Source organism: Falco peregrinus, chromosome 2, assembly GCF_023634155.1.
Source record: "Falco peregrinus isolate bFalPer1 chromosome 2, bFalPer1.pri, whole genome shotgun sequence".
Classification (NCBI taxonomy): Eukaryota; Metazoa; Chordata; class Aves; order Falconiformes; family Falconidae; genus Falco; species Falco peregrinus.
The window spans coordinates 21,538,330-21,682,508 of NC_073722.1; positions in this window are offsets into that span (position 1 = coordinate 21,538,330).

Sequence of the window (144,179 nt, forward strand, 5' to 3'; positions counted from 1 at the left end):
CCATCTTCTGCAGAGAAGTCACATGACACAAGATCCCAAAGACCTGCTGCTAGGCAATAAAGATGCCAAGCCATGTCACTGGAGAGACTGTGGCTGGCATTGACCTAGCAGTGGGAATTCAGCATCAGAGACAAGCAGTGGCGCTACTTGAAGGAGGAGAACAAATGGGAGAGTAAACTTACTGAGTGGTCTGTAAGTCATTTGAGGAGAATGCTAAACTCCTTTCCAGATACACACAAGAGTCTGCTGCTGATAGCTTTCTTAATTCCTGGTAAAGAATTCCCACACAGGACAGCCTGTAGGATATCTTACCCTCTGCCATACCTGTAATGGACCTCTGGCAGACATTGGCAGGAACAGCTTTTTGGCCACGTCTGTCTGTGAGTTGTGCTGGGAGCCCTGGGTGGCGGTGCACTGGATTCTGAGTTTCAGTATGTGTCTTCATGGCTCGGGACAGAACTGCAGGGAGACATGGTTTCAGGAGTTAAGACATTGGAATTACACTAATGTATAGGTGATAAATAACACTGGCCTGAGGAACACATAAATACATCTGAGCATTTAATATAGTATTATATAGTTTGAGAAAATTAATACATCCTATGGTCAGTCCTCTTTCTTTGCTTATCTGCTGTGAGCAGAAGGCAACTTCTGCGTGGACACTAAGTATTTTGATGTTCTAGTGCTATTGAAGATAACATATATTTGAAATATTCCTGTTAAAATATTCAATTTGGCACTAAAAGAATTCATTTTGTTTGAATGTGGCCATGATATAAAATATGAAATTGCAGAAGTTCTAATAGATTTTTTTTCCAAATGAATAGGTGTTTCAGTGACTAAACCAAGAACCTTAAAAGCAGTATTTCAGAAGTATTCTACATTTCCTCAGGGAGAATGTGAATATGATATTGGATAATTTAAATTAGAGTCAGCTTTCAGGTCATTAACTATTAAATGTACTTATCTGCAGTATCTGTGCAATGCAATGCATACATCAGATCCCAGTACCAAGTATTAGGTATAGGGAAAAACAGTATGTGGTTTAGCAAGCAAGTGGTTTATTAAAGCGAAGCTTTGTAACTTTTATGGTGGTGGCCTATTGATAGCAGAGTGGCATATTCAGTGGAAAAACGAGTAAAAGTCTTATTAATTGTAATAATAATTGTAAAAATAATAGTAGTGGAGAGCTCTTAAAGGAGTGTTTCTTCTCGTCTTACTGCTGGAAGGGAAAAACAATTCAAACAACTAATTGAACATAACAGAAATTTCAAGGAGTTGCAAACAGAACAGATAACATGCAAGTAGGTGCAGTTATGGCCAGTTTAACAGGAGGTTTCGTGAACTACTGAGACAGGAAAAACAGCTAGGAAGGCGTTTATTTTAGGCAGAATCTGGTATCCATGTAGCTCTTTAAGACCTCAAATTAATCTATAGATTAGTGTGATAGACAGACTAAGACATTTTAAGGTAAAACTTGGTTAGTTTGTGAGAAGAATCTGATATTTTTTTTTACCTTAGTAAACACAATTCAGACTAACAAAAGTATTTTGCCAAACTCCTTCAGTTGTTTGCAGCTCATCAGTCCAACATCAGCCAGTCTGAACTTTTATAGCCTTTATTTGCCTCCTTCTATTCTGTTCCTTCAAGACTTTCATAAATAAAAACATCATTCATTGTGCACCACATAAGCCTTCGAGTTAAAATTTAAAAGAGGAAACAACCTTTCTGGGCCTCCGCCACCCCCTTCAGTTTCTAAAGGAGAGGACCGCACTGCTGATAGATGGTGGAGTAAAGGGGAGATCTGTGGGAAAGCTGAAAGTACATTGATTTACATATATTACTTAACTGTATTCGGAAAGCGTTCCAGTTATGTCATGAAGTGGTGGAAAGTTGGTGATTATAGCAGGCATAACAGCCTGTGCCAGTTAGCTTTGCTTACTTGCATCTGTGGCAAGCAGTTGCTTTAATCCATGGCTAAGGCTGGGTATAGAAATGCCATGGTGGAAAAGCAGAAGAAAAAGATAGGAAATGTGGTGGTGGGTTTTGGTTTGTTTGGTTTTGGTTTTTGTTTTTGGTTGGTTTTGTTTTGTTGTTGTTTTTTTTGTGGTGAGAAGGGGGGTGGTTGGTTTGGGTCTTTGTTTTGTTTGGTTTTCTTGTTTTGTTTTCTTTTTTTTGAAACAGTCTCCTGAGAAAATGGATTTTAGAGTCCTCTTTATGTGAAAGGACCCTTTGCAGTAATGTGTACATGGTACATTACTGAAGAATGGAAGTGCCTGAAGCAGCTGGCTGAGCAGCTAGCAGAGCAGGAGGTGTTGCATGGGCAAGGGCAGCTACAGGAATAGCTGTGAATCTCACTTGGCGTGGTCTTAGTTATCGGTCATTTTAGTCACTTTGCTTTCTCTAGTATCTCTAGATCAAGCCACACATATAATAATTGGCTCTTTATTCTTGCTTCTCAGGTCTACCTGTGTGTGGGCATTGTTGCTGGCCACTGTGACGTTTTTTACTCATTTTACAATTCAGTGAAGGAAGCTGAGGCACTGCAATTCAAGAGGCCTTGGATCAGCCAGTGGGCGATTGTGAATTACGTGACTGCGGTTCAGACAGCTTAGCAAGAGAATTTGTTGCCTGGACAAATAGCAGACCCCTGCAGGTGTGCACCAGAGATTTTACCATCCATACCTAAGTCGTTTCTCAGGAATTGTACCACCTGATCTCCATTCTATGAGCAAGAAAGATGAAAACTTTTACAAGGAGATTCTGTCTTACTTTTAGATACTGGCTTGAGCTTAGGCTGAGCAGTCCTGACTTCCAGAGATAGAAGTGCTTCTGGAAACCAGAGCAAATAAAAAGCTCAGGGAGTTCAACCCTATCCCTGTGGAGATGAGGGTATTGAAGCAGCTAGGGTGTGAAGTCTCTCCACAACCCTAGGTGGTTCTTAAATTGCCAGAGGATGTGGTGCTGTTGCCCAAGATCCACAGGTTCTCTGGGAAAACTTCCCTTGGATGGAGAGGCTATCTGAGGAGGTAGGTGACCTCGTATCCTGCTGAGGTAAATGGAATTCTGATTCTACTTGGTTTTTAAAGAGTTAGGAGTATAACATTCTGGGATAGCAAATTCTGCCTTCTCTTTCTGCAGATTCTTCTTCCACATTGGCATTGCAGTGTGTGGGAAAAGGCCATAAAGATGTCCTCCCTGCCTTTTTCTGTGGCTGCTTCTGCTATAGGAATTTCATAGTTTTCCAGTCTGTTACTCAGAGCTGGTTTCACTAAAGAACATGTGAATTAGTAACATTTTAAATAGACTGTTTTCTTCTCCAACGTATTTGTGCTCTTACTACCTTATGAAAAATAAATGAAAAGATGAAAATGAGAAAAACATTACGCAGTGACAAATATAAGAGAGTCATAATTGTTGTAAAGGTTGGAAGAGGGTTTTTTTGTTGTTGTTGTTTGTATTTCAGTTGGACTGGTTCTAAAGGGGATAGGAATAATCTCTGTGTTAGGAAGTGAGCAATTAATGCAACCTGAATCAGAGGTGAAGCAGAGATTAGCTGAACGAATCCTTGCATATGGCTGAAGTGACATCTTTATATGAGGCAAATGGAACAGCTGTAAGTAGTGATGCTCGAGACTTCGACAGTATGGGCTGAGTTTTAAATACAGTTTGTTCTATGAACACTTTTACTGTCTCACTGAGGACATCCTTTGACACTCAGAGGCTTGTGACCTCTGTGTAATAATGAAAATTGCTTATAGACAAATTTAATATAATTAATACAGTTTTTAATTTTTTTTTGGTTGCATGTCAGTTTCTCAATTGGAAGGAGCCTGGTGAACTGAGCACTGTGTGACTAATGAGCTGTCTATGGAACATCTGCAGTCTGAATACATGCATCTCCACTGAAATAGTCTGGGAACCTGTGCCTTAATGAAACTGCAGACCACAGACCTAGAAAAGGTTATCCTGTCATTTCTACTAAATTGGCTGATGCTTTATTTTTTTTTAATACCTTTTTTTTGTGCCTGGATAATCCTGATCTGCCACAGTCTATTCAGCTGCATTCTGTCTAATTTTTCCTTAATAAAAACTCAAGTGAAGCAGCTACCTCTTAGATATGATGCTGCACTGTTTTTTCTATTGTTCCTTCCAGTGTCAAACACTTTCTTGTCAGTAAGTTCTTTGAAATTACATTAAAATAATAACTATTAGTCCTTAATGAATTATCAGTCTTTAAAATGCTAATAATAAAATTAACAAATATTGTTCCTAATCCTGAGAACTGTTATCCTTAGGAACTGGACATTGTTTGATTGGGTAATCCTGTACCAGAGCGCTGCATAGAAAAATTTTCAAGTGCTGAACCCATTACATAATGAATAAGCCGAGTAGGATTTAATTCTAGTGGACAGCCATAGTATTTGAGACTTCCGTTGTATTCCAAAGTGTTTTCACGGTTCATATGGTAATCTCAGCTCATTCCTCTGCTTGGCCTTAGCCTCTTTGTATAACCTCATGTAAATCGTATATTTCTTGACACTTTCCACTCCATTATACATACTTTACTGCCCAACAGGAAGTTTGGAGTATAATGATGTCAAAGATAACTGGTTATTCAGTTACCGTAGTAACAGAAGCTGTATGTGTAACTAAGCAAGATTACTTCTTTCTTTTCCGGTAATTATTTTTAATAGCTCTTCATACATTAGCTTCCCAAACTAAGCATATGATAGATCACATTGTACTTCTGTAGATGGATAGCTATTTCAGTTTGGGGCACTTGTATCCCAGAACAGCATCTGTACAACAGTTTCATGATGTAGTGCCTCAAGATTTCACTTCAGTGCAAGTGTGATTGTGGCATTCTATTAATATTTGGGATAGATTAATCAACACCACAAAGCTTGGACCAAATACTGAGAAAATGTGATCTGTGAAAACATTGAAGGAACTGAATAATTCAGTCTGCCCAAAAGCTAAGGAAATACTAGGTACATATTTGAATAATAATGTTTGTTTTATTTCAAGCAGGAAAATACAAGGAAAAGATGTCATTCTAGTGTATCTTGCAGTTATCTTGTATTATCACATCTCATAACTGAAACAGATCGCCAAAGATTATCTTCTTTTTTAAAAATGTAAAGAACAAGTTGCTTCAAGTCAGTAACAGTCATTAAATGTCAGTACCTGATAAAATTATTTGTGTCTTTATCAGCATGAAGTGCCTTCTTTTGACTATATATTGAAAGTCAGAAATAATCTCTGAGGTATTTTAGTAGCACACTGTAAATTGTTAAGAATACAATGCAGATTTTATTTCAGAAGAATGCAACTTATTGAGTGATTTATAGGGCTAACATCACTAAGCTCAGCAAATGCATTATGTGCTGTGACTTTGTTTTGAGAAGCAAATAACACTTCATGTTATCAAATAGTCATAAAGCTTGCAATCATAAACCTATCTGGTGCTGTTAACTAATCAGAATCATTCTTCCATGGATAATATTTTCAGGTAATGCTTTAGTAAATTGCATGTTTTATTGCCTTTGTAACACAGTAACCATCCTTTCCTCCGATTCAGAAACAGGGCACATGAACAAGTCCCTTAAGAATATGTAAATCTTCGATGTGAGAAGATGTTGCCCTCTTCCACTATGTAAATTAATTTAAAAATACAAATTCACTGTTAATGAATTGACTAAAAATGAAAACTCTTAAATTAGGAAGAAAATTATGGTCAAGGTCAAAATTGGTATTGAAAGCTCTCTGCAACCCTGAAGACTTTAAGATTTGCATTAACACTTCTGCTATTTCTAGTTTCCATATAGTTGCTTTTGCAGTCTTCTCCTATGGCATACACTGGCTTGCAGTTTTTGAACTTCTAGAAAGTTTAATGCATACAGCAGACAGTCAGATGAAGGACAGAGGAGCAGAAAGTATACTACAATAATTTAGCTCATTTTCTTTCTTACAGAACAGGGTTGTGACATCCTAATTGGAAACGTAAAACTGGATGGTGAACAACAAAATAGACTGTAAAACACAGGTGCTGTCCTCTAATCCACTCCCTCTCTTCCATCATGTCTCCCATCTTCTTGCCTCTCACCTTTCCTGTGCTAGGGACAGAGATGGAAACAAAGGTTAAGTACAAGCTTTTGACTGCGTTACTCATTGTCCTCTGTTCTTTAAAAGCTCTTTGTTTGATTTCATAAGCTGATGATGAGAGACAGAGAATCTAACTTGCTAAGAAATTTGCTGTTTGTTTTTTAAGATATTTGTACTGAAAATTGACACTGAGGCTGAGGTGCAGGTGACCTGAATATGTGCCATTTCTGTCTCCCCAGGTTAGAAAGAAGAAGCTGTCCAGCAAATTCTTAATAACTTCTTTCTATGAGGTTTTATAAATGACGTTTTCTCTTCCATCATGGACTTAGGACTTACACTCTGAACACCTGAACGTTGGGATTCGTACTATTGCCTGAATGGATGTTTCTGCTTAAACCATTACTAATCTTAAAAGCTTCATTCCCTATAGTGAGTGGGAGATGTGGCACACTGCCGAGAAGAGAACCTGGAGAGATACATGAGATTCTGAATGCTTGAAGTGAAGGAAGCCCACTGGAGAATGAGGGATGTCTATTATGGCAGGAGTAACGATGTGACTCTCTTAAGATGTGACCATAATTTCTAGCTGGGCTCTGGTGCAGAGGCTAGACCTCTTTGTGGTGCTGCTAGATCCACTTTGAAGTAGCCTCTGCCCCAGCATATTTGGAGGTGTTACTGCTTCCTCCTTATCGACTAGTTTCACCTACCACTTGATAGTTTTTCTTTAGGTGAAACAATTTTGTACAGTTTTGCATTTGAAGCCATGATTATGTCAAAAGAGATCTCTAACGTCAGAGAAATGAGTAAAAATTCAGCTCCAGCCCTAGACCATCTGAGTCTGAGGGACCTAATGAAGGCAGGTCCCCACTACGTCCAGCTAATGAAACTTTATTCTATGGGTGGTGTCTGGTGTTATGCTGGAGCAACATCGTTAATTGACAGTCGAATGCATTTGTGTCAGCCATTTTGATGCTGTTTTCAAGGATCTTAACAGCCTAGTTCATCAAGGCATGTCCTGTAAATCCACAGCAGAGAGCCTTTATTATCTCATCTGGTTGTTCTAAAAATTTTAAACTACTACAACTACTTACTCACTGTGGTACGAGGGAGCCCCAGCCCCTCAGGGTAGTCTTTGTTGATTTGGCTAAAGCCTTCAGCACTGGGAGCTACTGTCACATTATAGCGGCTCTAAAACAGAAGGACATCAATGATCATATTATTGGCCTGATTAATAATCTTCATCATAATATCACTGCCCAGATAGATCTGAAGAATGAGTGGTGGGAGCCCATCAGGATCCTGACTGGAGCGAAGCAAGGTGACCCAGTGTCCCATGTTTTATTCAATCTGTCAGTACTCTACTGTGCAAGCTGGAGGAGGAAGGCAATGGGTTCCAGCAAGAATGACAAAGATAACAAGTTTAGCCTTTGCAGGTGACTTGGTGCTGCTGAGTAAATCTTGGAATGGAATTCAGAATGTCATTGAAATTCTCAGTCACCTACAAATTGATGAGCTTCAAAAGTCAGAGTGAGAAGTCCCATGTCTTCCACATCATGCCAATGAAAGACTCTTCCACCAACAAGTGACTGCCCTGCTTGGACAACTAACGGCACACCCCTTAATATGATTAACCCAGACAGCTCAGAGAAATACTGAGGCCTGTATATAGTCCCATGTGTTGGAATATCAAAACCTGAACTGTTGAAAAAACTACATGAATGGCTGAGGCTGATCAAACAGGCTTCACTGAAGCCCCTTCAGAAGGTAGACTTCTTGAAAGCATTTACTGTCCCTCAATTGATTTATCTAGCTGACCATGCTGATGTGAAGGCCACATGCTTGAGTTGTATAAACCTAATCTGACTGTAAATAAAATATATTTGCAGATTGTCATGGTAGTGGCCTTCTATGATGGACTGACTTAATCAGTGGACAAGGGAAGAGCTACAGATGTCATCTACCTAGGCTTCTTTAAGGCCTTTGATACAAACCCCCACAACATTCTTGCTATTATACTGAAGAAACAGGGGTTCGATGGACGGACCGTTAGATGCACAAGGAGTTGGCTGGATGGCCCTATCCAGAGTTACAGTCAATGGCTCAATGTCCAAGTAGAAACCAGTAATGAGTGCTGTCCCTCAAGGGTCTGTACTGGGACCAGTACTTTTTAATATCTTCATCAACAACATAGTGGGATTGAGTGCACCCTCAGCAAGTTTGTAGACAGCACCAAGCTGAGTGGTGGTTGATTCATTGGAGGGAATCATCCAGAGGGACCTTGAGAGGCTTAAAGACTGTGCCCATGTGAACCTCATGAAGTTCAACAAGGCCAAGTGCAAGGTCCTGCACCTGGGTCAGCACAGTGCAGCTCAAAACATTCCATGATTCTGTGATCAGGGAATTGAAGGCCCATCAGCAGGAAGGAAAGTAGAAGGGATACTAGGTAGGAACTAAAAGGGACTTGGTAATTATGACACATCATCCTACCCACTGACAAAATCAACTGGCTTTACTTAGGTGGATGGGTTTCCTTGCCAACCCTGGAAAAGGAACATAAAAGTTATATATGTTCAATAGCCCAATTATATAATTTAATGTGTTATATATATTATTATATCTTATATAATAGCCTGATTATATGTCTTCAATATGTGTTAAATGGTTTCCTACCAGGCTCTTACAGTGTCTTCAAAAAATTAATGGTGCTTCTGTGTTTATTCTGAAAGTTATTAAATAATAATTCTAAATTATGAGTGCAATTGTGCCCATATAAAAAAGAAGTAATTTTTTTGAGATTTGATAAGAAAATTAGCTTTAAAAAGGCCCTATGAATAATTGCCCCAAGCAATTTATCTCATTTCAATAGTGCAGCAGCCTACATATCTGCAATGTGTATTCTCATTATTAAAGACTCTTAGTGCAAATATTTAAATATCTAATAATTGGAGGCTTGACATTTATTAGAATGTAGGTTTGGGGAGGGCTTAATAATGCTTTTAATATAACTTGACAGCATTAAAAAAGGTGCATTAATTCCATTATTGTAATGCCTTAAAGGAACAAGCAACTTTACAAAGAGGTGCAACTTGGATTTGTACTTTTCTTCCACCTTCTTCTGAGTCTGAACTGTGCTGTGGTTAGCATTTCCTCAAGCACTTGGAAGAAAAAAGGGATATTGAATCTTAATATATTTTTTCCCTCACAAGTGCAAGGAAAACATAACTTCATCTAGTACTAATAATTTTTCTAAGGATTCATGATTTGTGTTTAGAAATAGAGAATGTTAAATGTGTCTAACTCATAGGTGGATGGGCAAACAAAGAGGTTCTTTGATCTGGAAAAACTCATAGCAGAATCATAGAAGCTGAAGTATAGGATAAAATCCTTCTGCTTGTTTGTTTGTTTTTCTGCTCCCATATAGAGAGGACAGTGGGCTGATACAGAGTCCCTAAAGAATCTAAGGATTGATTTTCAGGAATTTGCACAGCCTGTATGAAGCAGGATTAGTAAGGCCAAGATTCAAAAGCACAAAATCTTATTTTTACTGCAGTCAACACCTGGTGAGTTACTACAAATTTGATCTTTTTGGCAAAATAGTGATTAATTTTCTTTGGGAGAAGGAACAATTGATAATTTTATTAAACAAGTTTACTGAGATAGTTTATGTTTTAAAATGCTGCTTTGGGGATGTCATTTTTCTATGACTTTTGTACAGGCTCCAGAACTGGAGGCTTTTAGGTCCTCTTTAAAGATCAGTATTTATTTATTTTTGGGTGGGATGATTCAAAGCTTCCCAGTGGTGAAGGCAAAGCATCTGTGTTGCAGAATCACAGAAATTAGTTAAGCAAAAACTTAAGCAGAATCAGTGAGAGTTTGGGTGTGTGGCATGAGGCTTTGGGAGGGGTGAGTGGTATTTAAGGCAGAGTCTGGGAGGGTTTTGAGACGTGAATACTTGAGATTGTAACCCTTTGCATGTTGAGAAGACTGGTGTTTTGTATGGAAGTAAAAGTCAGTAGAAGTCAGAAGTGGCCAATGGAGTTTTGAGTGAGTTCATGTCCACCTCTGAGACAAACGAGTGCCATTCTGAGCTTTTCAGAAACTATAGATCTTCCCATAGTTGCTCAATGCCAAGCTGCCAGGGAGAGTTTGAGATGGAGGGCTTGTGCCTACATCTGCACTTCCTCCCTAAGCAGGAGTGGGAGAATGGAGAAGGCACAAAAGAAGAAACCTTTCTGTTCTTGTTGTCCCTAGCACTGGTGGGTCAGTATTGTGAAGCGGTGTACGTCTTTTGTTTCCTGGCAGCACTTCTTTATCCATGTCCTCTCCTTAAGTGACAATATTAGGTAATACACAGAGCAGGATAAGGAAGAGGTGACACCCACATGTTACTGCAGCTGTAGGCTGTTGCCTGTGTTGCTTATGCATTGAATGAACCTTGATTACTACTTCTTAAAGAGAGTTTTTCTTGGTTACCTGAGGTACTTGGGCAGTAACTTTCTTTTCAGTTGTCATATAACTTCATAGTTCAATGTCTAATGGCTGCTCATATAGGGTAGTCCCAAACTGGGACAGATAGGGTATTCATTTACTATTTTCCCAAAGATGGAATTCACTTAGCCTGCTGCTGTTTAGAAGAGTACATATTGACAAATGACACTCTTTTATTGGTGACAGTAACAGTGCTTTTTGCCAATTTCTGCTGCCAATAATAACGGTTGTTAAAACAAACAACTAATGAATGTCTCCAAATGACCTTTTAGCAACTACTGTCAAGATTGACTACTCTACAGCATTTTCATTTTCCTGTGGAATTGTCAGTGTTTAATTTTGAGTGTATAAAGGTAACTGACGTAACTGACAACTGTATATAAGGTAGTTGAATGACATTGCAACTGAACAGCTGGTCTAGTTCTGCGACTTGTGATGAACACTTGGGGTTATATTGACAGATGACTTCTAGGAACAGGAGAAGTGCTTGCCTGTGTGCAAATTTCTCACATAAATGGCAACTAAAAAGGACAGAAGAGTAGTTGTTCATAGCTTCGTGTTAGTGCAAATGCTCCTGCAAGGCTGGTGGCAGTATGTTTCTATAGGGAGCCAAAGAACATGTGTGAGCAATTATGGTGAGTCAGTCAGCACTGTTTCTCTACATTAATAAGAGGGAAAAGAAATTTCTTGCTGTCCTGAATTCCTAACTGACCAGTCAACATTGGCTCTGTGTGTGCATTAGGGAATGAGCTTTAGAGACTACTGGATCACATGAAGATAATGTTGTTCAAGATGCTTTGAAACAACCACAGGTCTATGCTACACCTTCCTAGAAAATACAGGGAAAAATAAGCTAAAGGCTTATTCCATAAGCTGGAATTGGGGAGTTAAAATTCCAGCTGAATGACAGGGTTCCTGTAGGGCTAGTTAACCTTTTGTGTAACACAACTCTTCCTCACATGAGTAGTACTTCTTCCTTACATGGAGGTACAGAAAACTCACATCAGTTTTGTGTCCTGGGTACCGTGTGACCCCACATTTTTCCCCAAGCACCTTTATGTAGATTCCAACTCAAAATGAAAATGTGATACAAACATTTGAAGGTAAACAATAAGCTCCCTTGGATTTCAAAGAAAACAAACATCTCATCCTATTGTTTAGAGATCCTGATTTCTTGAGGCTGATGTCAGAAGCTCACTCTTGCTGCTATACATGTGTAATTAAAACAATATATGTGAAAAAGTGTGGTCAAATAATTAAAACTTCATGAACAAATGAAATGCAGGCAATGGGTGTGTTGCAAAATAGGGTACTCTATATGAAAATAATGGCATTGGGAATTTTAAAGTAAATTTCGTTGCTGAAGTTTAAACATTTACATCTAAATAATTCTCATTTAGTTGTTTTTCGTAAGTATTTTAATTATAAACAAGTGTTTCTTAAATATTTTAAACTATAGTTTCTTTCTACATGGCAAATAAAGTAATGGTGTATAACTCTTCTTTAAGTATTGCATTACTTCATTAGAAATGTATCCTCTGCTATTAGTATCTAAGTTTTATTTAGTTTCAGCAGTGTCACAAGTCTCACTGGTACATTTGATTAGCAAAGTTCCAATAATATTTAAAATCAAAAGTTGAGACAAAAAGAGGCCACAAGAAGTGTGTGTTAATTTCATGGCTACTGGAAAATATTTGTCTTCCTGCTGCAGGCTCTGCAACAAAATGCGATGCTGAATTGCTGCTTGTTTCAAGATAGTGTTTTGGAGAATTACACTTATGAATGGAAGCAAAATCAACAACCTAGAGGATATCTGTACAAAATTACTTTGCAGAAATCAAACGTGGCCATTATGAAGTGTTTCATGCTACTCTGAACAAATAATTCCATGTGGAAAATACAACGTTTTTATCCATTTGCAGATCATTTGAAAGTCAGCTGCATTGTTTCAAGCAGGATGACTTCAGATTCCTTCTGGTGTGAATACAGCTGAAATGCAGAAGTCATCTTGTAACTTATGGTAAGTGCTCAACACAGTGGGCAGATAGGAATAACTTCTTTCAAGACAAGACTTACACACAAGAAAACAGCAGGACTTTGGCCTCAATTAAAACATTGTAAGAACAGGCTAGTGGATAAAAACACTTGTAATGTGTAAACATCTTTGAAGGAGGTACCTGAAGGAGGTCCTAAAGAAAGCATTGAAGCATTTTAGGAAGTTCTTGAAATCTGGACTAATTAAGAGATACGGTATCAGTTATTCAGGTATTTGTGCAACCGATTATCTCTTCACATAGTTAATACAACTATTCACATGTCAAAAATTAACCATGTTATATAAGTGCTTTCAGAGTAGAGCTAATCTACATTGAGTAGTTGTTGCCACGTAATATATTGTGATATTCAGTTTTAGGATGGGAGCATTATGATGTAATCAGCCAGAAGAAAAATTATGTGATTTTGAGCTGACAATAATTTAATTGTAATGTATCTATGATCCCCTTTAGTAAATTTGTACATGAAATGTAAGAGTTTTTCCAGTTCTCTGTCCATTAAGAATAACACTAAAATCTATATTGGTTTAAAACCCGTGACTTGACCTGAACATGACTGACTTATTAGCAATCAGGATGTTACAGAACCAGGAAGAGTATTTTCCTCAGTGTTATCAACATTGTTCAAAGAGCAGTATAGAGAGGACATTTCTATCTCAAAGTCAGCCTAACATCGGGATAACTGCTACCAATTTTTTTTTTTTTGATCATGTGAGGGACAATGCCCTGTTAACCCTTACTATGGGTTGTAGGAAAGCTTTCCATCTTGTGAGTTGCAGGAGTGGAGGATGTGGCTATGTGACACAATTTACTTTCCATCTTGTTATTACTACCCTTCATTACAAAGAGATTGTACCTTTCACTTGCAAAACTACTGCCTAGGTCAGTTCTTTAAAGGCATGGTATAGTTTGTTATTTAAGGTTAATCTGTGAAAGACATATGTAATGCAGTCCAAAATTCAGTGCAACAGTAAGACAAATCCAGCTGTACCAAGGAAGACACCTTATTCTTTACCACTAGCACAAATGACTGTGTAATTTGGAAGATTTACTACACCTGTAGCTCTGTTTCCATAGTATGGAAACAGACTGTACAGAACAGATGTGGCATGTGTGCTGAGAGGTGTAGTAGAATTTGAAAAAGCCTTTTGTATGTTTGCATATTGTAACATGGGGTGCTCTCAGCATCAGATCTTGAAAGCTATTTTTCTCACAAAGCAAGAAACTATGTTATTCTTTTTGGCAGGTGGAGGAAAATATAACAGTCAGTGTATGGACAAGGTTGGGTCTATAGAGACAGAACCAGACTTCAGGGAGCACCAGTTTCCCAACTTCCCACCAACACACTGGACGCAGGTTAGTATCCTGGCTTTTTATGCTGCTGGCTTCATAACCTGTCTGCACTGGAGGATGCTTCGGATCCACAGCATGGGTCTTCATTAATTCACGAACATGTAATTGACATAAATCGTTAACTATACTGTTGGGAACAGTATAGTATACCTGAACCCTTAAAGTACTGCTTGGTTTGCGGAGATTGTTCAAACGCTTTTGCGGTATTAATGTAAGGCAACTGTTTGGCATGGAAATCTCATTGCCAAACACCAAAATTTAACAGCACTGGAAGCAACTAAACCCCGATATTTTTAATGGTAAATTTCAGGTTGGTCTTGCTATTGGACTAATATAAATTAAAGAACTGCCCCCTCCCCTTCCCTGCAGTTGCCAAACAGGAAACTGAAAACCTTTGATATGGTTTCTCTCTGTAACATCAAAAGAAAATTCCAGAATAAAATGGCTTTTAGTATTGTTGTGCACAACATAAGCAAGCATAGTGTAAACTAATTATTCTCTGCATACTACATAATTATGAGACTTAGATAAGCTTTGACCCTTGATGCATTCATTTGCATAATACAGCATAGAGTACCGTGTCGTGAATTTTTCATCATCAGTGTGGTTCTACTGATACCAAAATGTGTTCACTTAAAATATTTTATTGTGTGAGTTTTAATTGCAAACATATTCTTGATATTATTTGTTGGACTAAAGTAGTACTGACTACAGTTTCTCTCTTGATGCCCATTGGCTTTTGACACTTGAAGGGCAAGAATAGCATTCGGTATTGAGAACACTAGATACTGATCGTAAAAAGTAAAAAGAAACATTATGTTAAACTGTCTCACGATTGTTATTTTTCTGTTAAAATAGGGCAAGATGAATTAATTGCTAAAAGTAATGTATGCAAAAACCCCTCAAAAACCTGAATATTACCTGTTTGGCTGATTATGCAAATATGAATTCAGAGTCATAACTTTCTAAAGATCAGGAAGTGCAAAATGGTGACTAGTGCCTGTGGGTTTTTTTAGTTAGCCTCAAAAATGTTTCTTCAGATAATACTTTCCTTTTTCTGCCTGGGCTTTTAAGTGCCTAGCTCATTTAATGCTTAAATATAGGAATTCCTGCAGAATAAAAGGTTAACTAATTTTCAAAGCAAAGCTCTGTTTCTTCTCCACATCCACAAGAGAAGCAAAGTTGTACTTGCAGGGTCCAGTCTGCTTGTTATCTACATGACTGACCTTAGCAGAGGTGAGGTACACAATGAAGTTTTTATACAGTGTATGCAGACAAAATGAGAACAGTTAAGAAATATTGTTTATTAGTAGGGTATTTTAAATACAGATAGTAACGTGGTATGCTAGACTGGCTTCTTGACAAATTACTACAATGGACAGATGGTTTTTCATTATCTGTTGTACGAAATACAAGGCTTTCAACAGTGTGTTTTGTATTGATGCTTATTCATCTGTGAGAGAGTAATTTTCAGGCTGCTTGTCCAGAACACATTCTAAATCTTCCTTTGCATCTGCAGAACATCTGCTTAAACTAGGATTGTCAATGTCAATATTTTATTGCTAGTAAGCCACAGGCTGTCTTAATGTCTTCCCAAAGCCAAAGAAATGAGTATAAAATAGGATTTCAGGGCTGGGATCCAGGGTTTACTGTCTAGATGCATTCTTTACTTTGTATGCAGTATAAAATCTTACTCAATATGCATTCTACTCCTGGTAACATATCATCTCAACAATTAACACAGAAAAAAGCAGTTTCTCTTGGTAACAGTTTATAAGTGCTGGGGAAAAGATACACTTTGTTTAGCAATTTATGTAACCAATATGTTTGGTGGCAAGAAAAATAGTAAAGAATAAAAGGCCATGTTACAAACATGTTAGTAGGATGCATGCCTCAGTTAATTACTTTAAAGAGGCAGGCAGAGGGTTTCACATCTAGAAGTTTTAAAATTTCTGAAGATATGAATTACAGTCTGTTTCAAAGCCTCAGTATAGATGTTTCAGTAGATAACAAGGTGCATTTTTCATCTCCTTTAGGTACTCGATATTTCATTAATTTTTTATGTGCCAATATTGTTGTTGTTTTCCTCTGATTCTCCCACCCCTTGTTGACTTCCACTGTGTCTGATGTCTGCTGGAAGCGTAAGCCAATGTAATAAGTTTTGAGGGCACAACTAGCAGATGAGCACTCTCCATAATGTAGTAAGTTTCAATGAATTAAGAGTATGAGATGGTTTTTATAGTCTTTCCTTTTCTCTCATGCCTCTTGAGTCCCTTGCTTACAGAGATACAAGGTTTACGCATATGTACACAGTGTTCTGGTAGGACTGTCATTAGATTTTTGTGTCCCACAAAGCCTTGGGAATTAAAAAATGCTCCTATTCCTTAAGTTCTGGTAAAGGAAGATGCTGAGTAAATGCTTGGACTTACTGAATGTAAATGTAGCCCTGAAGGTTCAGATTCGAGCTCTATTGGACTAACATAAAGAACTGTCCCTATTATCCAACTATATCTGGTGCTATTCTGGACGCTAATAAATCTTACTGTATGATGATCCTGGAATTTTCATGGGAATTCTATTCTGGTTTTGTTAATTCAAATCTGGGAGGTGAATCCAGCTCTCTTACACCCTAGCTGAGATACCTAGCCATCAGATATGGGATCAATACTTGAGGCCAGTGGCAATGGAAAGATTTAATACCAAATTTTTTTAAATAACAGAAGAGCAAGTTCAAGGAAGCTTCACCAGTGGTTGCCTGATGTGAACAGTATTTACAGGCCTGTAGAAAACTCAGGGTAAATTTCAATGAATAAAACACAGGCATCCCATATGTGTGTGAGCATATCAGTTATTATATAGTATATTTAACTTCAGTTATTTCATCCTGTCATTTCTGTCTATCAGTGGGAGATACTGGTGATTATTACAAATGTTGTTAACTGTACCATGCTGTAATGTGAACACTGTCCATATGTTTTAGCACATCACTGAATATGACTGTATTCTATTTCCTAAAAAGAGGAAATATTTCTGCAGCATGATTACTTCACCTTCTCAGTTCTTTTGGATTTGGATAATTTCAATGAGAGGTTAATCCCGATCTAGAAGTTGCTCTAATGTAGTGGTTTTTCAGGTGTAAATTTGTAAGTCACAAGAACACTGTAGTCATTTCTGCCCTAGCTTAGAATCAAAATGCTGATGTGAAACACTTCCCTGTGCTCGTGGGGTCATCTGGGTTCCAGAATAATGTCCATTAAGAAAGTTGTTGTGTGGTTCTGTCCAGTTCTTTTAGCTATATTGAAATGTTTCTTCCTGTATTCTAGACATGAGTAAACTTCATTGCCTGTATTTTAAAGTTTAAGATAAAACATGCTGAAAGTGCTATTTTTTTATTTCTCCCTATATACTTGACACACTTCTTTTGTTCTTCTTTCTCCTTTCAAAACACAGGGTAAGTATAAATTTATTTCCTAACATGTATTACTAAGACATACCTAATTACACTGCTTACCTTTGATACTCCTTATTTTGCATAAGCATTGACATTCAGTTCTAATGTGTGGAAGTGAATTATAGGTATGGGTTGTGGTTGTGAAGCTGTTCTGATTGAATGATGAATTCCCTGATGTGTTTTTCACTGTTCACTTTGTTACCTGGAGATGGAAAAGCAAATGAGTACTAAAATAGCTAGTTTAGTCAGTGCTTCTTTCAGGTGAATAATGTACTCTAGCTTGTACATGCAAGTGCAAGGTCACAAATACAAAAGATGGGTTCTGGATTTGTATTTTGAGTTAACATCCTGAAAACAGTCCTGATTACACTTTCAGAAATACTGTGTTTTGTTTACTCAGGCCTTGATCCATTTAAAAAGAATTTAGTTCAAGAATATATTTTTGGATTCCTTTTCAAAGAAGAACTCCAGTTTTCACCAATGGTATTTCCTATGTGCATAAGCTGAGTTTTCTGACAGTGCATAGTGCTGTGCCTGCCACAGCTGGTGAATGCGTCTTGAACCCACTTCACCTCGAGCCCAGTGTCATTCTGTGGTTACTTAGAGCAGTGACTTTTCATTTAGGAGTGACAGAAAGGATGACTTCCCTTTTTCAGTTGCAGACATTGTGAATGTTGGAGAACCTGATGCACAGTTACTATCTTTACTCGTGAAGGACAAGGACATCACCTTCCCATGAAAATTCCAGGATCATCATACAGTAAGATTTATTAGTGTCAAGAATAGCACCAGGTGTAGTTGGGTAATTTGAAAAGAATCTGTATTATACTTTGTCTTTTACATTTATTGATTTGGATGTTATATTTATCTCTTTGAGATAAGATTGAACATACTGTGAAGAAAAGGGGAAAAGAAACATTCATTTGATTCTTCTCCTACTTTCCAATTTGTAAATCTTCAGTAATTCTGTGTAAAATGAGTGGAAAAAATAATGGGAAGTCATTAGAACAAGAGAATCAGTGAATCTGCTGGAAGTTTAGGATTCATAACTTTGGATACTATTTTCCAAATTGATAACTGTAGATGATTATGTAAACAAGATCAAATTAGTTTTCATTTTGGGGAGGCTTGACCTCATCCCACCTTCACACTGTGTGTTTCAATAGATGTTGCTGTTGAGAAAAAATGGTCACTATTCTGATCTGACCTTTTCTATCTATTGATCAAAATGATCTCTTCTGTGTATCTTGCTTCAGCATGGACTTCTAACTTCTCTGTGAACTTTTCTTCTGTGCTAAGGGTTTAGTTATTTATATCTTCCATTTACAAAGAACATTGCCTTCCACATCTTGATCTGATGAAGGATCAGCTTGTAATCATGTGGAAGGAAACCATTCAACCACACACACTTTGCATCTTGGCACAAAGCAACTTTTTTCTAGGGATTATTTTCAGAAATCTAGGGAATATTTTTTAAAATCTCAAATAGATGAAAGAACCAATACCGCAAAGATTAATAAATGACTGTTCTACTATATTACTTCAATGAAAACAAGCATTAAGTTTCTTTTCTAATACTGCACCCTGTGAAAAAAAATCTGTATTTTTACATACAAAACAGTATTGATTTATAATAGTTGAAATAATGTGCTATGCATAGTATGTACCTCTGGTTTCATTAATCCTTAGAAAAACAAGTATTAAAAAGGACAGAAATGAAAATTCCATGCTATTTGCAAAAATACACTATTATTATAGTATTTTGCTCCTTCAGTTAACTGTAGTATGACCAGGGATACAGACTTTCAACATGTAAACAGAATTTTTGTAGAGGAAATTTTACCTATGAACTCTTTGAGCATATACACAATTTATTTTATTTTTTTTTAAGTCAACAATATGTAAATATGTTCTGGTATTAATTGCATTATTAGCAAGATGATTAACAAGTTAGGTTAGGGTTATTGGTAAAGTGAATAAACAGCCTAGTATTCTATCAGCCAGTTTTTGAAAGACTTCCATAATCTATGTATTTCTTGAATCATCCTGAATCAGCCATGCTCTGGGGACAAGCCTGTTAGCTGCATGTCACTGAAGTGTTTCCTAAACCCTTTAGTTGCTACTTCTTTATACAAAACAGAAATTGACTCTTACAGCTTGATAGCACAGAGGCAATATGTATTAAAATCATCTTACATTTTCCCAGATATTAGTGTATCTGTATTTAAACTTCTCAAGCAGCAAGATGACATCCATCCCCACTGCACTTCTAGCTATCCCCTCCAGCCTTCCTGCTGAGTAGTAGTAGCATGGGTCTGATTCATACTAACATGCTTGCAACCCGAGTTCTGTGTGGCACTGTTAGCAGTAGGATTCTGATGCTAATTTTTTGCAGCCTGTAGGAGTTATACTAGTACTTCGTAATCTGTTCCAAATACTCATGAACAAGTAGACCTGAGGATCAGATTAGAGATGATACTGCAGCTAACATTTGTATTTTGATCCTTGTTTCTAGATGCATATTATTACTTTTTATATTGTTGCAATAAGGATAATATTCTGTACACAGATCCATAAAGCAATTGATCAATCTCCTGATCAGACATAAAATGCTTCATAGACAAATACATAACTGTATTTCTGCAAAGGTTAAGTTTTATAGCCTAAAATCAACATCTGTTTCTAAAGAGAGTTTGAATGTGATTTTGGTCTAACAGTACTTCTGTTAAGGTCTGAGTCTACAGCTCAGCAGTGCATTCTGTAGAAGCATAGCAGATTTCAATTCCAGTAGCTAAAAGGATGAACTGACTGCTTTCATTTGTCATGTAAGGAATAAACAATAAACCCCACAAAAAAAAACAAACAAAAAAATATTGAGGAATGGCAACCTATTGTGAAATGAAAATTTAACTTATGCTCTGATGAGAGGCAGTATCAAGCATATTATTTTTTCTGTTGAATATGTGAAAGTTCCTTAGAAAGCTATTTCTAGCTGTGGATTACAGCATGAGGAGATTAAATTTGTAGTTGCCCTATGTGATTTAATATTGCTTTAAATGTTGTGATCCTCAAAAAACTATGTTGCAGAACTCATCATAAGCTGAACATTAGAGAGACTTTCTAAATGAAGGTGGTAGTTACCCAGCAATTTCCTTCTGTGTTAATTGGAATAAACAGCTCATCAAGCCAACCTGAAATTTTAAGGTAATGACATTGCTCCTTATGGATGTTTTCTCAGCATGATGTGTATAGCCTTGTGGTTATTAGTACAGCAGATAACTGAGTTTTCTTGACACTTATTCCAGCTATTTCCTCTGCTGGAATTTCACAGATACATATTACTGCCAAGCACTATACCACCATGAGAATGTCCTTGACAAATTAGCCTGCTGAGTCTGCATATAAAAGGAAGTCTATCAACCGATTTCATCTTAGTTCTGTATTCTTAAATTTCATGTTATTTTCACCATTTTGTTCTGGAACATAAGGATCAAGATAGTGTTGGATTAAGTGAAAATTAATAAAGATTTGCTATGGAGAAAACAGTATAGTGAGGAAGCTCCTCTTCTGGACAAATGCAGATGTTACCTACTGTTATGAGCTTTGTATGCACTTCAGTACCCATATGATTTGACTTTTGATGAGCCCTGTGTGAAGCACATATACGTGGTCAAGGAGGCTCAAGAATACTTCAAGACCTTAATAATGTGATAGCAGATACCTAATGAAGTAATTATTTCTAAGATCAAGAGATGATGATTACTTTTAAGAAGGGTAATACTACAGCAGTCAATTGAAAAGATATTAAAAATAGATAGGCATCTTAGGTACTTGAATTTCTAGCACTGCATTTGAGTTGGAAGGGTCTTTCTTGGAACTTAAAACAAGAAACTTATTTTTAAATGGTCATTAACTCTTAATTTCAGGTCTACCTTAACTTAAACTAAATGTAAACAATTTTTTTCCCTCAATTTTCCTCTCCAGTTCTTATCATTTATCTGAAAACCAGTATGACTCAAATTGCTGCTTCCATTTAAGTAGCATTTCATTCCTTTCTAAACATTCAGACATAAGTTTATGTTTTTTTTATTTAATCTATTGATTCTTTATTAATAACCACAGAAGTCCAATGCTGTCATCACAGCTTTGAACTTGTGACAAAATTATGTTCTGCCTTTGAAATTCAGTTTCATAAAGTGATTTCAAAAAAATAAGCCATCTTTGTTGAAGATGGCTTTTTTGAAGACACTGTTTCAGTGGTGATTTTTAGCAGTTGGTATAAATAGCCACTTGAAAACTTTAAAGAAAAATAAATCACTGTCCTTTGAAACCTTAAATCAATCTATGTATGATCCAGTGGAAGACTATATTCTTAAGCTGATGTGTCTGTAACTATTTTCTTTACTATGGGACCTTTTAGCTTAAAAAAGGTTATGTTAAAATTTCACCCATTTTCATTTTTCCTTTAAAAGTATGGTTCTGCAAGTTTTATGTTTACCGAAAGAGATTAATGATATTTTTCAGGATAATTTATGGATCTTGGAACCACAATATTCTTCTGTAAATGTAAGAAACTTAGGAAACTTTACTAACTGAATTCTGTTTATGGTGTGTTTGTGTGTGTGGTGTTTATCCTTTGTTCTCAGTATGCTGGGTGAAAACATTAGACCTGCATTAAGCAGAATTCTGCTTCCCTCCCAAAAAAGCTGTTTTTGTAGGTAGGCACAGCAGAGATACTGTGACTGAATGAGTTGCCTGAAAAAGATGGGATCTGGACTCCCCCCCCTCCCCCCCCAAAAAAAAGTTATTGTTGAATTAAGAAGGCAAAACAAATACTGCTGTGGTCTTAGGACATTTTTAAAGTTTTAAATCTATTTTTCTGCATGTAGCTGTTTTGTTGAACTGTCTGCAATGTATGTCACAAGTCAGAATAATGACACAATTTTTGTTGTTTTAAATGCATTTTTGGTTTGTTTTGTTTGTACTTGAATCTACTTTCCTGACTAGTTCTACAGCAGGTTTCATAGATTTGCGCTTGCATTAAAACACGGAATGAAAGCAATAAAATTATCATCTTCAAAAGACAGTGCATTAGATTCTGAAAGCAATTTGTGTATTTCATCAGTCTTTTCCTGAAAATAAAAAAAATTGCTGTAGTATATGTTATGTAAACCCAAAATCTCCGAGTTAGAGGTGGAGCACTGAAGATACTGCTTTATGTGTCCTCTTTAACTACATTTTTCATAGAAGCTGCATGGCTTGCATTTCTCTCCCTCTAACCTTTCTTTAGTCCAGTTCAGTAAGGTACTTGAGCAAACAGGTAACTGTGGGTCAGTAAGATGAATAGGGCTGGCAAATTATTATGTGCCTTCCTGAATTAGAATCTTGGGTCTGATTGTGTGATATGTGGAGCCAGCTTAATAACTGCTTAGTGAAAACAGGCTTCAAGAAAAAACAAATCAGCTTTCACCCATCTGGTCCGTGTATTTTGCATAGTGAAAGGAGAAAAGTAATTTCTTGCACTGAGAACCACTCTTTCTGGTGAAAAATGGGCAAAATTACTCCACTGAACGGAGTGTTAGTTACAGTTTAGCCATAGTTGCAAAATAGGCAAAGTTTTAAATTGGACCTGTTTTGCTTTACTTGCACAATTTTCTTGACAGTGCAGTGTGTGTAAAATGTTTGTGCAAGGAAAGATGATCAATTTGAGAATCTACAGAAGAAAAAAAACCACCCAAATTCTCCATTCCAGGGATATTTTTTTTAAACAGCCAGAATTGGAAGGTAGTCAATGTTTTACTGTTTGCCATCCTGCAGTGGAATACTGTTGTCTTAAACACATGACAACAGATTTAATGCAGAGTTGTCATAACTTTGTTGATCTCCACAATGCCCAGTTCTTTTTATGATTATCATTAAATGTTTATTGGTGGTGGTTATAGTTTACTGTTAATGATCATGAATTTTTATCTGTCTATAGAGAAACTGCTACAGTTATTTACACTGCTGCATTACTTTATTCTACATCTGTGGTCAGTGGAAATAAAATTTGAAAGCAGCCATTAAAACTTAAATATGGGAAAAAATTTACATGTTCTTTTTTACAGTAGTAGGAAGGACAACTGTCCTTAGACGTGAATTACTGCAATTTAGTTTTAATTGTAAGTATGCCTGAATTTTCATAATATGAAGTGATAAAACCTTTGTTTATGTCTGTAGGTTTTTTGTTTTGTTTTGTTTTCTAATGTTGATTTAGGGAAAAAATAGAAAGTAATAGAACAGGCACAATTAGAGCATTTATGTTCTATAATGATTCCTCTTCTAGCAAAGCTTAATTGCTAACGGACAGTTTGAAAATGTTTAGATTAGTTCTCACTTAAGAAATACCCAGAAAAAAAGACAGTTTTTAGTTCAGCAAAGTTTTCTGCAACATGACTCTCCATCTATCAAGAGATGATGTTAGTAGACAAAGCATTTTTGGTAGGAAGGAATACAGAAGTATTTTGGATGATATGTACAACTACAAAGGGAGTATAAAGGAGGAAGGCCACGTCCCGAAGGACAATCTCCTGATTGATTAACTGTTACGGTTCAAGAAGGGGAACAAGATTCAGGCCCATTGATTGCCACTGAGTTTACTCTAAAAGGAGGTTCTGTTATGAATGGTATTTGTGATACTCTTGTTGCACGTTTTTGACAAGGATGCAAGAAGACCACCAAACCACAGTTTTTCTAATGGATTCATGACACTTTAGAAAGATCATGGATATAAATTAAATACCTGTCTAGTATTCACTGACAGTGTATCTGTAAAATATTTGTCTTTCAGTAAGCTAAAACTACACAATACATTTATGAGTTTATTGAACTCTTTTGGTCTTCTCAAAGCTTTGCCTTTTAGTTTTTAAAAATGAAAAATCATTGATAACTTTTAATATTTTTTTTCCTAATCTGAAATCTAAATTTGTCTTAAAGTATTTTTTGAAAGAGTAAAACCATGAGGAAGTTTGTCATTTGAACCCAAGATGAAAATAATGAGATTCTAGAAGCAGAAAAGGGGGAAAAAATATTCTTAATAATTAACACATTTCTCAAAAATTTTGGAGACCAAATTCATTATTCTGACACTAACAGAGTGTTTTCTTGAGGCTTTCTGATAAATATAATGACTTTATGGGCTTGAGTACTAAGGCAGTTTGAAGATACTTATTCCCACGTATCCTACTTCAGATCTTTTGTATCTGGATAAAATTTGCATAATTCATCACAGATACATTTTAACATGGATTTAAAAGTTTCTTCAACAGAAAAGGAATCAAGTCTGAGAGAGAGCTGATTTTGTATTTGTTTAATTATTTTTTAAAGGCTATTATTCTGTTTGTTTATTTGTGTATATACTAAGATTAAATGTATAAACTAGCATTAAACGACCTCTGCAAGATACTGGAAAAAAATTAAGACTTTTTTGATTCAAGACAGAACAGTTTCTATGGGGAAATCGTTTTTTTTTGCAGAGATGTGTAGAAAATCATTAACGTCTCAAATTCCTCTCCTTCAATCTGTAGGATTAACACCAAAATCTGTCTCCCATATTGAACAATGCTAGAATGTAGGATTTTCAGTCTTCTACAAAAAAGAGTTCAGAGCAAGACTTTTTAACCTTGGTGCTTTGTGACATGTTGCATGATACATAGTCCATTTAATTTAAAAACAAAATAAGACAAGAAATTTAAGGGTATAATAAAGTAAAATATAAGATTTCTTGTTCTTAATACAGAAGAAGATATTAAGTCATTATATTAGGAAAGGGGCAAGCCTGAGGCAGAATTTATTCTGAAGCAGATTTTTTAGCTCTACATATCTTCTTAATTCAGCTATTGTTCCTAGAAAAAGGAGCCTTTGTTGTTTTTTGCATTAGTTGTTAACAATAGGACAAATTACTCATTCCTTAAGAATAATGCTCTTAGTTTTTCCATTACACAAACAGTAGTTCTGTGTTTCATTTCTAAAATACAAATGTGAATAGTTGAAGACACAATATAGAAAACTGAAGAGAGAAAACAATACCATTCTAGCAGAAGATCTCTTAGTGTAACTCCTTCGAGAATTTTTTGTTTCATAAAAATCTAAATGGAATATAGTAATACTGCAGGATAAGGGCAGGCACAGCCATCTTCTGTCTGCAATGATAAGTGAATCTGTATACATAGAATCATAGAATGGTTTAGGTTGGAAAAGACCTTTAAGATCATCGAGTCTGACCATTAACCCAGCACTGCCAAGACCACCACTCAACTGTGTCCCTAAGTGCCACATCTACATGTCTTTTAAATACCTCTAGGGATGGTGATTCCACCCCTTCCCTGAGAGCCTGTTCTGATGCTGGAAAACCCTTTCAGTGAAGAAATTTTTCCTAATACCCAATCTAAACCTCCCCTGGTGCAACTTGAGGCCATTCCCTCTTGTCCTGTCGCTTGTTGTCTGGGAGCAGACACCGACCCCCACCTCGCTACATGATGGAATCTCTGATGTGTCTGAGAGACAAGTGGGTGCAATAAATCTTGTCAGGGATTTACTGAGACAAAGACCCCTGATGCAGATAGAAAACAATTCAATCTAGGTGCTGAACTTTCTGTAATGATGTAAAATTTGGACCAAAAGCTAGTAATGGATGTTTTGTGAAACTAGTAGAAACAGTAAAAGTTGGGGTTGCATTTATTTCTAAAGATAATATATAGTGGGAAGTAAGAATGAAGGGATTTTAAAGGACCACGTGTCTCATAAGAGTATTCTTAAGTTTCAGTTTTGATCAACACCCATTTCTCTTAGTGAGCTTAGTTTTAAAGAGGAGCATCTTGATGTCCTCACACACTTACCATCTTCAGAATTAACAGTAGCTCTGCACAAGCAAAACTGCAGGGTCAGCCTCTATGAGATCTTTGTTTAGTTTCCACGTAGGAGCCTGTGTTTATATATAGTATCTGTTTCTGATTGAGAAGTAACTTTTGTAACGCAGCTCCACATCTCAAAGCAAGGGGAGTATGACAGATTTTGTTTTTGCTTTTGTTTGGCCATTTAAAAACAATGATAAAAAATGAACGATCCCAAAGGCAGATATTCTAGCCTTTCCTTTTGCATTTTTAATGTTAATTGACCAGTTTCAATATGAATGAAAAGTTACTCCAAAATAAACACAAGGTCACATTTTCTGCAAGGAAAAAGTGCCTCATATAGCTTTTCCTACCTCTGTGGGCAAAGGCTAAGTCAAGCTTTCTACTTGCTTATCCTCCCCAGGCAGTATCAGGAACAGATATAGCCTCACCCTCTCAATTGCCTCTTTCTGGTTTTCTATTAGTGACTGTATTTAATCACACGTTCTCCTCTGTGCTCTTTTAAACTGGCTCCCTCTTGGTATCATGTATCAGAAGAGTCTGGTCTGCTCTTCTTGAGGATTTTCATGGCATTTAATTACCATTAAAATGTTGATTCCATCTCCAGTGGACCTGTGATACCATCCTTAATCATCCACTTGTTAATTATTGAAAAAAAAATTGTGCTGTTTCCACCATGATCTTTCTAAATATCTGCAAAGTGATTTAATTACCTTCCTTTAAACCCTTTTCTGTAACTCACCTCTAGTGAGTTATATATTATATACTATATATATATATATATATATATAAAATATACTATACTGAGCCAACCCAGTGCTCACGTGACTTATATTTTGAGACTGCATCCCAACACTGTGGCCACTACTATCCTTGTTTCCTTATGTTTTCAAAAACTTGGGTATTTCTTGGCTTTAATTTTGGATGGCAAACTGCAGCAGCCACAAATATTTTTGTGGGTTTTTACAGCACAGAGTCCAGTTACATACTGAGGTTAGGCTAAAGCAATCCCCACAATAAAACAAAACAGATAAACTGAAGAACTCTGTTACAGCTGCGTTAGAGGGATTATTAGGGATTATAGCAGTACTGGAGACCTACCTGTAAGATTTGTTTGTATGGTTGTGAAAATTTCGTGTCCTTCAGCCCAGATACTGTTTCTTATGGAACTGTTTTTGCTCATGCCCTGCTATTTAAGTATAATGGAATTAGTTCAGAACATTTTCTAAAATACAGGAAAAATTCTTAACGCAATGTCATAAAGCAGTTTACCCTTTTTTTAATGCCACTATTGTGGCTCATTTGGAAATCCAGTCCTACAAAGAGGCCTCCCCGTAAGTGAAGATATGTCTTTCTATGCAGTATGCAAAACATTTTGCATCCACAGACTTCTTGTGGTGTGTGTGTGGTGGAAATCCTGAGATGTAAGGGCTCATAAAGGTCTTCCTGAGAGTTGCACAGTTGCTCAGTGTTTCTGCTGCTGCATATTTCTCCTTGTTACTAAACTCACAGATTGTGACTTACTGCTCAAGGTATTTCTGATTGTTGTGCTTTGAGTTTGATGACTGAACATAGTAACTGTAGCACTTGGTATGTTTGATTAGATTTAGAAGACTAAAGCATGTTGTTAGGATGTCATTCCTTCCATGTAAATGTAAGGTTAATGTGATACAAGCTCCACTGTCACCCTTTCTAAGTCACGAGCTGTGCAGTGGAGAGTATTAAAAAAGCTTCATTTGATCTTGGCTGTTGGGTCTTTGGGGAGAACAAATAACAGGGGATGAAAGGAAAAAGTGTACTGTATGAATTTGGCAGGGAATTCTGTACCAAAAGGATTAACTGTCCCTGATGAAAGAGAAGCAACTGAATGTGTTTTCTTGATTGAAAGACAGAAGAAGTTTTAATGTAATTTTTTTCATTGGGACCTAAAAAGTTAGTTTAGTACTCAAGTTTAGAATAAAATGTGGTGTGACTGGAAAGTAATAATACTCAGATAAAAAGAACAGGTAAAAATGCTGTTGCATGGGTTCTATTTCTTGTCCCATTACTGCTTGCTTTTAGCTTGGTAATTGCAAGAGAATCTGGGCTTCGTCACCTACATCTCATACTAAATGCACTGTAAGGCAACCAGACTTCCAGGTTTTCTGAAGTATCCAAGCTTTCCTGTATGTCTGTGTTTGCAATGCACTGTGCCCTGCAGAGAGAGATTTCTTAAAACTCTCAGCAAGACAACATAAGAAACCCCTGTACACTGCAAAATGGTAAATTCTTCTAACTTGAAAGAATGACTATGAATAGACAGTGAGGCAGGAACCTGCACATCACAGTATTCAGACTAGTTCTAAATATTTGCTGTTCCAATGTGTTGATAACACAGCATGAAGCTGAGTTATGTTTCAGCTGACAAAGCATGTGGCTGCACTGTCAGATGGAAAAATCATCAAGGGACTTACTCAGACATTATCCTGTGATCTTCAAATAATCTCTTAAATTAAAAATATTTGGAATATGTTGATAACTACTTTGTATTTTAAACAGTGTTCTGATTATTTACTATCAACTAATGATGACTTTGAAGTCACTTGAGGCATGGCAGAGCTAATTATTTTATTGGGCTATGACAGTGCAACACAGGAAATGGTTGTCGGAATATAATTTTTTTTTTTCTCCATCTATCTTTAAGTAAGCATTACAGAAGTGCATCACAGTTCCTGTAAGCTATAATGCAAGGGATTCCTCTATTTTCTTCTAACTACTGTGTTCTAAATTTACTGTTGCCAGTGAATGTAGATCTTGGTCTCTATTACAGTTTTGTAACTATATATCTTTTACTGAATGACAGTGTTGTCACTGCAGTGTAGTGCAAGAAAGTTACTGTGAGTACTCCTTCAAGTTTGTAAATCAGCATTCTTAGTTTGAGTTCATATGCTTATTATCTGTAAATAACAATATGACAGGTATTAATGAAGTTTTGAAGGTAGCTACAAAAGAACTGATTCTGTGAGCTTTGCAAATTTAATCAAGAAACAGATTTTACCCTGCAATCTGCATGTCCTTTTAGCATTGAAGTTCAGTTTTTAAATATGAGAAGTGCAAAATAAATCACTTCTGTGTAACATACAGAAGAAAATTAGTTAAGGGATTTTTGCCACAGGATTTGTAACAGCTAATTCTGAGAGTTATTTTTATGTTGTGAGCTATTTATAAGCAGTCCACAGTCCTTAGTGTGTCACAGGCATCATGTATCCATCATAAAATCTCCAACTGTGTACAGCTGCTGTCAACTTTGTGTTTACTTCTGTGTTAAATCAATACCTGAGGATCACTCAGATGCTCAAGGAGATTCCCCCATCCCACCCGTTGGCTGGGATGCTGTACAGGCATCCATAGTGCAGCTCATCAGAATGTCTCTAGACCACTGAGGATGGTAAATATTAATGACATTATATACTGTAAAAGATGTCTTTGAGCCCTTGTTCCACAGAACCTTGCTCTCTTTGGTATGCTGTTCTGCCCTCTATTTTCTCCACATTGTGTCTCTGCTGGGAAATTGTCTCTACTAACTGAAAGTTTTGCCAAGAGTCAGGAAAACTCACCAGAGGACAAAACAGATCATTCAAGGTTTTTCTTTGTTTTTTTTTTTTTTCTTTTCTTTTTTCTTTTCCAATTTTCATGTATACAGTTAACATCCTTCTCTAGACTAGATAGTTGAGAGACATCACAGCTACAGCACAAATTTTGCTCTGGAAGAAGTCTGCTTTTCTCTTACCTCATACTGTCTTGGACAAAGACAAGGCCCTTCATGAGTGGTAGATACAGGGCAGTGAATTTATAATCAACAAAGTCCTATGAAAGTCAGGTTACTTGTCAAGAAGTTTAATAGTCTGTCTTGTAATCAATTCTAATATGTTTTGAAATGGCCACCTAATGGGACATGCAGCACAAGCAATGTTAGAAGAAACTCCCAAAGTAGCTATGGTGAGAGCATTTTGTCCTCAGCCACCTAACGCTGCCCATCCCTACATCCCAGTCTGGCCTTCCTAGTCAAGAAACAAGTCTGCTTGCCCTGACATTGCTGACCTGGATAGGGGATGAGGTCACGGGAGCGTTACTGGGGGTTAAAAACAGAGCCATGAAGGAATAGCCTTCGGGACCCCTGCAGTAGTTAATACAGCCATGATAGTGTGCCTTCAGTGATTCAGATGCAATAAATGTTGTGAGTCCTAGTCTGTAACGATAAAGAGAATTGGTGTTTTCTGTATGACATTGTGAGTTGTTGAGATGCTGGATTGATTTTGTTGTTTCTGTTTTTCTCTGAATTTTACTTAGATGTTATTTGAGTAACGGGAGAAATCGTGTAAAAGAAAAGTCTTCATGAACAATTATGAATGCCGTAGCAATCTATATAGCGTGCAGAAGATTATAGTAATGTGGTTGAGATTTGATTTGCACAACTCACTGAAATACAAGGGTTAATTGTCTGTGGAACTGTGGCATGTGGGTTAATTTGAACAGATTAGATTACCATGATTAGTGGTGCCTGGGGAACAGCATAAAATGATTCACCATTTAAACTGGTTTGTCTCTGCTGGAATCAAAATAACCTATGCAGAAAAATCCAATTATCATTGCTGAGGAAAGACAATATGAGTGCAAAGTTTGAGGGGGTGGGTGTGTGGTTCTCTTATATGTCTGATTTAACCCAGCTAAAATAATTTGCAAATTTGTGCTGAACTCAGAAAATATATCTGAAGATAACCCTGAGATGGAGCACAAAGGTGAACTTTCTGAAATATTACATTTCAAAATGAGATTTTAAATGTTCAAGGTACTTTACTTTTATTTAGAAATGTACCAAAATTAGATGAACATAATTTAGAATAAATAATAATAATAACTGCAGTAATTACTTAGAGTAACAAATGCTGAAACATAATTGAAGGCTTATTTTTGCCATATATTTTTATAAAACTGTTAAGTAGAAATAGAAGAATATTTGAGAAGCAGGACTGTTTCCAGTCTGTGTTTTCAGACAGAACTGTGGTCATTCAAACAAGCTCTGTGTAGCAGAATTTTCCACAATTTTCAATTTTTATCTGAAGTAAATTTATTGAAAGTTAATGTCTATAGTATGAACATGCGTCAACTATAGGCATGTATTTTTTCATATACCCTTACATGTATCTTCCTACTTGTCAGCAATAAATTTCTTTCAAAGCTAACACTTGCCATAAGTTTTAGGTCTTAGTGATCCCTATTGGGTATTATCTTAAAGATTTAATCAGAGAAATTATTTTGTGTTATTTAGAAAATAATACTTGGGTATTCCGATTAGTTAAACTCTTTGAATACATAATACTTGTAATTGCTTTTCATATATCTTACTGTTAATGTGATTATATAAATTAATTGCTAATCATTAAACTGTATATAACGTATTACTATTTATTAGTGCAATTCCTTAAAATAATTGCTCTAGAAATTATGTTTTCCATTTTAGATTTAAAATTGCTCTTAATAAAATCTATTTATTAAAATTTGGGCTATGTATATTTTATAATGAGTAGTCCCTAGTGATATTAATTATCAATCAGGATTCACTTAACACTCAACAAATAACCTAATGAATCTTAAGTGTGTAGCCAGTTGTCTAATGCTTGGAGCAAGGCATTGGGAAATAAGCTATATGTATCTGGTAATTAGCTATACCATACAGTGATAAGAATGAATTTATTTCATCATTTGATTCTGAATATGCATATAGAGCTATCAAGTGCTGGGGTCTGTAAGGCTGAGTGAATTCTTCATAAAAACTAAGTCAAATTAATCAGGAGAGTGTATATGGCACTGCTCAGAGTTTGGCTAGGTGTGAAATGAGTCAAAACAATACTCTTCACCAAGAATGCTGGTGGGGAGCAAGAGATGTCCTGCCTTAGTTGCTGCCAGGTGTTTATCATGGGATGTAGTAACTGGCAGACTCCACAGAAGCAAAGACTGTGATATGTAGAGAAAGTTTTTCTGCCCATCCTATTTGTTCAGAACAATGGAAGTGTGGTGTCCGTCTGAATCCGTTCTCTAATGCGTCTTTCTGCCGTTTGGCTTCTTACTGAGGCAGCTTGTGACGTTGTAAGTTATTCCAAAATAATCTCTGGGTTTTTTTTTATGAAGATATATACAGTTTTTTTCCTCTTTGAATGGTTCATTTTGCTTCTTAAAACATATACAAAGTTAGTTGCTGGTAAACAGTTTATTATGCTAACACTATGCTTTGTGAGTAATGTATTTTTATTGATTTCATGTATATCAAAACCTTGTAGTCATTCAAATAATTAAAGGAGCATTCATCATCTTTCTCCCCCACTGATGATGATATGAGTTGGAGATACCAGATTCAGACATAAAGTAATAATCCAGGACATTTTTTATTAGTCTAAATTTGCTGAAGTAGTGAAATATGAGAAGAAAAGACTTTCATAACATATTTCTTACTAAAATAGTTTAGGTTGTTTTTTGTTTGTTCTTGATACTATTTTGAGTAATTCTGAGCTTCTAAGACATGCTCAAGACAGTTAAATATTTATGCTCCCAAAACTGAATTTTTAAACAACATTTTCTGTTTACAGTAATCAGGTTTGCTTTGGGTTTATGGCTTGTCTTAGAGGTTATAAGATACATCTTTTCTTCATTGGGAGAAAAAAAAAAGTGTACTTATGTGTTTACAAAGACTTTGCTCTGCTGAAAAAGCAGTAGGCAACCTGAATGTAACTTTTTGTGTTCTTCCATATTTCTGGTTTTAACTCCTAATGTAATAATTTCCATTTCGTGTTCTATTGGGCCTGAAATTGGAAACTATTTAAAACCTAATAGCACCCCCACCCCTCACCCCCATCCCCTCCTGATTTTTTCCTTCTTCTTTGAATAGCAACAGAAGTATGTCTATTATGGTTTGAAATATAAATGAGTACAACCTCTGCTTTTCAGCAGGTACTCAACTGGAACTTCTGCAAGTGGAATACCATAAGAAGTGAAACACCTACCTGCTGACTCTGCTGTTTTTGTTTACAGACTGCTGCTTTTGAGAGTAATTTTTGTCCTTCTGCCTTTTTTGGAGGTTTCTGTGGTCTTCATAGAAAAAGAAGTGTTTGTCCTTTTGCCTTGCATGTCCAACAGGTCAATTGGAGGAGGAGGAGGAGTAACCTGGAAAACTGGCCACCATGTACGCACAGATTCATTATAGATTGTTTATACAGGGATTCATCCATATCCAGAATCCATAAGATGCTATACATAAGATGTTATATTACCCTACATATGCACTGCCCAGTCAATCTTCCAGGAGTCACAAGCAGAAATACAGATGTCTAATCTATGGAAGCCTAGCTATTAAAATGGATAGAGGTAAGATTAAGATTTGACATGTGCTAGGTGATCAGCAGTGGTCCTGAACAGCTACAGTACGAATATGCTTAATTTACTTAATGCTAATATTTTTTTTCCTGTATTATTATTATGCTTTATTTTCAAGGAAGGAGGACCACCCTATTGTAAGTCCCTGCAGCAGGTACTGGTAATTAACAGTCAAGATGCTGTGTTTTGGATGAAGATCAATGATTTCAGCATGTTATTATCAGCTGACCCCCTTCAGCCTACCCTTCCTTTCTCAGTTTGTCACCATTTTCTTGTGAGATCATAAAGAAAAAACACCCTGAACTTTTAGAAAGTCAGGTAAGGAACTTTGCTGCTAGGAATTTATTATGCTGGAGGAAATCATTATAATCCAAGAGATTTGCTTTTCTGGCCTCTGTCACTGCTTCAATATTACTAATAGTTGCTTCTTGCAAACAGAATGTCAGTATGTTTCTCACATTGCCTAGAAACAATCCTCTTGAAATATTTTATTGTTTTGTCTTTTTTGTCTTTTTTTTTTTTTTTTTCTTAAAGGCACACACTGCTTGCTTTGGATATTAGTATGGAGTTATTGAAAGCCATTTTAGTTTTCTGAACACTGAAAAGTAGAGACTGCTTACTTAGTAGTCTGCCAGGTAAATTTGTGTCTATTCATCACTCCTAATAGGAGTTATCTATTGTTCAATCACAGTTGCTGGTTGATGAGATTATTACGAAGTCATGGGGATTCATGGATTCAGATACAAACAACTTCCAAGAAAAGATTAATTCTCAGAGCGGAGTGTTTCTTTTTGCATCTGTATTCCCAAAGTAGCTACAGAGAGAGCAGAAAAAGATTGATATTTGGGCAGGATTGTTTGGGACTAGAGCATCGTTCAAGATGTCATGGGATGCTGCCAACATTTGAAGTATGTTATATCAGCACACTCTATAATGTGAATAGGAAATTAGAATGAATGTGTTATTTCTATTTGAGGCTGAACTTTTATATTGTATTCATGCCCATTTTGGTCTGTCGTGCAGGTTATAGAAGTTTTCCCAGCTCATGAAAATACTCCTTTTATGATTTTTGCTTTGTCTTAGAAGAAAAAAAAAAACCAACCAACCAAAAACCTCAACCACCTTTGCTTATAATTTCCAACAACCAAATAATATACAGAAATTAAAAGGGCATATGCCCTAATCTTTCAGAATAGCAGATTTGCAATGCAGTACTATAACACAGAAAGATGTAATACCTTGTAGTAAGATTGTTTCTAAAAAAAAAATAATTTAGCAGAGTAGAAGAAACATCTTGTGTTATTTGTAAATTGTTATAATGTTATAGGATCTCACTTTTTTATTTATTTGCACACATTTTTAAACTAGTAAGGTGGTGGTTCTTTTGATCAAAAATTGTGTCAATGCTGGTGCAAACTCAAGATTTTATGTTACATTTGTATTGCAGTAGGCTTACTTATGTGTAATAGACATACTGTGATAAGTAATAGATTTGCGTGACTACATCTGAGCAAAACATGCTGAGGTTCATTCTCCTTAAATTTTCTTCTGTATGTTACTGTACCTGCTGATTCACAAAATTCAGTCACTTGCGACATAGTCCTGGCTTGTTAATTAATGCTGAGATTCTATACTGAATGAGAAGATTGTACCTACCTTCCCTATAAATTGTTAAGGTTTTATTGAAGTATCTTGTTAGGGAAGATGTTACGTAATTGTTTGGGTTTTTTTTATTCATGTTATTAACATTTCTAATATTCACTCTTTGAGTAATAAAGCCTGTAGTGAGAAGCTCATAAAAATAGGAATTTTAAAGCAGGAGCTCAGTCTTTTATAGCTTTATACTTTGCCTTTTGATTTACACCTGTGCAAAATGAGTGTCAAAGTACTACCCTGTACTTTTTGCAGATATATATCGTATACTCTTTGCAAAGGCAGAAATCACTATGTTAATAAAGATCAGGACCAGAGAGGCAAGTTCATCATCAGTGGAGTTCTGTTTACTTGGAGGGAGTAACATCAGTTTTGAGCATGTACTGGCCTTCACTGATCCTGAAACATCACTGGTTATTTAAAAAAAAACAAAAAACAACAACAACCCACAACAAAATCCACAACAATAGAGTTTAGATGAATATCACTTAAGTTGCATTAGGGATGAATATGATGTGGTCTTTTTCTGTCTTTTCTGGTTTAATTAACTAAAGTTTTCTAAATGTTAATAACCATCCCAGACTCTGGTGTGGCAACTTGTTCCTCATGAATTGCCAGATCCCTGGCACTCTGGGTATTGTCAGCTGCGGCACTACGTCACCGTCAGGCGTAAGCTGTAACTGGGTCACCAGTTTGATGTGTAACTCACTTTACCATCAATACCTTGTTAAATTTCATCTTTTGCCTTAGCTCTTCCCACTAAATATACCTTGAGCTAATAAGTGATCCTGAACTGAAAGTAAACAGTAATCTTTTAATTATGCCTTTATAGCTCATGAAACCACATTAACCTCACTTTCATTTTAGAATGTGCACATTCTTTGGACAAACACTAGTAGTTTCACTGACATCAGCTAAACCAAACTAGTGGTCCGAGAGTGGTAGCTCTGAAAGGCATTAGGATTGTGAAGATTCTGAATAATCTGCTTTTCCAGACAGCTTTTCATATATTTCCCCTGCAAATCAATGAATGTATCATAAAGCTCAATTACCTGTCCATAAAATGGAAATTATACTTCCCATAAATCAAATATTTGTTGCTCATAACTGTGAAATTACGGTAACAAGAGCCCTCATGATACAGTAGATAAATACTCTTGTAAGAATACTCTCTCAGCTCTCTTAGGGTATAGTAAATTTGCAGCAAGTCTCAGTAAAGATGATAAAAGTGCTGATGTACATAAAAATAGCGGGTTGGAGGAGAAATTAGCCTTGCAGTGCTCTTTCTTTCAAACTCAAGATTACCAGCTACCGCATGTGGTAGTGAAAATGCTCGTTCGCATTTCTGAAGAGCAAACTGCAATCATTTAGATGCACTGTCAAGTATTAAGTAATTTCTGTAAGTCAGTTCCTTTAGGAGCTCTTCATTAGGAAGAGGCCTGTTCCAAATCTGTTAAGTCCTCTCATATAAAAAGATAGTCTTCATTTCACTTTCCCTAGACTTGTATTTTTAAATTTCATTATAGTCTGAAGGATGAGTCAAGCAGCTGTAGTGGTGCCATCAGCCAGGGAAGAGGTAATAATTTGAATATACATAATTAGGGTTCTAATTTTAATAAGCTTGCAGCATAGCAGAGAGGCTTAAATGTTTGTAGGTACTGGGGGAGGGGAGAAATAATTAGAAAGAGTCTAAAAACTGACATCACAGTAAACTTTTCTGTCCATTATCTCTTAAGGGACTAATTTAAATCCAAAAATGTTAAAAGGAAATTACTGCACAAACAGAAGTTCAAACTGAATGAAATCACAAGTAGGGGATATGGCAAATTCCCTGATCAAAGGGAAGGGAGAAAGGTGAAATTAATATGGCTGGGCTCTGAATTCTTACTTCAGAAATATTGTAATTCCATAAATATAGAGAAAAGATTGGGATTTTATTTATCTGTGGTGTTTTTTGTTTTCCAAGAATATATTCAAATATGTAACAGTTAATATATAAGAGTAAAATCTTGTCATAAAAACATGCATACAGGTTTTTAACAAATACTCAGAAATATATTACCCACCTCACTGGATAGTAATTGTATTCTTCTGTGTTCCATGAAGAAAGATTGTTTTTCAGAATGTGGTTTTGTGTGATTTTTACTTCACCTTGTTAAGATGCAAAGGACTTTCTCATTTTAATTTAGCACTGTTTTAAAAAGCAATCACTGCCTTTCCCTTTTTGTATAAGATACGCAGTCGTCTTCATATATAATAAAAAAACCACAACCATAAGGATAGGCAGGTAACCCGTGGGATGAAACCTCATGAAGTTCAACAGAGTCCTGTACCTGGGAAGAAACAGCCCCAGGCACCAGTACATACTGGGGAGGGACACGTGCGACTGGAACACAGCTTTGCAGAAAAGGACCTGGGGTCCTGGAGGACACCAGATTGCATGTGACCCAGCGATGTTCTCTTGCTACAAAGGGGGCTAACAGCATCCTGGTCTGCGGGAGGAGGAGTGTTGCCAGCAGGTCGAGGGAGGTGGTCCTACCTCTCTACTCAGCACTGGAGTGGCCACATCTGGAACACAGGGTCCAGTTCTGGGCTCCCCAGTAGCAGACAAACATGGAGCTACTCGTGAGTCTAACAAAGGCCCACTGAATTGGTTAATTGACTGGAGGATCTCTCCTACGAGGAAATGCTGAGAGACCTGGGGCTGTTTAGCATGGAGAAGAGAAGACTCAGGGATGATTTCTGGTGTGTAGAAACACCTGAAGGGAGGATGAAAAGAAGGAGGAGCCAGGCTTTTTTCAGTGGTGCCCAAACTGGAACACAGAAGGTTCCCTCTCAACATCAGGAAACACTTTTTTGCTGTGAGTGTGTCCGAGCACTGGCACAGATAGCCCAAAGAGGCTGTGAGTCTCCATCTCTAGAGATACTCAAAAGCCATCTGGGCATGGACTGGGCAGCCTGCGCTAGGCAGCAGGGGGATTGAACAAGATGACCTCCAGAGGTGCCTTCTAAACTCAGACATTCTGTGTGTATGTCTGTACAAGAAAGATAATACATTTAGGTTACAGAAAGTTTAGAAGAGTTGGAGATTCACCTTATCAAGAGACTGACAAAGATTGTTTCAAAATCTTTGTAGAAAGACTGGGGTCTGACATGAGAAACAGTCAAAAAGACAGAAAGGCAGCTGAGAATGTTAATATGTGGCTGTTGTATGAATATAATTGACAAGGGATAAAACCCAGATTAATATAAGTGGTGATGATAATAGTGCACCTTCTTGGACTTTAACAAGCATCACTAAAGCAAAGGCTCCTTTTCCTTCCTTGCTAGATTTGAAAGAAGATATGAATCCATTTAAAAAGTGATGTTTTAAGAAAAGTGGTTAGTCACATGGGAATAATATGTTAAAAAGGCATTTGAAAGACAACCCTGAAGGAGTAGCAAGGAAGCATTAAATCACCCTGCGTTCAAGATCTCAAAGGCAGGTTAAATGTACTGCTAGTTCACTTGCAGATAATGGTTCAGCAGTTATTCAGAAATCAGTCCCAGATAGTAACAAGTACTAATCCAGAACTAAATTTCAGAATTAGTAACTGTTTCTATATCTGCAAACTCCCACCATTTACATGGAATATTCCATGCTTTCTCAGCTGTTTGGATCTCCAGTTTGGGACTGGTAGGGCATCAAATTTTATTGTGAAAATTAGGACATTTTCGTTCTTAAACGCATAAACTTCCAATTGCTTCACTAGTCAGAAAGGATGAAGTTTTAACAAGCATGCAATTTATATAGAAAATTACGTTAACTTCTCACCTTTATTTTTTCTGAAGAAGATTGAAATTCTTCACAAGCAATTTAAATCATTCTAGGTCATCCTGGAACACCTTAAAAATCTGATGAAGCCATAGCTAACCAGATACCAGGATAATCCACTGGATATGTCAAACAATATGAAATTCCTCTTATTGTTGGTTGTAGTTAATTAAATTGTAAATTGTTAAATTATAGTTACATTGGTGGCCAACTGTTAATAGTTGTAACATTCTTCCACAATGCAAGGCTATCTCAAGAAGCTGAGGAATTGTAGTGACTTTGTTGCATACACATTAAATCTCTACTTTCCCTTTCTGTGTTCACAGAGTTTGGATGTTGCCCACCAGAACAGCCCTCCCTACAGTCATGTGATCTTTGTCTTCTTACAGCAATACAAGTGGTTGGACACTGAACTTTAAAGAAGAGAGTAAGATAGGTCCCTGATATGGGTAAGTCTACAAGTAAGTTCGGGGTGTTCTTACTGATGGATAAAGATGATAGATAAAATTAAATATTATAATGGAGATTATTAGGGAGTGAAGAAAGCAACAGAACTTCTCTGAGGTTTTCTCTGATGTAACTTTAGCACTTTTAAAAACTCTTTGCATACCACGATGGGATTAGGACCTTAGTGGTCATACATTAATTTTGGCTGCCCTGGTGGGGAAGTTGAGAAAGAATCCAGGAATGATATGTATGAGAAAAGTACTGTAAAATTCAAATAGCCATTGATAAATGCTCTTGGTCAGGTTGTTACTTGTTCAGAAAACTTGGGGCAAGATTCTTAGGCTTGTCGACAACACTTAGCTGTTCAGGAATGCAAAATTAAAATGGTTTGATATCATCATTCCAGCTGTATTTCTTGGCTAGTGTTCTAGGCAACACAGAGCTGCCTTAAGATGATGAGACTTCCTGAATTAGCACTTGGTCTTAGCTGCTTACAATATCCATAGAATATTTTATTCAATGTAATTCTTCCCTCTGGCCTTTTTCTCCTTATAAGCATGTTGTACATAGGAGGAGTTTTTCTTCAGCCAAAACCAGGGCTTGTAGGGCTTTCCAGCCTGTTAGGGAAAAGAATTTGATTGCTGCCTGGAGCAGCATGAAGACTTCCAGATTTAGGTGAGCTTCCTGCTAGAGCAAGGATTTAAGTGTAGTGGATCATAATTTGGATGGAAAGTTAACCTGTAGCGAATTGGGAAATTTCATTTTTTTAATTGAAAAATGTCAGTGTTTCATAGAAAGATATTATCTAACATTTCTGATGTAGATACCTGAATTATTCACCTGGACAGCTAATTTGATACGGTAATAGGATCTAGATATTAAAAGATTTTTATTTTTTTTTGGCTATGGCAGATTCAAGCTGAGGTTCCTGATTTATTCAGTCGTTTAACTCCCATGTCTCTCATCATCTAAGTCTTTCCTGTTGAAACAATTCCAGTCTATGTAAATACTTAAATGTTCAGTTAACTAGAGGAAGGCAGATAGTAATTAGATTATCTAGGAATCAAAAGCCTTGAATTTGGTGTTACTGTAATGTAGATCTAAGAAGACAATTTTTAAAAGTTTAGTTCTTATAGATTCAGTCAAAAGATTCACTTCACCTTTCAATGTGTTTTTATTATTATTCTCCATATATTTTCCTAGGTGTAATTTTTTTAGATTGAAAGTGTTTTACTGTGATAGCGTTTTCCATTGCAAGACAGTAAGAATCCATCATTACAAAATCATGTTATTTTGTAATTTGAAGGCTCTGGGAAATAACATGTTAATTTTATTTCTTTGTCTTACACTGGAGACTCCTTTGGAAATTTCTTATCTGCCTTCTAGAAAGGATTAGAGAATTCAGAAGTAGAAGCCTGCTGTAGAGCAGCTAATAACCTGCTGGTCAAGACATGCTAGAACTGCATGACTGAGAATCAGGTTTGAATCTGATAGCAGACAGACTCAAATATTAATCAGTGAAGGCCTTTTTTATCTGATCTATGAGCTATATTAAAGTAGAAACTTTCCTCAGCTCTCCTTTTCCTTAAATACTGTTTTAAAATGACAGAAATCTGCATTCTGTATTACAGACATATGCCCTCTACAAAGAAAATCTAGATCATCTGCCTGGATACATCTACAAATAACTGTTCTTTGTGATCTTCACTAAAGTTCTTCATCCAGGAACCTCAAAGCACAAATATTTTTAGTGAGGCAGGTAAGAAAGCCACTTCCATCTTCTCATACAGTCTAGCGGCTGAGTAGTTCATATGGCAGTATAATGATTTGGGAAGGAAAATAAGAATTGAAGCTATGGGATGAACATGGCTTTGTAATCTCTTAGTCAAGGCAACTTGTGAATCACACTTTAAATACATATGGTATGTAATGACCATAGGTGATCATGCCAAATGTTTTGTGTTTTTTTTTTTTTAATTGCAGCACTGGGCATGCACTTTATAGAGTGCATCTTTCAAACACCTCTTCCTGTAACAGTTTTTTACATCTTGGATGACTCTCAAACAACTGATGTTGCAACTCAACACAGTTCAGTGCTTATATATAACCAATATAATACAAGACAATATAGCCAATTTGCCAAAGTAAAATTGCCAGTAGCAGTAACAATGGAAAACTGCGATGCTGGTGCCTATTATGAATAATGTTATACATCATAAATAAATAAAGCCACTAACAAAAGCCTGAATTCCTAAGTTAACTTCCCAGATCGCAGTTTTTAAGGACTCCATTGTTCCAGGTTCTAAGAAATCTGAGGATTAATTTCTCCTCTAGTTTTGTGTCAGAAGGTCATACACAGTGGAACTGTTTGTGCACTGAGGGAAATACCTCTCTTTTGTCATTGTTTATGAGCTCAAGGTCTTCAAACTGTATTAGTGAGAACAGTACCAGCTTAAAATAATTCCTAATCTTAAAGAAAGCATAAGTAACACATTGCTTTAAGAAGGTGGTTTTGAACCAGCTTTGGCAAAGTCATTAGCATTTTTCAGTGTTTTAGTTTGATTTTGGCTTAACACTGAATTGTTTTAGCACTGGAATAGTTCAGAATATTCAGCACCTACATATATAGTTTAACAAAAGAAGCCAGAATAAGATTTCAGGAGGTTTGTTTGTAATGTTCATTGTAGTGTGAGTTATGTGGCTAAACCCTGAGTAACCTTAGGAAATTTTTAGATTCTAAAGAGTCAAGGATTAGGTTTTGAGCTGGTTCTGTTATTCTGGTGCAGACTGGAATGACTCATGTGCTGATACTGTGCATATGTTCTGTGACATCTGGAATAAGTGAGTCCCAGAAGATTTTAACATTGATTTTGAGACTTTTTCAATCTTGATTGTAATCCCAAAATGATTTTTATCTAGTCCCTGTAGATTGAAGCATCTTTGAGAAAAAATATATTACGTATTGAGGATTAGAAGAAATGGGGAAAGTATGTGAGAATTGGCCAGAAAAAAATATTACCTTTCAGTAAAATAACTACCAATCCAGATCTTGTCATATATTATGAATGATAAGCTCGTTTTTGCTGGCATTCCTTTCATATATTCGAGACATTCATTTATGGCTGGTAAAATTAGCTGTTGAAGTACTACACTGTTTTTCTTAGGTATTTTTGTACCGGAAGATGGAGCTGGAGAGCCTGTATTAAAGATCTCAGCAGCACAGCAAAGTTACTTTCAGTTGTGTTGACCCGAGTTTTGTAATCTCCATAGATGAGATCAAACAAGGAAAATTATGATTGCAGCCATTTCACCGTTTTATACCCTTCTAGCCTTTAAAACATAGTGAAACGGAATAAAACCAGAATCTAAGTAAAGTTAACCTGAAGTAGTTAATGAATAAATACACATTTAAATGGGAAATGTTCATACCTAATCCATTGCAAAATCAGGGCTTTATTTTGCTTCATTAAATTTTGAAAAGTAAGAGATGTGATTCTACAAACTTTTTCACAGGCAGACCTCATATAGAAACCGGTGGGAATCTGCTGTGGAATTCTTAAGTAAGACGCCTAACAACAGATGGTATCAAGAGCTAATGCACAGTTGGATACACTGGTGGATGGCCCCAGTGGTCGGTATTTTTTATACTATTTTATACCTTACAGAACTATAGTCATGAAACACATGCCACAAGAATGCCATTTTCAGAGTGTCTGAGCAAAACAGAAATGTGTACATTTTATTAACACAGGTGGCAGCATTTTTAAGAAGAATCCTAGACATTCACAAACATAGCAACTCCTTCTCTCCCTCCCACTAATATTTCAGTGATCTAACTAACCCTGCAAAAATAGTTGTACAGAAAGGTTAAAATAAAATTTTATAATTTCCCTTTTGATAGCAACAGTCTCCAGTGTGTACAGAAAGTTGCTGCCACTTTATCTACTTATTGTAAACATCACATACAGAACAAAATGTTTTTTGCTTTCCTTTTTTCAAAACAAATCTTGAATGTTTGAAAAATGCTTTGAAGGTCAGTATTATTTTGATACCTAATTTAATAAGTAGTATATTCTGTCATTTACTTTTATGCAAAACCCACACTGATTTATTAAGAAGTCCTCAGGGAGCTTTGCTTTATTGAGCATTAATTCATTAGTGCGTGGCACCACGTGGCTAAAATTCTTTCCTGTTTGAAATGCCTTTACTGCCTTTTAGTCCATGTATTCAGTAGAAAGAGAAGTCCCTTCTTCCCTGAATGTTCTACCCAGTCTCTGAGCTTCTATGTTTTACATCAGGTCTTTCTGCTTTTAATTATCTTGTAAATTCTGCTGTATTCTTTGACAATACTGTTGCTTCCAGCCTGCCCTGTTCCCCTTGCTCACCCCCACCCCCAGCTCCAAGTGCCAGACTTCCAAAATTACAGGCTTGCACATCCACAGTTTTAATGAGCAATTATCTGATTGAGTTCTACTAATGGATAACCCTTTTATGTAGTACTTATCTTCCTCTTATCAGTGAAGTATAACAGTGCAGGGTAAGAGTTCATGTGTTCTTTTGTTCGACAAAAGCTAAGAAAATAAATATACTGACATAGTTTCAAGCTGCTAGTAAAAGGCTTGGGACTGTATCTTACATATTCAGTGTTAGGCAAGCTGGCAAGGACTGGATATGAGGAAAGCTTCACCTATCTCAGTCTCTGTAACCAGTAAGAAACGTGCAGTGAAAGACTTGAAGAGTTTCCTATAGTCTTCCCTGACCCAGTGCTGTGTCTTCTAGAAAAAACACTGCTGGTAGGACTTGATAAGCTTGAGGTTGCTGCTGGAGTAGCAGACAGCTATTTAATCTCCCGTACAGGAAAAGCCTCCGTGTGTGACCATTCTTGCCTGTTTGGGGTTTGTTTTTTGGGGTTTTTTTTGTTGGGTTTTTTTTTCCCTGTGCTTTGTAGTTACTGTAAACACTGTCCATGACCAATAAAATGCCAATAGTTCTAGTGCCACTGTTTGGTTTCTGTTTCCAAGGTTATGATATGACACAGTGTGGCTCTGATTCAATGGTGTATTATGGCAGATTTTTGAAACAGCTGCTTTGAAATCAGTAGAATTATTATACAATATGCAAGTGAGGTAATATAGTGATGAATCAGCATAAAACTGAAGTAGCACAGGCTAGAATCAGCATTACTTCTGCTGCACATGATTCTTAAATAATTTGTTGCAGTAAAACTGACTCTTGTTTCTTGCAGAATTATTTCATAAATGGATATACCTGAGGAAGGGACTGAAGAAGGAAGGGCTCTCAGCTGACAACATTGTGAGTGTGATAAGTAGCGCTCAATAAGAATAAAACATGGAAACCTTATCCGTAGAACTTCATGTCTTAATATTTTTCTGGTAATATTTTGTATACCAGCTATTTCACAGTGCATTGAAAGTTCTCAGACATAAAGAGGTGCACCATACTAAAGGACAAATCATATTTATGTTGGTCGTATTCTGAAACCAGTCATTTTATGAAATAACCACAATTTTTGAGTCACTTTGCAAAATGACTTGAATGACAGACATTCTATTACATTGTCCGTTTCACTCAGTTATTTCATGAGGTGCCTAAATGTTTCAAGCATTTCTTGAGATGACTATTACAGTCATATAATCTATTGCTATGAGCGTTCTATTGCAGTGGTTTTTTTTTGTGAAAAGTAAATACTTCCACAGAGAGTAAGAACCTCAGGAGCTTCTTTCCAATAAGGATATTAATAAATGAATGACAGAGCATGAAAGGGATCTTATACATGTGTTTCGCTTTGCTGTCCTAGATTTTCTAGGAACTTTTTCTACTCACCATTTCTTTCAATAGCCCTTGTTGTTTATCTTTTTGGTCATTTCTCTCCCCTGTGTATTCAAGATTGAAGGAAAAATGTTTCTGTGGTAGTGTTCAGTTCCTGGCCCCAGTAGCTCTGCCTCCTTTTTAGAAAGACTTGCTTCTTTTATAAAGATTAAACTACAGGCAGTTGTTTCACATTTTATTGGTAAGATCCCACGCTTAGACCCAGGCTTCCTAAATGATTTTCTTCAGAGTGAGTCACAAGTCCCTTTAAGTCGTGTCATGGTCTGGACTACTCCAGAGCAAGCTGTGATGAGAAGTTTCTAGATCTGGCAGCCTTGACCTTGAGAGGAATAATTTCACCTTCTTTCTCAGGAACATTGCTCTAGAAGTGCCTGCTGATGAGGCCCTTTTGAGCTCTGGAGCAATCCTGTCAGTACTGCCTCTGTCTAGCTGGACTCAGTTTAGCAAAGACTCTTCTGCATCATCTTTGTGCTTGAGCCATCATGATACCAGGTTCTCGTTTTTCCACATACCAGCTATCTACGCAGCTCAGTCTCAGATGAAACCGATTTCTTCCTGTCCATGCCAAGAAGGGATCCATGCACTTCACAGTTCTCATAGATGTAGGACTGTGGTTCCAGAAATATGCCTACTGTGGGTGTTCTCAGTGGCACTATGCCACTATGTCAAACACAAGCTTTTGTAAAAGTCCAGCCAATCTCTTTGCTTGTTAATTTATATTTCATTCTAAATAAATAATATATATCAATCTGGATATTATCTCCAACTGTATATGGGATTCTTTCTACATTAATAGATTTATTATTAAGCCTAGAGTGTGATTATTTAACAAATAACAATAACAAGTTATCATCCATGCTCAACTATAAACCAGTGGACTTGAAAATTAGAGAAAACATATTTCTCTTCATTTTCTAAAATGTAAAGCTTAAAATACAGTCTTTTTCTGTAATGAACTCTCAGGTAAATCAGAAGACCTGCTCACAGAAGTATCAGAGTACTGCAGATTTATCTGATAGGTCTGTGATTTACATCTGGTTCTGCTTGACTCCCTGTTCTGTGTAATGCCAATAACATCAGGTTCTTCATCCTGCTGCTTATATTAAAGTTATATATATAAAAAAATATATAATAAGCAAAATACAATGTCAGAGGATGTAGAAGTCATCTTTTTAATCTAAAAAGCCAGATACTCAAAGCCATATCTGTTTCTTTTTTGATGCAGAAAATAAAGATTCAAAACCTGCTATTTTTGCGTAAAATTGCTGTGTAATTTCTAATGGTTTTGCTATTACCTTAATGCCGTTGAAAATTGGTAGAGAGGTCTCAAGTCACTCTTCTCATGGGTCTAGTTTCAGAATCTTGTGTACAGAGAGAAGTAATACTTCTCAGCCACATGACTGCTATAGTGAAACATTATCTATGCTGTTTTTCCTTGGGGGAAAAAATCATTGCAGTAATGGAATCTGCTTAGACCCACTGAAGGGAATTTTTCTCAGTGCATTAATACCTTTAGTGGGGTTGAGGTCCACAGAACAAATGTTTATGCTCACCCTTTATGAAAAAACTAAGAAAGATGAGAATCTGGTCATAGTTTTCCTGTTTATAGCTTTAGCTGGTTGAACTAATGTTTATTATAAGATATTATATTCTTAGGGCTATTAATCTCGAATTTGAAATAAGAACACAATTAGCTCATGACCTCATTATAACCAACAGTTTCATTTGCTGTTTTGCAGTTTTGCAGTTGAGACTAAACTGAGGGCAAAAGAAAGCTGATCTCGAAGGTGAATGGATAATAAATCTTGCAGACCATTAATAATCTGCTAAAGCCCACAGTGCTTTATCTTATGTACTTTTTGTCAAATGGTTATACTCTCCCAGACATTTTCTAATTAGCCTCTTTCAATCTCCTTCTATCAGTTCTATCAGTTTCATTTCCCTGTACTACACTTAACACTCACATTTCAAAGCTTGTATTTTTATGCTAAATGCTTCTGCTGCATAATTAATTTGTCTTAAAAGAGAGTGTGTATGAATAAAACAGATTAATATTCTTCCCAGTCTTTCACAGTCTAAATTTATTGTGAAAAATAGTTAAGAAAGCTTTTCTCACTCTATTTCTGTCCTTGAATGTAATTCCCTAGGCAATATTGAATTTTTTTGCATAGAGGAGGGCAAAGGCTTCAGTTGTTGCTGCAAACATTCCCAGAACATCTCTACTGATACTGTAGAATTCCGTGTAACCTGACTGTCTTTAAAGGTTATAAATAGCATTTCTGCAAGATAAGAGTCATGATTTTAACTTTAAACAATAAAAGCAAAGCCGAATATGCCTCTCTTTTCTGTAGTTTCCCCTCTACCTCAGTTTCATGCTAAGTTTTTCCCTCTTCTCTGCACAGAATAGAAGAACACGTCAGCCTTGGTGCAAGGCATACTGAAGCAAAGTAGAGCTTTGTCTTATTTCAGCAACCCAACTATCCGTCCTCATTCACATGATGCTGGAAGGGAATGACATCATTCTTTTAAAAGGAGTAAGTGGTATAGCTATTGCTTCTCTACCACAAAAAGCTTGGCAATCATTTTCTGGTTTTTTACTTCTGAGTTGTTGGTTCTGTGAAGATTGCAGCTCCTCATATTTCTGTCAGTATCCTATCTCATCATCACCTTTGACCATTTGTAGATGCTAAATATGACCTTTTCTGAAGTGATTTTAAGTAGCAGCGATTCTTGGTCTGGACTCAGTAATTGTGTGATTCAGTCAAAAGGCTGTAATGATATGAAAAATGAGAAGTAATTAAATATCAAAATTATTCAATGACTCTTAATGTAGGGTTTTAAATGTGTTTTGTTGCATTGTAGTGCTTTAGAGTATTTTATGTTACTTGCACAGGCATAAAGTCTGTAACCCATAAAACAAGGAAAAGGCCTAATTGCTCTATGCATGGATTATTTATAACTAAGTGGTCTAGGAAGGAATAAGAGTCCATAAAAAAATGCCACTGAGTGTTAAAACCAATCTGTTTGCCTCATGTTAATTGGGATGAGAATATTAGCTCATAGGTTTCAGAAACATTGCATTATGAATATGATGCTTGCTTTGTAATTTTAAAATGAAAAGACAAGAAGTAAATACCGATTAAGAAGCCTTGTGTATGAGGAGTATGGTCACTGTATGAGAGATGAAGCCACTATATATTTCTATTTGTCTTACTTGTTCAAAAGTTTAAATTTAGTGATTTATTTGGGAGGGGCAAGAACTCAAGGTTTAATATGGGATGCTCATCACAGAGTAACTATGCCTGCATATGGATTTATGGGGGCATAACCAGGCACAATCGAGTATCCAGAGTGGTTATTTCAGCCTCCCTTTCCCTCTTCCCATCTTTTTCCTTGGTTCATTTGTTCTCTGTCTTACTGAACTCACGGATCTTGACCTCTTTGGACACATGATTAAGTTTCCTCCTTCTCATTCGCTCCTTGTCTGGAAGATACTAGCATAGGTTATATCAGTGCACAGTTTTTGTAGAATGATCCTGGGCTAGAATTTGTTCAAAGTTGGCAAATGGGGATGTCAGGCAGGAAAAATATATTTAATTTTGTTGAACGTGTAAAATAATATCCTCCTGCATTCCCTTAAGTGCCACAGTTCAGCCCAGAGTCAAGTTTTACATCCAAGTTGTTACAGAAGTAGTAATACTTCAGTCATGTAATAGCTTGAGTAGCACTGTTATAGTGCACAATTAAAATCCATCCCTAAGGTGATACTAAAATCTATTACCACCCTTGAAAGCTGCTACGGACTCTTGACACTTAAATTGATACACTGATACATTAATGCTCACCTTTTGCTAACCTATTGGTTAGTTAGTCTCATTTAATTTTCCCCTTTAGTGAAGCTATTGCTACTGGTCCACATGTAATTAATAATTTTTTTGACTAATAGTCCAATATGCATTACTTTTTAAAAGTATAATTTGGGAAGCTTGTGTGATAGGTTTTTGCATGGGAGAAGTAAGGAGGTTGGTGTTAACTGTATTGTCCATGGGCACTATCCAGAAACGGGAAAAAAAACCAAAACCCAACCCAAACCCAAAATTGATGTAGTATATCTGTCTGATTTATATTTCACATGAACTAACATTTGGTATCTATGACTGAAAAGAAAGAAACAAACAAAGACTACAAATGAGTGAGACTGCTTAATGGGAAGAGCTGTACATGGTGAATGCTAATTAAAAAAAAGGTACTTGCAGTTGAACCAGATGTAGCAGCAAATAGCTTCCTCTGTTCTGAGAAACTGAGCATAGAATAATGTAAGAGATGAAGAGTAACCTTAATACTCAAAGGTTAGGGAGAAGTAATTTATGTTAATTCTCTATAACAGCATATTTTAATTTTAATTTTACTCTGATAATTGGCAGCGTAGAAGAATCTATATTTAGCAACAACAACAATAAATGTGTGCCATATTCAGTTTAACCATTTTACTCATACAGTAGGAAAGCCTTATTTCATAAGGACCGTGGAGGTCTAAACTGTGACTGCAAATGCTTTTCCTTAGTAAAGTATCTATAAAGTTTTGTAAAATACCTTAAAATATTTAAAAAAATAAAATACAGCTTCAGTAGAGTGTCCTAAAAATGATACAGTTTGCTAAATGTATCTATTCAAATAGCTAGTAGCTTTGCTAAATCTATATACTTACATAGCTAGTAGTGCTCTCTCTGGAGAGAAAATAACCACTAAGTAGTTATTTTTCTTGGAAGAAATAATATAGCTTCAGCAAATTGTCCACTGATACTAGAGTGTTATCAGGTGACATGTACCTTCCCATACCTTAACTGCCACTTGCCTTGAAGTCCCATTTCAATAGTTTTCATTATCCTATACCTTAAGTAAGAATAGAAAACCTGAAAACCCAGAAAAGATACGGTGCTAATGATATACATAAAATGTGGTTATTTTTCTTCCATTTTTAATAAAAATTGGTGAGGCTTTGAAAAGAAGCAAGCCCATGTACTGTTTTGAAGCTTACTTTAAAATCACTAGTTTTTGAATAAAATTGTTATTTAGCGCTTTTTATATGCAATAGCAAAAGGCATCAGATCAGCCACTGACATTTGACAGTAGATGCAGGATGCATTTTAAGTGAAATTATTACCAACTTGGTGTAGGCTTCAAAGACCTGCACCGGTCAAGTACTTCTTGTGCCTACTCTTTATGTTCCTTTAGGTCTTGATTTGTCATCTCAGACTTGTTCTAGGTGTTCACATAAGGAAAAAATATTTTTCCTGCGGGCTAGAATCTGTCTCAGACTACATGAAAGTACCGTAGGCACAGAAAGCAGCCTGAGTGAGAATCCACTCTAGGTCTTCATCTGTAAACATGGATACTGTAGTAGCGAAAAAAAAATCTGCAAAGGGAAGGATCAGCTATGGGGAGGGCGTAAGTACAGTCTTCTGTTCAAAACAGTAATGATGGAAGATGGGGCTGAAAGTCAGTGCTTTGAAAGGCTTTAGTATGTGTGTGTGCATATGTGTGTCCCCAGTTTTTTGGTGTATGACATAGTGGTTTAGCTCTTGACTTAAATTTCTTCAGAGAACCTACATAGGTATTATATGACTCTTAGGAAACCCAGCTATTAATACTGCATCACAGATATTACGGCAGAAGTCAAACTATTAAAAACAAGCCAAACAAACAAAATCTAGTAAGCAAAACTCCTATTTCATTTATACTTTCTTGCAGTCTTTTTCTGACCTGTGACAGTAGCGCGACATACATGTTCAAGATAAAAGTTTGTTTCAGGTAATAAAGTACTCTTAAATTTTGATAAGTTTTCATGTGAAAAACCCAAATTTTAAGCTGATTGACTTGCACAATTTATGATTCAGCCTTAGTCACTGGAGCTTAGGGCAGAGCATATATTCTAAAAATGCCATGTTATCAGTGGATTGTCAAGTCATTTCTGATTTAGCCCCTGGCTCTAACCAGACTGTCCTGCTTTCTGCAAGAGTAATAAAAAGATAAGCCCTGAGAGGTATATTAGGGAAAAAAAAAAAAAAGAAGCTCATTTCCATTCAGATGAGCTATTCCTCCAGCATCTCTTTCTATTTTATCTTATAAAAGTTATCATAGATTTGATCAAAAGCAGAGAAAAGAAGCATAAATCCAAAGACAGGTTAACAGCAGTTTCTTATTATGATAACTTCAGTAGATAACTGATGCATACTAAAACATATTTCCATTCACTAAAATCTAGTGTACAGTGTATTACTTTATTGATCAGGAGTATTAGATGTGACACTGAAATGTCAAATACCTTCACAACAAGCTGAAATACAGAATTTTGTCTTAATAAGGCTCATCTTAAAATGCTGATATAGTCTATTAATTTTGATGACATTTAATAAGTCTCATTTTGGCCACCATTGCACATAGCATGCAACATATTTTATTGATAGAAACAATATTAAAGGGTTATACATTATATATTATGAACACCATACACAATATTTTCAAGTACTTTATCTGATATGCCACTAGTAGGAGCCTATAGGGCAATCTATTTGTAAATCTACATGTATAGTCTTCTAATGTAAATGTCCTTACATATGTCTAGTACAAAGGAATGACAATCCTCCAGTCGTTTTGCTCCACTAACCCAAGAACATCAGACAGTGATATTTGCCAGCGCAAGATTTTGGTAGGAAGCAAAATGTAGGTCTCTTTCACACAAAGCAGACCCTTTTCTAAGGATCCTTTAGCCTGTGCAAGTAAGATTGCAGGATAAGGATTAAAATCTGGCAGATCACTAACACTGCTGTTTCTTCCTCAATGATAGACTGTTCAAGGGGAACTTTGTGTGTTAACATTTTTGACCAAAGAAAAAGTAAAATTTAGAACCTAAGCTCCTTTGAGCATGGGTAAACTTAGAATGTGGTTTAAAAGGGCAGGTTTCTACAAGATACAAAGCAGATACTGTTCTTTCAGATTTTTTATTTTTACACGAAACGTAGCTGTGAAGAATAAAAGCTGTTATATCACAGTATGTCAGGAAAACAAAACCAATAGAAATGACTGCTTCCAAACAGGGCAGGGGTCTGTTGTGCATTACAGCATATTATTGGCTGTCAGTGGTTGGACAGTTACATTTATGCAGTTTTTAGTGGAAATGAGTTGCATAGGCTTAGGCTGTTGTAAAAGATGAATCAGAATATGGGGAGAACCTCCTGTGTAGTCTAGTCGTTCTGTGTATGACACTTCCTTTCTTTCCACAAGCTGAGGGAGGAGGGGACCCAAAAAAGGGGTCAGAGAGGGAGAAGAACTAAACTGCCCATTACATTTGCCTTTGGAGGATCAAAGCTGTTGACTGAAACATGTCTCAGCTGAGTAAATTTTCATTTTGTAAAAGTTTGCTATATTATGACTATCTGTGTCTCAGCTGGATACTCAGCATGTGTATGTCAAGAATCCTTAGTGATACCCTCTATCCTCACCTTGCCCCTTTACACTGCCACTAAAATATTTTCCTTTCATCGTAAAGTTAGTGAGACTTTTACAGAGGTGGAATTTTGCAATGTTAGGAAACGTAGGGGGTTTTATCTGTCTTCTGAGTGAGCCTTTCATAAGCTTATGTATTACACAGAGGCTGAATATATTTGGGTGCAAAGGCTGATACAATTCTAAACAGTTTAAAATTAAACCACTTTGATTTATATAAAAGGCAGCCATTGACCCTATTACTGACTTTATATAACAGTTTACTCAGATTGAAGAAAAGAAATGTCTGTTGGACACAGACGAGGAAGTGCATAAAGATGATCATCACAGGGTTTGTTAAGAACTACATAAAAATACCATCAACTTCTTCATACCATCAGACACGAGATCAATATGCAGGCCTGCAGTTATGCTTTAATTTTACTCCATTATCATCAATAGTAAATCCTTTCATATTTTAAAAAAGTATTAAAAAGCTGGAAAAAAGTTAAGCAAAGTCAGAAGGAGCTGGTTTTCTAAAATTTCTTGTTTACAGAGGGGTGGAAGAGTCCCTGCCTCTCATGAAAACAGTTGTTAAACTTCTGATCAATACTGATCTATGAAATACAAATTGATGGCTGCATGGCCTTGCTTCCAGCAGCCTCATTATTACATGGAAGTGACTAAAAGTACACGATTTTAACTTTTGTGGAAGCAATGGGTGTAATTGCCAGAAGGAAGTGGTATATGGGAGGGCGTATGTTGTATGCTATTAGCCCACAGTATGAAATTATTTGAAGATAAGAATCATACCCAAATGATAGGTCCATGTATGTAATTAAAAATCAGTTCTTTGCACCATCTGTGCTAGTCTACTCTGTATCAGCTTGGTGACTAGGTGGGTGAATGTATCAGGGTAAAATACTTAAATCTAAAGCATAGTAGTTGCTGTATTTGAAATCATGAAGATAAACCCATGAAGCAATCAAATAAATCTTTCTTTGCCTTTGGCTTCTAGTAATAATTTAAAACATTGCTAACAAATAGATGCTGCATAACATGTTTTTAATATATTTACATCAAAACCTGTACATATCACTGTGTTGGATAAATGTCATTTATTTACACATGCAATTTCACATTTAAATGGGGACAGGAAATTTGAAAGTTTTTGGGTTTTGCTGCTGTTATTAATGCTTCAAGGTGTTGTTGTACATTTATGCACAGCTGCCATGGTGTTAGAACTAGAATGTTCTAAAAATAAAAAGTGGCCTTTTTCCTTTTTACAGAGAAGCTGGTCTTTGCAGCAGATACAACATTTGATACTCATTGTTTTTGCAAAGCATCTTAACTGAGAGGCAGATGTTAATAATGCAAACTTCAGAGTGCATATGTCTGCTTAGTACCTTCAGGCTGGATTTAGAAAGAATAGTGTTACAGAGAGGAAAGTCGAGTTTTTTAATCAACTCAGCATAAGCCATCCAGAACATCAGGGTCAACACTGCTACTATATATCAGGGTAAGTCAAGAATCAGGCCCATCTGCTAACATAAGTGAAAGTTACAGCTTTAGCAGCCAAATGATGCGCAAATAAATGGCTTACGTGTATTGTAGAGCATTAAGCATAAAATTTCTGGTTTATACAGTTGTTTGAAAGCAACGGGGGATTCCAGAGCTCAGTGGTTGAATTAAAACTTTAATTTCCTCACTTGCTGTTACTTAGACTTAAACTGTTCTGAAGTAGTAATAATAATAAAAAAAAAAATCAAAAGAAAATGTTATTTGTCAGGGCCCGTGCTATGTAGGGCTTTCTTCACAGACTTGAAATAGTTTCACTCTATTAAAATCCCCAGGAGAGAAGATTGTAGCTCTCCCTTTCTTTTTAAGCCAGATTTTCAAAGAAGGATGTAAAATTGCATTTGAAGGTTGGGTTGGTTTTTTCCCCTTCTTTCATGCACAGTCCAAGAACTGTGATTTTATGGGCCTATTTAAAATTTGGTCTGTATAAATCAGTCCTTTGCTTTGTATTTTGGGAGCTTCTTAATCTTGGGAACTCTGTAATCTCCTCAGGCCATTTAAGGTCGATCAAATGCTGCAGGTTTCATTCTTCCTTTAATATGGTTTATTTATTAGATTTTGACTTTCAGTCAAAGAAATAGATATTTTCTGGTAGCAGTCTAGCAGTTGTAGCATGGAACTCTGTGCAGGTTGATTTATTCTGGAAAGACAGGTAAATTAGCTCCTGTGAAGGAGTGCACTGCCTGGCCCTGGTGCTTCTGCTTCACAATGCCGCATACTTGAGGTCAGTTTGGCTGCCTCTGACTACCTAAGGTCTGCAGCATTCACGTGCATTTTTCAGTTTGTGCTTTTTAATGTAAAATACATGGCTTAGGTATGATCGCTTGGGGAAAATGAATAATCTTTGGAAAAATTACTTAATCTAGTCCTGCTGCTTTGCATGCCTGTAATTTGTTATTCTAAAGGTAAATTAACCATGCTTGTATAGAATCAGGTTCTACACTATATGATAATACAAAGTAATTAATTCCCTGCAAAATGAAACCGTTTCAACAACAGAAGTGCTGAAGTCAGAAGATGTGATAACCTCTTAAGTGGTTCAGCGAGACATCTCAAATAATGCTTTCCCATCTGCTGTTCAGCAGTAGGGTATTCACAGCTTCACCAAAGCTTGCTGATGAATATCTTGTGTGTTCTTGGCAAGGTTTTGGCAGTTGGGGAGCTGCAGGTGTGGCCTTTGCAGGAGGAGATCAGGGGCTGCCCCATGCTGGACAGAGCTTTTCCAGCCAGCTCTGAAACAGACCCACTGCAGGACACAGCTGAGCCCATCCATCAAGTTGGTGGTGCCTCTGTGAAAACGTATTTAAGAAAGGACAAAGAAATACCAGAGATGTAGAAGGGGAGGGAACAAAAGAGTGAGAAACAACAGAGGAAACACTGTGGCCAGGGGAGGAGGTGCTCTGTAGCAGAGCAGGCCTCTCCCTGTGAAGGGACTGCAGATAAACCCATGTCAGAGGAGGTGCACCCCTGAAGGGGCTGCAGCTCATGGATGAAGCCACGCCAGAGCAGGTACGCCCCCAAAGGGGTTTCAGCCTGTGGAGGATTCATGCCAGAGCATGGGAGTGAGAAACAAGGAGTGATAGAGAGAAACCCCGATGTCCTGATCACAGCTCTCCCTGCCCATTGAGATAGGGAAGGGACCGAGTATAACATGTGGCCGTAACAGGGCAGGAGGACAGGTTGTGGGGTGAAGTTGAGCATGGAAATGATGTCGAGCCTGGGAAATGGAGAAGTAAGGTGTTTTCCCTAAGTGTAGAAATGTTTGTTTCTTTTCTTTTTGTTTCCCAATACCTGAATCAGTAATTAAATACTTATTTTCCTAGGCAATAAATTAATACTCGCCAGTTGAGTCTGTTTCATCAGTGACAGTACTTGGTAAGCAATCTCCCTGACTTTATCTTGAAGGAGCTGTTGTCTTCCTCTTTCTCTCATTTTTCCACTCCTGTCCCCCTGAGGGGGGAAGGGGGTGAGCAAATGACTGGGTGGGAGTTTGGCTGCTAGCAAGAACCAAGCCACCATGATAACCATGTATACTCGCCCTTGGAGATCTGATCGAGGATCTACAGTTTGTTCTTAGAACATGTGGCATGGTAAGTGATAGGTGATAAATCCATGCTCGCTCCCAACTCTCTCAGTTCATCTGTTCTCAAGATAGTCATGTGGCCTAAGGACTTGTCTGATATTATACTGTTCAGATGAGCGATCATCATCAGAGGAATCATTTCTTCATTGCCAGTCCTCACGTTTCATTCGTCTTTCCCCTCCTTAAGAAACTGCCAAGTCGATTACAGACCAGCTAAGGTAACATCTCTGTTACTCCTTCCAGACGAGCACTGTGAGAAGCCCCATACTGCCAGTACTGATGTGTGCTCTGTGTCATAGTAGGTGCCTTGATAATGCTGGATGAAGCTATGAAGTAAAAAGTTGAGGGAATTTGAATGTTTGCTTCTCATCTCAGATGGATTTGAGGCTAATGAAATGCTCTTTTTGAAGATGCTATGGATTAAAGGTCTCTGAATACTTTAGCCATTGATTTATTGCACAAAAGGGGAAACCTTTTATCATCACCTACTCAATTCTAGACATCCAGACATACAATTAAAATGCACCATCTGCTCCACATTTGAATGAAAGCACGTGCACACTTGCCATTCTGGAGTAGGTTTGCCTGGATTTGACTTACCGTAGTTGGTTCAAAGGCTCAGAATTCAAAACATGTGTTGGTCATCATGCAAGGCAAAGACAGACGTGGCTGTAATCTAGGGTGACTGAAGTTTTCTTTCCATTCACCCTCACTTCACCTGTTCGGTGAATATGACAAGTTGTTAGAAATTTTTAAAACCGTCTTTGAGGGGATCATGCAATTCAGAATTATCAGAGTAATTCTTAAAATAGATTCAATGCAAAGAGCAACAGTGCTTCCGTCGCTTGCTGTGTTTTAGATATTTTTTATTTGATTGATAAACCCCAAGAACGTATTTAATTTTAAACTAAGTGGAATTTTTCCTGGTTGAGACTATGAAGAACACAGTGTTTATACCCACAGCATACTGGCAGTAGAGTACACCAATCACTTATAAGTGATTTGGCAATAAACTTATTTTTTCTTCACCAAGTCTCTACTAGCAAAATTCATAAGCTTGTGATGTCTGCCTCTGCAGTGGAAAACGCTTATTGACTTTATTGACAATTTAATATACTTTGTCAAGTTTTGTTGGTTAGTTCCTATTGATCCTGAGACATGTGGGATTACTTTTGCTTCCTAAGTGAATGAATGTGCAAACACTTACATTCTGGTTTTGGGAAGATTAGTGCATACGGTTTTGTAATACATTTCTGAAACACATCATAGTGATGAAAATTTAGATAGAAATTATAATATTTAACATAATATGTGAAAGGTCATTAAGTGAATTTATTTTTAAAATTCTGGTTAAATTAAGTGAGAGCTTTCAGGGAAAGCATGAGCTGGAGTTTGGTAACCTCCAGTTCTTCTCTCTTTTCTTTTTGCTAGAACTCGTTATGAATCTGTGATGTCCAAGTATAGTATATAATTTTGTAACCATTTTTTTTTTCAAATCAAAATGTTTTTGTTTGGTGTTGATGTATTTCAGGGAGGGATGGAGAAAAAAAATGCCCATTTCTGTGATTACAATTTAAATGTTATATTCCTGATGTGACCCTTTCCAAGATTTCACTGGGCACTGTAACAGGTTAAAACTGAGTGGGTAACTTGTATCACTCAGGAGTAAAAAGCACATCTCATTCCCTGTGTTAGGAGTTTTCAGTGGTCCACAAGGAGGTTAAAAGAACAAGTTCCACTGAAAGTCCGAAGAAATGGATGTAAAATGGCCTGTGCTATTTTTAGTTTACTCCTCTTTCAGCAAATGTCTTACCAGCTGTAGAACATATGAAGAACTTTGGCCTACATCTTCTTCATTTTATGGGCTATATTGAACATCAGCTGTCATTGCTACTGCTGTAATTTTCTTGTGTCAGTGTACTGAATTTATCCGAGGAATGCTAGTATCAGCAGTGATAGTAGTAACAGGGTTGTAAGAGATGAGTGAAGCTAAAGTGGTTATTTGCAGAAATTAAACAGATGTATGCCTTGTTCCTCTGTTAAAGCTATGCCTTCCCAATCAATAACACACTTTTTCATGAAACAAAATATACATTTTCCCAGGTGCTTAATCATATAATGAGTATAGAACTTTTTTGAATGAAGCAAATACCAAGCAGGTTTAAAGAAAAACAGTGCTGGTTAATGTGTTTTGGTTATGAGCTATGTACAATTAAATATACAATTATTTTAAAATTTCAGCTACCTTTAACTGCATATCTTATACATATTGAAATTCGGGTTGATGAATGTAGAATCAAAAGCAGACATAGAAGAGTTCCTTTAAATTCTCCTAATTTGGAGACAAGCTAATTGTGTAGGTTTTGGGTTTTTTCCCTGCTCAGGAAATGGCAAATATTTATTTATACAGCTACGTCCACATTTTTTACCATCATCATTCACAATGATCCCAACAGTGATAAGTGGTCAATGACCCTACTGTAGAGTGAACTACAGCAGTCTTACAGAGTTGCCCATTATTCATCACAGTGGTAGAACAACTGCGACAGCACAGTGACATTTTGCTAAAAGCTCACTTTTTTCCCAGTAGGTTATTATACAGGTGGAATAAAATGTTTTCTTAAAGACCAACCACATCTTTTCTCTGCCTGAAAGGTCACTTTTGTTTGTTCTTTCTTATTTTAGTGCAAGTTAAAAAATGAAGAGGAAACTCACATAGCAGAAGAAACATCACAATGGTAGTAGTTATACATAAATGTCTCCATTTATGCTCTTGAACTTGCTCTTAACGAACTTAGAACTAGATTTAAAAGTAAGTTTGTTTGCTAGGTGGTATCAGCTGCTGATTAAGTGAGATGAAAGTTTCTTTTTCCATTTGTTTTCTGTCCTCTTTTGGTGTCACTTCTGAATGTTGCCATTAGTGAAATTGTTGTGTAGCAGCGGAGGGAGTAGCTTTCACATCTTTGAAATTGTAAAGTTTATTTGTAATCTTTTGTCCTATTGGACTTGTATTAGTGAGTAACTTTTTGGACAGAGCACTGAGAAGTTAGTTGTAAGTCTCTCCAGGAAAATTCCTTTCCCACGTATACACACCTTTAAGTGGAGCTTAGGTTAAAAATACATTTTAATAAGATACTATGTAGTTCCCGTGCTGCAGTTTGGGTTCATTGTGTCTCCTCTCACTGTGCACATCCTAGAAGCAGCTGTCTCTCTTCCCTGTTCCCTCCTATGCTGAACAGAAAAGAAATAACATTCAGAGTCAGGTTGGACGGGGCTCTCAGAAACCTGATCTAGTGGAAGATGTCCCTGCTCACTGCAGGGAGGGCTGGACCAGATGACCTTTAATGGTCCTTTCCAACCCAGACTTTTCTATGATTCTGTGATTTCTCTCAGCCTCCTGGCTGCACCTTGCCACCAGGGTCCACTGCTGAATTGTCTTCAATTCTTTGTTGACCAGTGCTCCCAAGCAATCCTCTGCAAAGCTGCTTTCTAGCCAGTTGGCCATGTAGTGTTGCGTGGGGTTATTCTGTCCCAGACAGAGCACTATGCATCTGCTTTTGTTGAACTTTGAGGGTTTTGTGAGTTAGTTTCTCCATCCTGTTACAATCACTCTGAATTGCCTTAGCCTCTGGAGTGCTGATGACCACCCCCTGCCCTTTGGTATCATCTGCCAGCTTCCTGAGAGTGTGCTCTGCCTCATTGTGCAGGCCATTAATAATGCTGTTCAATGGTGTTGGTGCCAGTATTGATCCCTGAGGGATGCCATTACTAACAGGCTACCAGCTGGAGTTCATATAGCTGATCACAACCCTTTGAATCCAGCTGTCCAGACAATTTTCCACCCACCTTATCGTCTGCTTATCCAGTTGATACCTCACTGCTTTGGTTAAAGGAGACTTTGGAAGGCCCTGTCTGATGCTGGTGCTGGTGACTGTGCAGTACAGCTGTGGAGAAACAAGCTGTCAGAGTGAACTTTCTTCTGTAAACAGCAAAATTCTCTCGTTGGCAACAAGGGATCTGTATTTTAACAGAGGAGGTTAACTGGTGGTGGTGTAAAGGAGCAATGTGCAGAGTGTGTCACAGAGAAGGCATTTAAGCAGGGAGCACACGTGGTTAATTCTTAAAACTAAATCAGGTTTTGTTTTGAAGGAAAAAGATTCCTAATGCCGTTTTACATGTCACAACAGAATAGATAAAAAGAAAGCAGTGCATTGCTTGTGCCCGCTATGGCAAGGAACATTTGTGCACATTGTCATTTCTTGTAGGTGTACCCCCGGTTTTTCATTAGTTTGGCAGCTGTCCTAGTGAAAACAAGTCTGTTTTACTGAGTTTTTGAAAGGCAATCAAGCACAGAACTATCTCAGTTAAATTCTGTTGGTTTATTTTTTTTGAGGTTTGGGGGTGACTTGCAAAACCTGAAATTTGTCTCCTTGGGGAGCTGGTAATTTGACAATTTAGATTCTAGGGAGATTCAGCATTCAATGTGACTGACCTAATGCAGCTTTTAGGACCAGAGATTCTAAACATACAATTAGTTATCCTTGAAATAAAACCATTTTTATCTCTTCTGTGGACAGGAGTTGCTTCTGTGTTATTTCGCATAATCCATTAAAAATTTCATGCCTGGAGAAAACGCATAGTACTGTGTTATTTCCCTGACATGGTTCTTTGGCATAGCTTTTCCACCATTTTATGAAGTTGCCCACAGATATGTAATAGATGTGTGAAAAGTTCTCAAAAGGCAAATCAGCGTAGATCTCTACCTCCTGTGTAGAGATATGTGGCGAATCATTAGTCAGGTAGCTTATTATACGTGATGTTAAAAACAAAGAATTAACTGTTTTGCAGCTGGCTCTATTCATAGAATCTAAGCATAGCATGCCTTCAACAAGTAAATTAATTAAAATTCTCATCTGGAATGTACTGTTCAATTGTTATGCTAATACTATGATAGTAATTATGATGGCCAAAATAGCTGACAACTGAACAAACTACCACCTGATTTTTATCTGATCTTTTATCTTTAATGTAGTTAACAGATTTTTAAGAATGATGCTTACTCTCCTAGATGAAAAATGTGTGATTCATACTAACAAGATGATTCTTGTTATCACTTTGGTTTTGTAGAATAGTTTCACTTCAAGATGATTTTCCTTACCTTCGTTTTCATTTGTATCTCACCTATTATTGCCTGACAGGTTAACCTTTTCAGGTTGCATGCTGTGAAATGTTGCTACTAAGGACAGTTGATACCAAAACAGGTTCTTTCCTAGCTCTTATTAAAAATACTGAAAGATGAAAGATTTCTAATTAAGCTGCAGAACTGTGTATTATTAGAAGCTTGTACTTAAAAAAAGAACATACACTTCTTCCCTTCCTGTACATGGGAAGACAGTGCCAGTTGAACTTCTGAAATAGTATGTGGAGTTCAGGATTGGTCACCACAAATAGTATCCAATTTTTAAAATGTCATTTTTGTTAGAAATCATTTTGCTTTAATAACACAGGCTTATATCCCAAACTGGGAAAATTAGCTAAGTCTTTGCACATCTGCATTTCTTTTATATTAACCATGGCATTGAGTTTCCTATCTTTTTAGCCCAGTTGCTTCAAATATCAGTTTTACATACTTTCTGGCTTGATATTTATCTTTTTACAAGGTATATCTTTGGAATATAAAATGATGTTATTGTGAACTTTTTTGTGTGTGGTTGGTTTTTGTTTTGTTTTTTTTTTTTAATCTGCCTTCATTTGCTTAGCTGATTTATGTGAAAGGATACGGAGGTTTTAAGATGTATAATAAGATAAAAGGAAATGTCCAGAGACCAGTTATAGGCAAAAATATTTTTAATGTTTCTCAACAATATTGTTATTACTCTTAATAATCAATGTTGTCCTGAGGTGAGGAAAACCTCCTCTTGTTTGTAGTCAAAAGACAGAGCTTATCAAGTTTTGTTTTCCCTTAAGAGGTTATATAGAAAGCTTGCAACCAAGCTTACTAAGCTTGGAGGACCTAAATCAAAGACACAGACAACAACCCAGTATCCTTTCTTCTATGATACCCTCCTAGAGAAAGGTAAACACACCTACTCCTTTTTTGTTTTTTGTTTTTTTTTTTAAATGGTTAAAAACTGACCATACATGCAAGGAAGTTCTAGGAGGAAGCAACCGGTACCAAAACCAAAATCAGAAAAGTCTCTAAAGGAAATTTTTTAGTACATTTAAATCTTACCTGTTAGTTTCTGTGAAATTACACTGATCCTCTAAAGGAACTGACCATTAGAGTGTTTTAAAACATGTCATTATTTTTAAGTATATTTTTATTTCAGGTATTACTGTAATACACTCTATAGTTTTAATTTTGTCCATCCGAAATCCTTAAGTTAGTAAAAGCACTTCTTTTGTGTGTGTTAGTGGAGGTCAATCTCTCCAGTTAATAGCCAATAACTAACACAAATTAGGAAATTCTTTTGATACGAGAAAAGAGCCTTTATTTTTCTTGTTCTGTTTTCATCTTGTTTATGGTAAATCTTCAAAGAGTAAAACTTCTCTCCCAGTGTTCAGCAAAAAGAGATAACTTTTTTTCTTGACTTAGATCAATGAGCTTTAATAACAGTATGAAGACAGTTTTGTCTCTCCCCGTTTTACTAGTAGATGTAAATCTATTAAGTCTGGCTGATTTATCAGCAGTAATTTTTAACTGTAATTATCCAAAACCACTACTTACTTATCTTGTCCATATTTTTTTTGCATATGACCAGTTGCATTTTATAAATAACAACTGTAGAGGCATGGCATCACTTTTTCTTAATTGAAGCTGCATATATTTATGGTTATAATTTAGCTTGGATCTTTGCGACAGTTAGGAGCTTTGTAGCTACTTCAAGTATGTAACATGACAGAGAAGATAAAATGTTGTTTGAATAGATAGCAGCCCTGTAGATTATAGCCTGGCAAGAAACCAAATAGTGCACACAAGCATTCTTCCTCAGCTCATCTTTGATACTGTTTCTTTGGGGTCCCTGAAGTCAGGCTTCCTTCTCGTCACTGGGTCCCAGGCTGCCTGCAGTCCTGCAGTCCTCTTTTTCACAGGACGTGTAAGTTGAGCTTATGCTGCACAATACTAGAAACTGAAAGTCTCAAACTTACTTTACCCAGCTTTCAGGGGTTATTTTCTAATGCCGTAATTTATTGGAGGATGGACTGTCTTACAGAGCAAGTGCCTACACAGAAAATCCCACTGACACTGAGGAAAGAAAATAATGTACACATGTGGCAGTGAAGCTTTTTTCTTCCTTGCCAACTTCAAGGAAAAGAAGGGTGACAAATAAGGTGATGAAGAAGCAAAGTGTGCAACTCATCCTTTACTCCCAGAGTTGCTGGATTATGTGATAAGTGTAAAACAGTGGGAAGCAAGGTGTAAATGCTTTCTCTTTGGTGAATTTCCCCTCCTCCCTGCATTGCTGCTGAGGTACGTTTCTTGAGGGTGGAAGGCAAATTCTAGCAAAAGCATGGCAGGGAGCACATTTTTACATCTTCAGTATTTCATGAACCTCAACAGCATGCTACGTGTCACTGGGTTTTGTCTGTCTTTCGTGATCTTTTGCTTTTCCTTTTCTGGTATTTTTTCTTTTTCCAGTGCCATTCTGCAGACCTTCCCTCCATACTCTGTCAATGCCCTGTGTAGCTAATGAGTCTTTACAAACATTTGATTTCTTTTTGCGTTGCTTTGCTCATCTACCTTGTCTGTCTCTTCTCCTTTTAGTATTTTTTGTTCTATGCCATTCATAACCCCATTCTTTTCCCTTTGAAGGTTCATTTCTTTTTTGTGTCCTTCTTAGTATCGTCAAATATTTCTTTGAAGCTGATGCTGCTTGCTTTCATCCAGTGCTGAATTCAGTCCTCGTTTTTCTGCTTTTATTCTCAATTGGTGGAACCCATTCTCACGGATTTTTACAAACCTAAACATTTCAGCGATATATCTGAGCTGGCAGATAAAAGGAAAACCCCAGCATTTGTTGTCTATTATTAATTCTTCTAAACTGTGGACTGATTGTTCTCTGGGATATAGAGAGCTAAAAAAAGATTAGATAGAAATGTTTTATGCATCTGAGGGACATTTTTGTCTTAAAAATACAAGCAATTATCAGATATACAGAAGTTAAAGTGTAACATACATGGAATAAATTTACAAGAAAATCTTATTAAATTTGAGTTTATCATTTTGCATATTCCTTTCCTTTCATTGTCAAACTGACAGATAATTGAAATCTATAAACAAAAAACTGTAAGGAAAAATGAACAGGAAAAAAGTTGTTTAAATATTTACAACAATAAGTTGAGGCCACCCAATGGTGATACCAGCTGGCAGGTTACAATTCTGCAATTATGTTACAGAATTTATTTCCATAAGATCGAAGTTCAAAATGGGAAAAAGCAATTTAACTGAAGAAAACTGATTAAATGCAGTGGTGTGGAAGCAGTCTCAGTTTGTGGCTCAGAAGAGCTCCAAACTCTGAATGATTGCTGAAGTCAAAAGAATACTCAGGGAAGGGTCAACACTGCACTTGGCCTTTCTTCATGTGTAACCAGTTTCTTCTGTGGGCTGAAGTGATACAACATTTTTACAAAAAAACCCCCATGATTTAAGGCATACACAATTGTCAGCACAGAGATATACTTTTTGTTTGAAAGCTTAAATTCTTATGGCCTCTTGAAAATAAACGTGAAGAGTGACCAGAACTCTGTCTCAGTGGAATCATCTGGCTGCAGGCTGTGCTTTCTTCCTGAGTCACTCCGAGGCACTTGCCTTCAGATGAGAGCTCTGGGAAGGAGCTTGGCTTGGCTCACAGAGCAGGAGATGTAGGCTTGACTCTTGCCAGACCACCAAGTCACTAGCAAACGTTTTCAGATACTGAACTCAGTAACTCTCGATTCAAGTCAAAAAAAGCTAAACGTGTTTAAACACTTTTTCAGGATTTGAAGGCTTCTTAGCTAAATTCTAGGTATTTAACCACTCTTTGTTGGCGAGCCATAGCTGTACTGCAGCTTACAGCCATTTCATCAAGCTTTTCAAAATACTTGGAAAACTTTTCAAAATTATAAACAGTAGAGATCTTACAGTGAAAAAGCTCTGATCTTCCAGTGGGTCTGGCAGAATTTTATGGCTCTTCTGCAATAGCTAGTTCAAAGTAGATGGGTCTCCTGAATTGATTCCCATGGTATTCCGATCTGTTGCATGATACCTTCCAGTGGAGGTAAAATATTCTTTATGCTGCATTTTTCTTAATAGTTCATGTCACTTAAGGTATGACAGCTTTTCTTAATGAACGAAGGTTCATTTTAGAAAAAAAGCAAGTAAAATGCTATGCTTAATACTGTCTTTCAGATTGGTGTTTATGATATTTGGGGCTTAAAAGGCTAAAATTCCTTTTTTTTTTTTTTTTTTCCTAATAAGAAAGTAAGCTCCACTGAACCAAACAGTATTTAAAAGGAGTGTTCTAGAAAACAGAGTGTTCAAGGATGCTGATATCCAGCGAAGCTGAGGGACTATGGCTGTTCTGTAAGACTTAATCAGTTTAGACAGTTGTGCTTCCTTTGCATTCAAGGGGACTTGAAAAAGAAAAGGTCAGGTTCAGTATCAGAAGGCAGTGCTGGATGAAGTGCTATGCAAAAGGAGCAGCTTTTATCTTTCTGGACATTTCATTACTTCATTAAGCCATAGGGCTCCCTGATATTTTGCTCCCTGGCTTCTCTGTAATGAACACTGGGTCTTTGTCATATAATTTTCTTTGGCTTTCTTTCTTTGCTAATTATGAACTTTTAAAATACGTAATCTCTGTATAAACTTCATCACAACTTCAGCTTATTGCACAATGTTGTTTCTGATAAGATTTAAATTTCTAGTGGCTTGAGTGAATTTGGTAACATATTTTAGTACTTTTTGACATAAAGACCAAAGTATTTTAAAACTGCTATAGCAAATTTTAAAATTAAAATTTATTTTTATTTTTTTTCATAAAATACATAACCTTTATTATACCCATTTCATATTCTAAAACTCAATTTGAGTATTAAAACTCTTTTAGCTGTATGTAAGAATTAAAAGCTAGATCAACAGAGGGTACTTAGCTACTCTGTTGTTGAGTGTTCTGACTAATTAACTATCTACTGATCTAAGGGAGTTCGTAGTCTTCAAGACAGTACCTAGGAAGAGATGACAGCAAGGACGGAAGCCAGAGCACTAAGCTAGGAGCTGAAAAATTGGTAAGTACATATTGTAAAATCTGTGACTTTCTAGCACATAGATAACTTTCTTAATCTTTGGCACTGTGTTCTGCAACTTCTCACTGGAACTGAGTGTCTCTTCCACAAATCAGAAAAAAGTCAATTTTCTCTCCCAAAGCTGCACTAAAAAAGAGAAGTGGACTTTATACTTAGTAATTTTGTGCTTATCTGGAATACTGCACATTTGGCTGTAGAGGACATTGAAGTATTTGGAGCCAAGACAGAACTCTAGATTTTGCCTACTTCTTGAGATTCCTGTGGCATGATTAGAAAATGAATTGTATGTCTCTTACACTCTTTTACTGACTTGATGGTTACTTAGTTCATTATAAAATAGAATAATTTTTACAGGAGTGAGGGAGTGACTTGAGCAATATCTTCTGTGCTATGGATGAGTAATCTCATATTTAACATGTTGTATACAAGGAATACTGATATGATTTCTTTTTTTCCAGCTATACGTTAGGTACCCCCTAATCTATTTAGAGATCCTTTGAGAACATACTTTAGATAACACCAGCAGATTTCAAACCCACGTGTAAGAATGTGCAAGGTGTAGGAATAAGGTCAGTCACCGAACTGACATTTAGCAGGACTGAAGCAACTGGGGCATGACCAAAAGCAAAAATTCAGATACCTGATAACTTATATTTTTTTAGTGTGAACACCCAGAGATCATGAGCAGTTTCTGTTCACAGAAATGCATTCTCAGCTGCTTTCTAAGCCTAAAATTTGGATTTATGATTAAGATGACTTATGAGTATATTCTACCCAAGTTACCTTGTGTATCTAATTCAAAGGATGTAATAAAATATCCTCCTGATATTTTAAGAGTTCTAACTTGCTATCTTCATCGATGTAACTAGTTATATAATATCCTTATTACTGATTATACTGTCACATAAGTGACAGATTATACTTTGAAGTGCAATAACAGGTAAATCCTATGTGAACTATCCTGTGCAAGTAGATCCATTTCAATATTTTAAAGCAGTTACTACAAAGAAATGATAGGCATGTGTGTGTGTCACAGTTCAAAAGTAATGCAATTCAGTGCAGTAACCTCTCTTTGAGCATAAGAGTTTTCAAAAGGAAAAATGAAGCAGTTAATTTTGATTAATTCCGTTAGCTGAGGTAAATCAGCAAAAGTTCACTTCTTGTGAACTAGGCATTTATTACACTAGGCAAATGATTTTTTAAGGCTAACCACAGTTTTCTTTGAAAAAGAATGCAGTGTAGGTTGTATTAACACGTTTTTCTGTTTCTGATGTGAAGTGATAGACAACTCAAAGTCTTTAAACAAGGAAAAAAATACCTGCATGTGTGAAGGAAATGACAAACGAGAAAGTATTTGAGAGACCAGTATTTTTGTGTGTACCAATAAACTTCAGTGGCAACACGAGTGTCTTCTAAAGAGCAGCGCTTTAGGCCTTTGCTTAGGCAGTAAGTAGGATTTAATGCCATGAAAAATATTCCCAGTGCTGAGGCAAACACTTGTTACAAAACTGACTACTGTGTGAGCATCACAGGGATTCTGTTCTGCTTTTCTCTGAAGCACTGGCACGGGCAAGATAGCAGAATATGCACCAATGGTCTGATAGGGTATAGAAAGTCTCGTCTTCCTTTGAAAGTTTTCTGCATGCATGGCTGTCGGAATGAAGAGATTTTAAAGAGCCATAGGTGCTAGGGTTTTTATCTCTTACCCTTATTTCAACTCTCTAATGCAGAGGTAAATTATTTTCCTCCAACAAGACAGATTCCATATGTAAGGTTGAGCATGTTAAATGGCGTTCTCTCAGATGTAAATCACTGTCAGAGGAAAGGAAGATAGAGTCAGAAAATCAGTTTTTGTGTAGAATTTAAAGCCAACATAAGTATGTCTGTGTGCCTGATACTAAGCAAGCTGTCGCCATCTGATCGGAATAACTGGCTTCCATAGACAGCTAGAGGAGAAGGAAATAGAAGCAAGTGAAAACTGGAACAGCTACGGAAAAAAACAGGGGAAGTCTTGGACTATACTGGGCAGAAAGAACATCCAAATGCTTCCTGTATGGAGTAGTAGAGCTTGTTACCGCATAGTCTGTAATCAGAGGAGGAGAAAGAGGAGGGCGCGCTGGTGTTTCTTGACGTTGCTAGTGTGCCCCTGGAAGGAATGGCTTACAGTTTGCACAGATGCTTATAAGAAACAGTCTAAAAAGAGTAACTCAGTCATGAAATCTACGTATTTCCTTACCCTACCTCTATTTGCAGGTTGCTGTAATTTTTACAGCTGTATGGTGATAACAGTGTAAGAAGGGTTTTGTGCAAGTTATTACAAATAATAGCCTGAAGCAGAAAACACAACCATTAACTCCACAAATTTGATGCCCTTAATTCTAAGTAGTCTGGATTACTTTAACTCAGGTACATCTTTTATAAAGAGTGTAAAGATCCCAATATTCAGAGATTCTGAGAATATGCAAGGTACGGAGTTTGAATCAAGCAATGCATACTTGAAGGTTTAATGTTGTTGCATTGTTTGGGATAAAGCTGGGAGAACATGAACAGGCCTGGTAATTCAGGTAACTTATGAATTTAAGAATGAAAGGTCATAACTTCTAAACTATCCTTATACCACATTAACACAAAACAAACAAAAAAACCCCCAAACCCCAACCACCTCACCCCCAAACCCCTCAAAAATTCAAAGTTCAGTAGCCTTGGCAGGTAAGTGTGCCAGTTCAAAAGGCCAATACTGAAACATCTGTGCTGCAGCTGGAATATACACTATGCTATTGTACTAGTGCTGGAGTGTTCTGTTTTGTCAGTCTGTGAACTCATATTCTATACAGTATCATTTGTCAGAAGTCCATTTCACTTTTACAGTCCCTCTGTTTTCCCAGTTCTGAATTATGGTTTTCTCCCTGCCTTTTATATGGGGAATTCTTGGTGATAAAAATAATATATGGTACATAACGTCTTGTTTCTGATCAGATTTCCCCCCCCCTAGTTTTTAAATAATTACCTTTTGTTTCCATCCTGTGGAGAAATGTTTTTACAGTTTCAGTGGGGTATTTTTACTATTGATAATCCTACTCGGGCACTAAATCAGGAAGAAAAAAAAAAACCAACAGCAACAGTTTTAGGGAAAACGTTCTGTGTTCTTACTTTCACTGAAATTAATTAAAATATGGTTGCTTTTTGCTCAGTTTCTTAATTTAATTTTGTAAGGTTTAGAAGTCTGTCGACGTGAAATAAGTCATTAAGACTGTGTGCTTTCCTGTGTTTAAGTGCTGGGTGAGTATTACAGGCTTAGTTTAGAGTTTGGCTTTTAAACAACTCTTGTTCCTTATAAAGTCTCTCTTTTCTGTTTATGGTTATGCTATAACATAAATAGGAAGGTGATTGTACTGGAAAATATATCATCTGAACCGAATTTGTGTTCTAGAGCTCAATGGTAAGTGTTCTTTATTTTTCTAAAGGCATGAAGGACACTGGGAGCTCCCCACAGGCTCTTCCCTTGGGATAGCAGTCGTTTCTGTCTGAATTCATGAAATGCTTAGCACAGTACAGCTGGAGCCCTGAAGTGCAGGGACATTCCATTTAAATAATAATTTATATAACCTGAACCTGTTCAAACCTAACATATCATGGAGCTTAGCATTAGAAGCAAATTTATCCCTAATTCTAAGTATACTGGCACTCTTAGAAAGTTTCACTGTTCAAGAGTCTGAGGCGTGTGAGGGTTTGTGTGGAGGATAAGCAGAGACTTGGCCTTCATCCTGTGGGCAGTCCTACAGTATTATGCAGGAGTATTAAGAGGTAGATGGATGTGGAATTTAATAAGGATTTGGAAGATTAGTAGATTTGTTGCCGGGGGGGGGAGGGAAAGTCTTCTAAAGTCACAGCCATTATTAGATAAGGTACTGGAATAGCCTCTGAAAAAGGGTGTTGCTGTTGCATATAATTTTCCTGGAACTCAACTGATGCACACAAGGTTTGCTATGACTAATAGGATTGCAACAAAACAGAATACAGCCATTTTTCTTGTAATTTAGTGAGGCATCTTTTGATCCATGATCATCCCTGAGCTGAGGGCTCACTGTGCAAGGCTGAAAGTAAATGATATGCTCTAAAAAGATTTTGGTCTTTGTGACTTATGGAAGGTGGGTAGAACATAATTTCTTTGCTCATTGGGCTGACATATTTTAGTTTTATCTCACTCCTGTGTTTCTAGGCAGTGTTAAAATGATTTTATTTTCTTCAAGTTTGATAGCAGCAGAGACTCAACTGGTTAGTATGGATGTATGTAAGGCTTGTAGAAAAAAATGTAAAATAAAAAACAGTTGTCTGAAAATCTTTTAGACAACCCAATAAGCAATCTTAACAGAAAAGGAAGAAACTGAGCTTCTGTCTTAATTTCAGAGATGATTCCTCCAGCATAACAGTAAGGCATGCTGTTGGACAGGGTACCATGGAAGCTTCTTGGCCTGTTCCTCACACCTTCTGAGGATAAAAAGAGAAGCTTGTTTCAGACTACTGCATTACACCTAAGGTAAGGTCTTGTTAAGGGGAACAGGAAAACACGGTATATACAAAGACAAGAATTTATTGCTAATCTAATGAAAGTCTTAACAATCTACTCCAATTACAATGTTAGTAGTCCTCGCAGGTCAGGTCTAGCTATTAAAGCAGAAACTTGCAGGTCAAGTATATTTAGAACTTTTTCAGCTGTGTTCACTGGTGACCTGCATCCGTATCAAGGGTTGTGTTCTGTAGCAATCACAGCTCTTCCTGTTCTGCCTGTTTTCCCGTACTGGATATGTCCGCAACACACCTCATTCGGATCCTTACCACTGACTTAATCAAGTTACCTGCCTCCTGCTGCATGCCTTGGCTTTCTTGTCAGATGAAATCACTGAAACAGAATACTTAGGCAAAGGATGGTCTTATTTAGTTTACTTCATTAAAATGTTGGTTTTTTGTTTTTTTTTTTAAATCCACTTTACACTTTTATCTTAAACTGAATACTAGTGCTGGAATATATCTAAGGTAGTAAATCTAGATGGAAATACTGTACTGAACATAATGTAAATAAGTTTAGAAAAACAGTTACTGCCACACTTCTACAGAAAAAAAAAAAATGTAACCTGTGAAACAATATGCCTGATTATGATAATCAGTACCTTTTGTTGGTAATATTTAGGGGTTTTTTTTTCATTTTTTTCCCCCCTTTCTTTTTTCCCTCCCCAAAATGGTGAAAGACTGCTAGGCTGTGTAATGTGGTTATGCAATTACTGCAACTTTAAGTTGCCATGCTGGAACAGGCACAAATGACCAGTTCAACGTTTAACTCTCCATTTATGCATGTGAATATTACAACCCGCTTTTATGGTGATATTAGTTTGGCAGAAATGCACATCTATTTCAAAAAATCATTAGCGGAGTTGTTAAAGTTGTCAGAACACTTGCTTTTGCTGGGTCTGATGTTGAAAGCTTTCATGAAATCTAATGATGAGCTACCTTTTATGTGAGAGAATTTCTTACTTCAAAAAAGGAAAGGTTTAGCATTTCTGTCACACACAGGGACATTATCTTTGGCAGAATTTCATGATCTCTGAATTAGTCCTTTAACACAGCAGCATTCATTCTGATAAATTCATTGTTTCTATATTCCTCAGGTAGATTATGAACCTTAGCAAAATACTAGTGGTTTTTGATTTTCCTGGAGCAGAATCGCAACTTACCCCTGTCAGAGAGTTTACAGCAGAACAGAACCATGACTCATGCTTTCATCACCCATACAGGGACAGGAAAATCTTTAAGAGCTTACATCCCATTTTCTAATGTGGACTAAACCAACCTTATTTCATCACAACAGCAGACGTTTTCCTCATCAAAGTCCCATAACTGACCAGACAAACCCTCTCTTTTCCATGCTTGGTAAGTACCAAGTTCAGCATCTGCTCTTTTCACCATTGGTTTAGCAAAACATTGCTTGTGGTTATCAGGTGGCTAAATCATGCTGCACTTACAGTTTACCCGTCACTGTTGCTACCCCACTGAAAAGAAGGAGCACTTCAGTGTCTGTCTCTTCCAGGATTGTTAGCAGCATCTATGAGCTTTGACTAATGATATATTGCAGTATTCTCAAATGCTTTTCTTTTTGTTGATAACATAAAGCAGCCATGAAGTTATTGTTTAGCCCCCATATATATGTTTTAGAAACCCAAGCAGTCAGGCTTGTTCATGTTGTGTGACAGGTAACAGTAAACTGCAGCTGGTTTTTAATTCCCTTTAAGATTTTTTTGTTTAATTATTTAAAGACAATTACCGAAGTCCAGTCTTGCTTTTGGAGTAGATGTAGAGATTTATTTTAAGAAGCTTGTCCACACAGAGTATAGTTATTTATTGTTAGGATAAATTTTTCATTGTATTAATTTTGTATTTTTATCTATGATTAAGAATCCAAGTAGCCAAAATAATTAGAAAACAATAACTGTGTCAGTTATTTGTGTGATTCAGTATTAAACCAACTGGCTAACAAAATCATGTTGCCTTGGTCCTCCACTTCTTACTATGAGTCTTTAATTCCTTTAATGAACTTTAACCAGGCAAGTAGAGCTAGCTTACTGGGACTAACATCTTCTGTCCCTTTACATTTGTTACTTTCTGTGAAACTGTAAAGAGGCACTGTGGTCCAGCGTACTTTACATCTCTCTGAATTGATTTTCTGTGATATTTCATGATAAAGCTTCTCAGATTGCTGATCTAAGTAGTAAATAGATCTGGGTTGATCCCTGCATGATCCACTGTTTCTTAACATGGTACAGTCCCCAGTGGACCTGCTTGAATTAACACAGCAACTTCGATTTCCCATTAGTTGGTGACAGCTTCATGTGAAAAGGTCCTCTTTGTTTGGGACCAGAGATATCAGACAGAAAACACAAAAGATGATTCTCATTCCAAACTACAAGAAAAGGACTATTAGCATGGAGGGGGGAAAGGGATTTAGTCTGAGACTGAGCCAGAAAAGTTAGCATCTAGACCTCGCTGGGGATTCTAGTTCTCTGAAGTGCTGTGTGCTTCTGCAATAGTTCAAATGGCCCTTCCCTGCTTGAATAGATCATGTAAGTGGGACTCTGCTGGTGTGAAAGACTGCAAAGTCCTTGCTTAGGGGAGGCAGTGAATGAGCAGGGTCTCCAGAGGTTGGAGTTACCAGGTTGTGGCGGTACTTGGCTCTCTTCCTTGGAGATGTGGTGGAATCACGTAGTCCCCTCTTTATCATGCTGGAAGCACCCTCTAGTAGGTCCCCAGGTTATGCAGTACACCTCAGCTTGCTGTATTTCCCCACTAGCATCCTGAGATGTGTCATGTAGAGTCAGAGGCCAGTTATTCATCTCATCACTCATATACTCTAACAATCCTAAGAAAACTTTATTTTTTCTCCTTCTTGGCTTTCAAAACAATTTCCCAGCTGGTTGCCTGTAAAACGTCTGCCATCCTGGGCATCTGCCTTTCTATGTGTTTATATCTAGTTGCTCTAAAACATGAGGAGGCATTCCAACTACAACATGGCTGGATAGCTGGAAAACAAGACCATAAAAGATTTATAAATAACTTTTGTGCAGCTGGCTGCCAGCCTTGTTTTAAAGCATCTCTTTTTCCCCCCAGGATGTGTTAAGAAAGTAAAGATGTCCATTAGGAAAGGTTGCCTTTTGAAAAGAAACACACACTGCCCACCCACCACCCACCACCCCCACCACCCCCCTACCCTCCCCCCGTGAAAACCAACCCCAAAACACCAACCAACCAAAATCCTAAAAAACCCAAACCAGGATATTCTGGGAATGTGGTTTTATTGTTTCTTTGTTATAACCAGACTGTATTTAGCATGAATTTAGATAGGTTTTATCTGAGGATCGATGGATGAAAAAAAATGTACCATCTGAATGCATGAAAGAAAAAGCCACAGGAAAACCTAATTATTTTCCCTTCCAGCCTGCAATCGCCACCTAATTGATGTATAAAACCAGATTGGCACAAAAAAATGAATTGCAGAACATACCAGTTTCCTGATGTTGAGGGGAAAAAACCCCTACTTTGATTAAAATTCCTATGAAAAAAGTGTTTTAGTTCTAAAGGGGATGACTAGGGGCTGTATGTTGCCCTCGGATACTTTCAGCAGGAAATGTTTTCTTAGGACAGAGCACCATGCAGATTTCATTATTTATTTATAACTGCTGAAAGTTTTCAGTTCCATGGCCAGTGCCCACCACTCTTTTGATGGTTACTGTAAAGCTTCTCTTTTGAATAGCATGGCAATTTTACTGTTCCATCTAGAAACGGTAAAAGTTCTATTAAAAACAGGGGGAGAAAAGGGAATTTTTTTTTTTTTGACCTACTGCTGCATCTTACAAGCATTCTCCATCTCCCTCCCCACTCATGCTAATATAGGTAGCTTAGATGAATAATGTTTTGATACGGCAAGAGATACATTTTCAGCTGTACAAATGAATGTTACATCAACTCCTGTATAATCTGCTCAAACATCCTTACTGGGGTTAGAGAACGCAGCTGTGTCAGCAGTTCAACTTTGCAGTGAGATGTAGCCCCTAGATAAGCCTGACCCCAAACTTGCAGGTGATCCTGAATAGCGCTTTGCGTATTTCTGTTAAGATTCCTTCTGGATTCTGTTTCTGTTGAACAGCTGACAGGAGATAATTAAGAGAGGGAGCCTCCTTTCCTCTCCACTGTATCTGCAAAGGAGGAAGTAGCCAAAATGCAACCTCATGTGGACAGGCTGGATTTTCTTATTTCTGGCTTTCCATGTCCAAAGTCGGCACTGCCAAACTTATGTTAAGAATCCTTCCAACCTTTTCTCTAATCTAATAGACCTAGTATGAGCCTTTCTGAAATGTTACCTTTCCACATATAGATGAAGGAAATAATATGAACCCTCCTCAAAACCTGAAAGATTTTATTATATCCTGCACTGGAAAGAGAGAGATAGGGTAAGTCAATGAGGAAATGATGCTGAGAATGGTTAAATGAAATTAATAGGAAGCAATGTGCTGTAGCAGTCAAAAGATCTGGATTATTGTAGTGATATTACTAAAATGGTTACTGTGATGGCAGCAGACAAGTCTGTTAATCACTCTAGAACATTATTCCTCATATATAACATTGAATATTTACTTTGTTGTCTTAACCCATTGCTAAAGGAGAGCATGAATGATAGGATACTATGGATATATGAATAGCTATATGATCCTTCCTTAAAGCTCATAATACATTTGCTAGGTCTTTTTTAACTCCTCACTCATAATACAAGGATCAGAATATAGACTCATTTTAGATTCCTTAAATTATGACTTTAGCTGAGAAGCAAGAAAGAAAAATTACTGTAGATGACATTTTATAATATTTCAGGCTGGGTTAAGTGCAGTGGAAAGCCAAATTTTGACTGCACAGACATGCCTCTAAGCAGTTGAGATTTGAGGTCTAGGATCAACTATCTAAAATATGTGTCTACACTTTGCTATGTTCTAAGGGCATCCATTCAACAAAGTATTCTTCAGCCATTTCTGTCTTCACCATAAATTGTTAAGTCCTTCTGGGTCTTTCAAATAGTCAGAGTTAGGGTTTTTTTGTTGTTTATGCGTTTTTTTCTTTGTTCTGTTTTAAGCAGATTTAAGTGGTTTCGCAAAACAGAAAATAAATTGATGGAAAATTACATTATTTGCTAGTGTTTTCAACCTGCACCTATACCAGTGTCCAATGTTTGGATCAGGTTGTTTTCAAGCAGTTAACTGTCTGGCAGACTGAACGCTCAAGCATAATCAGGCTGATTACATTCAAGCAGTTGAAAGTTCAACACACAATGAGAAGTAGGATAGCAATTATCTCCTAAGTTCCTTTACGTGAGCCACAGGAGGTGGTTGTGCTCAGGACTGGAGTCCTGGATAATTTGTATCATCAATACAGTTCTGGTTCTAGTTTCCTAGTGTGTTCCTGAAAAAATTCAGCATGGAAATGATTGAAGCCAATTTTTATGTTAATCTTCAGACTGCTGTGAGTAGGAGTAGGAGATGCGTGTGACTTCAGACTTACAAAAACAAGTAAAAGTCAAATAGTTAATATTCTGAGCTCTGAAAATGCAAGATAACTGCTTATCCCAGGTGTTCATTAAAACCAGATTCTCATATAGCCTGAGGATTAAAAATGAACCATTGCAAAGAAAATCAAGTTGCAGCTAAGACACAGAAAGAAATCATAGTGGCTATAGTAATGTTTTCTTCTTCATTCATTAGAGTAGACTAAACCCTTGCCTCTTATGCATCATACCATACTCCTGTTGCACCTCTTACTACATTTTGAAGGTGTTGCCATCCAAAAAGTGTTGTGTATAGAATGGTGGGGAGATGGGAAAATACAGGATTGAAACAGAGCTTGGGAAAGAGGCAGATTGTGAATTCTAGTTGGTAGCAGCATTAAAAGCTTGGAAGGTGCGTGCATATTAAAAGTGTGGGATTACATGAGACTTTTTAAATGCTGTGTTTTATTGGCCTTTGAATATATGCGATATTTCAGTATACGTTATATGTGTCTTTTCCATCCTTAGTCTTTTATCTTTAAAACATATGTTCTTAGAACAGCTCTTTTGTAATGGTACAAAAGTATTTGGTGCAAGGAATGTGCTATCAAAATCAGTAATTTGACATTTTAAAATTATTATCTTTGTTTCCTAGAAATAGTGTGCGGGCAGAAGATGTAAAATCTTGCAGGCCTTATCAGGCAAAACTGTTCATGTTAGCAGAAAAATGGCTTCAGTAAGGACTGAAAGAAGTACTGAATCAGTATTAAAATTAAATTCACAGGCTTTTCTGATGACAGAGGTGCATTCGTTTGTTTTTCCTTTTCTGCTGTTTGGCTTCTAGGCAGAGAGTTTTGTCCAGTGATTATTAAAGATTTACAAAATAGAAAACCATCAATAACAGCATGCTTTTTTTCAGAACACCATCTAGCTTGGCTGTTGTTAGAAATACGTTAGATAAGTTAGGAAGTTCTTATGTCAAATGCTCCCAATCTGAAGGCAATATATCTTTCTTCATCTCAGTGGTGGACATTAAGGTGACTTACTAAACAGCTGGGGCTGTTGTGGGGGGGTATTACAGGCTAGATGTCACATGGATTCCTCTGAGCAGTGCTGAGAATAAGAAAAGAACAGCAGATTTTTTTAATCATATTGAGACTAGACTTAAAGAAAGTACACATATTAACCATATCTGAAATACAGGATCAATTTATGCTTGATCAGCTTAACAAAGGGTGAATATATTATAACAACAACAATATAGGTGTAAATGTTGGTTTGTTGTGTTGTTTTTTTTTTTTTTTTATTCTGTGTCATTTTCCTTTTTCCAGCACAAAATATAAAAGTTGTTTTCATGTAGTTAAAATTTATTTTTTTTCCAATCGGAACTTTAGAAAGGTATAATTTTGACAGTTTTATTGCAGAGGAGTATTCTCTTTGTAAAGGTCACAACATAAATGTTACAAAGCACTGAGGTCCCAAATGCATTTGAGTGAGTACACTGACATGCCCGTTGTGTGTGTAGGTTAAATAATAAACATGGTTGTTTTTGGTTTTGTTTAAAAAATTTTTCTTTACTAAAAAGGAAAAAAAGAGTTGTTCAAATTAGATATGATTACGTTAGAAACCATACTAGATGCTATTGCTGGGGCTTTTTGCTATGTTTGCTTTAGAGTTTTGGCTGGGTATTAGCTTAGAAGTGTTACCATACCATTTCATGGTTTGAACCGCTTTGATGTGGTTCACTTAGAATGTAATGAAATTCAGTCTCGACACAAAGGTTAGATAAATTTAAAAGAAAGAAAAAAATCCAAAAGAGAATCCAAATTCTGCTTTTTGCCAATACATCTTTATGATCTATCCTCCACAAGCAGCACATGCTCCTTTAATAATGTGAGTTTGTAGATAATGAAAGAATGTCTAGTTGATCCTACAAATCTGAAGAGATTAATGAAGTCATGTGAGAAGCTGAACAAGTTTAAAACAGTGGACTTTATTTCCCAGCACTTTAACGATAGTGCTTCAGGAAAACTGTGAAGCCTTGCTCCGAAGCCTCATGATGCTGAAAGAGTAGATTGCTTGAGAGGTTTGAACCGAGCTGTTCCCTGTTTTCTAGATTGTTCTTCTGATTCTCCCTATTGATGGAAAGTTACTTGGTAACAGTAGATGATGATTGGTAATATGGAAATTTTGCTGGAAATATGTAATCTAAAAATTATCTTTTAGTAGACACAGACTTCTGGTAAATATTAGTTCAAAGTAGAGATCTGACTACAAGGAAGAAGTAAACATAATTAAGAGCATGTGATGATACCTTCTGTAAATTGTCATTGATTACACTGAGAATTATATGCTCCTCTGCTTAATGATTCATAATGCAAATACAAAAAATGAAATGCGTATGTACTGTTTCTTGTATAAATACATTTCAGGTAAATGATATGCAAAATCTTACACAATAAATGACATTTTCTGAACAGTTACATTTGAAGGCATTTGTCAAAAATGTTTCTCTGTGACTTTCAAGTGCATTAACTACTTTTGGTTTTAGTTGTCAAAAATACCTGATATTCAACATCCAGCTAAAGACCAAAACACATGATATACTGTAATAAAGTCAGCTTTCAGAGAAAAGGTGTTTCATGCCATAGATGAGAAGTGCTTCCCTTCAGTAGCTATCAAGTGAAACCCCTTTTTGTAATTGGTTGTGTCTAATGTTTCTGAATCTGTAGGTATAGTTAGGAGTGCATAAATGTCAGTTTGAATGAGCTGAAGATTTCAAAAGGTATACCAGAAAAGTGGTTTAATGTTGTCCGAAAAACCCAAAGCCACCTGAGAAGAATTTTTGTTTTTCTTTTATTCATACCTGTCATCAGCCAGAAGTTTAACTTGTTTTAATGGGGCATTCCTCTGCGGTTTCACATTATCTTAAGTTCTCTTTCCTCACCTACTTGTATTTCAGATGGCTCACTTATCTTACTAAAAATTTATTTCCCCCAGTCCTCTCATAATTTTTCACACGTAGGGGTCTCCTAAGCACAGGCATGGGTGTTCCCATCTATTCCAAAGCTTTTTGGGTTTGCATTCAATGCAAGCTTTATTCATTAAGGAGCAAATACCTCTCAGAATCATTCTACAGGGTACCCTGACATCTATAGAAAGAGCACTCCACTGCTGAACTTGTAAAAACTTCCCCTCCTTCCAAGAAAGTACCACCTGAAATTGTTTCCCTGCACAAAGCTTGTTGATACATTCTCCATCTTACTTGATGGCTTCCAGCATTCTCTGTGGGTAACACAAACATTGTGAGAATGCAAAGTACCCCATGTTCTCAGGCAAAAAGACACTGTCAAAGACTAAATTGTCAAAAGAAGAATTGTTAAAACATGTTGATAAGTAAAATAGCAACAATCACAACGACCAGATGGTGCTCATAGAAAACTTGAAAGAATTAATTATTTTGTTCTGTGGGCTGGTAGTAAAAATATGTTTGCTATATTTAAATGAAGATACTTTACTGAAGAGTTTCAGAGTAATTGGAATTTTCTTAGAGCTCTTTGTCAAAATGATATTGAAAGAACTGTAGAGACCAGATGATTCCGAACCATGTAACTTGGTTCCAACATTAGGTGATGGTAATTCAGAAAGCCAGTTCGAAAAGACGTAGAGGAGAACAAAAGCTGAGTTGGGAAAACAGCCACTGGCAGCTCCATGGTTTTTCAAACCTTCCTCCCTTCATCTTTCCTGTTGAATATTTTAGCCTTCGTGTTATCATCTGCTGAAGTATCTAGTAAAGATGACTTTTAAGTATGAAAGAAAAAACTAGACTGTGCATTATGTTGGAAAAAAAGGTATTTTAGTATTTTATAAATGAATGTTATGAACCCTGATCTCAGTGATACACCCAGTGGTTTCAGTAGAGCAATGAATAATAGCTTTAAGAATTCTATTTATTCACTGTTGCTTTAAGTATCAAATTACAGTTTAGACAGCTGTGAAAAACTTTTTCATGCTTTAAGACATTTTTCTGTGTTTTCACCTTTAAAATACATTTAAAGACTCATGAAACAATTGCTTAAAAGTTCTGCTGCAATATGTGGATGTTTGTTAAAGTTCGCTTCTTCCTGAGCTGTTTATACTGTGTGCCATTATGTTTTCTAGAGCTTAGAAATAAGTGTAAGATTTTGTTAGCCTGCATTGTCTTGCTGTTGATCATTTTACTGTGATTTAAAAAAAAATGGCAGGTGGGAACCAAAGTGAGAATATTGTGTTTGCACAGTCTGGCTGAATGACCTGGTGCATCTTCCCTTCTTGCCAGTGCTATCACTTAGCCTACTAACAGTAAGAGATACTAGTCATAAATACTTCTTAAGGTAATAGAAATCACAAAGCCATTGCTGTTACTTCCACTTTGCTTTCCATTTTCCAAACCTTTGTATTTCTGGTCCAAGTTTGATGGAGAAAGGTATATTCTTATATTCAGAAATTTGAAAAAAATCTTGTGCTGTTCCTGAGCACAGGACTAGGAGTGCTGCAGTGGTCACCTCTGGATTTTCCTAATTTTCTCTGGATAAGCTCTGCCTAGAACATGTAAAATATGCTTGTTGTAATCTGGTACTTCTGCTCGCTGTGAACTTTCTGTTCACAGCTGTGATTCTGTGATTCTCCAGTTGTAAATGAATCTTTTTCAGTATTGTGTTGCCTGCTAGAGCCAAAGTAAACAGAAGGTAAGATTTTCTACCATTAGGAACAGGCAGCTCTCTTCATTTTCTTCTGTCTTTAAACTGACTCAGTTCTACTATAAAGCTTTTTCAGAGAGAACATTTTGTCGATATATAAACATAATTACATAAATACAGTTTGTCTCCTATGAAAACAGCATTACAAGCTGTGTGCCTGGAGTACTCAAAGAGAGTATTATTTTCACCTTGAAACATGTGTGAGAGAATCATTTTATGAATCCTGTAAGAAGAAATATTTTTAAAGAGATTATTAAAACAGTATTAACAAAAGCTTGTTGGGATAGCTATCCTCTAGTCAAGGTAACATTTTACAGGATGGTTTGGGTAATGAAGCCCCTCATGCCTGTCAGTATAATAGAGTTTTTAATGAGTGTTCAGTCCCTAAAGGTCATTTTGTCTGTTCATTGTTTAATTATGGGAACAAAATTATTTCTACCCTTACCTGTTTATGGATTTAGGAAGCAATGTGTGCCTTATGCTCACTATTCTTCACTGTCAGCAGCGTAGTATTAAAGGAGTGGAAAATAAACCCCAATTAAGATCAAAGAAAATACAAACATAAATAAAAATGATAGTATGTAATTTGTCTGTTTGATTACAGTTATATTGAGGTATAAATTTACATAACCAGTGAGATTATATCAGCATAAAAATAGGTCAGAAGAATCAGCTGAAGGAGAGAAGGTGATTTTTTTCCTTATATTTAGACTTTCTTGCACTTCCAATTTCACTTTTTGTGCCTTTTTTGCTGTTGCCACGTTTCCTTTTTTTTTCCTTTATTCTTCCATTGTCACATTTTCCACTGAAATCAGTGAACTCTGCAGTGTAATTGAAGTTACTGTTACATTTCTCTCCATCAAACAAAACCCCCACCAACAGCCAACTTCAGCCATGTCACACTTACCCTCCTTGCAGTAATATTTGTTTCTCTAATACACTCTTGCACAACATGCGGGGAGAAAGGGGGGGGGGGTGGGGGGAAAGGCATTGCTTGATCTTCCTTCCTTCTTCCTTTTCCTCAAAGGAGAGGACAGCAATGTTTCTGATAGATTTACCCTTGGAAGACAAATGGGAACATCCAAAGCTTTGTGGATTGGAAATCAATGTGCATAAAGCAAGAAAAATGGGCAGTGTTATCAAGTGAATAGTCTGCACAGTCAGTGAACTCTAGAAAAAATAGGCCATTTTCCTATCCCTAGTTAAGCTGGCAGCCTCCCGCATAATCAATTCCAGCTGTTTCCCAAGCTGTCTTTTAAAGCACTCCCCTTTCTGCCACAACACACGCTGTCTGTGCTTGCCTTACAGTGGTCCCAGCTGTGTACTGATAGGAGTTAGGGAGTTTGGTACTGTCTACTTACAATTTTAAAAGGGTGGTCAGCAATAATAATTTTCCTCTGTATTTGAAATAATTGCCCACACCTTGTGTGCCAATTTTGTAATCTTTCTTTTTTAAAACTTACCCTGAAATTCCCTTGGTTTGCTCCACTGAAGTTCCACATTGGGAACTGTATTAGGGGAAATATTTGTAGGTAAGTGCATTTAGCTAAATCCAGTAGAGCTCTTTGGTGATGAATAAGTTCTACAACAAATTCTAGAATAGAGCATTACCTGTTCTTTTGCATCAGGGAATATGGCTTTTGCATCAGTAAGGCTTTGTACCTTTTTTGCTTTTCCTCCTTAAGTATGAAAGTGGCTATTCTAATTCTTAACTATTCTGTCCTGGCATTTTCCATGGGTAGAATGTAGTTAGGTTTATTTGGAGGACTCTGCAGAATGTCTGTTAAGTGGAAGTGCTTAGGTGGAATCTTGGCCCTATTGAAATGGAAGAAAAGTTTTCATTTCCTGGAATGAAATTAAAGTTTCCAACTGTGGTTTTGTACAAAACGAGCTAAGAAGCAGCAGGCAAAGTTCATCAGTTGTCGATACATGTTATCTCAGATGTAAGTTTCCATGGCTTAAATCTTCTGACCCTTACACCATCATCAGTTCTCAAAGTAGCAAAAAAGTTACTGTCAGAGTCATTGAAAAATCTGGATAGTTGTAGGAAGAATCAAATGTACATCTTTAGAAAATATTCTTTTCAGTCAATTTGAGCTAGCGATCTTGACACCGAAGTTCTTGTTCTGCACTGGAAAATGTATTTCTTTATTTATGAGAGCTAAGAATTTAATGAAAATAACTGCCTTGGAGAAGAAACACTTTAATTAGTGCAAAAGTAACTGTAGGTTAATTTTAAAGGTCTTTTGCAGTCAAATTATTTTAATTTGCCAAAAGACTTACCTGGATCTATACAAAGATTCACATTCATATAAATAATACAAAATTACACTCTTTCCTTACTTAATCTGTGGAGTAACATTAGGTTTAAATTCCTGAACGTATACTGCTGGCTTTACAGTTGTACCTTCTCTGGGAAATCAGAGCTACCACAGAGGAAAGATTTGGACTGTTCTCCATGAAAACAGTGTTGGTCATTCTCTGTGGGTCAGAGAAGATTTTAAAGCTAAAACTAAACAAGCTCTGCTCTATTTCACTGTTTTTTCTGGAAGTCACTATCACAATTACCTTGAAAAATGTATGGAATGATATATGGATAACTAGTAAACCTTACTCCTTTGCTTGTAAATAAGGCTGCCATCAACTTCACAAATTGAGTTCTGTTCTCAGCATAGCTTCTACTGTCAAAAGAATTTAAAGTCTGCCAAATTGAAAACAAGCAAGAAAAGCACACTTGGCTTATTTTGTCTTGAGTATATAATAACTTTCCTCAGTCTGCTGGCTGTGCCATTCTGAAATAAACTATGCTTGCTTTTTGCAATATAGGGCAGTATATTGTTGATATTGTTGATGGTATACCATCTTGTCATCCATGTCAAAAACATTCATGACTGCTGACAGCTCTAGAATTTTGATTAAGGAGTTGAATTTCAAAATTATGACTTACTACTTCTCTAAAATGTTTCATTGCAAATGTCTTTACTGTGCCTTGATTTTTGTTCCTTTTAATCACTTCCACCAATTAAGGGTAAAAACGCGAATCAAACATTAAGGGTTATTAGGAAAGGAATAAAGAATATGAAAATTCATGCCCACATCTAGAATGTTATGTGCAATTCTGGTTTCTTTATCTCAAGAAGTTCATCAGAAGTATGGAACAGCTTCTCCTACGTATGTAGGATATACATATGTGCCTGTGTAATGAACCTTGTCCTGATATGGCAGGGGGATAGGGGATGAGAAAGGGAGCAAAGGAGAGAGCTTGAGGGCCAGGCAGATGGGAGTATTGGAGCAAAGATAGTAATGTGCTAAGTCCAGAAACGGGGAGATAGTGGTACATTGTTAAGCAAAGCAATTCATGTTTCTCCCAAGGGATGGCTAAAGCAGAAATGACCTAACTTTTGTAGCTTCCTATGACTCAAAACAGGATTCCATCAAAGCATGCACATTCCTTAATGAGCCTGAGGCTCTGGCACATCGCTTGTTTCTTCATATTTGCTTTTTCAGTCAGTTTGTATATTCTGTTGCAGTAGTATCTCAAGATGGAAATGATCAATAGACATGAATAATGCAAAGATGGCTATTATACCAGACAGGTTGTAATAGAACTTATAGACAACACACAGGAATGAATAAGAAGCTGAGTAATGATGAGGACAGAACTAAACAATAATGGAGAAAAATGTGTTTTCCCAAACTAGTTCACACAGTTCAGACCCATGGAGACATCAAGGAGGAAAACAAATCTTTGGATGTTTTCCAGCTGTTGCTGTTCTAATTTCAGAGATGCATCTAGCACTAGCAGAAGTTTTCCTTGCTTATCTTAAACACTTGTGTAAAAATAGTCTCTATTTTATCTGGATAGTCTTGTAGCAGGTTTTTTTTAAGAAGTATATTTCTGTTTACTTTAAAGGGGAAGAGTAAGCTATTAATTAGTAATCAGATCAGCCTCTGTGATGAGCATCACTGAGGAAGAAATCAGTGTAAGTTCAATTTAGTGGTAAAGGATCCTAGCAATGTTACTTTTTCTGATAATGGAATAATTCTGTAAAGAGATCAATGTATTCACAGGAAAGCCTGATGGAGTCATCTTATTGTACTATAATTTTGCTTTGTTGCTGATGACTTTTTCTCTGCCATTCTCACAGGCTTTCCAAATTCTAGTGAAAACCAAAGCATTTTTTTTTATGCATAACATTATTTTTCAACTATAAACTAAACCAAGAGAAATAAAATTACTTTCACATCTTGCATTAATTTTATCTGTTTTCTCTTTATAGTGCATGTGTTATTGCAAGGGCTAAAGTGGAATTAGCTTTTTAAAACTAGCAGTATTTATTGTTACTAATTTTGGTAATTTCAATAAGAAATATCTCGTGCAAATGCACGTACACGTGGATGAAGCTTAATTTGGCTATTGAAAACCACTGTCTAGCCTAAATACTGTTGTCACTAACACAGAGCTAGGGCTAAGTATTATCTTGTGGGTATTTCACAGCAGGTATGTATTTCTTGTGCTGTTAAGGGTAGCTGAAACTGTGTATATCCACTACTACTAGATAAAATGGTTTGAAAATGCAGAATAATTTAGGATTGTTCTAAATAAAATAGCCTGGAGTTTGTTGGTTTATTTGTAAATGTCACTTTGAACTGTGATTTTGCTTAATCAATGTATTCATGAGCCTCAGGCCTCTGTGCTCTTGTGTGTGGCCCCACATCCCTGTTTCTGTGACTGGATGTCAGCTTTGAGAAATGACCTGTCCTCGCATATGGACTAAGGGCTATGTGCCGTGTTTGGGATGACTTTCGTCAAATTCTCTCTATTGTATGGATTGTCCTAAAATCAACTTATATACGAAGTGGAAAAGTAACAGTAAAATTTCTAAGCTTGCAATGACTTAGCTTAGTTGTAGATAAAACAGATCTTGCAACTTCAAAAATTGCCCTTTTCTGATAAATCATTACTGGGATACTAATTCTCGTGTTTATAGAACACTTCTCTTACCTGACCCATTTTCTTATAGTTATAACCTCAATTGTCAATGTAAGGTTGCAAGGAGCTGTTGCAACAACCAAAGATTTAGGATATTCAACCATGGAGACACAGGCATGGAAAGAAACTTCCCTCTTGGACCATTTTCTTTCTGGAGATAGACTTGCCTGTAAAAACCCTGGAGGCTTATTCAGTGATGGGAGATGTTTAAGATATGAAGGCTGGTGATTGGGAAAGGCTTTTATTAGTTTCTATATCTGTTTGTAAAGGAAAAGTTGGAGAATGAATTTATGACCATAGGTAATGAAAAACTACTGGATAGGAGAAAGAGCAACGTGAAAACAGCACCTCCTACTAATGATGAGAATGGTAGTCAGATAAATCACAGAACAAGTGGAAAACAGATAGAGGTGGTCCCAACAGTGTCAGCAGGAATAAGAGTCTGCTTTTTAATTCAAGGACTCTATGGGACAAAATGGAGTGAATGAATGAAGAATATATAGTATTATGCTACTGAAAAAACAACATGGTGAAATAACATCTGTAACAGATGTGTTGAAGGTTTTGCATAGTTCAGGGAAGGAAAATGGGAGAGAGAAAAGTATGCAGCATCCACATTAGGTGTGAGTTGATTCATTCTAAGTGGGAAGAATTAAGGCAAAAGCATATCTGTGATGGAGGTTGTCAGTTTTAACAGGACATACTTTGATTCACAGGAGCTCATAGCATTAAGTCAATTGGCTGGATATGAATGGGGAGAGGCTGGAATTTCTTTGAGTCAGAAGAAGAAATTCTATTACAAATGTGTATAAAAAGTGTGGGAAAGGGGAGGGAAAATGTTCAAAGAGCGCTAAAAATAATGAGAAAAAGATCATTTCCAGAAGAATGTAGGATTTAAGAAAATGAGCCTCCAAAGAGTAGAACAAATGGATTGATGAAGAAAATGGTCATATTTTGCAGATCAAGAAATATAGGGGTAAAATCAGTTTTGACAAAAGTTAAACAAATTTAGATTTTACAAAGGTTCTTAAACTAAATTTTCAAGTATATTTTAATCTTCATATTAATAATAAAAAGAACAAAATCAGGGACGATGTCGGTCAAATAGAAAATTGGGATATCGTACAGAGAGAACTGGATTATCTTCAAAACAAACATAATGGGATTTATAAAACTATGCAATATTTTCTTGTTGACAAGTAACAGGAATTTACATTAAAAACTGGATAGATGAAGAAGGAGTTGCTTTAAATATCAGAATGGCTGTGAGAGACCAAGACACAACAGTGAAGAGAAGGCAGATGTGATTGTTGAATGTGTCCAGCAAGGTATTTCCAACAGAAAAAATATTCATACCATTGCACAAGGTTGTTGAGATCTCACTTGGGAAGCCATATAAAATCTGGGTCACCCATTCTAGAAAGATGAGGGCTGGAGAGATGCAGAGAGCCTAGAAGGGAATGGAAAGTGTGTTGTAGAAGAAGAAGAGTGCTTGACAGGCTTAGACACAAGGGAGACTGACAGACAACATTATATATGTGTTAAAGATGTGTTGGAAATGTGAATAGTAGAAAGACAGAAGACATAGACAAATACGTTTCACCTAGGCATAGATAAATCTACCCTGAAAATTAGATTTCTGACCATTGAACATGAGAAAGTTTGCAACAATTGTCAAAAAAGAGCAGTGAAATAATTGCAAAAATTGTCCAGATACGAGGCTACACAGCACCTGAAAGATGTTATATTTTGCTATGTAATTGACAATTTCTTGTTTTGGGTTTTAATGCTATATGTGTTTAACCTTTTATGACTTAAAAATTAAGCTTTTTATGTTTTGAGACTCTTTTTAGGCCCCACAGACAGGCATTTATTGATTAGACTTTATGATGCATTAGAGCTACTTGTCTGCTCTTGGATATTATGAATACAAGCATTCATGATTCTGTTGTTTACAGTGTCAGCACTGAACAGAGGTACATGAATTACCAGGTGGTTACTTTGTTTTAGGTATGACAGATCTATGGCATGGTATTCCTGTTTTATTACCTGTTTATTTTAAAACACTTAATTCAGTGCTGGGGGAGTAGACTCCTCAGAAGCAATAAACATCTGTTACTATTGCTAGTCTGAGCATTTTCACTCCTTAATGTTCTTGTCCTCTCTGGTAATAGAAGGAAAAAAAGGGGGCATCGTGTAAGTGTGTGTCAGTGTGTGGGGAGGGGGCACTGTGTGCATACAGCATTAGGTAAGAGTTTGTTTTGCCAGCTCTGAAAAGATCTTTTCTGTGGTAGTTCATACATACATAATGTGAAAATCAGAATTTAAATGATAATCTAGTATCAAAAAGTGGATTTCCAAATGGATATACTAGCCTTGCATCCATATATTTCTAAAAAAAAATTATAATAAATACCGTCCCAAAACCCAGTAGTGAATATTGATACCTTTGGGCCAGTGCTTTTAAACCTGAACTTAGATTTCCAGTTGGTTTAGACTGTTCAGCATTTAAGCCTGAAAAGATTGCAAGCAGTTATATTTACCTCAGGTAAGTGGTATTCCATAGATACAAAAGGTGGACTGGGTAGTGCTTCTTATTGTCCCAGTCCTCCATCACTTTTTACTGTAAGACCTTATTTTCAGGTACTGTTGTAGCTTCAAAATTCATGTGACCTTCGCTCCTTCCCCCGCCACCACATATTGAGTGTCTCTTTTAGATATCTTTTTCCTGCTATTTCAGCTAAAATAGCTCAGCCATTTTCTGAAACTGAATTAAGGAAAAAATTATTACCCATGCTAATAAAATCATACAACCATTTAACCCAAATGATCGCATATCCTCTGTATGGCAGAGCAGAGGCTTGAGATCAGAGGAACTATCTTCTGCCTGGGATTAATTTTTCCCATCTTTACGAAATTTGCCTATCAAGTCACTAGTCTCTGAAAAATCTCATTTTACGGATGTTTGCCAGAAACATACAAAGTTGGGTAGCTGAAGTCTCTGAAAATGCCCTTGGCACTAAGCGTTCTCCAGAAATACAGCTTCTGAGTGAACCGTTGCTCTTATCACTCCTCCCCACTGCAATTAATTTTCCTGCAGGATTCATACCATGGAGACCTCACAACCTGAATTCCTCACTAGCTCTCTAAGTAGCATCTGCCAATGGTACCTATGGTACCAGAAGAGAAAGGTCTGTTCCATCCTGACCAGAATGACTGACCTGGGTTGTTCGTGCTGTTACCAGTTCCTGAGTACAGGACATGCTGAGACAATAAAACATGGATTGCTTAGGACACTGTGCTAATACAGAAAACTGATGCGTCCTCTTGAATATGGACTATGAAGGACACAACAGAGATGCACTGAACTAATTTGCTGTATGTTTAATTAAATTCAAATTTTCAAGTCCGTGTACTCAGAAGTGCTTTTCTGACTTCATGAAAACTGAATTTAAGAAGGCTTTCCAGATGGGTAGCTGGCAAGATGAAACATTCAGGGTCTAATTTTACTAGCATTGTATTAGTTTCTTTTTTTTATTTTTTTTTTTTTTTCTGCAAAATATTTCTAAGAGAGCCGGGTGGGGGTGGGAAAGGAAATGTTCTGGCTTAGTTTTTTACTTTTTTTGGATGGAAATCTATTTTCTGTAAAATTTTAATTGTGCTATTGAACATTGTACAAGAACTTGGAATTACTAGAAGAGAAATTGTGCCCTTTCAGGAAATGAAGGTGTTTTACTCAGCATTGTGTTTAGATATATAATGAGGATAGGCAACTAAATAGTGGGTGGGTGCTCGCTTACCAGCCATAGAACATACAGATCTCGTGACAGCATACACATGAAAGTACTCACACGTTCAGATTGCCTTTAGTACGTACATTCCATAGATCCATTTAGTATGTCACATTTCATAGTTACAACATCTTTATATGATGTTGTGTCATAACAAATGGGAAGATAACCTCACTTTTCTGCCCATTCATCTTTTTTTCACTCAAATTATTAAACAGAACGTGATAAACACAGGAATTTTGATGTTGGAGGAAACTGCCTTTTTTTTTTTTTTTTTTTTTTTTACTCCATCTTTATTTTAGGGATATTTCTCAAGCTTCATTTTCTTTATACATGTCAAAAGAATGCAAAACATAAACTCTTCTGAATCGTATTTTCTAAGCCATTTTTTGTCATCTTTGTTGTTCTCATCTGCTCAGTTTTCAATTTTTCTTTTTAAAATGTCATGTCCCAAACTGAATCCAATCAGTCTTGCTGTTGAAGCTTGAGCCTTGCCGAGCAGAGCAGGATTATGGTACTGGTTTGACACATACTGTTACTGTTAATATAATCAAGTGTAGCATTTGTCCTTTTTCAGTATAAGCGTCTTATATTTGATTCTCAAGGAGTTTGTTACTTAACATATAGTAATCATATCTGACTTTGTAGAAATGTTCCTTGGCCCACGTTTCTCATAACTGTTTGCTTTTGGTTGAGTATGCACTACCATTTCAATTTTTTGGACTGTAAAAAGATGTATTTTAAAAAATACATATAAAATGCATTAAGCAATGGAAAACTAAGGCAAAAATGAGTCTCTGTGGCAGGGAATATGCAGAGAATATACTCTAGATTAAACCAAAGTTTTTAAAAATGGTGAATTTTTATTTATATGAATGGTTTAATTCAGATGAGGTTTAAAGGTCCCCACCACAGAGAGCTGTTTATGCAAAGTACTAGAAGCAGTTTGGAATTACAAGGTTGGTGTAAGTAGATGCAGAAAACTGAAGAGCAGAGGATTAAGTAAGAGACTCCGGAAAAAAAGTACAACTGAGTTAGGTCATGCAGTGGGCAGGTTACAAGATGGTTAAATCCAGGTGAAAAGACTCTCCATAGAAATAAGCTTAGCCAGTGCTCTTGACTGAGAAGAACTCTGTCCAGGAAAGCTGTCGCCTGGCACTGGGGAAATTTACTGGGTAAATTCAGGAATGCAGGTAACTGGATGCTAAATCTCTCAGCATAATGGGGATAAATGCTTATCAAGTCACTTGTGTATGTTCAGAGTTAGTGAATCTTGGTTCATCAATCAGATACCTGATGTAGATCAGTTAAGAGTCTGGTTTTTTACGGCAGCTCAGCACCCCAAAGATATTTTTTTCGTTGTTGTTTAATGAATCTGCAGGAACTTGATTGTCATGGAGAATACAGATAGCCACAAGTGCGGGTATTTTAATCATTCTGACATACTGCAGTAACCCACAATGCTATTCTGTTCAGGAAAAATAAACACAGTAATGGTGACATTTGAAACAGAAGGGACAGTAGACACATAATGGGAGAGTGCAAAAATTTGCTACCAACATGTCTGAGCTACAGATGCCACCTCCTGAGTGTTGAAATTGATTTTTTGGAACCAATAGGTGAAATAAATCGGAAGAACTACCGTCGATCACTTTTTCACTACGAAATGGATGTATAGCCATGCACTCTGCTGCACACGTCAGTAATGTGATGGATTGACATAGCAGTAGGAGGGGAAAGGCTAAATGAACTTCATTTGGATATGAAACACTACACGCATGCCTGATGGTTGTTTTGTTTTTTTACATCAGGAGAAACAGCCGTGGGAAACCCACATAAGACACTACTATAACTTACATTGTCATAGTATCTAGCTAACCCAACAAGTCAGACTCCTGCCGTGGTACACACTGTACCGACAAGTATTCTCTTTGATTCAACCTACATAAATAAGTAGAACTCCACACGTTTGAATTTCTGCTAATTTCACCTTTACAATAAACCAAATATTTTGCCTTCTTAATGTGTAAATTCTAAGGATGCATTAGTCTGTTTTCTCTCCTATGACCAGGCTGACTGACTTTCATATCTTCCCACATAAAAAAAAGACCAGAGCTGTGCAAGTTCCTGTTGCCTTTCAGAGCAGACTACATTCAATTTGATAGTTCCTCCACAGATCAGAGAAAAAAATAGATTTTTCTGAGATACTCTGAGTTCGAAGTGGGAGTTAAGAATGTGCTAGGCAGGAGAAGGTAATAAGACAATCAGAGCTCACAGATATTAAAAATACCAGGGAATCAGAAATACAAGATAACCAGTCAGTGATGGTTATTAATAAAATTGCCTAATAAAGACTTGAACATGGTTAATCTCAAAGAAAGATAATCCGGAATATAATGTAATTAATACATAGATCCAACCATACATGGAGCTTTTGCTAATGTTTCTTGGGTTTTTTTTCCTTTTATATATCTAAACTACTTCTACCATCTCTGCAATATTTACTTGTAAATGCTGAAACTAATTATTCTCATCCCTAAAAATAAATAAATAAATAAATAAAAATTCTCCAGTCTCTGAAACAGTCCTACTTTTAGGCAACTGGGTTTTACACCAGATCATCTTTACTTGTTTGAATAGCCTCCTTGGTATTCTTGTACCACATTCATGGGTACAGTGAATGGTGTTTGAGATCCAGCTGTAAAACACACTGAGCAGCACCAGTTCCCATTGTGTGCAAAATTCTTATACTTGTTTTTCAGAGTAACAGTTCTATAGTAGCTCCCCTGTGGGCACTCTAATTCTACACTAGGCATATTTTCATATGGACTAAATGTGGCCACATTGGGGGTTAGTGAACAGCTATTAGACTTGGAATTCACTCCCTAATTTATCTCATAGTGGCTTCCATCTGCAGACAAGCCTGTATCATGCCTTATTCCTTATTTGTGCAAATTCCTTCTGCAAAAGAGGTCAAGAGAAGTTTGCTTGAGTACGAACAGGTTAAAATTTCAGATTTCTGTAAGAGTTGTGGGCATTTAGCACCTTACAGGATTGAACCTAAAGGCACTTACTTTTTCTTCACACTCAGGCAAGTTTTCAGTTCCTGAAATGGGAGTGAATAGCATATAAAAATGAATGCTCAGTATTTCTGTTGCTGTAATTCTATTAGAGAAAGTGGCTGGCATATGAGGAAAGCCAAATGTTACATTAACACATTAACTAGTCCTAGCACTATCAAACTTTCCTTACTTTTCATTATAAAAGTAGCAAAGTCAGCTTTTTATGGTGGTTATCAGCATTATGAAATGTGAGATAAAACATTTAGTAAATTCTCTATTGGCCCGTTTTCTCTGGGTGAAATTTAGCATAATGATTTCAGCAGAGGAAAAGAATTCTTGACAGCAAAACCTCCTCACAGCAGTGTATTCAGTTTGACTTTAGTGGGGAAGTAGGCGCATGTGGACTAGGAAAATGGGCAAGCACAGGCATTTTGTAAGCTCTCTTCTGTTGTATATGGACTTGTAGCACAGCAGAGTTTTGATCCCTGAGGTGGCCTAAGCTGCAGTAGTGTAGACTAGTGTAAAACCACTGAAAGTACTGAATTACAAAAATGTTTATTTCATGACTGGATGGTTCCTCATGGTGGAAAAGCCTGCCCATGGGGCTGGGACAGCTTTTTCTCTCCAGAATCTTTCTTTGAATTGCTAACCTTGAAGAAGACCAAAGGAGGGTGGAGGCACCCCCCCTCTTTACCCTTCTGTCTGCACTAAGCTTCTCATCTTACCACAGAGCTTGTTGAGGTTCATTGAATTGGTGTTGTATGTTGCGGCATTCCTTTTATTTCATGGCATTTCCCAAGGCTTGCTGTTGATACGTTTCTCTAAGTCAGTGCTGCCACAGGTTAAGAACCATGCAGAAATCATGCAGGTTGCCTCTCACTGAATGATTCACAGAACCAGCCAAAAGGAAGTTTGTCTCATAACCCTGATGAAAATATGTGTGTCTGTCTCAGCTTTTAAGCCTTTGCCCTGTGGAAAATCTTTCTGAGGAAAGGCTTAACAGCAAGTCAAGGCTTCTCCACCTCCCATGCTTCCAGCAAAGGATTTGCATACGAAGGGGTGCATCTCATAAAAACATTTGCTTTAACTACTCAGTGCAAGCTGGAAATGGAGGCTAACCTGCATTTTGCTCTCAGAGGGAAAAGCTGATACTTTCATGTGTACTCTTTGAAAGTACGTATGTCCTTATAGGATACATTTTAAGTTCCACTTATATTGGACATTATTATAAGTCTTTACCTGCAGAATACTCCCTGCACACATTTTAAAATGAGGATACCGTGAAATACACTATAATATATATATATTATTTCTGTGAGTAAAACTTAAGTTTCATATAGTGGCAATTTGGGGTTTTGGGTTACAAACTGTGAGTTGATTTTTTTTTTTTTTTTTGTAGGTTGTGATTTAAATAAATCTTCCACCATTAAAGTCAGTGTACTTTGAGGAGGGGTTATAAAGAAATGGGAGTGAGTTATAAGATAGAAATTGATAAAAGGCTTATTTGGTCTTGGGAGTCCTGTGCAAGCAGCTAAAAAAGTCTTTGGAACAGAACCAATCTTTCTGTGAAAGCTTTATTGATTACACAGAGAAAAGTCCATTTTAAACACTTTCATAGTACTGTGTTGCCTGAGGAAGCAAAATCTATTACACTTAGATTATGAACTTTTTGTTTATGAACTCAGCTGTCTTAGTGGAGAGCTGGAAGAAACTAGCATTATTATTTCTCCTGTCTATAAAGCAGAGTTATTAAAAAGCCCCTATTTTTCCCATGTGTGTACTGCTGCTGTTTTCAAAAACACAGGTAGCGTGAAGTGGTTTGCCATGTGCTCCAGCTGGACCAGCACATGCTGCTGGCTCCTGGAATGTTTTTTCAGGACAGCTTCTCAGGTCTGAACCCTTGGGGCAATGTGCATAGCACACATCTCTAGTAAATAAAACACAGGCTGTAGTCCCTGATTAGTATTTTTGTAATTACTCCAGTTGCTTTAGGGATTTGTCTAGCTGTAGGTGATTTAGTTGTGTTAGGAGAATGACTCAAATGTATCTGTGGTTAAATAATCTGTGAAATAAGCTATCCAAACAACTATCACTCATCAATGGGAATGCTGCTTTATCCAAAGTATATCCCCTTCTCTTTGTCCTAAGGAAAGGGCTGTCTGTCTTTTCTAAGCAAGAAACATGAGGGAAAAAGAGAGTGAATGCTTCTCTTTTCCTGTACGTAACGTTAGGCTGCAGTTGATGTTAGTTTGAATTTGGAAGGTACCTGCAAGAAACCTCCACCTCATGGGGAGAGTAATAGATGCTGGTGCTGGGGAGTAGGAAAAGAGCTGGGAAGGGCACGATGAGGTTCAGAAAGAGCTTAGTGTCTCTAGCTTGAGCCAGCAGCGGCTGTGAATCTTGTGGGCACTGCAGGTCATCCCTGCATGTGGTGTTTGAGATTGGAGTCATTGGGACCGAACTAATTCTTGGAGACCAGAAAAGGTGAATTGCATGTGTACTATGTGTTCATATATTTCTCCTCACCTCCCGTGATGGGTCTGACATTTGACATCACATCGAGGGTGAAATGATGTGACCTTGTTTTAGCACTGGGTATTTTTTCAGTTTGTGATGGCATGTGCAATCCAGCTGAAGTTGGTACCTGTATGTTCTTTAACTCCCCAGAACTGTGCAGTTGATTAAATTGACTCAGAAACAGCATCTTCAAACATGTTTCCCCCCCCCCCCCCCCGTCCCCCAAAGGCTCAAAGCATGTAGAGAAAAGGGTGAAAATGATAAAAAAACCTTACTTACTTTCACCTAAATCTTTTATTGGCTCTTACAGTTCTTTTCACTCCAACTGACCCTCACTTACGACTGTGAGAAACAGATTGTGCTTTGCACAGCATGTTTTCTGTGTCCTCCTGTAGTACCTTGCCAACCTGACACATTTTAATGACTCCTTGGAATTTTTTTTAGCAACAAAATAGAAAAGGATGTGAGGAAGATTTCTTGCCTGTAATATCAAAAGTTATGAGTATGCTTATTTGGACAGTAGTGCTAGATAGTTACTCTTCTACCAGAGATTTAAGTCTCATAACCAGTTATGGACAAACACAAAGAAAGATTGGAAAAATGCCTCAAAGCACTCGCAGTTCTGTTCTCTGCTACTCAGCTGCTCTTTTCAATATAACTCTGAATGGTAGCCTTAGCAGTAGACTTCTGGCAGATTATCAGGCATTCAAATAGATTAAAGTTTGTTCTTAGTCATCTTGGGTTTCGTTTTTTTTGTTTTGTTTGCGTTTTTTTTCTGAAACAGAAGTACATCATGGGAAAGATTTACTGGGGAGTTTAATATGTAATGAAATGGTGGAATAGTTGTATAATTAACAGACTTTTACATTTAAGATCAAGGCATACCGACTTCATGAGACTCTTGTTAGCTGTGAATTTGCATTTTCTGTGATAGTCATGTGGAAGTACATTTAAAATACAAAGCATTTAAAAAACAGTCTGTTAGGATTATTTAGCACTGTTCTCTTGTACAAGTATTAGTCAAAATTAATCCAAATGTTTGCTTTTACTATGAATAGTAAGAGTTTTTAAAAATTCCTGCAAGTAACACAAACTGTATGATTGGATGAGTGAGAACAGTGTTTTCCTCGAAATGGCTTTATTTAGATGTGCTTCTTTCCAGGTGAAGCCCAGTGATGAATGTGCACCGCTAACAGCTTAAAGCATTAACCACACTTAAATGTTCAGGAGAATTTCCAGAACCTCTGTAATGGGCAATATGGGAATAACTGATTTTTGGGAAAGCTTACTGCTGATTTCAATTGACTAGCATTTTAAATGGTGAAAAGAAAACCCAACAACCCAACAAAAAATCAGCCAAAACCCCAAACCAATTCTTCCCCACCAAATGGACTGTTTGTGTTTGCTTTCTGGTATAAGTGCCTTTGGTGGAACTGTTACTTTGATTAAGCGCTATGCCACAGCACCTGCAGCTCACAAGAGTGGGCTGACTCAGGTGTTTTGAAGCTATCTTTGCACCCTTCTAATTTTGGTTTACTCCTAGTTGTGAAGTACCCCTCGCAGGTAGTTACACAAGCATTGTCGGATCAGTGTGAGACGAGTAAGAGGGAAGCACTCCAGGTAGGCTCTGAATGCTGCTGTCCTTAGGAGATGTTTCCATGTGAGCCAGCCTCTCAGGACTGACTACCTTCTTTCCACAGAAGAGTAATTCTCAGGTGTGTTTTACTACTTTGAAGAAAGCACTGAAACATAATAGATAATATTATTCTTGAGTCCCTTTTGGAATCTAGCCCAGCTGCTCAACAGTGAGATAATTATCACAGTGGGCTTCACAGCTTAAATTTGGAAAAAGCAATGCTGTGAACCAGCTCTCTTTTTGTGGATATCCCATGGTTCTTATAACATGATTGAAACTGGATAAAGGTGCCCCATTCAATTTTTAGTAGAGCTGCTTCTTTTAGGTTCCTTTATCTTGTGGGTTCTTCTGTCATTTTTCTTAAGGATCCCAGAAGCAGTATTCTATGCTTGATCTAAAGGCCCCTGAAGTTAATGGCAAAAGTACTCTCTGACTTTGGGCTTTTATTTGCACCCCTCATATTAAGCCATTTCTGAAAACATTCTCAGCAGTGCTAGCTGGTAATCTGCAAGCAGTACTCTATAGGAATACAGTCAGTGCAGTTCAGAAATAAACAAATACTCATAGATTGTGAGCATTGCCATTCATTCTGAGTAAGAGAAAACTGTCACGTATTTGGGAGCCAACTGCAAATTCGGCTTTTTCTGCTTTCTTACCATTTTTTAACATAGGAGCTGCCATTACCTCGTGTCATTTTGCAAAGCAATCTAAGCTCCAAGAAGACCATGTTTCCTGTAAAGGTGTTTTACCTCAATTTAGAATTTGCCAGGTACTTTATATCTGCTGAAACAGTGCTCTGCAAGTAAATACGGGCCTCTAAATAAATGTTTGTGATCTTTAAACAGTTTACCTTAATTCAGGGTTTCTGGCTGACAGCAATACCTGATGTATCTGTGTTGTCTAAAACTGCACTACCTGAAAGGATGAATGGTATTGACAGCCTTTAAACTGAGCTGTTTGGGTTTACTGAATTTTAATTAAAAAAGAATTGGAGTTCCCTAAAGTAGTCACTGGGAAGGAAGATTGTATTAGTGAAAAATCATGTGGGCAATTTACCAGTGCACCTCCAAATACCAGCCAGACATTTTCAGTGCAAATGTGGTTTTTTTCAGGCTATGTTAGTAAAATTTAACTTAATTGACCTTCATCTATCTCTTTGCATAATGTTAATCTTCTTTTTAGGCTTTAACAGCCTTTAACAACCAGACCAGAAAATAAGTGTTTCTGCACGTACGTATATGAAGAGTTGCTATGGGCTAGCACAGCTTTGAAAATGAGATATGTGCTGGCAGGAAATTATAATGGCTCAAATTCCTCTCCTGAGTCTCTCCTTCTTCATCTGTGTTGATGGAGAGAAGGCGTGTAGTATTGAAAAAGAAGCATCCCACTTCCTCCCCCATGTCTGAGATGCAGGAAATGAGCAAAAAGGCATTTTACCCATTGTTACCTGCTTCCTGCTCCCTGTAAATCAGTCGGCTTGTTCACGAAGCTGCATGAGCTAATCATCGTTCTTGCCCCAAAAATTTGTGAGCAGAACTTGTCGTCCTCTGCAGCCACTCTGTCCAGCAGAACTGATGCAACTTTATATTCTGTGCAATGTGACCCTCAAACTTTGGTGTCTTTAAGATTTTCTGTGTCTTCTCTATATCAATTTTTATCAAAAAATGCTCCAAAGTCATTACTTCCAGATAGTATTTTTTTTTCTATTTGTAATATTAAAACTTCAGGTTAGAGTTTGGTTTAGTACTTTTAAGAAGGCAATGGCATACATGCTATGATTAAAAAACCCAACAGATTAAAGAGACAAAAAGCAGTAATGTAAATAGTAAGGTAAAAGAAAAAAAAATGGTTCCTGATTTCTCTCTGAAAGTTTACTTAACTTTTTGTCTGGGCAGACTTTTAATACGTTGTAACTATAAATGCAAAACTTACTTTTATCTGTATGTATTACTAGCGACATGGTGGTAAAGGCTTGCTTGCCCCCCTCACCTAAATTATTTGCAACATGTAGTGGCCTAGATCTTCCAACTGAGTATAATTTTATGTAGCCATGCCAATTTATGCAAACTTAAAAATAATTTCAAAATTAAGTATGTGCCTCATTAGTCTGATTTGTGAGAAATAGAGAATTAACAATTATAAATAGTATGCTTTAAATACAGCTTAGTTAATTCCATGTGTGAATGCATTAGCTAAATATGGTTCTGCTATTATAAAAATACTGCTTTAGATAAGCTAAATGTTTCAGCTTCCCTTTTAAATAGGCATCCTTTTACTTCATCTCTGATACCTTTGAAGCTGGCCTTCTCTTCCTGTCTTCATTCATAGTGTTCATTTCCTTGCTACAGGGTGTAAGGAAGTTTTTGGAAAACTGAGCTCATGATTTTTAATTGTACATTTGGGGGCACATTTTCTCAGTTTGGCTAAATCTAATGTCTTTTCTTGTATTGGGCTTGTCTGAGAAACCAGTCTTGTAAGGGTCCTTCCTCACCGACAGCAAGTAACATCCATCCCCTGATGACCCAGTGTGTGCTTCATGGCCCTGGAGGCTGGGTCACAGCTCTGTACCCCAAGACTGAAGTATGTGGAGAACAACACGATGCTTGCATACCAGATACATAAGAGTGATGACAAATATGTGCAAAGTTCCCATTTGGGCAGCCAGATCCAAGGAACGGAAAACTCTTGAGGTGATCAGTTTTATTATAGAAGTTGCTTCAACTTCAGTGCTTACTGTAGGAACTGATGAAGACACTGGCATCTTCAAGTCACCTTCATCTCATATGGTTTATTAATGCTTCAAAAGATCTTCCTTGGGATCACAGGTAACTTCATCTGTGTGAGAAAAATCAGGACTTTGTATGAAGCTTTTTGTTTTCTCTGGCCAACAGCTTGGTTTCTGAATTTCAACTTTGATGATTCATTTAGAACATCAAAACTGAACCCCTTGAATTAAGAGTGAATTGACATCCTTGTGCAAAGCTTTGGACAGACTGATGGCAAGTGCCATTGGTTCTCTCTCTCAGCCCTGATAACAATCCTGCTGTCATGGGCTGATCCCTGGGTGTCCACTCCAACTGTAATCCGTCCGTTCACCAGCTGCCTCACTCACAGGTGGAGTCAGTTTGTGCTTGGTAGGGAGGCAGATCTCTTCATCCTCAGTCTGAGGGTAGAAACTTGTTCGGGTCTGGTCACAAAATTCTGCTGGCATTAAATACTTAAGCACGTGAAATTGTTCTTTTGTGAAGCTACTATTTCATACAAGTCTTCAATCATTTTGATGAAAGCGTTAGGAATGATGCCAAAATGGCACAGAGTAACTGCTCAGAGACAAATTTTGTCTTTAAGCAGCAAAGGTACTTATTTCGTGCATCATTGGGGAGCTAGCCGATTCACACCGGACAAACTAGCTCCAAAAGTTTTCAGTGAAAAGTCAGGTAATTTATAGTTTTCCTGAGAGGTTACAACATCATTACATACATACTCATTTGATTTTGACACCTAATCATTCCATTCACAAGAGATGGGATCTAGGTGGAGTAGACCTTTCAGTTTTCTTTGTTCAGTGATCTCCTGACTTGATGGTCTCCTTATCTCCTTAAGGTGCCCACTTATCTTTTCTAATTATTCAGAGCACATTCCTTTCTCAGCACAAACAGAGCATCACTCAGAGCATTGTGCCAAACTCATTCTGACTAATCTTTTTTTTTTTCTTGAGACCTTGTTCTGTTTCAAGAGTAATGCAAAAATTCCCTTGTAACATGGAAAAGGAAGACTGTTTATGTACAGGATTGTTGATATGTTGCTGCCTAATACTGTTGGGCCCTGGAAACAGGCTAGGTAAGGATGGCAGCTGGAGAAGGATCTCTGTCCCCGCCAATATTTATTGGGATCTTTACATTTGGCTTTGCTGAAACAACACAAAAGCTTTCACGAGTATTTTTATGCTGCAGTCATAGTTCAGATCTAAATGTGTGTTTCCACTTGGGGATATATCACAGTAGGATATTCTTTGATGCTGTGGGAGTACCATTGAAGTCTGGCCTTGATACAGATTTTTTTCATCTCTGATTACCTGAATCCCAAGAAACAGGGACTTGAACACGAGCCTTCCACTACTGAGGTGGCTGTCCTCGTCTGCTGATTAGTGAGCATGAAAAAAAGCAGGTGTAGGAGCCTGGTGCCCCTTCCGAGTAGTTACCACTTTTGATCAGCCATTTCATAATCTAAATAAAAGTAGAAGTTACAAAATTGTTTCACAAATGTGACTGACATTTCCTTGGTATTCATTTTTCTGGGATGTTTCTTTTGTCTTTCTGTTGAATAAAATTAATGGTTGTTGAAAGCATTTTGTATTTTTAGTTGATGGCTAGTCCTTTTCTGCAGTCATTAATTTAAAAAATGCTGCGGAGCCAAACTCCAGTTCTATCCTCTATCCAAAAATAAAAAGGGAATTTGTCAGAACAGTACTTCAGAAGATTTTGTGTGTGTGTGTGCTGTGTTTGAATGGCAGTCATGCTTTGGTTTGTTAGATGTATACATCAGAGAGAAAAGACATTGTCAAAATTCCAAATACTTCTGAATAATCTGTTAGTGAATTCTGACCCAAACTTCAATTATCCTCTTAAGTAGTGAAGTATGACAATATTAAATTATTATATTTGGTTAGTTTTCCCAAACTTCTGCTAGCCATACAGCATTTCTGTAATTTTTTCTGATCTTGTTTTACATATGTTTTAAACTGCGTGTATTACATATGTTATTATAAATAGATTAAAGGTTTTATATAGCATATTAAATATAATTGCACTGAGTTGTTTTATTTATAGTTTGACATGCGTGCAGCTGCATGTGATCATTTTAAGTAATATTTGGAATTAATCAGTGGATAAATCACAAGCTTGTTTGGAATACAGAGTGGGTCAGTATCCTTGGTATAGATGGAAGGTTTTCTATAGTGATTAAATCAAATTGTAATTAGTTCCTTAAGGTTAAAAACCTGAAGTTTGCAGCGTTGTGCTCTTCAAATTGCACGTGTGAAATGGTATTTAAGGCGATCAGTTGCAAAATAGGTAATAGTTATAGTTTTGATAAGCAAAGGTCCAGAAAACAGTCCTAAATTTTAAGATGTGATATTTAAAATGATTTTTTTTTCTGGTGTTTTAATAAGCACCTCACAGACTGCTCTTAATGTGATGTTTCTGTTTTGAGAGTAAGAGAAATGGTGAAATTGCTTCAGAATCTTTTTCTGGAGTATCTTAAAACTCAAAAAGACAATGTTAAAAATAACTTGAGATTCAAAACGGGAATACTTTCAAGCCTATTTTTGTTATTTTTGTACCTGAAGGAAGATCAGCTATACTTGCTATTTCTGTCAGTTGTTTCTCCGACCTGTTCTTAATGATCTCTAGTGTTGGACACTCCATGACTTCACTGATGCAGCCTGTCCCAGTATCACGCTAACGTATTCCTTGCTGTTACTGGGAACCATTACATCTTGTTTACAACATGAAAACAGACTTTTCTTCCTCTTTACAGCAGACATGCATTGGAAAATTGTTACCAAGTCTACTCCAGGCTTCTCTAGACTGAAGAATCTCATTAGGTACATTTTTTGAAGTAGATCATACTTTCTAGACTTACTGTTGTTCTCAGTGGCCATCTTTGGTGTCTCTCCAGCTGGCCTGCATCTTTCTTGAAGGAATGCTCCTGACTAGGCAGAGCCGCGCAGAGTAATAGTACTTCTAGCAGCTCCATACTTCACACATTTATGAAAAAAATCTTCATAGGCTGAAAAACTAGTTCCTTTATTTATCTGCTCATCTAAAGCAAATTTAATTAGAACGAATTGGCTCCAGATATATACCTTTTTTTGGTTATTAACTCAAGGGTTAAATTGAAAAAAAAAGAAACCAACCAAAACCACCAAAAACCTTTAGTTGGTTAATACAACTGTTTTACAGGACTACTTTAAAAACAGCTGACTGCAAGTACCAAAATATGCCTATGGCAAAGTTGGGTAAAAAATATTTTACTTGTGTACTTGAAGGATTTATTTTTTTGAAGTTGTGATGTGGACATAGTGAAGACAAAGCAGTTGGTAGTTTGCACAGGAGACAGCAGTTTGAGATGCATCTTTAATGTACTGACCTGTGTGAAAAACACAAGCTGCCACTGTTCTGAGATTTATCTTATGTGGGTTAATGCAAGAGGATGTGTTTCTTCCAGTGATCACCCAGCCTTGCTCGGCTAAAGGTTAGGGTAGGATTTTTGACACGCACCTAAAAGGACGTGTCATGTTCTTATCAGGTAAGATCCTCTAAATGCAACAGAACTGAGGTTTTAAAAGGTGTTCACAGATCTGCAGGCACACAAAACCCAAGCAGCTAAACTGAAACTTTATTCCTTGCACAGGTTGCTCCAATATACAGCGTTGGATTCGGTTAACACAATTCCTCCCAGAACCTTCATAAGTACATCAAGTTTAGCATATGCTCACTGCTGTTGTTTCTCTGCTTTCATTTTCCGAGCTAGCTGCTGTGCAGCATAATTGTTTATATTATACCGATGCAGATACTAATGTTCAAAATCTTATCCATGGAATTATTCACACTTTTGTGTGTGTGTGTGTTTGAGTGGGTTTTTTTGTCTTGGGTTGGTTTTTTTTAAAACTTTTTATAACAGTGCAGTTGGAAAACTTTTCCTCATTTTAGCTTGCCTTTGGATGTTGCTAATGAGTTTATTTATAACAATCTTTAAGGTTTATCTGTTAAAAATTTTTCAGAAATCTTAAGTAGGTAGCTGGCATATTAGAAAATCGCAAAGATGTGTAGTATCAGGATATTCCTCATATTTATATTTGGGTTTTTAAATAAAAAAGAAGCAAACAGACTGCCAACATGATCTTCCAGGAAGGCTATAGCTGAGTTACACACACTCAGATACGTATATACAGAAATACACAGACAGTGAATTGCATACTTACACTGACATGATGAAACTTTAAATAGATATTCTGGAATCAAGAGTATATTTTTGATGTCTCTGTAAATCTGTCCACATTGAGCCAATATATAAATCATCAGATACACATCTCATTTGAAAGAGGTGGAGGACCTGAGCGAGGTGAAACACTGGCAGAGGTTGCCCAGAGGGGTGGCCTATGCCCCATCCCGGGAAATGTTCAAGGTCAGGTTGGATGGGGCTCTGAGCAGGCTGATCTAGTGGAAGATGTCCCTGCTGACTGCAGGGGGGTGGGCTGGATGGGCTTTAATGATCCCTTCCATCCCAAACCGTTCTGTGATAGTAGTATCTAAAGGAAGTGACAGAATTCTGAAGGAATTTCAGCAGGGGTGGGAAAATTTAATTTACTAAAGAAAAGGATGGTACAGAAATCAGGAAAAAAGACCATGAGTTTTGACAGTTTTAGTAAAGGTGGCATACTAGCTATATTACTTAGTCTATGATACTTCAAAATAATTGAGAAATAAGACCTCTGCTCATTTTGTGATGATAGCAAGTCATCCATGTGCAGAAGCCAAAGACAGAGAAAATTATACGGAGACGTCTGTGGTTCAGAGGCACATATCAGCTGAATTTAGGTTGACAGCTGACATTACCCAATCATAAGGTATGAAGAAGAAAAATCAGTGCTCAATCAAAGATGGAGGCTAATGAGATGCCTTACTGTAAGCTGGAGGGGCAGCGAGCCGGGTTCTGCAAAGGATGAGTTAAAAGAACAGTCTTGGCCATAGACAGAAAGCAAGCAAAAGGTGGGGTGAGACAAGTCAGCCTAGTGAAAGAAAGAATAAAAAGAAGTATGAATAAGGTAGAAAAATGTTAAGGGTGACTGACAGGTCAAAGGGTATGAAAATCTAGTAATGGATCAGAGACTGGAAAGGAGGTCACTGCAGATTGTCAAGAGGAGTTTCTGTTAACAGCTGGGATTTGGTTGGTGCTGAGCGAAAGGGACCTCAGACGGTTTCTGTAAACAATGAGCTTAGAGGTGAGAGGGGGAAAAGTGATATTTAGTCCATGAAGCAGGGTTGAGGTTGGGGCATTAGTATTTCTACCCAAAAAGCCAGCTAAATCATACAGAGTCACCAAGGAGGCTCAGGTCTTGAGAGAAAATCTAATTCTAGTGTAGTGGTTCCTCTTCACATTGCATTTTAACCCCAATAGAATAAGAAGTTTATAGCAGGTTTACAAAATATGGCTGGAGGAGTATAAAGGTGGGGTGCATCCACCAATTCGTTTAGCGTTCATGAGACTTTGCCATGTTGACAACTTCACACCAGTGTGATATGTAAGGGAAGAGGATTCATAGAACTCACTTATTTCACAGGAAGAGGTTGAGGCTAAAATTGTTGAGTCCTGTAATCCATGCACATAAATTTTATGTATTTTGTACATATTAAATATTTTTAATGACTAAAATGATTTGACTGAAAGGATGGCTAGGATAATGTGCCACTATTTCTGTATGAAACATGTTTGCATCTTTCAAATTAATGTCTGAGCTCCTGTGAAAACGATTTGTTTGTTTAAAAACCCACTGTAAATTTCTTTTTAGTTATATATACTAGCTACTAAAATGATACTAAAAGTAAAGCATATTAATGATAGATTTTGATGTTTTCATATTTTACTATTGAAAGTTTCAATTTCCATTGGAAGTCTGAATGCAAAAAAAAAATATAAATAAATTCCCACTGAAGTACTGTGTAACTCGGAGCTAAGGATGTAAAATGCTCTGTTGTTCATATATCCATCCATACATGTGAGTTGAGCAGTATTGAGTGTAAGTATTTCAGAAGCTGGTGAAGTACTGTCCTCAGAATTGATCATGATACAGCTGTTGTCAAAACACTGAAATTAGGTTCTTTACCCTTGTTTCTGCAATATTTTTTTTTCTTGTAGAGTTCTTAGATATCCAGCTACATTTATGGAGAACTGTCATTACTCTTCTTCATTATCTTCACTTTTAATTAAGGTGGTAGGTGCTAAGGTGCTAAGTCTACCTAAGGATCTGCACAATCATTGTCTTCTTAGCCAGATCACATCAATCTCTCAAGTTTTCTTTATATAACTTGGTACCACATGATTAGAGAAGTGAAATGCCAGAGCCAGATTTGTCCTTTTAGAAGATACTATATATTAAAAGAAAGCCCTCATGTTAAATGTATTTTTATAATGTAAGCTGGGCATGAATTCAAAAACACTATTACACTTGGAACATAAATGTGTTAGACTGAAATAACAAAATTAGAGTGGACAATAAATAAAACTCTGGGAGTGCACTTTTACTGCCTTGGCAAAATGTATTCCTCATAATCATGGAAATTATCATAATATCACTAATGGAAGAATTTTTCTGGGAGATAGACCAGACTGTCTCATTCCAGTAAATTCAGGCATTATCCAATAGAGTCCTTTCAGTGCCATTCTTTTATCTGTTGCAAATTGCCATATACAGTTGTGGTGAAAGCGTTGAATAACAATAGCAAACCCCCAAAAGCCACCTCCAGTGCAAATCCTTCTCAGCTTATTCATGCCACTGAAGAATGACACTATTCTTTTGAACAGATGGGTAGGATTTAATCTTAAAGTACAATAAAAAAATCCTTAATCAAAGAACAGTACGTTACAAGAATTAAAGAGGATTAATATTGGTTGCTTAATGCATAGTAACAGCTTTTTTGATTGAATTACATCGAAATGTATTTGGCCTTTCTGCACAGTTCAGCACGCTATTTAGCAGAAGAAGATTGTAGCTGAGTACTGGACAAGAACAAAAGAGGCAGAAGTTAAGGAAAGAACGAATGTAAATAAAGACCCAAGCATAATTTCCTAATCAGTCTAAGATTTGGGAGTGTTGAAGTTCTGTTTAACAATTTGTTTTAGAGCTCTTAATTAAGAGGATTCTCCCGTATCTTTAAATATTTCTATTTGCAAAAGGAGGTACTTAAACTAATGTGATTCTGTTCAAAACCAGTGGAACTTCATGGTGCCAGAACAGTCTTTTGCTATGCTTGCTATTGTATATTGTTACAAAATTAGAGTCTATATGGTTCCAAATTTTTGGCAAATCTTATTTCAGAATTGACTAAGGCATTGGAATGTGTATTTAAATTTCTTGTATCTGAACAATTGATTTGTGAAACCAAGAGGGCATGTATGAGCACAGATTAAAGAGGTGCATTTCCACTAAACTCCTGACACCTAATCTGAGTTTCTGTAATGTTCCTGGTAAATCCTGGCAAGTAAAAAAACTTCCTGAAATTCTTTTCCTTATTTCAGCACTAATCTATACCTTTTCAGTGTCCTCATATGGAAACAAAATGGCACTTTATTTTTAGATCCTGCATCCAAACATCTACTGTTTCTTATTTTCAGGATTTGGATGCTAATGGCAAAAGAGGAGAAATAAGAGTCCTTAAAAACGAATGTATTCTCATTTTTTATTTTGCTTATGACTTCTATATGGCATTATTTAGGGGAAAAAACCTCCTTTTGCATTGTCTGTATGTCAAAACAGCTTTGACTTAGTGTGTGCAGTAAAGTGCTAGGTATCTGACCTTCTCTATGGGAGAAGAATATCTCTGGGGTTCTGTATGAACCCCCATTGCTTGTTGCTATGCTTTTCAAATGTGTAGAGCATGTCTAACATCTGATTAATCTACATCTGCATTAGTATTTTCATTAAAACTATGTTATAATTCAACATATTATCTCACAGATCTGTAAAAGCGTGCTCCTAGAAATTAGATATTGATGATTGTCGTGACTGCAGTGTGCGCAGTTAAAGAACTCTGGAATAAAAGCAACATACTAAGCTTTCTTAAATGTTGTCTCCACTCAGCATTGCTTCTTTGTAGCCAAAAGCCTTACATGTACTTCTTGAATGGTCTTACTTTTAACATCTGTAGGAATCGCAGTTTCTGTGAGGCAGCGCATTAGTAAGTCTCAGTGCTACAGCTTCCTTTCAGAGCCCAGTAGTCTTAGTTACTGACCATAGTGTTTAGACAATAGGTATTTAAATCCAGGAGTTTGGCTTGGACAATTTTGATTTTTAATGTGGGAGAGAAGTGCATTTTAAGCTTTCCTTTAATTGACCTTATCTGAGTTAACTGTGACCAGACAATTTCTTGAAATTTCCCTGGAGAGCATGCATACAAAGCTTCTTGTAAAACTTAATTTTAATAGTGATATACTCCTAATAATATCAGCCAGGAGAAATGTTGTATAATGTCCCACTGAGAATCTTTCTGTAAATTATTTAAGAATAATTGTAGTCACACACACACACACTAATTAACCATGCCTATTTGAACTGCAGGAAATAGATCAGGATGTATGTATCTGATTGTTCCCCATCTCTTTCCCTTGTTTTCGTAAATAATAGGCAAAAGATTGGTGATGTCCACTGATGTTAAATTGCTGCATTTTGCAGCTAAAAATGGAAATTCAGGGAAGTAATTTCAATTGTTACATTTCCTCCCTTTTTCACTCTGTAGGGCTCTCTGCATCCGTAGCTGATGCTGAGGACCGCGTTTGTGCTGGATCTTCTTGATAATGACTGTGCTAGTAGGGTTTCCATAGCAAACTTGTTTATTTCCCCCCATGTTGGCATCTGTGGGCTATCAAGTACATTATTTTAAAAAAAACAAAAACAAAACCAAAAACAAAACCAACAAAAAGCCAAACAATAAACCCATCAAAAAAACCAACAGCAACCACAAATAGAATAAATGATGTTCAGAATCTTTAATTCTATTCATTCCTCTCTGATAATCATTAATTTCATGATCTGGGCTATGTAAAATCTCTTAGACTGGAATCAAGTTCGGAAGTCCTGTCTAGGTGCTAGCAACAAGGTCTTCCTATTTTGCAGAATCTGGCTTGTGGTTCAGTCGTCTCTGTTGAGATGCAATTTGTATCAGAATTGTGTCTAGTTGCTTGTGTTGCCAGTGTTTGGTTTTTTTTCTGTCACTTGCTTTATCCAGGATTGGGATGGTCAGGAATTGATTAATAACATACACAGTGTATCATCTTTGAGTCTGTGTAAACTAATGCCTGCTAGCTGCATTTTAGAGTACCAGCTGGTGTCTTTAGATTCTGTTTGAAATTAAGACCCTTCAACTAACCTACAATCCTACCCAAAATAGATGCCAACTCAGCTGATACAAGCTGTGTAGCTGTCTAGGGTGGGCTGGCTGTGCTACTCCAAAAATTACAAATCTGACATGCAGCTGCTTGAATGCCATGAAACGTGCTGATTCTGACTTGCAAAGGCTATGAAGATAAGCACATTTCATGATAAACAAATGCAAAGAACCTTGATGAAGGGAAACTACCATTTGAAATTTTGGCTGAAGCCAGGATTTAAGATGCTGTGTAAGATTCCTATGTTTCAAATAAGTATGAGTTTCAAACCAGCTGGGTTTGTTACATGTGCCTGGCTGACACAGGTTGGGGTTTTTTTCTCTGCATCAGAAGGAGAGCTTGAAATCTCAGTAATGCACCTATTGCTTAAAATAGCCTTCTGAAAACAGTCAGTAAAGCACAAATTGCTTTACTTGACCTGTAGTAGAAGAGACCTTTCTAACAGTGTGTTAGTAATGGCATCTCTGCCGCCTTAGGAGCTGAACTTGCAGTCTACATCTGCACTTCTAAAAAAATAAAATTAATTCAGGCTATTTTGCAGCCAGAAGGCATGATATCACGCAGGTTCATGGAGCTGAACTCTCTTAACCTCTCTGACAGGATGGCTGTGGTGGGGCTGCCGAGGGGGAGCAGTCCCTGGGCGCTGCTAACGGCCTGGCTTGTGCTCGGGAACTGATTTGGAAAGTGCTAATTGGCAGGGGCCAAAATCAGGTAGTGGGTGTTGCCTCAGTGTAAGAGAAGAGGTGGTGGTGTGCAGGGGTCTCTGCTCAAGCCCCCGCCCTGGCAGTGTTCAGTTTCCAGCACAGGCATAGCTACAGCATTAAGGAGAAGGGAAAAGGTTCCTCCTTGGGCTGGAACTACAGCTTTATTTTCCCATGATCATAATGATGCCTCTCACTATTAAATCAACTTCTTTTCATGCATTTTCTTACTTTAGGGTTGCAGTGGTGTGGGAAGGGAAGGTGCTTGTGATGTTCATTCTTTCTTCTGCAAAACAGAAAAATAACACCACCCAGCTGTCTCCTAGCTGTTCATTAAGCCATACAACTAAGCACTTTTCACAAGGGACGGATAAATCTTGATTTTTATGTTTTGACAGACTTTTTAGCATGGTTTTCTAGGGAAACTAGACCAATGCAATCATGTGGGAAATGGCAGAAGAGATTGAGAAAAGGGAGGGAAGGCAAGGGGAGACGGAGCGAGGGAAGGAGTCTGTCCACCAGTGTGACCCCGCTGTTGTGCCACTGTTCTTTCCCCCCGTGTCAGCTGATAGCTTGGGAAACTGTTGGCTGCTTTCAGGTGGCTTTGATAAAGGACGCAGTGCCTGTTGAGAGAGGAGTCATTGTTCCCACTCTTAAACGCCCCAGCTAAAAGAGAAGTTGCAGCTCATACCTTCTTGGGTTAAACAAACACCAAACACTTCTAAGAGAGATACCTTTTTATTCTTTAACGGTTGGAAAGACATTAGCCAGACCTTCTTTGACACTGACATAAGCAACCAGCAGACTGAACTCTTAAGAAAGTAACTTCATAAATTCATCTTTTACCAGAATTGCTTCTTTTGCTCACTTGCATTTTTTCCGTAGGAACTTCAACAAAACCTGTATGAAAAGGAAAAAAAAAACCACCCAGGTTTGTTTAAGTAGCTTTCATAGTTTAAAGTTACATAATAATCCCATTATTTTCTTGCTGGAGTTTTCTTTGTCTTTCTCCATGTGGTAGGTTGGCATTTTATGGAGTGGTTATAATAGCCTAACTTTTAAAAATGTTTTTAATTTCTGATCTGATAGACTTCAGATGAAGGTAGAATTGTTTCTGTGATAATCATTTGTTATGCTGAGACACAGCTGAAATTCAATCCACATGTCTAAAAGTCCAAGTCACTATAGACCATCTTGCTGATTATAAACACATCACATTCAGAACAGCTTTTTCTTCTCATAAATCTACATGCTTTTATAAACAAAGGAAGAGACAAATAACTAAGTTTAAAACCGATCGTGTTTGAAATATCCTGGCTTCTCCCCAAACTAGAACCAAATTCAATCACATAGATGGCATTTCTTGAAAATGGATAGCATCCAGATGCAATACTATATACTGCAGCTACTCTGCTGTATTTTTTTACACTACGCTGTTGTTTAAACTGCAAAGATAATATGTAGAAGTGGAAAAGAAAGGTAAACTTCCCCGCCTATGATTCTCTGTTCCACCCTTGCTAAGAGGAAAACCAGGGTAATATATGAATCTCATATATCAGTAAATCTCCTTTTTTTCTAAGTAGTAGTCCAACAATGCATGTTATTTCTCTTAGGAAAAAAGTTAAATTCGTATTGTTTTCTTTACCTTCTGCAGTTACCAGTCTAGTAGGAGTAGGAGCAGGAAATATTTTTTAAAAAAGCTTTGAATGAGTCATGAACCTCTGATAGAATGAAAAAATGACAAATATTAGTTATATTAGTTGTGTAGATGACTGGATAGATGGATCTCCATATATATAAAAGTTCATAATGCAGCAGAGGTACTGCAGATGCTTCTCTTGACTCATTGGTAGCACTGAAGCCATCTCAAACTGGATCTAAAACCAAGAGCATTTTAGGTAGAAAAATAAAAATACCAAAACATTAAATCTACTCGTGATACAAATTGCAGGTTTTCGTTTGATTGAATTCTTACATGCTCTGTGTCCCTTCGTTTTGCTCCGTGGGGTGGTTGGAAAAAACCACAATAAGCCTATGAAATTTTGGCATAGCAGAATTGTGTGGGGTTTAGGACCCACGTGCATGTTGGCAAGTATTATGCAGTTGCATAATGCTCTTACACTAGAGTATAATGAAGCAAAAAATTAGTAAGATTTAAAAAGTCCCTCTCTTAAAGACAAAACATACAGGTAACTTGTTTGTTATACTAAAATTAGAGAAAAGTAATTCTTGAAGCAACCGAGTCCTCAGTAAAGATTCCCCTTTTAAAAATCAAGAGCTAAACCTAGGAGGGACACTTGTGTGGTTTTTTCCCCACATGTCAATATGCAATTCCTTGTTTGTTCAAATGAATAAACGGACATGAATCACTCTGACATTTAGAATCTGTATTCAGAGCAGAAGAGTGCTTAGTAAAGGAAGCCTGAGGCCACACATTAAACAAAGGGAAGAAAACTAAATGCTGACTGGCTGCCCATTTATCTGAGCATTGACCACTCTGTGTGGAGAGTGAAGCAGAAGTCCTCTTAAGAGGGTTTGTCCTCGGGCAGTTAAATTTGTATTTAGAGCAGATGCACACGGGTAGCTCAGTCTGCCTACATTTTGCATTTCCTGGTGTTTTAGTGCTTGTGTTTGCTTTGTGCTCCACACCTAATTAATGTGTGTTGGAGGGAAAAGGGATGGAAATTTGATTGTGGTACTTCACTGCAGTCTGTTATTAATTCTGTACTTCAAGAAAATTAGACCTTACACATCACAAGAAAAAAAGGGACATGGTGCACCTGTGTTGCAAGAGACTTCTTTGTAGGGAGAGGTTTAGCTGAAGGTTGTAGTGGCTGGTGCAGCTTCCCTGGCAATGTAAAAGTCTGTGAGCCTTCTGCTAGTACCTGCCATGCTGACGCTCATTTCGAAGCCTTGTGATACAGTGAGACAGCCCAGGGTGCACCCCCCTTTCTGCCAGATTGTGGCTGCTGCCACCATGAGTGCTTGTGCCAAGCGCTGACAGCAGGAGCAAGGGAGTACGAGGAGGAGCAGTCCAGTCTCTCGCTGGGGTCCCTGCCAGGACTGCCTGGCTTTTGCTGCTGAATGAAGCATGCAAAATCCTTGTGCTTTAGAGTACTCTGCTCATGCGCCATGTGTTTTGAAACTTCGTAATACTTGGAGGAAAAGTAACTTCAAGAAATCTTAACAGTCTCTGTGACTAACACCACGAGTTTGCTGACCTTTGATGTATGGCAGAATGAATGGAATTACGGATTTATGATGGAATTACAAGGCCATACTGTACAATGAAATAGGGGTCATAGTTTTGATCCATCTGCATTCCTTCCAGAGCTGGAAATGACATTTTCACAGCAGTAAATCCCTGCCTTCCAGTCTGATATGAGAAAAACAAGGCATGCTTTCTGCTCTATGTTGTACCAGTTGGGTATGTAGCAGAGTGGCAGCACAGTAGCTGGGATCTCTGCACTCTATAGGGTCGACAAATCTTTAATTTATCAATATTGTTGCTGATTTTCATCAAGGAACTAAATTTCTCAAATACCTTGAAACATAACAAGAAAATGATGATGCCAAGAAAAAGATCTGCCATTTGTAAATGCAAGGCTTCCCAAATGCTGTCAGAAGGCAAGACCCGATTCTGTACTAAGAGCTTGGCACCATGGCTGCAATGTGGGCAGACCACCCCTAAGTCACTGAGGAACATTCTTCAGGGTTTGCTTAGTGCTGCTGGGTGACTCTGCTCATTGTGAGTCTCAGCCCTAAAACCTGGGCTATATATATAGCAATACACAGAGGACACAATTATCTATAGAATTCATGGACTTCAGAGCCAGTGCCATTTTGGGATGCAAAGTTATCTGGAGTGTATCATTCTACTGTTAAAATACAGTGCATTGAGGTAATCTCTTATGTGGCTAGTGAGATAAACATCCTGTCATGTCTAAGTGCACGTGCTGGCATCTAAGAATGACTCTAACATTACTTTAAAAGCACACCATTAGTGTTTTTTTAGTTTTCTACTGTTTTCCATCTTCATTCTTATGCATGTCACAGCATGATTTATAAGAATTGGTATGTCTACTAGTGATATGTAGCAACATGCCATTCAGCAAGCAGAAAGAAGTTTCATCTTGTTGATATTCCATATTTCATCTGGTTGGCTCAGTGAACCTTTACATATGTATTCATGAGACTGTGCCTGTAGACGAATGCGGAGGTGGAATTACCAAAGAAACCAAATTCAGAATGTTAAAAATGATTCATAAAAGGTTTCAAATTCTTCATTTCTGTGACAAGAATTATAACTAGACTGGAAAATGGCACCACGTAAATTAATTGTAATGACACTGACTGTAACAATGGAGAAAAAAGGTAGAAATGGTAGTCAACCCTTTGAGGACTTCAAGGTCATCATATTTTAGTTGCTTTCAGATGTTGCAGCACAGAGAATTAAGTCACTGTACCAGAAGTACACATACATGAGTTAATTTTATGTGATTTTTCCATGAAGGTTCCAATTCTTATTATTAGAATTGTACTTTTAAAATATTTTTTCTATTAATTTTCTTTTTAAGACTATCATGCAAATAGTTTGCGTTGAACTGTAAGAACTGATTTTCATTCTTTCTTGCTCTGTCTTCATTGGAATGACAAAAGCGATAACCAAAGCAGAAAATAGTGCAGATGTAATCCATTCTTATGTCACAAATCATAAAAAGAAAAAAAGTAAGGCAACAATTTATATTTTTGACATGCCTAAATTACTCAGAAGAGTTACCACTTTTTTTCTTCTGTCAAATTCTTGTTTGAATCTTACAGTGGTTTAAAAGTAATTCAAGTGCAAAATGTTGTAGCAGGCATACAAGATGGTATCTAATTATTCCATTCAGAGAAATTTTAAAGCTGTGAATTCTAGGAATTCAAATATGCCACATGTTATGGAGGGTACATCAAAAATTTTGAAGGTACTCAGTTTATGAGTCCAGGTTTTCCAACACAAAAATGTTGCAGGATACACAGTGTAAAATCCTGTTAAATATACAGGACAATTCACAGAGGTGTAGAAATTTTTTGCTATGTGCCAATTGGAAATAGGAAATTTATCAAACCACTATTGTAGCTTGAATTAAAGTAGCGTAGAATATATATTTTAAAGAACTTTATATTAAAATGTTTACGTGCTTCACCTCAAATGCAGAAAGCATGTATTAGATTTATCTTGAACTGTCATTGCAGTCAATTGCCCATCACCCCGTTTTACATGTTCTAACTGCTAGCTGCATACCGCATCTTAATTATTACGGCATGGCAATTGTGTTTACATTAGGAAGAGTCCTCTGGGGAATGTCCTTGCAGGAAAAAACAAACAAAAAGGGTAATTTCAACACTATCTGGCAGAGGGCTGTAAGCTTGATGTAGGCAGAAGTTATGCCTGTAGTGATGAGGATGCTTTCCCTACTACTTGGTAAGGGACAAGAGGTTAGAAGAGTTCCTGTCATGCTGGATAAGCCTACCCAGAGAAAAGCAGGTGTAAGTCCAGCCTATCTTGACATGCTAGGTACAAGAGCAGAAATCCTGCAGCGCCCTGGGAGCTCTTACTTGCACAAGCCAGCAGGATCCTGCTACTGTGAACATGCCAGCACGTGCTATTGAGATCTGCTTTCTGCTATGAGTGTACCCAAGTCAAGCTCAGTCTTCTCTTCTGATGCTTTGTCTTGAATCAAACAGTAGTAGAAGCTGCTAGCTATGGTGACAGCTGCAGCTGAGGACGTTGGCTTTAACCTGCCTGTCCACAGACAGGCCAGCCTGCAAAGAGGAGGGCTGTGCAAGAGGAAGGCTCCTGCAGTCATCGCAAGGGAGAAGACAGAGCAGATCATGTATGCATTGCTCAGTGGCTTAAACTTGGTGCATGTCATACAGTCTGATATATTCGTGTTTTACTGGCTTGGAAAACACAGACTGCTAGAGCTATTGTGGTTTTTTTACTCTCATAGAGGAAGGAGGTTGTTATCTAGCTTTTATTTTGTCACCGTTGAGTTATCCTCTGCTGTGACAGCGCAGCTTGTGAGGTATAGCTTCTCTTGCCTGCCACTTCTGTTCAACGGGTGATTCTTCTGAGCACTGGATTGCTTCATATGTATTGTATATGCACAATGATTGTCAATAAGCTTTTTCAAGTATATACCAGTTTTGTAACAGCTGAGGTTGTTGCAGCTGATGATGCTTCCGAGTTCAATAGAGGCAGAATTCCCCTATTTTGCCTTGTATCTCTTGAATCCTAGTTTCTCCATGAGTACTATTTTTAGTGGAACCATTTTTTTTTTTTTTACTTTTTTTTTGCATTTTCAGTAACAAGAAGAAGGTATGGATCCTAGCCATTTTTAGGTCAGTTAAATGCTAAAAATGCTGTCAGAGATAGCACAGAGAATGAGAGAGAGCGAGAGAGAGAGAGCGCACAATTATGAAACCAGGCTTTGATAGTTCATATCATGTCAGAAACACCATCAGCGATCAGGGGATGTAAAGCACTTGCTAAAATACCTAGACTATGAGAAGGGACTGTATCAGCAGGGAGAGTAGTCTCAATTCTGGAATTGCTTGCTATTTTTATGTGTCAATTCTTCATCTCAGACTGGGATTCTGCCTTTAATGGTATAAAAATGCTATATACTTGCATATATGTTGCTCACAGTGACTTTCTATTATATGTTTAATTGTCACAAATGAAAGAGAAGAAAAGATATTTGCAAATCTTTGGAAGCTTTGTAGTCTGAAAGCCAAAGCTGTGGCTTTTCTGGTTTGTGCCTCATCAGTCACGAAGATTTTGCAGTGAGCACTCAGTTTATGCTGGTGCTGGTAAGCCAAAATTGAAACCAGCTCACTTTTCTAGAACTCTATTAGCTTTTCAGTGCTAGCAGGACTTAAAACTAATAACCATTTATTTTAGTTACTAGGGAAATCAACCATGTCTATGAATTTACACAGGTAGTAGCTCAGTTAAATAAAGAGGCATTCCATTTAGAGTAGAATTGTGCTTTAATGTGGAATGAATGCTACTTGGGGGTTGTTGGCTCTTACTTCTCTGTTTCTATGCATGTGTACATTCATCAAGATGGACCGTGGGGCTTCTTCACTTCATATGATACAGCGTTTGGCAGTGCATTGATTGTTGCTTGACTCCATAGTGGTAACCTACCAGCAGTATTTACAAAGTTCCCATTGCCAAAATGTTTCTTACTTAAATTGCCTTATTTAAAACATCTGCTTTGCAGCCATGGGAAACACTAGCTTAACAATTGTGCTGTTTTAATAAAAATATCTTGAACAAATTCAGTTTCCCCAATCCATATAGTCTGTTGTTCATATTACAAGCAAATATTTGAAGATGTCTAAATTACAGTCTGTAATATTTAGTCAAGGATATTAAGAAAGTAATATTAAATCAGAAATGTGCTGCTCCAATATTAAACTGTTCTTATTTCAGTGAGGTTTTCCAGTGATTACTGTAGGTGTCATCCATTATCTCCCTGCCCTGTATCTATATTACCAGGTTGCATTTTAATACATTAGGCCAATGAATTCCGTTCTGAAAGAATCCCAGGATTCATCCTTTTTTATATACTTGCTTGAATTTTGGTAGCTTCTCAAAAGTTCATCTTAGGATCACAATGTTCTTACTCTATAAAGGCGTAATTTCAGCAACTTTACAAGTCAGGTCAGGATCTGTGAAAATACCCCAATTTCAAAAAGTTGGGTTTTTTTTATCCCCCCACATTTACATTATAAATAGACACCTCCCTTCCCCCAGTCTTAAAGATCAGTCAAAGAAGTATGATTTATGCAGTTCTGTTAATCTACTGAAAGAATGACAATAAAATATGACAAAATTTTAAATCGTTTGTCTACACTTGTATTTGCAGTACAAATTACTGATTGCTATAGTAATAAATTAAGTATTGCAGTACTGTTGTATGGTTTAAAGTGAAAACTAGTCAGGTAACAAAGTTAATTGTTTTTCCAGTTCAAAAACCATATAGTTAAAATCCTTATTACTCATCTTCTGTACTAAAAGTTAAAACAGATAAACTATAGCAAATGTGAATGTATTGAAGATACATCTTGAGCAGGTGGAAATTTTTGTAACTAACAGAGATACATTTTTTACCAGAGATCAGTTATTAGGTTACTCTATGGTTCTGTTTTTGGAATTTGAATACTGCTGGAGTGATACTCCATTGATATTTTCATGTACTCTGTAGCTGCAGACTGATTTGTTTGAAGTCAGATCCTTGTTCTCACGGCAAATATGAGGTATGCTTTTAAAACTTGCAGAGGAGCAGCGTTTTAAGAAATAAGCAGAAGAGGCAGTGTGAAGGAGGGCAGATTGCTTGGTGGCAAGGAGGTTCAAAGCCAGGCAGCCAGGCCAGTGCTGGATGGGGCTCCAGTCTCCCATGCCAGCTTGCGTCTCCCTAGTGTGAAAGCTGGAAGCAGGAGGAGGGAAATGTCTTTCTTCTGCTGATCGGAATAGAGTGACGTTCCTCTGAGCTTGTCCCCACAGGGGATGGAGAAGAAGCCAGCATGTCTATGATCCTTAGTGCTGTTAGCCACTCACTGGCTGAGGCTGGAAAGGAAAGGGGCAGGTTCTCCATGGGATGGACCAGTGTGTCAGCCTGCTCTGAGACATTACTGGGTTGGCAACACATGAACTGTTGAGAGCTCCAGACATTATTGAACACCTGTGCTTAACCCTGCAAACACATTTGGAATGATATTCCAGATCCAGACCTTCTGGACTTTGCTCTAACAATTACTAAATATTCCTTTAGGTTAGGTTGAAGACCATCTGAAACTTCTAGCCTGGGGCGTTTCTGATTTTATGTCCTCAGGTAAGCAGAATTTTGCTTCCATTCAGCACGCTGATGAGTTTTGTTGAGGTTCATCACAGGGAACAAGGCTTGGCTCCAACCTACTCTTTCTTGGCATGCACATATAGCTAACATACAGCGCTTTTTAAGGCAGCAACAGCACCATCAACTGATAATGCTTTTCATTTTAAAGATGAGGAGCCTGAGGAGGAGATGCTACAAGACAGAAAGACTCGAGAATTCAGCCAGGATCCACAGGAGAAAGGTAATTGAAAAAGATTGTCATGATATCTGTCAAAATACTCAGTAATATTTAATTTCAAACCTCTCAAAAAGTCTCTTCGCTGCTACAGAGACTATGGAATAAAAGTTTCACAAGTTCTGGAAGCCTGTTTCAGGGCCTGCCCAGATATATTTTGGTGCTGAGCGCTCTGGGTTCGTGACTCTCTGTCTCATGTTGAAGCACAATCAAGGTTCAGAGTTGAAGACCTCAGCTCGGTGTTACTCACTGCAGGGCAGTGACACAAAGCTGAGAGCATCACCAGTTTTTCTGTTGCACTGTGCGGGGACCCACTGTGCCAGTCCAGATGTGCAGATGCTGTTTAGTGCAAGGGTGCTTAAAAGCTAGCTGTTACTGAGAGCTGTGGTATCCTCATCCTGCAATGAGGTGGATCCTTTTGTTTTGTTGTGACCTCATACTTGAAAAGGGAATGCTATTTCCTCAGGCCACCTGGTTTAAGGAGGTGAAAGGAGAACACAGCCTCAGGAACTGGTGTCGGAGTGCACGCATACAAGTGTAGTTGGATTAGACCTACCGTGTCGGCAGGCTCTCTGGGTAAGATTACTGTCTGGTTTTATGCCAGTGAATGTTCATTATTGCCTGTAGAGAAACTGTTTTCTCATAAATAACAGGAACAAATTCACTGTGGCGTTACAGTGACATGAGAGGAGGTTTCAGCATTATTTTAAAATCACAGTCATGTTGCAGTCATCTTACGTTGACACCTCTGTCCAGGTACATTAGGATCCCTTTTGGAGCCACGCTGCTGCTGTACGCAGTGTTATTATGCTTGCTAAATCTGTCTGTATCTACCTAAATTAATAAACCAAAGCCATCGTGTTCTTGCGTATGCTGTTCCACAGAGAAAGTGCAAGTAGTTTAAGTATTCACGTATCACAGCTATTGGTAACTGTATGAAAATCCAACTTGGTAACATACAGTGCCAAAACAGATATTAAATCAAAGCTACACCTGGAGATTACACATCTTTCTCCCAATAAAATACATATTTTTATCTTTTATGGTATCACATTTACTGTCTGATTTTGGATTATCTATTATACCATTATACGTATAACAGCAGGGCTTAAAATATTTTTATATCTGAATAGGTTAGATTTCTTCCATAAAAAACATTAAAGACATACTGTTGTATTTAATTTCTGGAGAAAATGAAAGGCAGGGAAGTAGACAAGGGTTACAATAGATGGTTTAAAAATGCTCCTGCTATGCAGAATTGGACAGTAAACAAAAGAAGTTTTATGGAAAATCAGTTAATATTCAGTGATTCAAAATGTAGCTTTAACAAGGACACATGAGCCAGACCCATTAGTTGCAAAATGTTCATCCTTCAAAAATATTCTACAATATTTTTATTTAATTATTGCATGGAAAAAAATAATATGGCAGCTTGTAAACTGTATATACGCCAAACAGCCAAGCGTGCTTTTCAGGCTTATGAAATAGAATACTCCAGTCACAATGACGGAACATGACACTGTATTGGACACGCAGGGCATCATCCCAGTTGTGGACTCTGGTTTCAAATGAGCTGTGTAGTCTTCTTTAGAAATCTACAGTCTTGGGAAAGCCAGAAGTGCAGCACTTTCTTGGAGGAGGCAGGGGAAAAGGGGACTCAGGAGGGTTCCTTTTTTGATACAGCTAACTGATTTCCACTTCAAACTTGCTTAGTTTGCAAGGGCAAATATGGTTTTCTTTCTTTCTTGGCTTTCCTTATTTTTTTTTGGTTTTTGGTTGTTTTTTTGTTTTGTTTTGTTTTGTTTAATTTTTTTTTTTTTTTTTGGCAGTCTGGTCAGCACATTCACCCCAGGCTCTTGACAGTCAGCCTGGGTTCTTTTCCATTTCATGTCTCATTGCTGGTAATAGAGTCTCTGCAGGCTTTATTATGCCTCCAACACAGCTCTGTGTGGTTGCCTTCAGATGATGCCATCAGTGACACCTGTGCAACCCTCGTAATCTTAAGTGGTGTGGTTACAGCGCTGGGAAATGCGTAATGAAAAGGTGTTTGTAGTTTCTTTGTATAGAGGAGAGCAAAACCGAGTCCTCGGAGCATTTCCTACTGGCAGCATGGGCTGCCTGGCTTAACATACAAAGTGGGGAACAAGTGAGCCGCTTTCAGCTTGTGGAATCAGATCTTAGGAGAAAACAGTGCAGACATTTGCTTCAAAGCTAAGAAATGTTAAATAGAAATCCATAACCTGGTGTTGTCACTACACAGAAATCAATGCCAGGATTAATTACCTGATAAGTCCCGAGACCGTTAGTTAATTTCTATGTGTAAAGTGTTCTGTGTTTTATTTATTTATTTATGAAAACCCAGACTGCTGCATGGGCATTTTCCATAGCTGCCTGAGATTAAGAGCAACTCTGAGGCTGCTCTTGAGTTACACCTGGGTCAGTTCATCCTGCCCAGAATAAAGTTCAGTACGGTGTAAAGCGGTTCAGAGGCTCTCTCCTGTCTTCTCCAAGGAGATCCCTTCACAGCAGGAAGCCTAGCCAGGTGGGTTGTGTATCAGGCTGGCCTGACACGGCAGAAGTCAGGTTTTGAGATCGGCTGCCACTCTCGGTGGCTGAGAACTGAATTATCCAGGGGAAAAAAACAAACCATTTGTTTAGAGTTGAGCTTCAAAGGAATGGAAATACAAACAATTGGATCAAAGGGCAATAAATGCTGAAGAGAGTTCTCTGAAAATCACAGTACCATGCCAGTTCTTGAACGCTTGTGTGCAGTTAAATACAGCAACAAAAATGGGTCCATAATGTCTTCTGCCTTGTGCGTGCCTTGATTCTCCTTCCAGATTAATTCCTTGCTGACCCACGCAGGCTCCGCTAGCTCAAGCGAGGTGACCCTACATGGGAGCAGAACACAGAACTGGCTGAGAGCTGATGGTTTGGTGTCTGGGGCTTGGCTCTGCTCAGCTCTGGCATCATGAGCTCTGGCAGGAGCATAGCAGCCTTGGTGAGAAAGTTGCCAGGGTACAAGCTGGTTTCCTAACCTGACAAGTAAAGTGTTTGCAGATGCAGATGGAAAGAGGAGGATGTGAAGCTTGCATAGGCTGCTGATGTTTTTTCTCCATTCAGAAATGCAAAGATTATTGAATAATATAACAGAGAAACTGAAAAATTGTCCCAGGGACATACTACCCTCTTTCCCCCCCCACCGTTACATTAGAGAAACTAGCAGGGCTGGAAGAAGGAATGGAGAAATGCAAGAAGACAGGAGCCCCCTTGCAGGCTTTTGTCACACAGACTTCCTAAAATTATCCTCGCTTCTGGAAAGGACAAACAGGTTGTAAACACTGGCAGCTGAGTGCTCACAGAGACCCAGGAGCTCAAGTATACTCACAGCTTCTGCTTTGCCAAGGATAACCTCAAAAGGGAACTCTCTGAGCAATAGCTCTTCTTAAGTGAATTATCTTCACTGGTTTTCCTGTATGGAAATCCAGCCACAGGGCAAGGTAACCCTTCCAGCCAGTCATGCCCCAAACACTGCCAGAACTCCGAGAAGCTTTTTTTGCATGGAGCTGCTGCTGAACAGCATCTGCTCCTCAGAAGGTGGTGTGACAGCTGTGTTAACCCCTCCAGTTGGGAAGGCAACAACTAATTACGTGCTTCCTTGAGATAAATACATTGACTTGAGATCAAAAAAGACCTTTGAAATAGGGATAAGAAACCACAGGTATGTCTTCAGTATATTGTGGATTGCTTTCTGCAGGTTGCTACCCCACCTGTTCTAAGTGTTTTTTTCTAGGATAGGAAAAACACCTTTATGCTTTTCTTGCTGCTGCTGCTTTTTTTGCATCCCTGTAGAGCTGGCCATGGCAACCTGTCCCTAGGTTTTCGTTCAGGTCAGATTTTTTATCAATAATTGGCTGAAAGTCTGTTATTTCACTAAGTGTCGTGCAAGAGGCAAAGTTCAGTTTCCGTGTCTGCTTTTGTTTCAGATTTGCGTGTTTTCCAATTTCTGAATAGTTCTTCATGGGATATTTTTCCCCTGTTGCCTTATTTTCAGTGTGTAACTCACATATATTTGCATTGAATGACAGCTGATGGGTTGCATCACTGCAAATATTCTTTTAAATATTTGACAGTGTAACATTTCATAAGCCCATTATCTAGATAATTTTGAAATTGCCAAACAATGAATAGATCTTCAGCCTTGAGTCACTTGCAGAAATAGCTTGGAATTTTCAAAATTATTCTGAATTTCTTGTGAAAATCAGTGATGTTTTTAATGCAATAATGCAGAATACAGGAAGGCAAATAAAACTGACAGTTTTTCTTCTTATTTCACCCAAAATAGCAGTATATGTATGCGTGTATTTTATATCTGCCTTCCTCTCTCCAGCTTTCTCCATCATTTTGTCTATGAAAACTGGTGTCCTTATTCATGTTATGTTACTTAAAAATGCAAAATGAATGGATTCACTATTTATGTTATTTGGAAATAAGTTACCATGTATTTTGCCTGGATACTAGCATAATGTTTCTGATCCATTGAAAATTATGATTGTGTATTTATAACGTTGTATTCATCCTTTTTTAAAACAAAGATTTTGGATTGTTCAATAGTATTTGCTAGTGTTTCCATTTTTACTCGTTTTTAAACCAGAATTTCAGCAACTTTTCATATTACTGCTAGGCTGGTCCTGGTGCTGACGAAATACATGTGCTATGAAACTGTTCAATAGGACCATGGTCAGTAGGGGGAGGTGAAAGATAAAAGCAAACTTTCTGTGTGGAATATTTTTCTTTCCCCTCTCCTTTTCAAAAAGTAAACTTCTCATCACTTTCTAATGTTTTCTTGATGTGATCCAGCTGAGTACTGTTGAGAGAACTGAAAACTGGCTAGAAGCAGAAGGTAGTAGGAGCCCATTATTTCACTAAACACAATCCACAACCTTCCAGGTGCTTATGTCTATCTATATGAGAGATACATATATATTAACGGTCATGTCTGTATTCTACTGGTCTTTCTGCTATAAATGGGAAATGTCCTGAAAGGAAAAGAAATGTTTGTTGTCAGTCTTTAAATATGTCACCTGTTGTTTATTTTTCATGTTTCTACAAGTATGTTTGTCATGTACCTAGTATATATAATCACTTAGAATGTAGTAGAATTAAGAAATATATAATGCTATTTTAAAATGACACACACACTCTGTAAATTACATGTTATCACATGTTGAAATTAATTTACATTTATAGATTCATAGTTTTCATAGACATCTGTCTGAAAACAGAATCAGAAATACCACTAGAAATGAGACAGATGAAACTTTTTATGATGGAATGTATCTTGAAATCGATACAGCAAAGCTTAAAGCATTAACCCTACTCCCAAAGCATACCTTCAGAGTAGACAGTCTGTGAAATATGTGTGACAGTAACTGAGGTTACTTGAGTAACCTAGTCGGTTTTAGCTGTCTGATCAAACATGCTACTCCACCAAAATTTTTTTTTAAGATTTAAGAGCAAAGTGGAAGCTTTTTAAGATGCATTGCTGGAGCCTGAACTTGAGTAATCTCGAGTGATAGACTCAAAAAAATGATAAATGCTTTGGAAGCTAGAGTTACTTATTAGTTGGAAGAATGGAAAGTGGAAGCATATTGTACGTATCAGGGGAACTGAGGGGAAGAAATAATTTTGAAACCTAGTTCAGGCACATTCCAAAACAAGTGCTAGAGGTTTAATTTATAGAAGGTCAGATCTACAGATTGCATAAAGCTTGAATGTGACAAAGAATTTACTCTAAAAAGATTTTCATGACAACCTACCTTCACCAATATTGTATCAATTTCTTCTTTATTTTGAGAATCAGGATATCACTAGGTGAGTTAACTTAGATTCAGCTTGGATCGCAACTTGCCTTTCGGTTCAGTAAATGCAGTTGTCCTTACGAGGCTCAACTTATTCAATGAAACCATAAGTCCAGACTAGTACAGCAGTCCAATTCAGCTAATAACATCTATTAAAGACATTGAACAAAGGGTAAGGAAAATGTCTGGCATTGTGGAAAATAGCCAGCATCTGCCTGAGTAAATGTTTCTCTCTTTTCAGATTATTTAATCATTTGCTATGGTGTTTTTCTTTTTGCCTTTTAGGATGACAGAGGTGTTTCAGGGTGAGACTCTTATTGTGTTTCTGATGGGAAAATTAGCACTCCCCCCCCCCCCCTTTGGATTATGATGTGCTGTTAGTGGCAAAGCATTATCTTTTATTCTGTCAGCTAGCTTACTATGGGATGCTTTCTCTGGTAATGTGGAAGCTGGTTGGAGTCTTTCCAAAAACACTGATGAGTTAGAAGGTGAGGTCTGATATAAGACCACACAAGTCACTAAGAGAGAAACAATTGTATGTGTTAATTAGGTTGATTGGCGTTTCCAGGTCTTAACATAGGTTAACTCATTTGTTAAGTGGACATTCTACAGTACTTGATCCAACAATGTCTAGGTGTGTATGGCCCACAAAACACGGAATAGTAGTTCTAAAACTAGTTTAAGGCTCCTGAGTAAATGGATATTAACCTGACAAGTTAATATTATTCTCCCAGTCATAGACACAAGCCCAGTTCTAATTATTTTTTATATTTTTAATGAGATTCTGACATGGATAGTATTTACTACTAAAGACTTAATTGTAATATATGACCATTCATGCGGGTATATAAAATTTGAACTAATACAAGCTGCAGAGATGAGTCAGCATTGTAGATTTATGTCTGTTTTAATGTAGTGAGAAGGATCTTCTGAGAAGACGGGAAAAAAATATTCATATTCCCATCATTTAAGAAGTGAAGCTCCTCTCAGCAGCACCTGAATACCTTTTAGGATATAGAGGAGAACTTCTCGTAAATTACCTGGTGCATTTAAAATAAAGGTTACTCAGAATAATTATGGAGGACGGTCCAATAGAGCAGGGTGGGAAACTACTTGAGTTCGTTCATTTCATTTGTGTCCTGTCAGAGAAAAATCAATTAGAGGTATACATCAGGGGATTGCACTTTCGTAAAAAAAAAAAAGGTAGAACATGTATAGGATCCCCTTGTACATGTGTACTTTCCCCCAGATCACTGTTTGGCTAGGGGACCCACATGAACTGAGCTAACCACCCCAGCACTCTCACAGGACCAGCCCCACAATAATCAGGAGGGCTTATGTGACTCCATTAAAATACTATATACAAAACACAAGTGGAAAATGCTGCTTTTCTTTTCTTTTTTTTTTCTTTTTTTTTCTTTTTTTTAAGACTGCGAAGCATTGGCACAGACACAAAAGCAGAAATGTAGGAGTCTGTGGAGTGGAGTTACAAGTAGCTGAGTTTGGGCATTTTGAGGATTGTAATTTTGGTTCTGGGTATATAAACATCATTTACAGGTCAGCTCATGTATGTAAAACCTAACGTGGGTTTCATCGTAAATGGACTAGCAGTAAAAAGCACAGAAGAGGCTGGTGGAAAAACAGAGGTTATACTTACTAGTAGATCTGTAGTTTTTGGTAAGGGAGCAACCAAAATGTGTTGCTCCCTTCCTACATCTATCTCACCACTCCCAGCCCTTTCAGATGTACCTACAGATTCTTTTGGAGAATCTTCTCTGTAACTGTAAATAAGAAACTGTTCATGGATGTTCAGATCATGTAATAACAAAAAGGAAAATTGAGTCAAAAGATGTCTGTGATGTGTTGCATGCCCTGGACTGTGCTGTGAGGGAATGTGGCAGGATTTGGTAGTGCATTGCCTGTTGGCAGTGTTGCAAGAGCTAGAGAATCAAGCCTTGTGAAGCTGCTTTCATAAAACCACTTGTCAATTTTTCCTGGAGTGACCGCAAAGAGATGTCAGCTTTTGTTTTAGTTGGAGTGGCCCGACAAACACGTGTTCCACTTGCCTTTGCCATCACTTAATGCAAGATAAAGTCATGCAGTGTTTTAGAAACAGGAATCAAAGCTTACTGTGAGACTGCATAGGAGAAGATTATAATAATTTAAAAAATTATTTAATTAACCTGTAGTCACACTCTTATACCAACATACTCTGTGTGCCCCAGTGGTCTCTCAGGCACCAAGATGCACACATCTAGGCAGTCTGGCCAAGATTCTTCACAGTGCTGCAGTGGATGGGGACACTGGGTGGGACACTGGGTCACACTGAAGTTCTCATCACACCTCCTGGACTTTCCTCAGGTTGCTGGTTGGCTCTTCAGGAGCTGTAGCAGAGCTGACAGCAATCAGTGTCCCCACTCTGTACCATTTCTGTGAACCTTTAGGATTTATTCATTGTCCTTTTTCTCTAAATCTGTGTTGGGAGAAGGTGCATGTAGATATGCTGCAGTTTTGATAACCTGTTACTGTAGGAGTCATCCACATGTGTCGTAACTCAAGCCCTTCTTTTGCCCTGCCCATTGATGCTTCCACGCCGAGACATGCATATTCACTCTCCACTCATACCAGTTCCAGCACCTCTATGACAGCTGAATATTTGTGGACCGTCAAGGGGGTCTAGTGTTTCTGTTTACTTCATTGCCCAAAGTTTTGTGGCACCCTATCTGTACCCAGAGTGTGTTTGGGTTGTTTTTCTGGCTAAAGTTGTGTTTGAAATGCCAAAAATCTTGGAAGTGTTTGTAAGCTAATAATCGAGAAAGTTTTGGGTGTTATGTCAACTGTGAAATTTCATTTTGATGCTGACCTTTCTGAAAATACTATTCTAAAAATACTATTATTGATTTACATCTCTAAGCAAAAAGTGATCTCAAGCCAAAATTTGGAAGCTGTCATTTAGAAAATGTCAGCATGGGACATTGTGACAACTGTGAAACTTCTTTTCTGTATAAATGAAAAAAAAACCCATCAAAATCAGCCCATTCCTTCTGAACAGTTTTTTTGGTTTCAGCAAATCAGCAACAGTACAAGTTCGAGCCACATGTACCCAGGAAGCTGTGACAGTGATGCCTGCTGCCTTCTGCAGCACCTGGTCCTGGATCTGGTGGCATGCTGAGGCACAACCTCTGTGTCTGCACAAGGAAAGAGCCCCAGAAGGCTGGCATGCTCCCAGGTTCTGCAGTGGAGCCAGTGAAGGTCTGAAAATGAGGTGGATATCCTACTTTTGTTTGAACAATGAGTACTTATTAATCTGTTCCTTTAGTTCAGATATATGGAAATTCTGAATGTTACAGTTTTGGTCTTATTGAGACTTGGTTCCTGCCAGAGATGTGTGGGGTCTCCTTTGTACTGCACTGCGCTGTGTCCTGCACAGGCTGCCTGTCTGTTGGAAGAGCTGCTGCTTGCTTTTCTTTCCATGCAGGATTCTGTGTGGTAGATATGTGGTCATACCTGCCACACTATGCCAGCAGGAATCTCTTTCTCTGTGTTGTGTGAACTTCTTAACGTAGGTGAATGAGTAAATCAAGAACCCTGCAGTGTCACTAAAGTGGATCATTTAGTCTGTAATTTTTCCAGGGATCAAAAGAACAGGTTAGCTGTGTCACTGAAGCAGCTTTTGACAGCCAGTTCTAAAAAAAAATTCCATTTTGGCTACATTTGGGTCTGTCTACCTAGAAGACTGAGTTTGGAGGATTGGATTCCTTTTTTTCCTCTCCCAGGTTAACCAAACATTTTTCCATCTCAGTTGGTGCAGTGCTCAGCCTGACCTACCAAGATAGAGGATGTCGTAGGTTTGGCTTGTCATCACGACACTATGGTTCTACTTGCTCTAAGTAATGACAGGATAAACCTGTATCTCTGTATATCTGCCAAATGCCATGTTAGACAGCAGGTGTGGTAGCTGTAGTGTTGTGTATCTTAGTCTTAGATGGACTTAGTCTTCACTGTGCGTACATGAGATTGGCTTAGCTTCCAGAATTACTTTATTAAGCATTTGTACTATATGAGCATCTTTTTGCCAATTTCCAAATTGGTGGTGGTGAGGAACTAATATGTTCTATCTTGAAAGGAGGATGTGAAAGGATGCTGCTTTTCCCTTCATTTTAACTTTATTTTCTGCCTACTATCCCTTGCCTTTGAAATTAGAAAAGAGAAACCATCTAACACGTCACCAAAAAAAAATATAGTAAACAAGCATTCTGTATGTCCTGTAAGAGCTTGAAATGCATTACTAAACTAACTCTGGACATCAGTGATTTCCTCAGCAAAACATGGGTAATTTCAGTGCGTAGTGTGAGCTGGAGGAAGCCGAACAGGACACCACATCCATGCATAGGTAGCAGACCCATGCTTCCAGTTCAGGACCGAACAGAGACTGTTGGCAATCGCTTCCACAGTTGCTACATACAAACAAAACCTCTGTAGGTGAAGTTTTTCACTGAACTGATGGACTAAAGCCCTTGGGAGTGATAATCTGGAACCTGTAGTTGACCCCATACAAATCATACAGTTAAACTGATTTTTGCTTTTCAAAATTATCACTATTACAGTTGACTGACTATGACATTGCCCCAGGCTTTTTTCAAATGGATGGCAATTTTTTCCCACTCCCATTCCCTTTTCAAACAGACGATAAATTCTGTACATAATCATCTTAAAAAATGAAGCAAAACAGAAACTCAAACATGTTTTCTTAACAGTGACTTTAAGTGAACCTAAACTCTGCTAACTGGAAAAGCGATTTGTGTTTTCTTTTCTTCAGAACATGTGGCATGGTGTCTTCAGAGAACTGCAGATCATACACTTGAAGTCATGTGAGGTCCTGCTGTCTCTGCCCACCCAGATGTAGCTGCCACTTACTGTTTCACATTGCATGTACTATAAATAAGAAGTATCTCTGGAACCCTGGAGCATAGCATTCATTATAGCTGTATGTTCAGTGAAGTACAAAGGAATGCCCCTCTCATAAGCCGGTTTTCCCTAGGAAGACCAAAAATGCCCTGGTTATAGATGGCTGTATAAAACTCCTAGCCAGAAATTATGTCAAGACTTGACAGAGCTTCAGCTCATAAAATTCTGGTAGTTTCACTTACTTCATTAGAGCCATATCAGTTTACACCAAATGGGGAACATATGTAATTATATTCTTATTAGATTTCTTTCTTTCCCTATTTGTTGTTTATTTCTTGCAGTATAGTTTATGTGTTCAAATAAGTTAGTAGAAGGATAACAAACAAGCTGAAAAAGTAATGCTGTTCTCTGGCCTGCTATTGTAAAATCCCATTAAGGCTATAATTGATTTCATAATATACATTTTCTCATCTTAATTCCATTTTCCAAGAGTCTGTAATGGAAAAGTAACTTTCCCGAATGAGGAAATAGGCTTGAGATAATGATCCGATAAGAAGAAAGAGCATCCAGATACCCCAGTGGAAAATTCCTTCTGTTCTACTTCTGACAGTACAGAGAGAAACTCAGTAAAAATTGTCTTTCTGACTCTTTAGAGTATATATAATCTGCAGAAATTAGTTCATTTTTTTCCTTAACCCATGAAGTTCTTTTGCTTTGTTTTTCTACAGAAACATTTTACATTTTACCACCAAGAGAATCAAAATATTTCATGCCACACAGAGGGGTAAGCGCTTTTTTGTGTAGGGGCAGTCTGCAGCCTTCTGACCTCCCCACCCCTGACAAACAGGAATAGTTTGTCCCAAGTTCTTGGAAGATAATGAAGAAATACACTTCTTATCCTAGATCTTCAAACAAGAAACTGCTAGTTGGTGACTGGGTATTTGATCATCTTCTTAAGGTTTTAGAGAAAGGGCTTTCACTCCATGAGAGCTGGTTAGTGCCCAGTCTAGGCAGTTCATGTAGGACCGTGTGTTCATCAGCCGATATGCTGCAACTGCATAGGAGGTGTTTAAAATACTGGTAGCACAAAAGATTGCTCCTTGATAGAACCATTTTGTTCCATCCAGAGCAATGAGGAAGCTTCTGTGCTTGGCCACAGGCAAGGATATGATATTTGGATAGCAAAATAAACCCGCCAGAGCGTCAAATACTTCGCTTTGCAATCCTTAGCGTGGTTAATTTTGTGTTGCCTCATTGTCAGGTAAAATGGTCTCCCACACTAAAACTTCATTAAGTTGGGAGCCAGAATAACAGATACTTCAGGTAAGCATCTCTTGTCAAGGCTGGTTTGGAGTTTGGGGTTTCGTTGCTGTTCTGGGGGCAATAGCAGAAAGACATGCAGGTCGTTAGATGCTGTGGCAGTTTGCATTGAAATCCTCAAAGGCAGATAAGCAGTTGGCAGGTGTCACTTCTTGGGTTTTGTCTCGAGGATTTCCTCAGTTACATCGCTTTGCTAGTGGTTAGTTGGAAAACCACCACCATTTGTACTGTGGCGTCTGCGTGAGCATTTGGATTGACTTCCATCAGTTTAGCATGTTCCACTGAATAATTTTGCAAGATATTCTTTTCAGTTAAGTTTTTCCTTCTGTCTAGTAGACAATTTCCAATTGTTCAGCCTCTTCATGTGAAATATGATGTTGTCTTTGCAGTAGGCTAGCTTGTATTGTGTTAAGCTTAATGAAGCCTACAAAGTACTTCTACCAGTTGCCTAATCTAGTATTAGTCCTGGAAGATGCTGTTTAGTCCTTCTATGGACACAGTTACTGGACAGTGATTGAGATGAGTTCTTATCAAAATATTACGTGTGTTTTCTTCTTCAGTTTAATCAGTGGCAGCGACATAAATAGGTAATAACATAGCAGACAACTAATCCCACTGCACCTTACAGCTGCATTTTAATTTTCCTTAGAAGTCTGTCTCCCATTTTAGCAGCAGAATTTTTATCTTCATCATAAAGAGAAAAGAAAATAAGTGTGTTTGTAAAGTTTTATTTACATATTCTTGAGAAAGCAGAATCAAAGAAAAAGTGTTTAGGAATTACTGAATCATCTGATTAATTGCAAGCCTTTTTCTCACTTAGTTGCACATTAATCTTGAATTGCTACTTCACTCTTCCTGGTGACTGAAAGCTCTCCATTATTCAAGGGACATTTCCAGCTGTCTGTGTTGGTAGCAGCAAATGACACTCATAGGTCTCTGCTAAGACGCTGCCTAAATCTGAAAGCAAACAGCGCAGCAGCACCGTGACAGAGCCAGAACATCCTCTGGGGCTGTCTAATCCATCACTTGACTGTGAGAGGAATACAATATTTTCCCAAATTTGTCTCCAGCAGAATGAATTTGTGTGTAAAATCTCAGTGGGAGAAATTTCCTTGTAACTTACAACACTGGTAGAACTCGACATTAGTTACTGCTGATTTACTCTGCTGTAAATAGGATGGGGATATGGCTTGGTGTCTTGGTATAGCAGAGCCTAACATTATCTGTATTATCTTCAGCCATAGATTAAATGGTGATCATTGAAAAGAAATTCCCTCCCTCTTCCTCTTTCCCCAGTAATCTAATTGACGTTAAAGTAACTGTTTTGTTTTTTTTTTTTCTGTCTAGCTATCCGGCAACAGGCACAGAGTTATAAATACATGATGCATGCCCAAGTCTTTATACACTTCACTTTGTAGAAAGAGAAACTCAGTTTCTCTCTTTCATTATAGTTGGTGCTTTTCTGTGTGCTCAAGACTTAAGATTGATACGATTTGAATGAGTCCAGCTGTCCTTGCCAGAGCCACGTGTGTACACAGAAAGAGAGTGAGAAGTCTGAAGGTACAAAAAAGGAGAGGGGGTGGGTATACCCCCCCTGCTCCCAGTATGGGGCAGCTGCTGTGTGACAGAGTTGGTGTTTCCCCGTCGGTGCGTGCCCTGTTGTAGCTGTTGCGGCAGGGTGAGAAGCTGCATTGCAAACTGTGCTGAGTAAGAGCCGTGAATCATTCCTGCTGCTTGGATCTGTTTAATGGGCTGCAGGCAGAGCGGGATTAAGCCAGGCAAGGTGCAGTTGCTATAGCTGCTGCATGCTAAGGGGTCTCCTCTCTCTTCCTGGCGTTTGTAACTTTCCTCCTGCACAAAGTCAGAGGCAAGATGCTGCTGTTATGACCCGGCTTGGAGGAGGGAAGGACATTGCCCTGGTGGGAGTTGCTGTGGAAGGGTCAGAAGGCTGCTGTGCAGCTGGCGGCTTCTGCTTGGGAAATGTTGCAGGGTGGCCCTGCAGATAGATTCTTGGGCATCTGCCGAAGATAAGGACAAGCGATTCATCCTTGGGACCATGCATCCAGGCAGAGATGGGCTTAGGAAGTGGTAAATGCCCCACGGACACCTTTCAGGTCCTCTGCAGCATGCCTGGGGTAGGGGAAGCTCTGCACCTGCTGGGCTACAGAGGAGAGGACATGAACTTGGATCCCAGTTTCTTGGGTGCTTTCTGGGCTGCCTCACACTGTGGCTGGCACAAGTATGGAGGGATGAAGGCAGCGGGGAGTCACGCTGCCAGGCAAGGAACAGGTCCTGGCCCAGCTAGGAGCACTGGGAAGAGACCCTGGCAGGGGAACTAGACTCCTCCTAAGGGTTTGCTTGGGCTGGAAACCTCTGTGACTGCTGAGCTGCCTCGGCCATGGTCTAGGGCGGGAAGGTCTAAGCCAGCCCTTGGCAGGGCTGTGGCAGCAGTGTGCCTTAAGTAAATGAACGATTCCTGACAAATCATCTCAAGGCTTCCTTTTGGCTGTTTTGGATTCTCAGCCCTATTCTTTGATTTCAATATGCAAGAAAAGCTATCTTTTCATTTTAATGTCAAATAAGAAGTAAATGTTGTTGCTTCTTTTTCTTTCTTTTTTGGGCATTGCCACTGGAAATTGGGAAATTTCTTTTATTATACATGTTATTTTCATGAAACTGTAATGGATAAATGAATGGCAACATCACAACTGAGTTTACAGATCAATTGTTCCATGCACAGTCAAATGTAACTTCCTGAAAATTGTCATGTATGTAAACCATACCCAAATTCACTTTAACAGCCAATGGTTATTTATTGCAGTGGTTTTGTATGTTGTGAGAGGTTGCATCCAAATGTGGTCCCCCCCCCAGCTTACACACAGTTAAAAGGCAAGACTTTTAAGTTTAAACCATGAACTGTGAGCAGGTTTCCTTGACATTTTTGAAGACTGGTTGGTCTCTCAACTTCATTTTGTATGGTAAGTGTTGCTGTTTCTGCTTACTGTTTGTTCAGTGGAGATAAGAGGTGGAAGTTTCTAAGACAGTCCTCAGAATGGGATGTGGAGACATCAAGCTTTTACTTTCTCATCTGCTCGAGGAGAAAACAGAAAAGCAGTTGATGTACCCAGAACTGAAGCTGTTGTCCTGCTATTAGAGGAGAGACAGCATTCACAGCTGGGGACATAACTTCAGTCCTAGAACAAGTCCATGCCAGTAAAACATGGAGATTGCAGTGGGCAAAGCTGACATTCCAAGTCTTATTGATAAAGGAAGGGGAAAACATGCACTAATTATTTATGACAATGTTTTAAAATATGTAAATACAGCTGCACAGCATAGAAACATTTTGGACAGGTGCTGCCTGGAGTACAGTGTTGGTATGATTGATTTTCATAAGGCCAATGAGAACAACTTGCTCAATGACCAGTTGAAAGTATTTCCATTGCATCCATAAAAAAGCTCAGGTCTTAAGGATTTTTCTGTTAACTGCCATTCTCCTTTACTTCATATAACCAAAGCTTCTGAAATTGCAGTGAGAGCACTGGCTGATAAAGGCTGGACGATATTCCAATTCAATCATTCCACACATGAATAAATCCTGTTAGCTTGGAAAAAAATGGTTGAGTCAGCTCCCAGAAGGAACTTCTCTCAAAGTATTTTGTGTGCTACAATTTGGCAGCAGTTAAAACTTTGAGCTTCCCAAGCTGATCTTTGTAGATGCCATCTCCTTTCTGTCCCAAAAAAGGCTCGCCTGGTTCTCAGATAGGTACATTCCGGCTGGTTCAGATGGCATCTGTGTGGAGACGGAGGGAAGAAGGATGGGTGCCAGGGATGTGCAGGTAAGAGGGCAGCTGGGTGAACATGTGTAATTTTAATTACCAGGATTTACCAGGGTGATTACTTTTTACCACATCAATTATGGTGCACAGCAACAATACACATTGTCATTGTGTTTATGAATTCCTGATCATAAGTGCAGCAAATGTGTATTGAGATAAAGGGAAAAGATTAGGTCTTCAAATGAAGATATGTCTCTTTCTACTAATTAAAGCCTAACCTACGTTGACCTAGCTACATCTAAACTTAAAGGCAGTGTATTTCTTTGTGGTTGTTTTATTCCATATAGACCAGTAAACTGTTGAAAAATGTAGTGTTAAATATAATTCTTTATCCTTATTATCAGCACCATAAATCCATTATTTAGGCCTGCTTCCAGGGAAATCAACTGAAATTTTGTTGGTGATATCACTGAGACCAGGACTGAAACAATCCATATTGCTGTGTGAAATGAAAGTAGCCAAATTTTGGAATGTGATTGAACACGTGTAATAAAATATAATACCATCATTCATCTTAACAGGTGCGATTAAAAAAAAAAAATTTCTTACAGCCTGCAAGTAATACAAATGAATTACAGTTATTTAATTGCAAAATATTTTAAAAGTCATGTAATAAGTTAAAAGTAACTACTACGGCAAATTTTAATAAGATAATGACAACTTCATTAACTTTAAAAATGTGCATAATTTACAGGAATGTTGTATTAGCATTGAGGTGACATTTTCTATTTTATTCAAATTAAAATTGTGTAAATAGGCCATTTGAAATGCTCACATTGTATATTAAAATTAAATATTTGGGAATTAATTCTTTAACTTCTCATGAGAGTTATCCTTATTCACACAAGAAATCCCATTGACTAATGGCATTACTCAGGCATAATCAGATGACAATGGGACAAGCATAAGAATTACTCATGTGAAAAATACCAACTCCATCATTCTTTGTTAAAGTATTTGCTGATAATGGTTCTTTTTATGCAGCTAGCTATTACAGTGTTCAGTGCCGTACAGCAGACAGAGGGAAGTTCTTTCGTGATCTCTGTGGATGATCACTTTCTTCCCTGACACATGACATGAATTAAAATGCTGTAGAGAGAGCATGAAGATGTGGTGGTGGTAGGGAAGGACACAGTTGGGTTTTTTACCTAAACAAATGAACATAATCCTCCTAAGAGCGTGCATCAGGTATATTTGTGAGTCCAGACTGGTAAAAGGCTTTCTCTTACCTTGCAGCCACCTTGTTTCTTTAAGGCATAGGCTCTTGGGAAAGTGGATAATTTTAAAGAAGACATCAGTGTAACTATTGAGACCTCTTCTGCCCTTTCAGTACCAAGCAACACCACAGACAGGCACACCTCATGTACAGCCTTACCCATTAAGGTAGAGTTTGATTTTGGGGTTTTTTTGCAGACAACCTGTGATGCTTGGGGGTATAGGACTACTTACACTAATTTGTAAGATCTCAGTCAGATTAGATAATACCTGCAAGGTTCTACACTTAGATCAGTGTCAGTCCCCAGTATCATTACAGAATGGGCAATGAGAAGAGAGGAACTGGGGGATGCTGGTGGATGAAAAATTGGACATGAGGTGGCAATAAGCACTTGCAGTTCAGAAAGCCAGTTGTATCTTGAGCTGCATAAAAGGCAGCATGGCCAGCAGGTCGAGGGAAGTGGTTCTCCTCCTCTGCTCCTCTTGGGAGACCCCACCTGGAGCACTGCATCCAGTTGTGGAGTCTCCAGTATAAGAAAGACATGGACCTGTTGGAGCGAGTCCAGAGGAGAGCTACAGCAATGATCAGAGGTCTTGAACACTTGTCTTATGAAAAAAAGGCTGAGAGATTTGGGGTTATTCAACCTTTGGGTAGACTTCATTGTGGCTTTTCAACACAGAGACAGGGCTTACAAATAAGAAAGATTAAGAAAGACTTTACTTGGACTTTAGTACGGGACAAGGGGCAACGGTTTCAAAATGGAAGATGATAGCTTTTGTTTGGATATAATGAAGAAATATTTTATGATGAGAGTGGTGAGTCACTGGAACAGGCTGCCCAGAAAGGTTGTGGATGCCCCATCATTGGAAGTGTCAAAGGTCAGATTGAATGGGGCTTTGAGCAACCTGGTGTACTGAAAGATGTCCCTGCTTATGTTGGACTAGATGATCTTTGAAGATCCCTTCCAACCCAAACCATTTTGTGATTCCATGGTTCTGTATGTTACCTTCTAACGTGAATTGCTGTGAGTAGACCTGTGAGCTTTGAAATAATTTTATAAGGCATTTTAAGCAGATCTTTTTATTATTATTATTATTATTATTATTTCTCCTGATCTAGCTTCAGGTACTAAAACCAACAGAGCTCTGGTTAAGAGTGAACTATGAGGAAATTCTGTCTAAGGCAATGGACTGCATGTATAGGGCTTCTGGGTGCACATCCAGAACTGGCTGAGTCCAGTGCTACTGCACTGCCTCTGCATGCTGGCAGAGCTCCTGGTGAAACCAGAGGGTGTTGTTGGGTAGGCCAGAGGCTGACTCAGTAGGCACTGAACATAAGGATTGCTCCTCCAGCTCCCCCAGGCAGCGGAAAGATTGTAGTTTATTTAAGTCGATGAGGGATTTCACCTTCCCATTTTATTCAAGTGTTATTCTTATGAAATTTTCTTAAACAGTTAATGTTGTGTGGGTTTTTTTGTCTTTGCAGAGGATAGGGAAAGATAGCAAACATGCCCATGCTGAAGCAAAGAAAATTAATTCAGTGATGAGGACAAAACATGATTAATAATATGAAACTTTACTATTTTTTTTTTCTGTTTGCTTTCCAGTAATGATATCCTTTCTGAATGGTGTGTGTTTGTATGTGCTTTTTTGGCCTCAGCTCAGGACAACAGTGGAAACTCAAGACTAGATGTCTGTCTAAATGGTTAGCCTAAAATTCAGCTGTCATAATGTTAGTTCTGGAAGAATGCAGGTCATCGATACCTGAGGTAACGAAGCAGTTGGCCAATTTAGTAATTTGTAATCTATTTTCATTGCAGAGCCCTGAAAACATCTAGTTTGCTTGCAGAGTTCTGTGTAGCAAGTGTTAGTCTCTTGACAAATAAGCTTGCTTTCTGCAAGCAACTGGTTCAACTGATGCATTACACCAGCTAATTTCAGTACAGCTTCTCTTCCTAAATCACGTTCCAATGCTTTGATAAACTTAGGAATGACCTAAATATGGATACAGAGCCCTAGCTTTTATTGCATATTTCTAATGTTTTCTAGTTTTTCTAGCCATGCTTTCTGGCAACTGTGCTCTTCGAACCTCTCTTCATCATGCATAGTAGCTTACTTGTGTCCTTGTTTTCTGTGACTCATTAAACGATACATTTATTTCAAATGAAAATTGTCTTGAGCGTTTAAAAATCATCATCCAGTAATATATTGAGAAAGATTCCTTGGGAATTACAAGAAACACTCGTTAAAATATGTCAGCTACTCATCCTGCAATTTATAAAGAGATAATCCTCATCAGCAAGAGAGATGGAAATGTTTCCTAATGCAATCTCATTGCCTTTGTAATAGATCAGATTTGTGCAATATGCTACATAATTCAAAAGAATATTTAAAAAGTAAAGCCATAGATCCTCTTAAAGGACTGTGTCTTCTCCATAACTTTAGATTGAAGACTACTATCTCCTATCCTACTGTACTGATATCCAGAATACATTAAAATACTTTTTTTTTATTTTTCTAAGAGCAGCTTGCTGACTGATCCTGTTTGCTCAGTCTTTGTAGCTGGTCATGAAAAAAAATGGTTTGTTTTTATTATTTGGTTTATGTCAGAGACTTATTTCTTAGTACTTCCCAGCTTTGCCTTTTGTTTGCAACAAGCTTTTTTTAAAAAAGGCAAAATATTGGCAGCTGTTATGACCTCTGACTTCTGTATCCCGAAGCTCATAGCAAGAGATTTAAAAAGTAGTATTCAGGAATGAAAATGTTCTAGCATAATTGTGTAGCCTTCTTTGTGTATTCAGCTGCTTACATAGTACAATCTTTCATTCACCATAAAAACAACAACAAAAAAATCAACATTTGTGTTGAGTTATTCCATTGAAGGGCAGTAACAATTAATTAATTAATTAATTAATTGCAAGTTTATTTATATTCACGGTCTTGATGTGAAGTATTTGAAAGAAGCCAGCACTTTTCCAGCAGCTGAAGTCAGAAGACTTTCAGAGAATTCCTGAGGAGTTAATGCATTCTTTAAAACACGGTTTTGACAATGATCCCTTTGAGTAGGAAAAGAGGGGTGGTTGTAATAGAATGTAAATGCTATTGTGGGGTTATATGAAGAAATACCAAAGTCATAACACAGAGCATTGTAAGCAGGCCAAAACTTTTAATTAATTCATGATTTTAAAAAAAACAAAAACAAAAAACCAAACAAACCAGAATGGAGTATCTCTGACAAGAGATGGAATCACTTTTGTCACCTAAATTAATTTGCCCCTGTGTCTTGTAAATCATTTCATGCCACAAATAATTGATCAGAGACTGAAGCAGAAATGAACAATTCAGTCTGTGATTTATAGGGAATTAATACTTAATTAAGTTGGCTTACTTTGGATTTTCATCTTTAGGGAGAGTAGGCTGCTAAGCGTTCACGATACCGTCAGTTAGTTTAATGTTAGGAAAAGCCTTCATAAGAGATTAAGGTGCTCTTCACATTAAGGAGATCAGAATGAAGTACCTGAATTTAAGACTAAGAAGCAGAACCCGTGTTGGTGTATGGGGGTCTGGTATCATCTGCTAAGTGAGCTTCAGATTATCCCAAGAAGCGAGGTGAAATGGCAAATTCAGAATCCTGTGTTTGCAAAGGAAGCAGGCAGTTAATCCAGAATTCTTTGCACTATGATCTTCCCTGGTATGCCTTATACCAAGAATTTCCAGTAAGAATTATACAGTCCCTTCTTTGTCATCTAATTGTAGTATCTTATGGGTGCTTATGTGTAAGAATATCAAATCTTATTTCAGAATATTTCTAGGACTGTATATATTGTTTCTAAAGTTGTGCTTCCTACTTCTTGCAGTCCTTCTATTTTATTTGTTATTTATACTGTCCTGTGTTATTTCTTTGCAAACGGATACGTCTTTTCACATTGCTTTAGCGTAGTTTGGAAACTACATTAGTCTATCTAATTATTATGAGAGGAAATGTCCTTAATTTATTTCTAGGGACTGAATCATTAATAATAGTCATTCTGTATAAATGTATGAATGTGTGAATTCATACAGTATATTGTACAATCTCTCCTACTACCTGAGCCACCACTTGGAAGCTACCAGAAGCAGAGCAAAAGTGTACAGATAACTAGTTGGGCGAGGGTGTGCAGAGGTGGCAGACAGTGTTCCTGTGGGATATGCAGGCATTCCACATTTGGGACAGTTGTGTTTGGCTCACTCAGATTGAGCCAACGTGATTTTGCTCTAATACTAAAAAATTAATTAGGTTTAAGCAGAAGTGTGCTAGTGCATCTTTCTTTAAGTGGCATGAGGATTTACCAGTCCTAAGGACTTACCATTCAGATGCATAGTAACTAGTAGTTAGAAACAGCGATGAGTTGAAGTTAAAAGAGTGTGTAATGATCTTGCTGATTTCTGGTTACTGATGGATCTTTCTGTGACTGCTGAACCTAATAAGGCTGTGATGTTGAAGTCGAATAGCAAGTCTTAAATAAACAAATAATTCAGGCTCTTAGGGAGCTGTAATACTGTTCTTATCAAGAACTAGGCAGCAGTGAGGTGAATCCAAGAGGCACCTTGGTTCATCCGTCTGAATGGCATTTCCAGCTGATTTATGTGTTTCAGTCTTCCCTCTCCTGCCAAAGGGTGGCAAGAACCAGTAAGGCATGCAGCATGTGCTCAGGGCTTGTGGGGCTGGCACATCTTGGATCAGAATGCACACTGAACATCCAACTGCAGAGTAATTCCAAACAGGTGGGTTTTGGGTTTTTTTGGGTGGTGTTTTGTTTGTTGTTTTTTTGTTGGTTGTTTGTTTTTTACCTTTGCATTTATTTTAGATTTGGAGATAACGTTTTCTTTGTATATTCTCTTACGAGGTCTCTTTCAAGAACTGAGTCTCTGTTTCTACCACTGGAACACTGTAAAATCAATTGCCATTGTATGTGTGTTGATAAGATGGTTGGGATGCTGTTCCTTCACCAGTGTATTTCAAAATTATTCACTGTTTCTACCTGACAACTTGACGTATTTTAATATGTCACTTGATCAATTGCTTCAAGTGTTTGCAGAAGCCAGGAAATGAAGCATCGTGGTCAGTGCTCATGATTTTATTGCAATGATTGTGAAGTCATGTAATTAGATGTATTTCTGCTATTATGTTTTTAGCCCTTGCAGCTATGGAGAAAAGGCAGGAAATGTGATTCAGAAGACTGACAGAAATAGAAGGCATCAGGAAGACTCAAAATACACCCACCCCCCCTCATGATTTTAAGGCAGTCTTATTATTTCTTAGGCTCTAGCTTGTAATTCATCAGCTTGAGGGTAGGCAGCATTGCTGGACATACAAAAACCTGACACAGGAGGTGGTTTGATTGTCCATGTGCATTAGGGTTAGTGTTACCAAATATATTTATCTAACGGAGTGCCAGTGTATTAAATGATTTAGTAAAAAGTGAGAGTTCTAAAATTTTTGGAAGACAAACTCAACTTGTGGCTGTTTTTTTTAAAGATTAGTTGGTCACAAGGCAGAAAAAAGAAAAGGAGAAAGTTAAGTGGGGAAAAAAGAAGGAAAGTGGAGAAGACCCTGCCCTTGAAAATAAGAAAGTGAGCTGTTATCTTTTTGTGTTACTCTTTTTGCAGTATGTGCATGTTGTCCTCTTGACTGACAAAGTTCTTGCATTTCCCTTGGAGTGTATCTGTTCATTAGTGTCTCCAGACAGAGGTAGTTTAGCTTTTAATTAAAATACAATTTTCAGGTTTTTTAGTGTGTTAATGAGACAGCAAAAATGAATTCATTGAAAGAGGAACAGATATCTAGGCCTTACAGCAGTGAAAGTTAGAGCCTCATTAGTAGCTAATTATGCAGAACATAGTATATAAATAGAGCTGTTATGGCATTAAAAAAAGCCTCAGTGCATTACCTAATGACATAAAATGTTTACAGTCTGTTCTGGGTATGGTATAATGTCTTACTGAAGTAATTAATGGCATATTTAACAGTGACACAACTGGAATCGCAATTGCTTTGCAGGTACAAGTTGAGGGCAAGGGAATGTACGAAAGTCTTTAAGGAAAGGATGATTTGTCCGCTAATAAATACGGGAGTTTTGGAAGGTACGGGAGGAACACATGAGTTATGTGTTAGGTGGGATAGCGGCTCTTCCTGACAAGGATGGAGGTGCACTGGGCTTGATTTGCAGGTTCTCCAAAAGTGAGCGGTGGGATGCCAGAGGTCCAGACTGACGCTTCCAAAAAGGGCTGGTTCCCAGAGAGACCCAAGGCCCATCTCCTGATAACTAAGAAGGTGGGAAGTATTTTGGAAATCTTGTTTTTCAATATAAAAATGGCAAGTGAGACTGATAATGTACATAAGGTGAAAAAGGAAGCTTTTGTTTGACTAGAAGGGCCCAGGTAATCAGACAGGCATACTCAAAATAATACTTAAGTAGCAAGTTAAATAATGTTTTTCATAAACTAAAGCATAAACGTGATTTTTTGCTCTGCTGAACAAGAACTGCATATGTAGCTTAACTACTGATCAGTATTATTACTAATACTAAACAGCATAATGCTTCCATAAGACAACACTTCATACTAAGGGTAGGGTTGTCAATGGCAATAACTAAGCACAGCTGCGTAGGTGCAGCGCGGTGAAAAACAGCCGCAGTACTGCAGCAGCAGTGGCAGGGGAACGACTAAAGGAGAACACCACATTTTGGGAAACGTGCTGGCTATGGAGCCCATCTAGCACATCAGAGGTAATTTGGATAGAAGTAGAAAAAATATTGTGAAAAGCTGGCAAGGGCGAGAAGGCAAATGAGGAGATGTTTATGCAAATAAGAAGGGCCTGTAAAATGATCTGTGCATTAGTCATGATGTTTCCAATTACTGTTGTATTGACTAGGAACCACAGAGCCACAGAATCAATTAGATGTTTAAAAATACAAAAAACCATTTCCTTGCTCAGTTTTTCAGCAGTCAACAAGTTTAGGGTTTGTTCTGGGAAATTATTTTGGTATGATCACCAAGTTAGAGACTGATTAATGTTTCGCTGGGGGTAGGTGGATTGGAATGATTTTTCTGTGAATTCAACGCTTTATTTTTTAGCTGTCATGCTTAGTGAAATAATGTAGAATGATGGAAAACATTCTTCTGTACTTTGCATTAGCATTGTTGCGTGTGTTAAAGACATGATCAGCTTTAGTGGGAGGAAGAGTTAGTGACCCATGAGTTTGTGTTATGGCAGGTAGGAAAAGAAGTTACTTATTAATTG